The sequence below is a fragment of the Hyperoodon ampullatus genome (assembly GCF_949752795.1).
Source record: "Hyperoodon ampullatus genome assembly, chromosome: 13".
NCBI classification, from domain to species: Eukaryota; Metazoa; Chordata; class Mammalia; order Artiodactyla; family Ziphiidae; genus Hyperoodon; species Hyperoodon ampullatus.
The window spans coordinates 76,670,181-76,814,359 of record NC_136926.1 but is presented as its reverse complement, the minus strand read 5'-3'; the positions used below and the strand labels follow the sequence as shown (position 1 = coordinate 76,814,359).

General features: G+C 44.1%; 1 protein-coding gene across 3 annotated transcripts; it reads right to left on the bottom strand.

Annotated features, from left to right (window-relative positions):
• Nucleotides 1-78,005: 78,005 nt before the first annotated feature.
• Nucleotides 78,006-133,824, bottom strand: TNFRSF11A (TNF receptor superfamily member 11a; the record flags this gene model as incomplete). Of its 3 annotated transcripts, none has more annotated exons than XM_079718270.1 (10): nucleotides 78,006-78,346; nucleotides 91,336-92,095; nucleotides 94,405-94,457; nucleotides 97,563-97,676; nucleotides 99,364-99,455; nucleotides 100,603-100,696; nucleotides 103,537-103,680; nucleotides 107,691-107,816; nucleotides 109,305-109,386; nucleotides 133,750-133,824. In XM_079718270.1, 10 exons carry the CDS (start codon nucleotides 133,822-133,824, stop codon nucleotides 78,006-78,008), a joined length of 1,881 nt encoding a protein of 626 aa, XP_079574396.1. The 3 variants fall into 3 exon arrangements, with proteins under 3 accessions (XP_079574396.1, XP_079574397.1, XP_079574398.1); XM_079718271.1 differs by having other exon boundaries at nucleotides 91,336-92,092; XM_079718272.1 differs by having other exon boundaries at nucleotides 91,336-92,092; nucleotides 100,603-100,654.
• Between the last annotated feature and the right edge of the window lie 10,355 nt (nucleotides 133,825-144,179).

Here is a 144,179-nt window from a genome sequence, read left to right as displayed (position 1 = left end):
TATAATTATAATATATTAGATTTACAGGTAACATTAATATTTTTTGTTAATCACAGTTATTAGTACTATTTAATTAATTAAAATGCTTGAGAATAATTCTTCAACTCAACAATTCATTGAGTGTTTACTTGGTGTAGCAGCCTAGATGAGGACATTTGTTCGTTCATTGAACAAACATTGTCTGAGCACACACACGCCCTGGGCACGGGGGTGGGACAGGAACAGACCCTGCTTTCCCGAAGCTGCTGTAGGTAGCAGAGGTCACAAAATGTTTCCAGGGCTCCACCTGCCCTGGCTACTGCCTCTGTCCCTCGTCCCAGGGCGCTGACCTCACCACTTACTCAAGCCCACAAGTGCACCTCCCCCTTAGCCTCTCAGCTTAGCCAAGACATATAGGAGTTTTTCATATGAAATCTTACTTGGATGCTAAGGGAAATCCCCAAAGAACAAGAACAAAAGAAACAACCAAAGCAGAGAAAAAGACATGGATCGTTTATCTTGCGGGAACAAGAGTTCTTCATTTCAGTCTTACCAAGAGAATCTTTCCCCAAACCCCCGTTTTCCACACACCATCCCCAATACTTCTAGCAAACTGCTTCCTTGGCTGCCAGACTCTTAGAAGGCTCTCCAAGGGAGGGATAGGACGTTTTCTGGGACCCAACAGGCTGCTCTAGATAGGTTTCAGAACCTTCAAACTATCTCTAGGGGTCATTAACTTAGGAATAAACTCCCCTCCAAGCCCTAGGTTCACCCCTAACCTTTGCAGGGGTGCAGGGGAAAGGTACAAAGGGAGGCCCACATGCCATAGGTCTATAAATCCAGATATAAATCAAGCTAACAAACTGTTAAATGGTATTCATACGCTCCTTCCTTGACAAATATAACTTCGCAATGACTTGGCAAGCATGTTCCAATTTAGAATCCCCTGCCTCTGCCAGGGGCCTACCCTGTCACTCTTCTCGTCTTACCCCAGGAAGGACCTTTCATGTATGTGGGTGGACACTCCAGCCAACTTGTCCAAGCTCTGTATTAATTGCTTACAACTGCATTTGAATCTATGATTATCTCAATAAAACTTTTAATTAAAAGAAAGAGCGTGTGTGTGAGTATGTGTGTGTGTATGTTTGCAGCATGGCCCATATACTCAAACTAGATGTGGCCCCGCGCTGGGCTGTCTGCTCTCAAGAGCCCCCCTCTGGTCACTTTCAGCCTGGCCCCTCCTTAGAGGACAAGGAGCCCACAGGCTACAGGGTCTTGCTTTGGGCTGCCGGGTGCTTCCCCTTCCAAACCAAGGCCTTGGAATTCCCTGAGGAAATAGCCTCCAGCCCACTTCCGGGGCCTGCGTGGCCTTTCCCTTTTGCCGTCCTCCTGAGTGAATTGTCCTGCACTGCCGGTGTGTGTGCACTTCTAGGCCCAAGGGTAGCCTCAGGGGTGGCTGTTTGTGGAGCATATGAACAAAGCTTGATTTGGAAAATGAAGGCTTAGAATGTTAGTAACCACTCATGACCGTGACCAGTGAGGGGAAGGGGAGACAGGCACATGGTTTCTTTCCCTTTAAGATTGTGGAAGGGAAAGTGAGAAGACAAAGCCAGCCTTAACACACACTCTCTGACCTCTAGTGAGCGGGACATGATTCATAAAACACAGAGACAAAGATCAACCGTTCTGCTCCAATCAACCACCAACTATTGTGACATCCAGCAAAATGTCAGGCACCAAGGCAAAGAGTAAAATATTTAAACCTGAAATTGAACGAGGGATGCTTCATTATTTCAACCTTCAAATCACGAGCTGACTGTACTCCTCTGGAAAGAGGGCTGTTGATTTTGGCATCCAATGCCCGACAGTTCAAAGCACAGTAAACTTTTCTACGTCCCACTGGCCCCGCCAGGACATCTGACCAGGAGGCCCACAGTGGAGAGCTGTTTCTTATGTTAAATCCTGTCAGACACGAGGATTTCCTGGAACATACAACAACCCCATCCTCTGAGGAAAATACAAATCTGAGACCTGACTGTCATGGCCCAGAAGGAAATGGGACATAGGGGAGAGCTGATCTCGGAGTACAGTTTAGAAGTTTCTGGAGGTTTAATATTAGTAACGGAATCATCTGTCAATCACCAAGTGCCGAATGTTTTAGAGTTTGGAGCATTTCTTTTTCTATTCCAGACTAATTTATACTTCACAGCGGAGTTTTGGAATTACCATCTTAGGTATTTATACACTGCCTCATTCCCCTCCCAAAAGGATTCGAAACAGCTTATCTCCCTTTAAGGTTAATGTGTTTGCACCCTAGAACTCTACAAAATGCATTTGGTTTTATATTAGTCAGCCAGAAATTCTCTTGGGAAATTGCCTCAAGAGAAAATAAATAACGGCACGGGGAAAGGCAGAGTTAAAGCAGAGGACACTTGGGTATGAGTGTACTGGAAACATGTTTCTGCTGTGTCTGTTCTGGGGGAAAGGGCAGCACACTTCAAAAACTAATTTCTAGGGGATCGTTCTGGAGAACACAGCCTGACACACAGACAGTGCTCAATAAATATTTGTTGAATGGAGCACAGTCTCCCAATCAGCATGCTACAGCCTGTGGAAGGGATGGGGTGGCCGGTGCCCTCTGCCACAAATATTACGATTTCCTATGTGAGCCATGCTGGAAATCAATCACCTGGTCCAGCCCCGTCATACTCTCCTCGCTCTGATAGTACCATGCGCTCCTCCAGGGCATGGAAGAGAGCTCGTCTGTATTTATGTCTTAAGAACAAGGCATCATGCCTGGCAGATAGGTAGGTACTAAATAAACGTTGAGCAGAATTTGCAAGCATGCTTTTTATAATTTCCTCCAAGTCATCTATTAGAATGTTGAGCAGTAAAAGATCAAGAACAGAACTATTGATCCTCCAGGTGCCAGGCTGAGAATAATTTATTAATCCATACTGGAGGGAGGTGATGGCTAAAAAGGAGGAGACTTTGTTGGGACATGACGGTTTTGTTCAAACACTAGAACGGCTGTCCCAGGGGCAAGCTGGGCACAAATGAGTGAAAACTAGAAAAAAGGTAAAGTTCTCCCAAGAAGAGTATTCTCATAACTGCTGGAATTAGGGTAGATGCTCAGTTTTTCTGGGACAGAATTTGGTGATTTACATGAATAGCCTTAAATATGTACCAAACCTTTGATCCAGGCATTTCACTTCTAAATTTTGATCGCTGAAATTAAATCAACTTCACAAAGATATATGTACAAGGATGTTTAATGGTGTATTGGTTATAATGGTGAAACATTTAGAATAATGTAAACTTTCAACAGCAAGACCTTAAATAACTCATTGAATATAGTCAGTGAATGTAATATTACACAGCTATTAAAATGATGATGGAAAGGGAATTCCCTGGTGGTCCAGTGGTTAGGACTCGGCACTCTCAATGCAAGGGGCCTGGATCTGATCCCTGGTTGGGGGACTAAGATCCTGCAAGCCGTGTGGCGTGACCAAGAAAAAAAAATGGTGATAGAGAGTTATACTTATTTGAATGAAAATACATTTGTCCTATATGGTTAAGTAAAAAAAAAAAGTGAGATACAAATGATGCCATTTTGGTTTGATAGAAATATATATATATTTATATACATTTTACATATATAATATATATGTGGGAAAGAGAGAGTGAGAAAGAGAGAGAGAAATTCTTGAAGAATACATATCAAAACGCTTCTGGGGCTTCCCTGGTGGCGCAGTGGTTGCGAGTCCGCCTGCCGATGCAGGGGACGTGGGTTCGTGCCCCGGTCTGGGAGGATCCCACATGCCGTGGAGCGGCTGGGCCCGTGAGCCGTGGCCGCTGGGCCTGCGCGTCCGGAGCCTGTGCTCCGCAACGGGAGAGGCCACAGCAGTGAGAAGCCCGCGTACCGAAAAAAAAAAAAAAAAAAAAAAAAACGCTTCTGGTGATTATCTCTCTGGGTATCAGGAATACAACTAATTTAATATTTTCATTTTTATCTGTTGTTTCTAAACTTCTAACTACAGTTATGTAATACTGTAGTAATAATAATAATAATAAAAGTTAGGACTGATGAAAATGTGTCCCTGCTGTTCATTAAATTGGTGAGCTTTCTGCTATCCAAAGTGCCCAGCTAGGGGTGAAACGGTTACCTGGCTGGATGCTCTGAGAGGGAAGCTGGAACAGAAGAGGCTAAAACCACTTCTAGCTGTCTATACTCTGATCCCATGAAGGAAGATGGTGACATTGGAAAATGTGCATAAGTTCCTGGCACACTTTGTCAGGCAAATGGGGTTTTTCAGGACTAGTATTTTAAGGTTTTTTTGCAAGGCTGTTTTGTTTTTGATGATGAGAATGTCTTTTAAAATCAGAAGTTATATTCTTAGTATTTGCCTCTTTCTATGCCTTCTTCGTGAGCAACATGAGAATTGGAATCTTCTCACTTTGTTCCCTGCTTTGGCACATAATACTCTATACAGATACATGTGTCTGGACCTGGAAACAGAAATAATATTTGCCTCTCATCCCACAGGGCACACCGTAAGCTCCACGAGGCCAGGGATTTTGTTCGTTTTGTTTCAGAGCCCAGAAGGGTACCTGGCACACAGAAGGCACTCGGTAAATATCTTTCGAATGAGTCAGTGAACATTGGCAGAGTGAAATAGGCAACTTGGAAGAAGCTGGTCTGCAAATACATGCTTTTGCTGTATTCATTTTACTTAAGTTTAAAAACATGAGTTTATAAACAGAATTCCAAAAACTCATTTTTTAAATGTAATTAATTTTGAAAATTACTAACATTCTTTAAAAAGCAGGTATGATCATCATACAGCCATCTATTTAAAAATGAGAACTACAGGCTGTGTTCTAGATAACCACTGTTCAATAGAACTTGCTGTGACAAAAGAAATATTCTACATCTGCATTCTCCAGTACGGTAGCCACTAGCCATAGGAGGTCTTGAGCACTTGAAATGTGGCTGGTTGAGAATGAGGAGGTGAATTTTCATTTTATTTAAATCTAATTAATTTACTTTTAAATTTGAATAGCCACAGATGGTTGGTGGCTACGATATTGGGCAGTACAGTTCAAGACTGAACTTCTCATCCTAGTGTACGTGACGTGGTAAATACCACGTGTTTGCCAAGACACTGTGTATAAACATGATTGGGTCTTGTACTGAAAGAAGAGGATGGAAATAACCCCAGGAAACCAGTATGCATGACAGGAGAGTATTTTTCATAAATTTAAAAATTGTCTTTACCACACAGCCTTCCTAATCTCCAGTGGTCCTGCTACCCTCTGGACATGCCACAGATTTATTTGTATCCAAGATAAGGTTTATAAGAGTTACAAAATCCAAAGCAAAGATCTGTGCAGTGCACACTGTCAGCATTAGAATGAATGAAAAGTGAAATTTGTATGAAAAGTCTTATTTTTACTCTAGATTAGTTGATGATTCCACAATACTGCTTTGGTAATGTTAGTGATAAAGGTTTTTGTTTGTTTGCTTCCACGTTAAAATCCCCACATTACCTTCAAAGCAGATAACAGCATTGAGGAATTAAATGAATGTAGAACTCAGGCAACCAATCAGAAGAGCTCCCCCCCGCACTGCCTTCCTCAGAAACCTTCATAAAACGTTCATGCAAAGTGTTCTCCTTTAAATTAACTATTTATCTTAATTCTTCATCTCCTTGATGCATGACTGTCCTATGGCCTTTCTTAGTGAGTTAGATATTACTGTAGGTCAAAGAACAGAAAGCAATTTCAGAGAAAAGCAAAAATGGAGGAAGAACACAAAGTGAACATATTTTTGTGGAATTAAACTGAAAAAAATTGTTCTAACTTTATGATGAATTATAACCAGTGGTTAAATGAGTGCAATCACTTCATTATAACTAAGCTGCTATAACAAAAATACCATAGACTGGGTGGCTTATGAACAGCAGAAATTTATTTCTACAGTTCTAGAAGCTGGGAAGTCCAAGTTCAAGGCACTGTCAGACTCAGTGTTTGATGAGAGCCTCGTACACAGACTTTTTACCATGTCCTCAGGTGGCAGAAGGGGTGAGGGAACGCTCCGGGGTCTCTTTTATCAGAGCACTAATCCCATTCATGAGGACAGGATCACCTATCAAATCACCTCCCAAGGCCCCACCCCAATACCGTCACATTGGGGATTAGGCTCCAGTGTTTGAATTGTGGAGGTGGGGGAACACATGCACTTTGAATGGATATTCTCTCCATACCCTTGCATAATTTTATAACATCATGCATTGACTATTTGGAAAATATTGGCTCCCTGAGTTGTGGACTTCTTCCAAATGTTGACCCATTTCATTACACAATATCAAAAAACCACATTCATTATGATCCACACCAAACTCATCTGAAAAGTCTTTAAGTATTAGGATGCTGTCAAGCTTATGATGCCCGATACGAGATTTTTAAAAATCTAATTTTTGCTTAAAAGCTCAAAGAAACAAATATTATCGGTTGCTTTTCCTTGGTGTGACAAGCTCACTTGGTGCATTTTCAAGAAAATGCCCACCAAGCAGTTAAGTCTGAATAACCCTAGTTGCCAGCTGTTCTTTCAAGTAAAAAGGATATTCCATGAAGAAAGCAGTTGGTTCAGCTCTTAAATGGTGGTACAAGTGCTTTTTCTGGAGATAACCATGATGGTTGGATACAAGGCAGAATGCTCTATGCATACTTTCTATTTCATCTTCTGTGACTTTCAAAGTGGGCGCCTGTACCCTATAGATGCACAAGAAACCCTACTGGGGTACTGGAAGGAAATAACAGAACTTCTACTTATATATATTTTGAATCTCATCCTTTTGTCATTTCTATTTTTGTGTATGGTTTATAACATACATACCATACAGGAGCTTATGTTTATAATTCATTTATAAATAAATAAATGCACACTGGGGTGCAGGTTCAAATTTTTTTATTGGTGGAGCATGCAATCAAGAAAGTTTGGGGACACCATTATGAACAGCCAGGGTAAAAAAAACCTCATTGAAACAGGCTGGATGAAATCCTGTGGGTGTCACAACACAAGCAGCAGGTCACTTTGCCTTTCCTGGCCCGGAAGAGCGTGAAGTAGGTGGTGTAGTGTCAGGATGTTGCCCATCCGTCCTTAGGGCCTGTGCTGCCTTCGCTGTGGAGTGAGTGAGGGAAAGTCCCTCCTTGGGAGCTACCGTCAGGTCTCCTGGACTGTCTGTCGCATTGAAGGACTTCCTGGTGCTTCACTCGAAGGTCCACCTGAAGTCACTGCCCTCCACTGTAGCTTTCAGGGCTGTGCCTGCCCTGCTGTTTCCACTACTCGGGCCCTTGAACCTCCTGCCCTCCCCACCTTGCAACCCTACCCCACTGAGCCTGGCCCTGAAGCAGTGACATCTGGTTGCAGTCACAGAACAAAGGCTTCCCAAAGCCTGCGGGATCTTGTGGCTTCCGATCCCACAGGGCTTCGCCCGCTGCCACCGCCGGTACCCTTGGGGGCTCGTGGGGAGATTATGGAGTGCCCCAGGGCTGACCACACAGCTGAGCCCAGCCAGCTGTGCAGCCACTTGGCACGGGCAAAGCGTCTCGACCTTCTGCAGTCTCTAGCCAGCATCCCTAACCCCCTACTTATCCCCCCAAGTGTGGGCTGTTGGCCCCAATGGACAGACAGCTTGTTGTGTTCAGACTCACCCACTGCCTCTGACAACTGACTTTTAAAAATTACTGAAGCTTACTGACCCTTTCCCTGAGACTTGTCACCAGGTTGCCTTAAACACCAGTCAGTGCAAAGAATCCTTCTCAAGATGGACCCCCCTCAGGTACAGTGGGGCGACTAGAACTCTACATCTCACTCTGAGGGTGGATGATGTAGTTGGTCAAGGCCTTAAATGCTTTCCACAGAATTCTTTCTAGTATTCATTTCATTTAATTCCCTTTCCCTCACAATGAGCTGTTAAGGATTCCAGTTATGCAAGAATGTGATTACCTTTTCAAGATAAGAAGAGCTTTTCTGTTCTCTAATCTTCCTCAGGTAATATACTTCTGTATTTTCTTCCCTGGCTCCATCCCCAGGCCCAGACAAAGGCCTTACACATGTGTTTACATTTCGTTCTAAGACACTGGTTTTAGCCTCCCCATAGGTTTAGGGACCTGATAGGAAGGAACAGTGTATTGAGCAGCTTTCACTTGCTTTTCATCTTAGTTCTTAAAAATGCTTCACCTTGACAATGATGCAGTTAGTGAATTGTTTATATGGGAGTGTGTTCTGTTGTTCTCCTGAAAGACACATGACTGAAATCTCTCTAGCCTTCCAAGCTTTCTTTTTCTCTTTTCTCTTTATGGCTAGAGGGGAGGTTTCCCTCTCAGGCATTCTGACTTATTTTGTTGTGCCTTTCTCCTAACAGCCTGAAGCATGTTTATTGGAGGGTGTGGGACACAACTGCATATTCTGTCTCATATCTCAGCAACGCCCGCAAGACTTTTTACCCGCATTACCACTCATTCCAAATCTTTCTCTTTACCTGATTTCTAGATCCCAAATAAAAATCCAATGGATGCAATAAAAGGTTATATTTATCTGTGAGACCCACAAAAGGTAGAGTGTTATAATGAAAGGTGAAAAACATAAGCCTTGAAGACACAGAGATTTTAAAGGTATATGAAATAATAAAATAAAAATAAATTCACCAGCAAATACTAGAAACCTATACATGGTCGAAGGAAAAACAAGATTTTATAGCTTACGAATCATTCCCCCTCCACAATATTCAACTTTTTTCTCATGAGGCTCTTGTTTCACTGTGTTGTGAGTATTTATTTACATGGCTTGTTCTATATTCGATTTTGGTTACTCAGGAATAAAAACCAGATTTTGTTTATCTCCGTGTCTCCAGTACCCAGCACTGTGCTTAGAAAACAGTGGATGTTCAATCAACGTTTATTAATGGTAAGAAGAAAAGAAAGTGTTTCTGAGAGAAGAATGGAGAAAGCCTATTGAGAGAGAAAATCGGAGTCTAGCACATTAACTAAAAGAAACTCAATGACTTTCTGCACCACAGAAAAGGTTATTTTATGCAGCTACAATGCCATGTTTTCCCTCCAGCTTATTGGAAATGCACCAAGGATTACCGACCAAACTGAGAGGGGAGGGGTGACAGAGTGGGGAATGGGATCAGACCATTGCAGTCTGTGAATTTCAGCGTGGTGTTTTTCCCATCCACGATGTCTCGTAGGCTATAAGAATGAAAGCAAATTAAATTAATCGCCAAGTGTAAAATGCCTTTGAATTCACCAGGAATAATTTGGGGATATTTTGAAAAGTTAAGACGAGCAAAAGAATCAGCCCAAAATAGTAGGTAATTTAATGGTCTTTAATAGGAGCTGGAGGAAAGAGAGCTTTTACCATCATCACCATCATGATCACTGTCCTCAACACCATCATTAAACAAGCAGAAAACAATGCCAGTGTTAGTACACAGGCAAACATCCTCATTAGGAGATGCATTTCAGAGTTAGACGCCCTTTTCATCACTACATTCAAGAGGCAAATGAGGTAGAGAGGTAATGAGATGTAGCTTAGTGCTTGTTTTACACTGTGATTTTAGGAGAGTCATTACTGAGAACCTCCACTGATATAAGATTCCCCAAGGGGTTAGTAGGCTGTTAATATGGAAGGAGATGGAATTCAGGATTTTTATATCTTCTGAAACAGACGGTTATAATTTAAACTTCATGAAATACCGGAAAGAGGAAATGCAATCAAAACCCTTAAAGTCCTAGTTTCGTATTTTCCAGGCCAAAGCCTGCTGTATAGTTGTATAAATAGTTCTGAGACTCTCTTCTATTTTTCTTCCTTCCTGGAGAAAATCCACAATGTGTCTGCCTGGACACATCTAATGGTTAGGCAGATGGCATTCCAACATCCCTTTTCTAAAAGTTTGAGCTCTCGTCAGATACATTGGAATGATCTTGAGCTGGTGAAACAGAAGCAGCATTAAGTGTAGAAGCTTTGGAATGAAAGGAAGGGAAGAGCATGAGAGAATGCCTTGGGAGGGATATTTCCTTTAAAAGGCAGAAAGAACATTCGAGAGTGAGATGAGTAAAACCCCATACGTATTAAATCTGTCATGATCCTTATGACGCAGTGTTGCCCTGAGCCAGTCTCAACATTATCAACATATCTTAACAGCAGTGTAAATGCTATATTAGGGTTTATAAATATTTCACAATCAGGCTTGTTAACTGCATGACTTTCCTAACTGAAGTCAAACAGGTTTGAAAGCAAATTATAATGGTTTAAGCAAAGCTAATGAGCCTTCCCTTTAGGAACAGCCAGATGCTCTTCCAGGAGACCCCAAACCTCACTTCAGACTCATGATTTAAGGTGGGAAATTAACCCAGAGCTTTAGTATTTTTTTTTATATAAAGCATTTTATTTTATTTTTTTAATTTTATTTATTTATTTTTGGCTGTGATGGGTCTTCGTTTCTGTGCGAGGGCTTTCTCTAGTTGTGTTGAGCGGGGGCCACTCTTCATCGCAGTGCGCGGGCCTCTCACTTATCGTGGCCTCTCGTTGCGGAGCACAGGCTCCAGACGCGCAGGCTCAGTAGTTGTGGCTCACGGGCCTAGTTGCTCCGCGGCATGTGGGATCTTCCCAGACCAGGGTTCGAACCTGTGTCCCCTGCATTAGCAGGCAGATTCTCAACCACTGGGCCACCAGGGAAGCCCGAGCTTTAGTATTTTAATTTACGGCTCTACTGTCTGTTAAAACACATGCTTCTTATAACCACTTTTTATTCATATCCTCCCAGAGCCAGTACAACATAAGCTATAGACTGATCACTTAGAGGTTAGCGAATCACTCAGCACTTCAGGTTTGGTCCTGAGTATGTTTTTTAAGTGTATACTTCAATGATTTTAGTACATTCACAGATTTGTGCAACCAAACTCTTTTTTTATGGCTGAATAATATTCCATTGCGTGGCTATACCACATTTTGTTTATCCATTCACTCACTGGCAGACATTTGGGTGTTTCTGCCTATTGTAAATACTGCTGCTATGAACACTCATGTACAAATAGTTGTTTTCAGTTCTTTTGAGTATATACCTAAGAGTGGAATTGCTGGATCATATGGTAATTCTACATTTACATTTTAGAGGAACTGCCAAACTGTTTTTCACAGTGGCTGTACCATCTTACACTTCTACCAGCAATGTACAGGGGTCCCAATTTCTCCTTATCCTAACCAACACTTGTTATTTTCTGGTTCTGTTTTTGGTTTGCTTTATTTATAATGGCCATCCTAGTTTGGTATGAAGTGGTATCTCACTGTGGTTTTGATTTGCATTTCTATAATGACTAATGATGTTGAGCATATTTTAAGGTGCTTGTTGTCTATATATCTTCTTTGGAGACATGTCTATTCAAGTCTTTGGCCATTTTTAGATTTGGTTGTTTGTCTTTTAGTTGTTAGAGTTCTTTAAATATTCTATAGTTGTTAGAGTTCTTTAAATATTCTAAACACTTACGGAATACACTACAAATATTTTCTCCCATTAGCACAGATCACTATTATCTGGGCTGAAAAGGAGACACTGCTAAAGATCTTACAGACGTGAAAAAGATACTATAGGGACTTCCCTGGTGGTCCAGTGGCTAGGACTCTGCACTCCCAATGCAGGGGGCCCGGGTTCGGTCCCTGGTCGGGGAGCTGGATCCCGCATGTCGCAGCTGAAGGATCCTGCATGCTGCAGTGAGGATCCCGTGAGTCGCAACTGAGACCCAGCACAGCCAAATAAATAAATATTAAAAAAAAGAGATATTATAATTCTAAGATAATATGTGTGCACTAAAAGACATGTTCCAGAATGGTCATAGGAGCATTTTTCATAATGGCCATAAGTTGGAAACAATACCAAATATCCATCAACAGTAAGAGGGATAGTTATATACTCATGCAACAGAACATGGTGATGTCAATGACAATGAACTATTGCATCCAAAGTAACACTGACATATCTCACAAGCATAATACTGAGCCAAAGAAGCCAGATCCTAGAAAGTATTTATGGTACCATCTCAGTTAATCTACATGTAAATGTAATACAAGGTTCAAAAACAAACAGGCAAAACTATTCCATTATGTAGAAGCTAGGATAGTAACTATTTTTTGAGGTGTCATTACTGGGTGGAGGATAGGAAACGAACTGGGAGATTTGGGGATACTAAGAATGCCCTATTTCCTGTCCTGGGTAGCGGTTCCACTAATGTGTCTACTTTGTGAAAACTTGTCAAGTTGTGTATTTATGACCTGTTCACTTTTCCATATGTTATGCTACCATAAAAAAATATTCAAACAAACAAATCTCCACTTTAGCCCTCTGTACATGGGCTCCCGGGACCTGAGTTCTGGGCAGATTAGCTGTTACCTAACTTGAATCTCTCTTCATCTGTTTCCACTTTATTTTCCTTTTGCCCCGGGCAGCTGACAGACAGACAATCCAGCTCTCACTTCAGCATGTGTGGAAGCTTCTCGTTCCCAGTATGTCTCCGTCTCTTTCTGTCTCTTCAGAAACTCTCAATCTGCTTCTGTCTCCTCCTTTGCCCTCTCTCCTTCCTGCTCTTCTGCTCATGCCCGGCTCTCCCCTGCCTTTTCCTCTCCATCCTGCTCCCCTTTCTTTCTCTTCTTTCCCCATTTTTCTTCTCTTCTTCACTCTCTTCATAAATGACGTATGTGCAGGGCAGGGGAGGAAGTCTCCTGCTTTCACTGCAGAAAAGTTTACACTCTATACTCTTCTGTTTAAAAGCAGTTAAGTTGAGACTCCCCTGGTGGTGCAGTGGTTAAGAATCCGCCTGCCAATGCAGTGGGACAGGGGTTCAAGCCCTGGTCCGGGAAGATCCCACATGCCACGGAGCAACTAAGCCCGAGCGCCACAACTACTGAGCCTATGCTCTAGAGCCCATGAGCCACAATTATTGAGTCTGTGTGCCACAACTACCGAAGCCCGTGTGACTAGAGCCTGTGCTCCACAACAAGAGAAGCCACCGCAATGAGAAGCCCGTGCACCGCAATGAAGAGTAGCCCCTGCTCGCCGCAACTAGAAAAACCCACCAGCACCAACGAAGACCCAACGCAGCCAAAAATAAATAAATAAATAAATAAAATGTATTTTAAAAAAGCCAATTAAAAAAAAACAAAGCAGGTAAGTTGAAAGTACTCATTCCCTAAGAAGCACTCTGGCATTTAGGTTGTTCCATTTTAACTTTCCAAGTTGAATGCTGCTAAAATACAAATTGTAAGAAAATGCCCTGCATATGAACAATGACTGCCTCTGGGTGGCAAGATTATAGGTGTTTTTATTTTCCATATATATATTTCATATAAATATATTTCTGATTTTTAAAAATTTCTACATTCTTTATAAATATTTTCATTAAGATGTAACAAATTGCCATGTTTGTTATTAATTCTTTTAGGCTTTACATTTTTTTAATTTTGGAAATTAAATCTTTCAGAAAAAATAAAATTTTTAGCCAGTTCTAGTGTTCCTCTTTGGTGCTATGGAACATTCTAGACAGAGAAAACAGCTTGTACCAAATCATGAAGATGGGGAAATAGGAGATATGTACAGGGAAAAGCAAATGACTTTCTTTGAAGAAAAGCAAGACTAAGGAGGTGTGTCAGGTGACCTATGAGTCTGGACTTAATTTCACATCCATGGGGTGCTGGTGTCTTAGCAGCACCATGACAAGATGAGGATACTTAAAAGATTACTCTGCAGAGATGCATTGAAAGGACTGAAAGGGAGATTTCCTGGTGGTCTGGGGTGTGGGTACTGAGTTCAGGATCCACTGGAATAAGGCTGATCTCATGATTCTCCTGCTTAAAACTCTTTTGTGGCTTCCCACTGCCCACGGGATCAAGTCCAAATGCTTTAGGTGGTGTAAAAGCCCTGCACATTTTGCCTCCTACCTGCTCTCTCATTGGCTGTCCGGTATCTCTGCGCTCTGGCCATGCGAGCTGTCCCACATTTCCGCTTTCACATCTGCTGTTCCCCCTCCTCTCAGCACGTGGCCCAGGCCACCCCTGCTCATCATTCAGATCACAGCGTCATTGACCCTCCCACGGAAACTGTCTCTGAACCTCCGATGGGTTTAGGCCCTCCTGTTATACGCTCCCAGGGCACCCTACAGCTCTCCTGCGCGCACCTGTCATTATTCACATATTTGTAATGGTTTCCTGACGGCCTGTAACCCTAGGAGGGCAGGAACATGGGGGCTGGGGGGTGCTCCCCTAATGTGTTCTAGGCGCAAATGCATAGCCATAGGCTTTCAGTAAATGTTGACCAGTGAATGTGGAGAACAGTGATGAGAGTCTTCCGTTAGGATGATGGCAACGGAAATGTCAAGGGCAGAGGGGAAATACGAATGTATAAGTCCATGCTTGCCCCCCTCCAAACTGAACGCTCTAGAATAGGGGGTCGGCAAACTGTGGACGGGACCATTTCAGGGGTGCTGCCTGTTTCTGTAAACGCAGTTTTGTGGGAACAGAGCCACGCTCGTTCATTTAGGTGTTGTGTACATCTGCTCTCCCACTAACCAGACGTGGGTAGCTGCCTGTACAGCTTAAAATATTTATTATCTGGCCCTATGCCAAAAAAGCTTGCCAACCCCCGCTCTAGAAGAAAGGTTGCAACCAGGTTCACCATAATAATAACAGTGGTTATCTTTAAACCTGTGCCAGGATTACAGATGAGCTTTATATTCTTCTTAATTTTCTGTATTATTCATATTTTCTACAAAGAACATATATTATTTTTTATAATCGGTAAAACAATAAAAGTTATTAAAAACCAGATTGAGTACCCCACTAATTATGTTTAATTTTTTTTTTTTTTTTTTTTTTTCTTTTTTTCTTTTGCGGTATGCGGGCCTCTCACTGTTGTGGCCTCTCCCGCTGCGGAGCACAGGCTCCGGACGCGCAGGCCCAGCGGCCATGGCTCACGGGCCCAGCCGCTCCCTGGCATGTGGGATCTTCCCGGACCGGGGCACGAACCCGTGTCCCCTGCATCGGCAGGCAGACTCTCAACCACTGCGCCACCAGGGAAGCCCTATGTTTAATTTTTAATTCCTACATGTTTTATACCTCTTTCAGGGAAAAACTTTGTTAATCAGAGCAATTTTCCTTGCTGGCTTTGGAGAACATAGGAAGATAGCCCTAAGAGCTAGAGGAAATCTCTGTTACCCTCATTTCCTGCAGCAGTGGGACAATGTCTTTCTGCTATTTTGAGCCTAGCTTTTGATTCTGAGTTCAGAGAATCAAGCTGAACATTTCTGTGAAACTTGGATTCCAGTAAATGTATACCTGTCACATACTTTACGTGTCCATGGTCAGCATCTTGATGAGAACACTGGTTACTCTCTAGCAATATTCTGGTTGGAACTTATTTTGTATATTTTAGTAACAATTATTAAGTAAAACTGCAAAACACAGACACAACTCTTAAGAGTGATTGCAGATTTTTTTTAAAGTGTTAGCAAGTGCCTTTAATTAAAACAGAAAATGAATAACCCAGATCTTTAAACATCTGGTGAAGAAACAAGGTCCAATTTCCCATTTATATAGATACCACTCTCCTTCCTTTCCTTCCAAGAAGTCTCAAAATGATTGACGTAAGTGATTATTACGGAAATTTTCTGCTTATAATTTTCCATTAGATGTAAGCTCTATGAGAACAGGAACATTATTGTCTGTATTGTTCACAACTGTGTTCTGGTGTGTAGAACCATAAGAAGCACATAGAAAGTGCTCAATAATAAACATTTCTTGAAGAAATAACTATAAAAGAAGTAGATAAGAAAAAAATGGGTTCCCGAGGAAAGTGGTCTTTTGCAAAAGTTTTGTTAATGATAAGAATGATGCACCCACAACATTATAAAGCAACTATACTCCAATAAATAAAATAAAATAATCTCCAAAAAAAAAAAAAAGAATGACACGCACTTTAAAAACACTTAGAAAGAATCCGCCTGCCAATGCAGGGGACATGGGTTCCATCCCTGGTCCAGGAAGATCCCACATGCCGCGGAGCAACTAAGCCCGTGCGCCACAACTACTGAGCCTGTGCTCTAGAGCCCATGAGCCACAACTACTGAGCCCACATGCCACAACTACTGAAGCCCATGCACCTACCCCGTGCTCCACAAAAAGAGAAGCCACCGCAATGAGAAGCCCGCGCACCGCAATGAAGAGTAGTCCCTGTTCACCGCAACTAGAGAAAGCCCGCACACAGCAATGAAGACCCAACACAGCCAAAAATAAATAAAAAATAAACTAAATTTATAAAAAACAAACAAAAAAGACACTTAGAAAATGAAGAAAAGTAGAAAAAAGGACAAAAATCAACTCTGTTCTCTCAGGTTTAAAGCTATCATTATTTTGTTGCATTGCTTTTATTTCTTTTCCATATGTATAAATTTTAATGTAATGTTAACCATGTTTTTATGTATCTATATTTATATTGTCTTCCCTTTAAAATTAATCTTACACTATAAGAATTCTCCGCTTAATTTCAAGGTCTTTATAAACATTCATTTTAATGATTATACAGTAAATTGAGTGGAATTGCATCCTTTACTTAATAATTTCCAGTTTCTTTTATTTTGCAACTATAAACAATGATGCAATACCTTTGTACATTTAGCCATTTTTCATAGAAAGCACACGACAAGTGGTATATCAGCCCAGAGAGTCTTGGTTATGCTCAGTAACAAAAACCCCCCACATCTCTGTGCTTACAACAGCAGTGGTCTATTTCTTGCTCACGCTATATGTGCACTGCAAAAATCGGAAAAATTTTAAATTATAAAAATTCAGTTCCCTTCAATTCAATTCAACAAATATTTGCTGAGTGCCTGTTTGTATAAGGCCCACTGCTGGCTCTGAACATAGTTGAAAAGATTTTCTGATGAGTCACAGATAAATGAAAGCTGGGAACTCTATTTTCATAACATGCTGTACAACAGCAGAAAACAAAAATCAATGAAGGCAAAAGATCATTTTTCTAGTCTAGTCATTTGTATGCCATGTCTGTATTGTTTTAAATGAGAGTCTCTTTTTCTGTCTGCCTCCTAAAAACCCTCCTTTGTGTGTAAAGGTCAGCCTGGTATGTCCTTATGCCAGCAATATAGCTTGAGCAGACTCAACGCCAGCCACTAGGATCACCAGCCTTGGGTTTTGCAACACCCTCGTGCCCCCATGACCTCAAAACCTGTTGTGAAATTTTCCAAACAAAACACATTTTAATTTACCAAAAATAATAAAATAATATTTAAAAGACACTTTAGACCAATAATCCTAATTGTAGAAATTTTCCTAAGGAAATATTCCACCAAAGGAAAAAATGATACACATGTGAAGATCTTTATTGCAGATATTTATAACAGCAAATAATGATAGGTAAATTATGGCATATTTACTAGATTGAATATCATGAATCAGTAAACATTCATAAGCATGAAATTTATATAGATGCTTATGATTTAGGGTAAAAATGGGAAATTTGTGATTTATGCTTACAATTTAAGGTAAAAATGGGAGAAAGACAATAAAATTCCATCTATGTTGTGCAGTTATGTATAAAATAGGAATACATTAAAAAAAGACTAGTAGGAAATATGGCAAATGAAATGGTTGTTTGTTAGGTCATGGGAATTTTGTATTATTTTTAAAGATTTAATATTTCGGTTATGGTTATTTTTAATATTTGACACAATAAAGCATTTTTAACAAATACATAAAATCCATTCCTGGGAGGGACCCTGTATCAAATTAATGCTTTTAAAAACTGGAAATAAAGCCTTAGGGAGATAACTAATTTTGTGCTGTGATGTTGGTTTGCTAGCTCTTCTGGAAGCATCTTATCAATTCCTCCTTTTTCTGATATGTTCTTATTTTTCATTACTCAGGAATTGAATGATTTAGATAAAATTTTTTGGAAATAGGGCTGTTTGGAGACAGAACACCCCTTGAGAACTAATTTCTTACTATCACTTTCCAAAACTCAGGAAGTGAATAGAGTTGAATACTGAGGGATGCTTCTATATGAAATACGTGGACCTACGTAACATAAGACATTTTCCAGAACTGAGTATACCTATGTCTTTCCTTTTGCTTTGGACTGGACACACAGCAGACACCCAACAAATTGCTGACAGAATGCAAAGGAGAAGAAATTCTATCACGCACCCCAAACCTGAGGGAGGGAGGGAGGGAGGGAGGGACTGTGTCCTCCAGGGCAGCAGGCATTCCAAAGTGGGAGGCAGGAAGGCCGATGGGGAGGCGTAGGAGCCCCGTGGAGTGCACAGCTCATCACGCCATCTCCACAGAGATCTTTTGGAGAAACCAGTGAGCAAAAGCAGCCCCAGCGTTGATGGAGGTGACATGCAATGTTCTGGGGCCTGTCCACCCATTTTCACACCCCGTTGACAAAAGGTGGAAGAAGTTGGCCAATGAAAGTTAGCAAAGGGCAGCTGGATTCGTGTAACTCATGTCAGCCTATTAGATTCTTTATTGGAAGCTCTCCCAGGCCTGGACGCTGAACGGACAGACTCCTGGAACCACTATTTATCCTTGAATCAAAAACCCTTTGGAAACATTCTTGTGCTTTGCCATTTGAATCCATAATGCACCAACAAGGCTGGAGACGTTCGCTTTCAGTAGCTTTAACGACTCCCCTTGTTGTTGGTTGGTTAGTTTTGGGGGTTTTAGGTTTGCCTGGAGCAGATCCAATCTCCTCACTTGGTAAGCTGGCGACTTATCATAGCAGCAGGAGCCTTCCCATAATACCAGTGGCATCAGTCTCTGCAGACAGTGGCCGCTTTGCCACAGTGTCACCTTGGCTGTTCTCCTGAAGACAGTGTGGTGGCTCTTGACAGTGGCATCCATTGGGCTGCTTCTCTGTGCTGAGCGTGAGCGGTGCAAGGACCAGCATGGGTCTGTCGGGGACCAGGACAAGCCTCAAAGAGACAATTAGCGTATCCTCAGGGTAGTGATATTGGATATACTTGCACGGAGCGACCGTGGTGTGATTGTTCAGGCCGAGCTGCCTTGGGGAGGTGCTGGAGCAGGGGCCCGGCCGATCTGGATAGCCCAACTGGCTGACCTGGCCCTGTCTCCTATGCTTTTTGCCCTACTTTGTTGCAAATTTAGCTGAACTGTGTCTATCCCTTGGGTCACTGTGAAGTTCCAATTCCCTTTGCAAAATATTCTGAGGTCCTCATTAGAGTTGAGAAGAGTATTTGTTAACTATGGGTAATGAATTAGATGTGGGCCTCCTCTTCTGGGTAGCTAGCAGGTAATTTATTCTCTTTTCACACTGCAGTGAAGTCCCGAAATGCTGACAGCTGCAGAACGACCAACTCACCTGCATTCTGTTTTCAGTTTGTTTCTTAGGACCCTTGGTGAGGAAGCTTGAAAACGAAAAACAGACAAAAGAACCCCAAAACTTTGTTATGTAAATTATCTGATGTTTCCTTCGCTAAAGATTTAAAAGATGCAAAGATTTCAGAAAACTGTGGGAATGAGCCTTCCACTGCCAAGTTTCAGGAAGGAGAGAACACTCTTTCTGAGTGGTTTTCAATTGTCTGCTGTGATAAATGATTCATTTCCCCATTACATTACATTAAAGGGATTAAAAATGACACTACCCTCCTTTGCATCCAATTTTTATGAGTCACTTGTATGATGGTGTATCATGAGTAATAAAGATGGACCAGACAGTTAAATAAACTATGCCCCTGCAGAAGGCTGGATGTGTGGTGTAGAACTTGCAATATACTTTTACAATGAATCCAAGTTCACTTTCAAATAACACTATACCACTTCACAGGTATTACGAGTACCTTATAAGAACAAAATAATCCTAATTCTTTCCTCCTGTCCCTTGTATCATTGGTGTCATTCATTCCACTTATATATAAGTATATATGTATATAAATATATATATACACATGCACACAAGCATATATAATTGAATACATTGTTGCTATTATTTTTTTGAACAAAATGTTAACTGTTAGAGCAATTAAAAATAAGAATAAAAGTTTATGTTATCTTCACTTATTCTTCCTTCAATGTCGATGTTCTTCCTTTCTTTATGCAGATCCAAGTTTCTGACCTGGATTATTTTCCCTCTCTCTAAAGAACTTCTTTCAACATTTCTTGCACAGTAGGTTTACTAGGAACAAATTCTCAGTTTTTGTTTGTCTGAGAAGGGATTTGTTTCTCCTTCACTTTTTTAAAAAAAAATATTTATTTATTTTTGGCTGTGTTGGGTCTTTCTTGCTGTGCGCGGGCTTTCTCTAGTTGCAGTAAGCGGGGGCTACTCTTCATTGTGGTGCGCAGGCTTCTCACTGTGGTGGCTTCTCTTGTTGCGGAGCATGGGCTCTAGGTGCGCAGCCTTCAGTAGTTGTGGCACAAAGGCTCCGTAGTTGTGGCTCACAGGCTCTAGAATGTAGGCTCAGTAGTGGTGGCGCACAGGCTTAGTTGCTACACGGCATGTGGGACCTTCCCGGACCAGGGCTCGAACCCGTGTCCCCCGCATTGGCAGGCGGATTCTTAACCGCTGCACCACCAGGGAAGTCTGGGAATTTTTCCTTAATTTCTGACTTTCTGTAATTTGAAAATGATATGCCTAGATGTAGTTTGGGGGTGGCATTTTTCCTGCTTGGTTTTCTGAGCTTCTTAAATCTATGGTTTGGTGTCTGATATTAATTTGAGGAAACAATGTGAATATATTTGGTAAAGAAAGTCGTTGTTTCAAATATTTCTCCCCTACCTTTTTTCCTCCCCTTCTCATATTCTCATTATGCCATACCTTTTGTAGTTGTCCTACAGTCCTTGAATATTGTTTTTTTTTAAGTCTTTGTTCTTTTCAGTTTTAGAGGATTCTATTGACATATCCTCCAGCTCAGAGATTCTTTCCTCAGCCATTTCCAGTTTACTAATAAGATCACCAAAAGCATTCATTTCTGTTAGTGACTTTTTTTTTTTTTTTTTTTTTTTTTTGCGGTACGCGGGCCTCTCACTGTTGTGGCCTCTCCCGTTGCGGAGCACAGGCTCCGGACGCGCAGGCTCAGCGGCCACGGCTCACGGGCCCAGCCGCTCCGCCGCATGTGGGATCCTCCCAGACCGGGGCACAAACCTGTGTCCCCTGCATCGGCAGGCGGACTCTCAACCACTGCGCCACCAGGGAAGCCCTGTTAGTGATTTTTTAATCTCTAGCATTTCTTTTTGGTTCTTTCTTAGGATTTCCATCTCTCTGTGGACATTGCCCACCTGCTCTTATGTGCTGTCCACTTTATCCGCTAGAACCCTTAGCACGTTCATCATAGTTGTTTACAATTTCCAGTCTGATTATCCCAACATACCTATCATGTCTGGTTCTGATACTTGTTCTGTCTCTTCAAATTGTGTGGTTTTGGGGTTTTTTTTTTTGCCTTTTGGCATACCTTACAGTTTTTTCTTGATAGCCAGACGTGATATACTGGGTCAAAGGAATTGATGTAAACAGGCCTTTGTTTTTTTTGGGCCGCACCGCACAGCTTGTGGGATCTTAGTCCCCCAACCCGGGATGGAACCTGGGGCCCCAGCAGTGAGAGCGATGAGTCCTAACCACTGGACCGCCATGGAAGTCCCCGAACAGGCCTTTTGTAATGTGGTGGTGAGGTGCAGGGGGAGGGGAGGCTATGGTCAGTGGTCCTACAATTAGGTCTCCGTCTTCAGGGGCCTGTGCCTCTGGATTGTGAACTTCACAAGTGTCTCTCACTTTTTTTTCTCCCCCCTTAAGTGGGATAGGATGACTAGAGTGGCCTGGAGTTGGGTATTTCCCTTCCCCAGGTCAGTTGGTTAGGCTCTGGTTAACTAGTTTCCCCTGAAGGCAGAAGCTCTGTTACGAACAGAACGCTCTGGTGTATTTCGGAATGGTCCCTTTTTCCCTTCCCCCGGCTGGAAGCAGGAAGAAGCTGATTAAAGCTCCTGGAGGTAAAACTCACCGTATTTTGGGGACCCCCCCCAGCCGTCCCAACCATGAATGGATCTCTCTGGAGTTTATACTCTCAAAGTTGTCCACACTGAGCCTCCAGCATCTTGTCAAATACAGTTCAGGCTTCCCTACCAGGGCAAGGAAGGGACATTAAGGTCTCTGCTTACAGCCTGGAACAAGGAGACCCAGAAGAGAATTGTGGAAGAGCATTCTCTAACCCACCTCTTTTACCTGTTTCTCAATCCAATGTGCTTTTCTTTTAATAACTTTTCCCCTAATTTTTAAAGTAATACATAGGCATTGTATAAAACTTTGGCAAAACCATTACAGTATATTTTTAAATTTCTATGATCCCTTTCTTTACCCAGAGATCACTACTGCTAACAGTCCTATATATTTTATTGCTGATTTTCTCCTATGTTTCTGCGTAGACAGACAGATGGTAGATAAATGTATAGAATAGAGTTGATATTGTAGTTATAGTTTCATATCCTGCTTCTTCCAATTAAACTGTTGTTATATCTCCTCTGTCACTCTTAGGCATATCATGTTCAATGGCTGCTTAATTGTACGTTACTTGGATTTTCTATAATTTTATTAACTGGCCCTTGTTTGGGAACTTTAGGTTTGTTTTGTAATTTGGGGGCACAAATATTTGATAACATTTGACTGTTTCCTTTGGTTAGTGTTCTAAAAGTGGAATTGCTGGGTTAAAGGGCATGGGCATTTGAAAGGATTTGATAAACAGTAATTCACTTCCAGAGAGTTTGTACTTGTGTCCTTCCCACATCCTAGTGTTGTCTTACCCTTGTATTACAACTGCCCAACCTATGGATGGACTCTTCATGGAGAAAGAGGCCATTGTCCTGAAATGGATGGGCTATGGAACCTTCCCATCATTTCTGTTACAGGACAATGATGTCGATAAGCCCGCAATAGCAGCCTACCTCCTCTTTTATTCAAATGCTTTGTTTCTTCCACTGCTGCTGGAGAAGGCTAGTGAGCACAAGACCAAGAACTCAGAAAGAAGAAAACATTGCCAGAAATCAGTTACCTATTCTTTTTCCCCAAAACAAATCCAATCCGTAACAGGAAAGAGATGGAAAGGAGAAGATGAAATGAACCAAAGTGATTGTTAGCGGCTCACACTTCCTCTCCACAAATCATGTAATTTAAGCTGCAGGAGGCAGATTTCGTATCAATAGAATCATTAGTTCATGAAACAGGAAACAGGTTGATGTTGGTGGAAATGTTGGCCAAATTAATCCCGAGGCAACTTCTAGAAAAATCACTGTTTGCAAAACCCGTAGCTGCCCCTGAGTGACCTGAGAAGCCCTCTCTGGCTGACCCCTTCTTCCTAATCCCTTTGTTTCATTAAGTTTTTACTATGAAATATTGTAGATACGCGAAAAAGGTGAACCCACAACCCAGCTTGTTAAACATAAAAGCCTCTTGCTCATTACTATACCTCCTCTTTCCACCTTCACACCCTTGTACCCACAAATAACAATTATTCATAATTTAGTGTCCATTGTGCCCATGTATCTTATACTTTACTATACACGTTTGTATCCCTAAACAAAATGTAGCATTTCTTCCCTTTTTTTTTTTTTTTAACTTTTACAAGGATACTGAATGCTTCTTTCTGTAACTTGTTTTGTTCCACATACTGTCCGTGAAACGTATTCATGTTGAACACGTAGCTCAAGTTCATTGATTTTTGCTGCTGTTAATACTCCTTTGTATGTATATACCATTCATCCACTCTCTAAGGATGAATATTTAGGTGGTTTCTAGTTTATCATCATTAAAAACAACGATGCTACGTATCTTCTTGCGCAAGTTCCTTCGGGTTTCTATACAGCTGTGGTCAAAAGGTCTGCACAGCATTAACTTTTCTAATTACTGCCCATTTGCTGTTCAAGAGAGCTGTATCTTCTGTATCCTTGCCCCACGCCTCATCAGCTCAGTAGTACCAGACTTAGTTTTGTTAATCTGATGGGTTTTAAGATGCATGTCCCTAAATACTAATTTTACTATCTTTGCATGTGTTTATTGGCCATTGGTGCTGCTTCTATGAACCCCTTCCTGTTCGTATCATTTGCTCACTTTAATTTTTAGGTTGTTTGCCCCATTTTTGAATGGCCAAATCTGGACAGAACAAACATGGTCAACCCTGAAATGGAGGAAGAGAGGCACCATTGGGAAGACAGGCTGGTTTGTCTTGATGGTGGTAAGAGGCCATTCTTCAGCCCTCAGCAGATGGAACTACAGTACTACTCCACCCCTCCGGGAGGTGCGGAGCCCAGAAAAATCCCCCAAATCATTGTATTCCAGGAATGAGTCCATAGAACCAAGTCAGTCTAGCTCCCCCAATGACTCACTTCAGGGCTCTTTACTACAAACATCAGAAACCAGCTCTAGCTAATGTAATCCAAAATGGAATTTATTAAAAGGATGCCGACATCCTTCAGAAGGTTAGAGAACCAGGCTTGGACAACGGCTTCTGAAACAGGAAAGATGCCCCAAAACACTTCCCAGAACTGGCCTGGTAGAGGTACCACCCTCAACTCAGACACTGGATATACTGCATGGACTTTGGCGTTGGGGACCATACTGTGACTTAGACAAGAGTGGTTGCACTGTTGTAATGAGAACAAAAGGCTGGTTTAAGTGGGTTTAGCAGAAAATGGGAAGAAAGGAGGTGAAGGGGAAGCAGAGTAGTGAGACTGTGGCTGGAAGGGGACGTGGGGTCGGGAGGGCTTTTTAAAAGAGGAAATAGGACAGCACGTTGGTATGCTCGTGGGAAGGACCCAGTGCTCAAAAGAGAGCAGAAACTCATGGAAGCAAAGATTTGAGTAGATAGGAGAGGATGGGATACCTTGTATGGGGAGGAAGCACAGGTCATCGGAGTAATGGAAGGAAACTGAAGCAAGAGGGGACCAATGCAGGCAGCCTAACAGATTGGAGGAGGCGGACATAGAAGGAATCAGAAACGAACTTCTGTTTTCTAGGTGGAGCGGTAAGATCAATGGCCGGTAATTAAGAGAGGGAGCAGAATACTGAAGGCTTGGGAACAGGAGAGAAACAGGTAACGTTAATCAAATTTCAAAGGTTTTGGGGTTTTATTCCTGATTTTTTCATATTCTATGATAAAAATCACATGAAATAAATCCCTTACAATGGTTCACCAATGAATAAAAATTACATATCAGGTTTCATCTTTGGAATGAGCTGCCGGTCTACGAGAACAGTTTCTCTATCAAAGAACGTCATCAAGTTCTGGAGAACCTCTCACAAACCACAGTCTATTTACTTTTCTCCAGAAAGGACAATGATGGGATAGTTAACCTCTGGTTCTTCTAAGCTTAAAGTCCAAATTGTAATATTTATTCTGACTAATCTTGTGAGAACGAGGAGGGAATCTTTCAGAGCAAAGGGAAAACTGACCAATTACAATGCATCGAGACAAGTGCCGCACTGAAGAGAAAAAGAAGCCAGTTTTGCTCTTCTAGAACTGGAATGGCCTCCTCCTACTGGGAGAATCCGAACAATCTTCCATGGGTGTTAAACAGCACCGATGACTCTGTCGGCCACAGAGTCTGTGATGCTAGACACCACCGTGGGTGTTTCAAAACGAATGTTCTGAAACTTGTCGCCCACACTGGCCACCTCTCTGCACCCTCTGAATTTCAACACTGGGCTAGTGGAGCAATGTCAATATTCCCCTGGCAGAAACTCCTTCCCAGAGGCTAGAGGATGAAGCAGCTCTCCTCGTAGCAGCTTCCCTGCATTGTGATTTGATAGTGTGGGGCAGCCTTGCAAATTAATTTGATTTGAAAGTTTATTTTCAGCACAGAATTTTGCCAGGCCATGCATTCTCTCTACTGGCCCTTTCCCCAGTGTCATATCTCTGACGCTGCTTGCTGCGGGCACCAACCGGAGTATGGATTTGACCGTCAATGGTCTGTTCCGTTTCGTTTAAAATGATTATCGACCCTCCCCTGCCCCCAGCCTGGTTTCTTTCAGAGCTGATCTAATTTCTTGAGCGATCTGTGCCTGTAGACTCGTGTTAATTCGTTAATTGAGTTAGATTGCTGCCAGAACATCAGAGGACCTTCGCTTGGGTTTATCCTGTGTCTAACTGTGAAACGCTGACTGTAATGAAGCTGTACTGGCTGGGAAAAAATGAGGGCTGATGAATTAAAGCCAGAATGTGACATTGATGAGCCTCGATCGTTCCGGGCGGTGCGGGGGGAAGTGGGGGGAATGCACGTGGGTCTCAGAACTGCAGAGCTCACGGAGCGGGCCTGGGATCGGGGAGACTGGTGGCTTCTAAGCAGTGTCTCCTTCTGGAAGCTTTGACACTTTGACACAGAGCAGGTAACACTGGGCTGAGAGACGTGACTCAGCGCTCTAGCTCCACTCCTGGGAGACACTCTCCTTTCCCCAGGGCGGCAGTTTAAATGCTATTTTATTCTCCATGACTCAGCTGACACAACCTCTTTGGATAAGTTCCACTGTATGTTTTGTGGGCCAGAGCTCTTAATCTAAATGCAAAGGCCCTATCGGCCGAGCAGCTGGACGGAGCAGCTGCCACTTCCCAGGGAAGCCAGGAGATCCCCCTGGGCCAGGGGGTAGGGGTTTCCTGCGAGGATACCACGTGTGAAGTCCTCGGGGAGGCAAGGCATGCTGAGGATGTGAGTTACCACGGCAAAGCTCACCAAGGCTTCCCTGATTTGATATAAATAACTCTGCACTGGCAGCCAGTGGGAGGAGAGCCAAGTAGTAATGAATACTAGGACAAACAAACAGGCCTCCGGGATGCAGGCCCAGCCACTCCAAACCACGGCTGGCAGCAGGCTCGGAGGTGGCGGGTGAGATCGTACCAACCATATTGCATTAATCCTTGTCAGTGAAGGTAGGAAGCTCTTTAGAATAATTCAAGCTCAAACCATTAGGGAAGGCCGTGCCACATGGAACTAGAGCACCGACATACAGGAGCACAGCTCAAGTGTGCTGATTTGCCCGATTTGATGTTTAACGTTAGCCGACACACCAGGAGTTATAAATGGGACACTTCCTATTTCTGAAGCAGTGTGTTGAGAGGTAACGAAGAGGCGTGAGACAGTTTCAGCACCACCCCAACTAGAGCTTAGAATTCAATGGAAGTGCCTGGGAGAAGGACAAACGAGATGTAGTCTAGCAGTACTGTATCCTATCCAACACCTAACTCCTGTATACAACAGAGTTTTTATTGCATTGTGGGGCTCATGTTAAGGGGGGAAAAAAGTGAGACGAACCCAGAGTGGGAACACTGGGGAACAGGCCAATAAGGAAGGCAGAGTTGTCTTGAGCTCGGCCACCAGGGTTAGCCCTGTCATGATCAGGCTAAGCCAAGGCTGCAGTGAAAGGGGATGGGGGGAAGGGAAACGGAGATTTGAGTTCGTCTGGGATGCTTGAGTCCCCTCTGGATAAAAGCATCCCCATCTTAGGCCCTCGGGAGTCCCCCAGATTAAGATCAACCAATGAGCTCAGAATCAACCAACATGAAAAATACAGGCAAACAGGCCACCATGCGTGAGAATCAGCAGAAACTATGAACCACAGAATCAAACTCCCTTCCTTCAGGTTAATGAATTAATCAGATACAAAAATATAAAATAACGTTGTATCAATGTTTAAAGGTGGAACAAAGGAATCACAAAATAAGTAAGCAATAAGAGACTATAAAATGACCAGGAAGATTATGGGAAAAAAAGTAAATTTGAAAAATGAAAAAATATAAAAGTTAACAAAACACACCTCAGTTGAGTAGGTAAAAGAGAAAATTAGTATAGCTGAAGAGATTATTTTTATTTAATCCTTGAATATTTATTGAATCTTTACCGCAAGTCAATTACTGTTCTAGGCCAGGGGAGTATAGCAGTGAACAAAACAGACAAAAGTCCTCGCTCACACACAGGTTACAAAATAGATAACAAATAAAATACATAGCATAATAGTTTGAAAACCATAAATCAGGGGAAAAGGATAGAGAATGCCAGGTGTGAGTAGAGCTGTATTTTAAATAGGAAGGACAGAAAAGCCCCCGCCAAGAAATTGACATTTCTGTAAAGATTTGAAAGAGATGAAGGAACAGCCCATGAAAATACTGGGGGGGGTGGGTGGCGAGAAGCATTTCAGGTCAAAGGAACAGTGAGTATTGTGGCCCAGAGGTAGGGGTGGGGATGCACTGGATAAATCTGACCTCCTGGAAAAGAGGTCTGTATGGGTGGAAAGAAGGCGGGGGGTCCAAGAGGTAGTAGGGAGCAGGTCCTGGGGCCTTGCAGGATAGCAAGGGATGATGCCAGGTGGCAATCACACCTTAAATGCCCATATGCAGTCAGTGCTTATGAATTTAACTGTAAAATGCAGCTCGCAAGTGACCCTAAAGCTCCTTCCGTCCCAGCTTGCCTGGTATTCCTTCTCTTGTATCTGGAATCCTCTCCTTCCCATAGTCCTTCGTCTTTGATGTTTTCCCTGACCTTTTCTGTCTGATTTATTTGCACCCCCGTCCCTGTTTCTATCTCAGTCTGTACTTAAAGAACGGCCATTATATCATGTTTACTGTTTTCTGCCTTCAACCAGGAGCTCCTTAAGGATGAGGATGAGCCACGGCTGTCAAAGGCAATGCTCAGTATATTGAAATGGGCTCTACAAAATCCCAGATTATTGCAGGAAAGGGCTAAATGGTGACTGTTTGCAACAAGATTCTCTTACCAGATTTGGTTTGCCTCTAATTTAAGTGTACTGTTGAATGTGCAATCAAGATTTTAGTAATTATGTACAAATAGTTCTTGTTATAAATCAAAGTTGTTATTACTGCCTTAAGCTCTGGCTTTGGTAACAAGTCTTTTCTTGGAGACCGTGCTGTTCTCCTTGTGTCAGCTGCTTCACTCGACTCCCAGGACCATTCTCCTACAAAGCTGCACGTTGGGTGTAGCTGGTTATGCAGGGCAGATACTACTTTCCCAACACAGTCAGAGTAAATCTTAAGCAGCTCCCTCTCCAAGGAGAGAATCAGGCCTCTAGTCCTGAAGGCAGGATTCTAGCCAGAAGGCTGGGATGTTTTGTCCAGGCCACCATGACCTCCTGCACAAAGCTCTCCAAGGAATTATTGGGATCTAAGTTCATTCAACTTGAAGAAAGCTCTGGAACACAAGCTGCAGGGCAGAGCTGTGCCATCTTGATGTAAGAGGACCGGCGTTTTGTACCCCTGCCATTGTGCCCTGGCAGTTCATCAGGCTGCTGCTGGCAAGGGCAGCATGATTCTGGGAGTAGGGGGTAGCCTCTGAGGCAAGGCAGCTCCCGGGTGCCCTGAGCAGTTGGGGGACAGGTGTGCGGGCCAGGTAAAGAACACCTGGGTGGGCATCCACAGCCACGAATTCACACTTTCAGAAGATTCAAACTGGAACTAGATGGCTTCATCAACAAAGGTGAAGAAAGCACAAAAACCTATATATTTTTCCTTCTTTTCCCATGAGGAACTAAGCTTAGTAGCAAACCAAGAGGAAGGGGTTCTTTAAGGAATGTTGTCCTATGATGAGGTAATCCACCCGTAGCCCAAGATTTCCATGAAAGTTCTTCTCTGTCACCATCAAATGGCTCAGCTACTACTGGGCATATACCCTGAGAAAACCATAATTCAAAAAGAGTCATGTACCAAAATATTCATTGCAGCTCTATTTACAATAGCCAGGTCATGGAAACAACCTAAGTGTCCATCATCGGATGAATGGATAAAGAAGATGTGGCACATATATACAATGGAATATTACTCAGCCATAAAAAGAAATGAAATTGAGCTATTTGTAATGAGGTGGATAGACCTAGAGTCTGTTATACAGAGTGAAGTAAGTTAGAAAGAGAAAGACAAATACTGTATGCTAACACATATATATAGAATTTAAGAAAAAAAAATGTCATGAAGAACATAGGGGTAAGACAGGAATAAAGACACAGACCTACTAGAGAATGGACTTGAGGATATGGGGAGGGGGAAGGGTAAGCTGTGACAAAGCGAGAGAGTGGCATGGACATATATACACTACCAAACGTAAAATAGATAGCTAGTGGGAAGCAGCCACATAGCACAGGGAGATCAGCTCGGTGCTTTGTGACCGCCTGGGGGGGTGGGATAGGGAGGGTGGGAGGGAGGGAGATGCAAGAAGGTAGAGATATGGGAACATATGTATATGTATAACTGATTTACTTTGTTATAAAGCAGAAACTAACACACCATTGTAAAGCAATTATACTCCAATAAAGATGTAAATAAAATAAAATAAAATAAAAATAAACTTGTCTAAAGCATGACAACATATACTTTTCCATCTTCACCAAGGGACCCCGTCTCTGCATTCTCCAGCATCTCTCTGCCAGAGTCTCCACAGCCCCCCACTGGGCTAGGACGGACAGGTCTCTACTATTTTTAGCCCCAAGTCCCCATTATCACCCCCATTTCCAGCCGTGGCAATTTAAATTCCCTAAACCTGTACCAGCTGGGCAAGAAGACCCAGATGTGGTCATGACCAAGAGCAACTCCAGAGCAGGAAACCTTACATCGGAGGCCAGCGCCCCCAGAGGATGATCCATTCCTTCATTTTTTAATCAGAGAGAGCTGTGGTCTAAACCAACAGCTGAATCGACATCAATCACACACACAGGCTTTGATTTGACTTATAATCAAAAGGGAAAAATACTGCTCACCTCTCCACTTTCTCTTGACATTGCATCTGCTATTATTGTCCACAAAGCCTTCGTTTCCAGCCCAGCAGAGACATTATAAAAGGGCTTCTAACTACTCTTTAAAAAACAAACCAGTGTGTCTGAAGCTCTATTGTCTGCCTCCCTTCTTATTCCAGGCATATTCATGTACCTCCCTGGTTCCTTGTGAGCTGGACCCAAGGAAACCCCACTGGGTTTGCATCTCTTCTACAAAACACACCCAGTTCTCACCTAGGTCACATTGAGAAACCTGTATGTTCCCCTCCATTGGCCTTTGGTTCAAAATAAATTTTAAAACCCCAAACAAAAATTCTAAGAGATGAAAACAAAAACCTACTGTATCAAAAGAACTAGTCATTTACCCACTGGAGGTATGAATAGCTCATGCCTTGCTCTGCATCAAGGCGCTGAATAGAAAAACGCATACGTTAAATATATATTTAAGCCTTACCTCAGACAGATGACTAATGGGTGTTACGCTGTGTTGTGTTTTTTTTTTTTTGTTCAACCCACAGAGATAATTATTTACTCAATAAAGTTTAAACAGTTATCATAGCATAATTGGAAGCCGAGGGTAGCATTTTTCTCTTCCCTCCCCTTCCCAGCTGCAGTTGACAGAATCATGCCATAGACAACATGATTATTAGTTTGCTTCTCTAGCTTTGTGACAGTTTATGAAGAGGAAATCCACAGGCCTCATCTTCTTTCACAACCCTCCTGAAGCTGTCCTTGCAAATTCTTTCCTGACCTGAACTGTCACCCCTTATTTCGAACTGATTTGTTTTCTCCACTCCTCAGGAAGGTGGCTGTTCAAGCTTACTATTTAGGAAGCGGCGACCAGCCAGCTATACAGTTCTCTCCTTTCTCATTTATGAGCTTTCCAGGGCTAGGAAGGTTTTGAACCATCCAAGAGAACCACTGGGCCTCTATCCAGTGGTCTAAGGGTAACATGGATGCTTAAAGGGTTTCAAGATCAGGAAATATTAGGAATAGCTGGCACCTGGGGACTCACAGGACAGCTTGCCCATCCAGCAGGTGAGCTAACCAGAGCCCAAGGGAGGGATGTTTCCGCAGCTGACAGCTAGTTAGTAGTTAATAGCTAGTTAGTAGAAGAGCCGGGTCAAGATCCAGACTAGGTCATGGTCACTCCCCCATGGGGCTCCTGTCCCCTACCCCGCCCCCCCATACGATGGCAGTTTCCTGGGCAGCTCCGGGAGTCTCTCTTGACGTTTTGGGAGGTACCATCCTTCTGGAGTGACTGAATTTCCACACTGCATCCTGGGCAATATGAAACCCAGGGTGGGGCAAATTAACCTCTATTTGGAATGTAACCAATAAATCACTCCAGTTCATCAAAATATGGTTCAGAAATCATGAAAAGAAAGGACTTCCCTGGTGGCACATTGGTTAAGAATCCACCTGCCAATGCAGGGGACACAGGTTCGAGCCCTGGTCCAGGAAGATCCCACATGCCGCAGAGCAATTAAGCCCGTGCACCACAACTACTGAGCCTGCGCCCTAGAGCCTGTGAGCCACAACTACTGAGCCCACGTTCCACAACTACTGAGCCCACGTTCCACAACTACTGAAGCCCGCATGCCTAGAGCCTGTGCTCTGCAACAGGGGGAAGCCACTGCAATGAGAAGCCCGCGCACCGCAACGCAACAAAGGGTAGCCCCCGCTCGCCTCAACTAGAGAAAGCCCGCATGCAGCAATGAAGACCTAACGCAGCCAAAATTAAATTAATTAATAAATTAATTTAAAAAAAAAGAAATCGGGCTTCCCTGGTGGCGCAGTGGTTGAGAGTCCGCCTGCCGATGCAGGGGACACAGGTTCATGCCCCGGTCCGGGAAGATCCCACATGCCGCGGAGCGGCTGGGCCCGTGAGCCATGGCCGCTGAGCCTGCGCGTCTGGAGCCTGTGCTCCGCAACGGGAGAGGCCACAGCGGTGAGAGGCCCACGTACCGCAAAAAAAAAAAAAAAAAAAAAAAAAGAAATCATGAAAATAAAGCATATGTTTGGTGCATATCTTGAGAATACACAATGGCCCTTCCTGAACCCACTTTAGCAGGTGGCAATAATTCAGCCATTATCTGTGCTTTCCTATAGCGCTTCTGTTAGTGGGATGGGCAGTGGATCCTACTAGAAAGGAGGTGCAAGCAGCCCCAAGATTTCAATCTGTCTTCCGTTTGGCATGATATCACCCGCTGCCTTTCTTGGAAAGGCCGGAGGGCTCGCTGCCTTCTCTTCCCACTCAGTCGGGCCTTCCTCTACCTGCATATCACGGCTACAGAGCTCGAATGGCTGCCATGCCAGCCTGCAGGAAGTCCTCAGCTCACCAGTGCCTCTGAGTCCTCCTTAGAGAGGCACTAGGAGCAAATAGGCAGATGAACAGATACAGGTGGGCTTTGTTCCAAGGAAGAAGGTGGATGAAAATGCAGCAACCCAAGGACACAGAGACTCTGCTGGCAGATGTCCTGTCCTCCTTTTCATGTGCTTCTGTTGATTCCTCCATTCCTGATGTCTTCAGACACCAGCCCCTGCTGGCTGGGAGCACAGGACACCAGGTGACTGTCCTGTCTAGAACCTACCAGCGCTCTGAAAATGGCCTCTCTCCCATCCACCAGAGGGGAATAAACAGTGTCATGGAGATGTAAATCATCATCCATGGGGACACTGCTTTATTGGAAAAGGTATTTTTCTTTTCCAAAGGGGATGAAAGAGTATTGGCCAACTGGTTATTTGAGTTTATGGAAACATACAGCATAAGTCGCTAATGTTTTCTGATTATTTTCGGTGATAATTATAAATTAAGGAAAAGGCAAGACGCTTGAGGATTTTTCTCCCTAAAGACAAAATATCGGTTGCACCCAGGAGCTCTCAAAAAATAGTAAGAAATGTTACCTTGAAAAATATATCAAACAAGAGAAAGAAAAGTACCTTTGTGTTGCCTTCTGAGCTATTAATTGTTAAAGCAGTTTTCTCGGACAAAATGCTCTGATTAACTGTATCCTCACAACCTACGACCATACACGTGAAATAGAGCACCTGGTGATTACGCCTGTTAAAGATCTGTCTAGGCAAGGTATAAGAAATTAAGCCCCACTTCCCCACGGCCCTTCTCACTGCAACCATTGCTTAGAAAAAGGATCCTATGTTTTTACGTTTCTATGACCCTATTTCCAGCACCCAGTAGCCCACGGTTGCCCCCATCTTTCTCAAGTCATTGGCCAAGCTCCTAAAGCTGCTGTGGGCCTTCAGCTTACATCCAGCCTCCCTGATGCTCTAGAGCAGGCCGCTTAGGGGACGGGCTAGAGCTCTGGAAGGCTACAGCTCTGGAAGGCTACAGCAAAACGGCTAGGTGCTGGCACCCACAGCTGCTTTGTGAGCAGAACTGTGCCCCAGTCTGTAATCTCAGGATATTTATACCTACTGTCTTGGTTTGGATTTCCTCTTTCCCAAGAGCAGAGCCCGAGTAAAGAATTGGGAGCAGATAGAGCATTTGGAAAACGTAATCACTTCCTAAGGCTGCTGAAACAAATTAGTACAAACTGGGTGGCTTAAAATAACACAAATGTATTTTCTCACAGTTTTAGAGGCCAGAAGTCCAAACTCAAGATGTTTGCAGGGCCACGCTCCCTCTGAAGGTTCTAGGGGAAAATACTTCCTCGCCTCTTCCAGGCTCCCGGCAGCTGCTCACAAACCTTGGCATTCCCTGGCTTGTAAGCGCATCACGTGGCCTTGTGCTGCGTGTTCCTCTTATAAGGACACACTCGTGGGATTTAGGGCCCACCGGAACCCAATCACCTCCATCCTTACCTTAATTACATTCTGAGGTTCTGGGGGAATGTGAAATTTCAACCCAGCACAGGGCTCAAGGATCCTTAACTCTGGAATTACCTAATGTTGACAGTGAGACTAAGCTGAAAGGGTAGGGAGAGAGGATGTCGTGGAAGGGGATACGTAGCTGGTACCTCCCTCACCGCTTACTCCTATGGCTGAAATTTTCCCATGAACAATTTCTAAGCAACCTGACTCAGTCTTCAAGATGCAGTCCTCTGAGAAATGGCAAATACCTCTGAGAAATAACTTCTCGAGCTACTATTCTCAAAGGGGTGGGGCAATTAGAATCATGTGACAGGGAGTCTTATCTGGCCAGGGGCCTGGGGTGGGAGGAAGGAGTACTTTGCAAATAAATCATTTCCACAGTGAAATGCTGGCACTCCTGCAAATGTTTTCTACATCTCAGGTGTGTAACTTCTGTTTCAAACCATGATTAGGCACTTCCTTGCAATCCACTGACTCCAGCGCTTGTCTGGGGCCTGGGAGGAGGTGTGAGTGGGAAAAGAGAAGGTAAGGTAGACCAGGGAGTAGCCGCCTGAAAGGGCCAACCATCCACACTTCACTCATTTCATATTTCCTAGAATAATAAACCTAAAATTTGTAGCAGGGATGGCAAATCCAGTTGAAATCTGGTGAGAAAATGTGTGACTGAGCAGAGTGCTGTGTTCGGAAAGATTCTGAGGCTGCATCTGTGTGCTAAGTGGGAAGAGAGTCACGATAAAGTCACCATCTGCCACAAACATCCCCAGGGACTCTCGGGGCACGTGCCGCAAATCTGTCATCCCTGGTGTATAGCTTTGTTTGGACCATTTCCTAAATATGTTGTTGCCATACATAGGTAACAGATTTTTATGTCCTGATATAAAAACACAAAGTCATAGAAACAAGTTATTTCTATGCTATCACTACTTCTTATTTCTAAAGACATCTTGATACTCAATGTACAAGTTGACTTTTTTTTTTTTTTTTTTTTTTTGTGGTACACGGGCCTCTCACTGCTGTGGCCTCTCCCGTTGCGGAGCACAGGCTCCAGACGCACAGGCTCAGCGGCCATGGCTCACGGGCCTAGCTGCTCCGTGGCATGTGGGATCTTCCCGGACAGGGGCACGAACCTGCGCCCCCTGCATCAGCAAGCGGACTCTCAACCACTGCGCCACCAGGGAAGCCCACAAGTTGACTTTTGAATCGTAAATTCTTAGAGGCAAGGCACTGTGTCTGTTTATACTCTCCAGCTGAGTGCATGCTAGGTATCACGTGTGACCAGGATTACTGGGCTTAGGCCAGGCCTGAGCTAAGCTCCTTGAAGTGGGGGGTGGATGAGTGAATAAGAAATTGGGGTGGGAGTGTTTTAGTCTCAGTTCTGTCCCTAAGGGCAGCTGCATGCACCCCCATGGGTAATTTCAACCCTTGGCATCTCAGTTTCCCCATCTCTAAAATGCGAATAAACACCTATCTTCTGACAAGGGTTGGTGTGAGGCATATATGGAGCAGTCGTGTAGCCTAGGAACAGAGCGGGAGATATCTTTTAAAAATCATTCCTGCACAACCTGAGGGCAGTGCCGTGAGAAATAAGAACGTTTGCATGAGGAGGGCACTGCCCAGGAAATCCGGCTCTGATTGTTAAAGGGAGACATCTGGAAGTCTCCAGGGCCCAACCGTTCTGAGGATGCCAAACAAGGAAACGCGATAATCTGAAAAGTCAGCAGTGCCCCCGGGACGGGGAACACTCCGAGAGCGACGGTGCCGGGAGCTGACCTTTCCCCACGTGGGCACCGTCTGCAGGCACCCTGGACAGGCGGCCAAGGTCATCTGACCTCACGGCCAGCTCCAGGGGACACTATCAGGGGCTTTAGAAATTACTCAGTTAAACGTCTGCATGTGAGGAAGCAGTAGAAGAAGTCGTTTTTGCCAGGTTCCCAAGTGAGTGGCTAAAAGGGGACAAGAACCTTACTTTCCAGATGCCAGGAAAAAAGAGAACGTCCAGGGAGCTGGAGGGGAAGCCCGTCTTCCCTGTGGAGAGCTGGCTTTGGGAGATGAGCCTTGAGACGAGAGGGATGCCAGCTGGACTTTGATATCCGTGGGTTCCTTCCCAGGGAAAGGGTGGTAGCTTGAGCAGGAAAAAATCCACGTGTGAGGGCTTCCCTGGTGGCGCAGTGGTTGAGAGTCCGCCTGCCGATGCAGGGGACACGAGTTTGCGCCCCCGTCCGGGAGGATCCCACATGCCGCAGAGCGGCTGGGCCCGTGAGCCATGGCCGCTGAGCCTGCACGTCCGGAGCCTGTGCTCCACGACGGGAGAGGCCACAACAGTGAGAGGCCCGCGTAACGCAAAAAAAAAAAAAATCCACGTGTGGGATTGTTTAAATCTGTTGAATCCTGTGCAATGAAACTAGCTTGACGGTAATGGGGTCGTGGGAGCAGAAGGGGTTGGTCCTGAGATCCAAACCCCAGGGGTGAGACCACTGAATTTTCTGGTGAAAGGTTGTGAGTTAAAGACAGGCAAGTGGGAACAGCCTGCCTGGTGCAGGGGGAAGGGGAGGGAGCACTGTCTGTAGAACAGGGGTTCCCAACCCCCAGGCCGTGGACCTGTATCAGCCCTCGGCCCGTTAGGAGCCGGCGGCGCAGCAGGAGGCGAGGGTGGTTGAGCGAGCAGAGCTTCATCTGCTGTTCCCCGTCGCTCCCCGTCGCTCCCCATCGCTCCCCATCCTCCCATTCCGCCTGAACCATCCCCCAGCCCACGTGGAAAAACTGTCTTCCATGAAACCGGTCTCTTGTGCCAAAAAGGTTGGGGACCCCTGCTGTAGAGAATTTTAAAACGCTAGTAAAACCATCTAAAAGTTGGTCTGCCTTTCATTACCACCATGCTCTGGCAATTCTAAATGTTAATGATACAAGATTCTTCCCCAAATCATCTTTTGTTGGTCTATGTTCTAAACAACTGTGGTTACTGTAGAGTTCAATATTATATACTTAAGCCTCAATTAGCACATTCGTGCTGTTTATCTTTTAATAAATAGTCCACGTGGAAGTTAATTTGGCTGTCACCTGGAGAGGACTCAGCTACATGCGTTTGTTCCCAAACAGGGCATGAGATGTTAACAGTGGGGGTGATGGTAGACAGAGGTGCGAACTTGAGTGGCTTTATTTCTGCTGTTCTATGTAAGCATACAAAAATATTTGCAAACTGTCAGAATCCACCTTGAACAAGGTACACAGTGCTTCAAAATTGTTCCTGGAACATCAGTGCAAAGAAACTGGAAAGAGGCTGCTACTTCTGCCAAAAAAAGAAAAAAAAAGCTGAGGAAATGGACAGTTATATAGAAAACTATATATGTAGTTTATATAGAAAAGAAAATCAAATTCAAAGAAAATCATATTCAAAGAAGAAATGTTAGGAGAAATGACTGAAGATGTCAATCTTACATTTGCCAGATGAAAGGGCAGCATGTGAAGCCTGAGTCACTGTGGCCAGAAACTGGACAAGTACTTGGTGGTTCAAATAAGTCCAGTTTGCCGTCATTCCAACACTTTCACTGATTTTTGCAGAAGAGAAACTTGAGAACCAAACACAACAGAAATTTGTGATGTTTCCTGGTGATGGGTTTTAGTGAAAAACTTTCAACTGCAGAGACCTTTGAAAGCTGCTAGAATCGATCCTGAAGAAGGAGGTTGTATTGTCAATTCTGGAATTTGCTGTGACATGAGATTGAGCTGGGTCTTTGTCAAAATTATCTTTATGCTTCAGACTTTCCCCAACTACTTATATGTCCCTTGTTACAGGTGAGAGAAAACTTCAGGAATTAAAATGAGTGAAAAATATTCCTCAATCAACTATGAACTAGATTGACAAGTCTGGCTATGTTGCGTACTGAATGTGAATATTCACGATTAATTTTGATGAAATCATTGACAAATCTGCGGAAGTCTCAAAAACAAAAACTGTAATGTTCTGTTTGTTACCAGCATGGAGGCAAAGGGTTTTCACCTTTTCTTTGAAAAAAACAAGGGATTTCCCTGGTGGTCCAGTGGTTGAGACTTCGCCTTCCAATGCAGGGTGTGCAGGTCGGGGAGCTAGATCCCACATGCCTTGTGGCCAAAAAACCAAAACATAAAACAGAAGCAATGTTGTATAAATTCAATAAAGACTTAAAAAAATGGTGCCCATCAAAAAGAAAAAAAATCTTCAAAAAAATCTTAAAAAAAAAAAGAATAAAGTAGTTGGCATTTTTTTAAAAAAAGAGACTAATTTAAAAGTATTTACTTTTTCCTTTTTGGGGTAATGTACTATTTATTTACTTACTTATTCATTTATTTATTTAACTACCATGATTATTTGTGAAGTTTAACAAAAGAAAAATATCATTGCCTGCATTTCTTTCTCTGCTGTTATAGATACTTTAATTTCATGATTATTACTAAAACTTTGTTGTATGGTAGGGGAGTTGTTAAAAAGAATCCACTCCAGGTGTGAAATACATGAGGTCCACCACTGGCACAAGCATAACATTCTAGGAGTTTCTGCCCATTAAATGTGACATTCACTCGGATCAAGAGAATAATAATAATATATAATTTTGTAATAACAACAGCACCAACACTGATATTTACATTTCTATGGTTACCCTTTATCACACGGCAGATATTTGCCATCTGCTTCTCTTCTGGGCTGCCTAAAGGGAAAGTCTGCTGAAGCCTGTTGGATGCAGGTACCTTGATTCAGGGGGAAATGTCAGCTTCCACTCTGAGGTTCTCTTATTTCAAACCAAGACCAGCCCAAGGTAGGACTGTGAAATCTGGGTGGTTTATCTCTGGCCCTGCAGCCTGCCTTTTGTTCTCTTCTGTCTCAGGAATTTAATTCCTCTGCCTCACATGCTTTCTTCACCTGCCTTCTCAAATCCTCACCTACTGAAGGCCGTGTGATGGATACAGTGGAGAAAGCGAGGGTCTTAAGGAATAAAATAGACCTAGTTTGTTGTTTTTTTTAAGTTTTTATTGCAGTATTGTTGATTTACAATGTTGTATTAGTTTCAGGGGTACAGCAAAGTGAATCAGTTATACATATACGTATATCCACTCTTTTATAGATTCTTTTCCCATATAGGCCGTTACAGAGTATTGAGTAGAGTTCCCTGTGCTATACAGTAGGTTCTTATTAGTTTTCTATTTTATATCTAGTAGTGTGTAGACCTAGTTTTTGATATTTTCATAAACAAATCAATGTAAGGACTGAATGTAACTTAATAAAGTTAATTTGTTTATTTTTAAAATTTATTTTATTATTTTTTTTGCGGTACGTGGGCCTCTCACTGTTGCGGCCTCTCCCGTTGCGGAGCACAGGCTCCGGACGCGCAGGCTCAGCGGCCATGGCTCACGGGCCCAGCTGCTCCGCGGCATATGGGATTTTCCCAGACGAGGGCACGAACCCGTGTCCCCTGTATCGGCAGGCGGACTCTCAACCACTGCGCCACCAGGGAAGCCCCAATTTGTTTATTTTTAAAGTTAATTTATTTTTTATTTAAAAAAAAAAAGAGCTAGTTTTGATATCCTGGCCGTCTCTTACTGGCTGTATGACCTTGGACAATTCATTCTCTGAGCCACGATTTTTTTAATCTGTACAATAGAGATAAGAGCAGATTATGAAAATTAAATGAGTAAACATATGTAGAGGACTTAGCATAGTGTCTGCCCCTGTAGGCACCAAAGCTATGGACTCCAGGAAGGGATGTTCTAGTGACAGAATTTGAGGCATCAGACAACATGGAGTTGGGAGGAATTTTAGGGGCAACCAGTAGTTTCTTTTGAGAGACCTGCTCTGCACTGTCTTAGAGAATTTAACAGTTGGAATACGGCTTTGGCCCTCTCACTAGGGACCACCTGAAGCTCTAACTGAAAGGCTGAGATGGGTTAGTAATCCCTGCTACGGAAAAGGAAGCAGACAATGCGGGCACGTGGAGCTCCATACTTGCCTTTCCTGTCCTTGCTTCTCCGCTGTCAAAGCCAAGCATGTGTCCTTCATCCTAAGGCAACCCTTTCCTGACGGGCTCAACATGGCAGTGGAATACAATCTGGAGATTTAAGCAAGCACAAATATACATCTGGCTTGTTTGAATTCAGGTGGTGTTTTCCTTGAGCCGGTCTCGTCATTGCAGAGGCGGGGCCAGGACAAATCTTAAAGAGCCACTTGGCAACTCTAACGATTGGCAAAGAGGAAAGACATGGGTAAACAGTGTTTTTAAAATACGTTAAATGCCAAGCATCTGTGTTTCATTTCTAATGTTTATTTATGGATATTTGCTGCTATTTTTCAGGAATTGTAGTAGCAATTATCCAACTATTCCAAACCTCCACCTGTTACTGGGGGAGGGCTTCTGAAATACATTCACGCTTCCAACAGCCTACGTAGAGTGAGGGCAGACGTGTCCTTCGGGGGTGATTTCAGGGACACCAGAAGGTCCCTGTCTTCCAAAACACTCCTACCACCTTCTTGGTGGTGAATAAATGAGGAAAACCTCATCTAGTGAAGAGCAGTGTACAAATGTCTGTTGACATAAGGTTCCTGATAATCAATTTTTTCCTGAGACCAAGTTTTAATAGAGGAGAAAAGGGAGGGGGATGGGGGCCTGCAATTTCAATGAGAGAGTAAGGAAAAGGATACATAAAAAGAAATTGAAGGTGCTCAGTATCAGATTTGTCTATTTCACCATGTCCCTGGGATGGTGCAGACTGAGCCCTTGCCATGAGCCTCCAGTGCTCAGATTATTCTGAGGAAGTCAGCACACCTGCTTTGTCTTTTGGACTCTGTCCCCAGAGCCATTCTGCTGGCAAACTGGAAGGCAACGGGGAGCCCCCTGCGTCCCTCTCCACTGTTCATAAACCAACAACCAACATCGAAGCTGGTGAAGGTGGGGATGACGGGATTTGCTCTAGTTGTAAGTAGGGCAAAACTCTGTACCAGAGTATTGGCAGCTTTGCTTTGGTGATTGGTGTGTACTGATTATGTCAACCTCTTGTGTTTATAAAGCCTCCAAACTTCTCAGAAGAGCAGCAGGGAAAGAAGGAGCGAGTTATTTCTTGAGGACCTGCTAGGGAGTTTCATGTTTTACTTCCTGGCCTCATCACAGCACCACAAGAAAAGAACTATTTTTGGCAGCTCACAGCCTCGGAAATAGGGGATCGGGAGGATGTCAGGAAGCTGGTGTCCGCCAGAACCTCTGTCGCTTAGGAAACGCAAACTCTTCTATAGTCGATACAAGGGGAAGCCTCTTTCAAGGTACACGGTGGTGGCAGCCAGAGAACTCTTCTCAGATTTTTTTGCTTTGTTTTGTTTTGTTAAACTTTTTAGTCCTTTTTATTTTTAGCCTGACCCCACATCTGACTTCCATGTTTAAATACTTCGGATGCAAGAACTTGGCTCAGATCCCACCGGAAATGCACTTAATCCTGTCACATGAAAACATCCCAGCTTTCTCAGTTGGTCCGTCTCTGAACGATCCAGAGGGTGCTAATGGGCACAGAGGGTTCTCGCCGGCTCGCCAGCACCGGGGGGGCATCCACCCATGAGATGCTGACATTAGCCTTCTCTGCCCACCCAACCACTTCCACGCCGGGCACCAGGCTAAGCCGGACGGAGAATCACCTCCTATGTTAGCCCCGCAGCCCCATTCACTTGTTTCCACCTGCCCTTATGCTTTGGTTGTGTGTTGATCCGGAGCCCTTCAAGGGACGGACGTAGAAGGAACTTGATCACAGAGGAGGCTATCAATGAGGGAAGCAGTCAGAGGTTCTGTCTAATCTGAAGGTTAAGGGTAAGTAACGTCGTCTTCTACATCTGTCAGAGCAATTTAGGACTGCCTTCTGGACGTCCTCGTGCATCCCGGGGTTGCTTCCATTACCTGCCGACGCCGAGAGGGAAGCGCCAGGATCCAGGGCCCAACCTTCAATGGAGCGCCACCTAGTGGAATTGCTTTCAAATACCAGCAGTATGCTGCCAAGGGAGTCCCTTTTGTGTAAGGGGCTTGGCGTTTGCTTCTTATTTCAGGCGCTGTGTCAGCAGGATGATTGGGCACTTCCTAAATCCAAATAAGCCGAGTTAACGTATTATGGATTTAAACAAGTTGGACGTTTATTGAGAGAGGCTCTTCACAGCCTAGTAGCTTGAGTTCCATTTACCCTTGACTAGGGGTGCAGAGTGGGCCTGTTTACACTGGGATGGAGTCCCAGGCAGCTGGGAAAGTAGCAGGGAAGGGGAGGAGAGAACAAGGCAATGTCCTGGAAGTTTTCGTAAAAGATCAGGCAGGCATGGGCAGATTAAGTGAGCGTTATCCTCATGAAAACAGAAGCAGACAGGTGACCCGGCATCCCAGGCTTCAGAAGCTGGCTCTCAGCCATCAAGAGAGGAAAATCCCTGTCTCTTCCCCACCCAGGCGGGCTGGCGTTGTTCAAAGATCCTAAACGTTTAGATTCTTTGCACATCACCTGTTGCTTAATGCGGTCTGAACACAAATGATTTCAATCCTCTCATCTCTCTTGTTTAGCGGCAGCTCACTATACTTTTATAAGGTTAGAATTTCAGGGGAGGGGCTTCCCTAGTGGCGCAGTGGTTAAGAATCCGCCTGCCGATGCAGGGGACACGGTTCGATCCCTGGTCCGGGAAGGTCCCACATGCCGCGGAGCAACTAGGCCCGGGTGCCACAACTACTGAGCCTGTGCTCTAGAGCCCGCGAGCCACAACTACTGAGCCCGCGTGCCACATCTACTGAAGCCCTCTCACCTAGAGCCTGTGCTCCGCAACAAGAGAAGCCACTGCAATGAGAAGCCCATGCACTGCAACGGAGAGTAGCCCCCGCTCGCCGCAACTAGAGAAAGCCCTCGCGCAGCAACGAAAACCCAACGCAGCCATAAATTAATTAATAATTAATTTAAAAAAAAAGAATTTCAAGGGATTAAAAACTGTTCAGATAAACACCCACCACCCAGTTACTCTGGAACTTCTCTCTGCTAGAAGTAGTGTATTCATTTCCTAGGGCTGTCTTAATAAAGTACCATGAACTGGTTGAAACAACAGAAATGTATTCTCTCCCAATTCTGGAGGCTCCAAGTCCAAGATCAAGGTGTCAGCAGGGCCGTGCTCTCTGAAGGTGCTAGGGGAGGATACTTGCCTTCTTCCCAGCTTCTGGTGTTGCTGACCATCCCTGCCGTTCCTTAGCTTGTAGACACATCACTCCAGTCTCTCCCTCAGCATCACACGGTGCTCGCGCTGTGTCCTCACGTCGTCTTCCCTCTGTGCGCGCTGGTGTCTTCACGTGGCATTCTGCTCTGTGTGGTCTCTTCTGCTCTTCTAATAAGGACACTAGTCCTATTGGATTTGGGGCTCACCCTCCTCCAGTGTGACCTCATCTTAACTCACTCGATTACATCTGATTACATCTGCAAAATCCTATTTCCAGATAAGGTTACATTCACAGGCACGGGGGTTAGGACTTCAACATATCTTTTTGGGGGTACATTTAACCCACAAGAAATAGGAAGGGACAATGGCAGGCAGAAAACCACAAGACCAACGCCAGTTACAAGGGTGAGGGAGAGGTGATGGACACAGGGACACCTCGGTGCTGCTGGTGGTTCTTTTCCTGAATTCCCACATTCTCATCCATCCAGATCTCTGTAATATGAGGCTATGTTTGCAACACCAGATAAGACCATGATATGCACTATTATTTCGACAGGATTAGAAATATATATTTTTTAAAATTTTTTAATTTTTTTGGCCGTGCTGTGTGGCATGCGGGATCTTAGTTCCCTGACCAGGGATCAAACCTGTGCTCCCTGCGGTGGAAGCAGAGTCTTAACCATTGGACGGCCAGGGAAGTCCCGAAATATATTTTAAAGACATGCTGTTTCCTTAGAAAGGAAATAAGGGTCCACTATTTATTGGGAACACCCTTCCAGTTTATATCTGTCACTAACTTACTACCCTTTATTTTTAGTGGGTGTAAAGAAAATAAATATGACCCATTTAACACCATCCGTGCATTTCCATTGAAATGGAGAGTCAATGTGAAATATGTAGAAACTTTCCTCTCGGTCTTTTTATCTAGGATTCCTTCTTATTTAATACATTATCTATTTGACAGGTAATTCAATAGATCCTACTGCACGAAAGCATATAGCACTCATTACTTATATTTTTTACAGTCCATATTGCCTTGTTACTGATAACACATGCATGTATGCAACACTTAAGTGTTAGGGAAATACTTTATCTCTCCTTTCAAACAGACATAATAATGATACCTGTCACTGACTGACTGTCTTCTATGCTCCAGACGCTGTGCTGATTGGTTTATATGCATTATTTTGTTTAATTCTTAAACTAATCATGCTGTCAGTGTTGTCATTCCCATTTTACAGATGAAGAAGCTGAGACTTGAGTAACTAAGATCTTGCCCCAAATCACATAGCTCTTTAGTGGTGAAGCTGGAATTTAAATTCAAATTTATGATTCCAAAGCTCATACTGGACTACCTTTATATTTTTCACAGTAATCCTGGTGGATTTTCCTTGACTAATCTAGTTTTTTTTTTTTCCTCTCCCCAGCATTTGACTCACAAGAAAAGCAGCCCCAGTTTAGGTGCATACACTGACACCTAATGGTCTAAACCCATCTCAACATTCCCACATTTTACTTTTGACCGCTAGGTGGAGATATGCCTATTTTCTCTCCTCCGAAAGATCTTGAACTCTTTACCCAATCCCTTAGTGAACACATCTCCCCACTTTGGTGCTAGAAATCCAAATGGCTACAGAACCAGAACCAAACTACTAATGAGTCAAAACACACAAAACTGGGCCTATGGAGTACCTTGTTCACCACAGTGTTTCTCTAAGCTTTATTAAAAGTGAAAATAAAATTCCACAGTGATGCCACGTGGAATTGACATCAGCAATCCACTTATGTACAATAGACACTATAAGCTTGGAAACTACGTGAAAGTGTTTTTGATCCATAAAGAGCTACATCAATGTAAAAATTGTAATAATAAAAATTATATATCTAATGAAGCTGAAGATGTGATGGGCAACTTTAAATAGCCTTGGTAGCTTTTTATAAAATTACATCTAATCTTTATGGACCTGGAGTAGACGGTAGATGGAGTGTAGTCTCTCTTTGGGTGTGTGATTGACCTCACAGGACAATGTGCCAGGCACTGGGCAAGGTATAGTGTATACACTGATGACCAAATGACATAACCCCATGGCCTGTGCCATGGTAGGTGCAACACAGACAGATGAAACCTGCCCTCGGTGTTGTGTGTGTGTGTGTGTGTGTGTGTGTGTGTGTGTATGAGCGTATATACGTGTGTATGAGTGTGTATATGTGTGTATGTATATGTATGTGTGTGCACGTGTGTACAGAGTTGAACCTCATTATTCGTGGATTCTGTACAGTCATCCCTCAGTATCTGCTAAGGGATTGGTTACAGGACCCCGTGGATTTGCCAAAATGTATGGATGTTCAAGTCCTTTATATGAAATGGCATAGTACAGTTTGCCCTCCTTATCCGCACAGGTTCTGCCTCTATGGATTCAACCCACTGCAGATCAGAATCAGACGATACGAAGGACTGACTGTATTTGCAAACTGGCACACTCACTAAAATTTATTTGTAAACCCCAAATCAATACTTGCGGTTATTTGCCCAGATGTGCAGAGTGGTCAAAAAATTGCATCATTTGATGTGACACCTTCCCAGCTGAGGGGAAACAAGACAATGGCTCTGCCTTCTTGTTTCCGCTCTCACACGGTAAACAAGTGTCCTTTTCACCATCTATTTAGTGTCACATGTTTTACACCTTTGTGCTTTTTGTGGATTTCACGGTTTAAAATGGCCCCCAGTGTAGTGCTGGAGTGCGCTGTTGCGTGTTCCTCAGTGCAAGAAGGCAGTGATGTGCCTTAAGGAGAAAATACGTGTGCTGGGTAAGCTCCCTTCAGGCACGAGTTACAGCGCTGCTGTTGTGAGTTCAATGTAATTAATTAACAACATATATTAAGTAAGGGATCTTCAAACAGAAACACACATAAAGCAATGTATTGACCCACTGATGAAAGAAAATGTTGTGGCCAAAGGCGTGAAGGAAACTCAGCCTGTATTTTCCCTAGGACCAATGGTTCAGGGTTCACCAGTTCACACCATGGTGACTTTAGAGACCCAAACTACTGTGAATAAGAAGAATTGTATATATCCATCATACACACACATATAGTTCTATGGAGTATTCACAGAATTCCACATGATGAGGGGTGGCGTCTACAGAAATCAGCATGGCTGCTCAGCCAGCCCTCAGACGGGAGGGGAACATATTGATTAAGGTAATTAAACTAGATGAAGAAAAAAGTTATTAGATTTGGAGAGGCCTTCTGATTTGTAAACCAAATAGCCTAATATCTGTATCTGTCATTTAAGGCAGAAAGGTATAAATAAGAAGAAGGACTCACGGGGGTCCCTACGAATGAACACAGGGATAGAGGGGCTGGGGAGAGCTGACTTGCTGATCCCATGAAGGAACTAAGAAAGAGGGGATCCAGATTTAATCTCATCACAAGAGGTTCCCAGGATGACTATTTTAGATGTTAAAGCTTTCTTATAATTTTTCTGTTATTTTTAATCCCCTCCTCTGACTGTTTTCCTGCCCTTACGGGCACTAAATTGCCTTGGATGGCTTCAAAAATATTCTCTAAGCCTATTTAGAGTTAGAGGGGAGCAAGAAAGATGTACAGCTGGGCTCCTTCTTGCAGTGCCCAAGTGGGAGAAGGAAGCCTGGGGAAAAGCGGCTGGGGGCAGCTAAGAAGGAGAGCAGCCCTAGGACCCACTGAAAAAAGAAACCAGGGGGCATCCCCACCACAGAAATTATTCTAAGACAGCGCCCACAGGCAAACAGTCCTCGGGTGACTTCCCTCTGGCCAGCCACCCAAGAGGAGCCTGGACCTTTAAGAACCAAGTCGGATCTGATCTCCCTGTGCTGTGCGGCTGCTTCCCACTAGCTATCTACCTTACGTTTGGTAGTGTATATATGTCATGCCTCTCTCTCGCTTCTGTGACTGTCTGGAGGGGTGGGAGGGAGGGAGATGCAAGAGGGAAGGGACATGGGAACAGATGTATATGTATAACTGATTCACTTTGTTATTGAGCAGAAACTAACACACCATTGTGAAGCAATTATACTCCAATAAAGTTGTAAAATAAATAAATAAGTAAATTAATTTTTTTAAAAAAAGAACAAAGTCAGGAAGTTCTAAATACTCCAGCGATCAGGGCTGGTGAAAAATACTGTGGCCAATCCCGAGGGCTTTGTTCATCAATCAGAGTCAAGGAACGAGGAAGACGGCTCCCCCGCTTGAGGGACAGTGTAAATACCTGCTGGAGGAATACAGAACTACTCAGAACTTCATACCTGCCGCAGGAATACAGAACTACTCAGAACTTCATACCTGCCGGAGGAATACAGAACTACTCAGAACTTCAACTCAGCTATTCAATAGCGCTTTTGTTTCTGTATCATGGAAAATGATCTTTCTACTGGGAAGTGCAAAATAAAAATAAGCTTCGAGATGTGAAGCCCAGAGAGGGAGGGGCCCTCCAGCTTTAACATCTTGAGTTCATGAGACAGGCCACCAAGCTCAGATGAAGCACGTTCGAGGCGGGGCTGGGAGTGAGTGCAGGGTGGTGTCTGAAGGACCAGATGGATGAGAGAGAAAAGACAGATCCCAATGACAAGTACGATGTCATCATTTAAGAAAAAGGGGAAAGGTGGAATCTGGGAAGGATGGACAAGGAAGTGCTCATTCCAGGCTAAAGATTAGATTCTATCATTAAGTGGTCAGTTTTCAGCTCTAGGCATGGCCAAACTAACCACAGTTTCCCATTTCATAGGATTACTAGTAGATTAGCAAATCAGGGCAGTCACAGAGCTCAGGTATGTGGATTTTGGCAAAGGTTCTCATGGTACTGTGTAAACAAGATGGAGAACTGTGAACTGTATAATATCACATCACAACCATGGGCTGGATGATCACCTGACCCAGGGCATAAGGCTTCTGACAGCAAAGGTCCCTCCCGATTCCAGAACACAGGAAAATCAATGGGATGCCAGTTTTGAGCACAGAGTTGAGAACTTACTCTACATTTCTACTACTGCGCTTGATACTGGGAATATGAAGATGCACTCCTTCCCTAAGTGAGCTTGTTTCTCAAAAGGTTAAACCCAGTAATTTCACTAAGTGTCCAGTCAGAAACTTGCACATGAACATTCTTAACAACTTTATATGTAGCCAAAACGTGGAAACAACCTAAATGTTCATCAGCTGATAAGTGAATAAACAAAATGTGGTATAGCCACATTTAAGATTTGCACATTTCATTGTATACAAATGTTACCTCAATAAAAGAACAGTAAACAACTACAAAAAATGTGGCATACGGGCTTCCCTGGTGGCGCAGTGGTTGAGAGTCCGCCTGCCGATGCAGGGACACGGGTTTGTGCCCCGGTCCGGGAAGATCCCACATGCCGTGGACCGGCTGGGCTCGTGAGCCACGGCCGCTGAGCCTGCGCGTCCGGAGCCTATGCTCCGCAACGGGAGAGGCCACAACAGTGAGAGGCCCGTGTCCCGCAAAAAAAAGAAAAAAAAAAGTGGCATATCCATCAATGGAATATTATTTGCTCCCCAAAAAAGAATGAAGTACTGATACATACTACAACACTGATGAACCTTGAAAATATGCTACGTGAAAGAAGACAGTCACAAAAGATTACATATTGTGTGACTTCATTTTCATTTCCTTGTCTGAAATATCCATAAAAGGCAAATCTGTAGAGACAGAAAATTAGTGGTTGCCTAGGGCTGGGGAGTGGTTTGGAGGAAAATGAGGAGTTTCTCCTCATTTTGTGATGATGAAAACGTTCTAAAATCAATGTGGTGATGATTGCACAACTCTGTGAGTGTGCAGAAACACACAAAACACCTGAACTGTACACTTCAAATGGGTGCATTATATGGTATGTGAATTTTAACTCAATAAAGCTGTGTCTAAGAAAGAGTAAACTCTATTAGCAGAAATATATGTAAACAATTACCATACATTCTGAACGGTTCCATGTCAGAGGTTCTTCTAACTTATGTGTTTACCTGTCAGTCTGTCAGACCACATGGTAAATTCCTCTAGGGAAGGAACCAGGCATTAGTCATCTTGTGCCCAGCTTCTAGCACAGTTCTACGGCATAGAAGATCATCACTAAATGTTGAATGCTCAGTAAATTGGTAGCATGCAACTTGGCAACTTGGTAAAATTAAGTGCAAGAGAAACAAATCCTCAGTGAGTGCTTTGTTGTAAACATGTGATACTGACCCTTTCTGTAAAGTCAGTCCCCCACTTAAAAGATCCACGGTATAGCACTGAGTGCCAAATTGATCAAAAATAAACAAAAAGAAAGGGAAAGGCAAATCTATATTTTTGCAAGCATTTATACAGTATTGAAATCCAAACAGGTAATATATATAATATGCTCTGAACATTCCTTCTGGGGTTCTTTTGCATACACAGGATGAGATGGAGCTTTTAAGAGTAAGAATTTCATAAAGTTTTGACTGAAAGCACCATGTTGTTTACCTGGTTAATCCTTCAGTATCAACCATTGTTTTCTTTATTGTGCCAAGAACTTCTAACTCCAGAGCAGGTTCAATCTTCTCAAAAAGTGCCCATGGATTATTTGATGGGTATAAATGCCTCCAAAGATATCCAATGGCACATGTTGCTCAAAAGAGCCCTTTGAGGCTTTTTATTCCGTGAATTTTGGCCATTCCTTTTGTATAAACTCCCCATGGCTGAGCTACTCTGAATGAGAGCTTGGCAATTCAAGCCCAGCTATAGGAAAAACTTCTTTATTCAATACCATATAATGTAGCCAAATTTTTCTACTTTGACAACCTCAAAGGTGTTACTGTCCAAAAGGAGTCCTGCTTCTTTGGAATTAAATTCTTAGTATACAGATCATAGAAAAAGAAATAAAAACTCAGCTTCACTGATAGACTATTTTGCCACTCCCTTTGGCAAAAATCCAAAAGGGGAGAACATACTCATTGCTGGTGGAAATGCTAAGGGATGCAGTTCCTATATATGAGAATTTGGCAGTAGCTGGCAAAACCACATGCATTTACCTTTTGACTTAGCAATCCTACTTGTAGGAATCTATTCCAAAGATCTGCTCTCAAAAATAAGAAATGCATATGCACAAGACTTTTCACTATAACACGATTTGTAAAAGCAAAAGACTGGAAATAGCCCAAATGTCCATCAATAGAGAAACACTTGAGTAAACTAAAGCACAACACATATTAGAATATTGTGTAGCTATAAAAGAATGAAGCAGTTCTCTATGTACTGAAAAGGACTGGGAGTTATTTTTAGGTGCAGCTGAGGTGCAGAAAATGTATGTAATAGGTTACATTTTCTCTAAGAGGCAAAAGAATGAAAAAATATACATTCATATATATTCAGATACATGTTTTCTTATATAAAAAAATTGAAGGCAAATCAAAACCCCCAAAATATATTATTATAGAGAAAGGGAAGCAAGAGAGGGAACAGGAATGATAACAAAACTTTTCTAAAGATACCTTGTTTTATGGTTATGACCTTTAACTGCGTATATATTTAAAAGCAATTTAAAAGCAAAATTAGGGGCTTCCCTGGTGGCGCAGTGGTTGAGAGTCCGCCTGCCGATGCAGGGGACGTGGGTTCGTGCCCCGGTCCGGGAAGATCTCACATGCCGCGGAGCGGCTGGGCCTGTGAGCCATGGCTGCTGAGCCTGCGCATCCGGAGCCTGTGCTCCGCAACGGGAGAGGCCACAACAGTGAGAGGCCCACGTACCGCAAAAAAAAAAAATAAATAAATAAAATAAAAAAAAAATAAAAGCAAAATTAAATCAAAATGGGGAAAAAGCTTAAAAAACTCAAAAGCAAAGGGAAACAACTGAACCTAACTGTACATTGACCTGATAATTTAATCACATGGAAAGTCATTATTGCAAATGACTTTAAAACACTAATTATTATATTATGATATATATATACACACATATGTATACATATATATACACATACATATATATGATCTCTTAAATATCAACAAACAAAAGCCAGAAAAAAAAACCCGCAAAGAAATTTTATTTTCAGTAACCATATTGTTGGTAATGATGTGGTATTGTTATTTTGAACTAATATTTTGAACATATTTGTAGGATAAAACAAATAAGGAATTATGTTAATGGTATTAGGAAGCAAGATTTTCAGTATAAGAGAAAAGAGTGTGAAAAATCAAAGCAAAAATTCTGTAATCCTAATTCTGAATGGCAAATATCAGTATGAACTCAGAATGTACAGTATCCTTTTAAAAATTGTTTCCTAGGGGCTCCCCTGGTGGCGCAGTGGTTAAGAATCCGCCTGCCAATGCAGGGGACATGGGTTCAAGCCCTGATCCGGAAGATCCCACATATCACAGAACAACTAAGCCAATGCGTCACAACTACTGAGCCTGTGTTCTGGAGCCCGCGAACCACAACTGCTGAAGCCCGCGTGCCACAACTACTGAAGCCCACGCGCCCTAGAGCCCATGCTCCACAACAAGAGAAGCCACCACAATGAGAAGCCTGCGCACCGCAACAAATAGTAGCTCCCACTCGACGCAACTAAAGAAAGCCCGCATGCAGCAACAAAGACCTAATGCAGCCAAAAATAAATTTAAAAAAAAGTTTCCTAGATATTCCATTAAAAAGGTCTAAAAACAATGACCAACCCAGTAACTATGAGTATTCCTAGTGCTAAATGTGGGTCTCTAAATACTATTTCCCAATAAAAAGAAGCAAGTTCCTTGGGGAATGGTGGATTCCAGTTCAGAGTCAGGGGATGCATAAGCCAAGCTGGAATATCTTCTTATACAAGAAATCAAGAAAGCTATCAAAGACTACTGAGTTTTGCCTGAGGGACACAGAAACTAGTTTGAAGTGGTTCCCACTGGCCAAAGATAGGAAAACTTGAGCATCAAAAAGAATAATAACTAATAAAATGAAACACATACATTATGTTAAAATCCATGACTTCATAAAAAGCTTCTATTGGTGGCTTTAGAAGATTGCTAAGGCACCACTCATTATTCTGAAAACTGGTAAATAAGGGGAAAGAATCAAGTGTGTATCTTATATTTTCTGTATAAGTGATACCTTAAGGTAACCAAATATTTGCTAAGGGCAAGTTACTCTTTATAGAAGAATTATAGCCAATATTTCAAAATTTTTATAAAGGTATTTTGTATCTTTACAAAAAATACAGAGAACAGAGAAACATGTTAAATGACACTGAGGATATAGTCAGAAAAATTCAGAATATAGGAGAATCTATAGGACAAGTGACGCAGTGTATTTAAATAAATAGATGGCAAGATGGTGTTCCCTCTTTTTTTTTTGAGAGGGAAGAGGAAGAGAGAGACTAAAACCTCCATAAAAGACATACTAACCCAATGCAATGAATGAGTCTTGTTTGGGTCTTGGATTGTACAAACTGTTAAAAGCTCATAAGAGAATTGGAGCCATTTGATGATATTAAGGAATTATTATTTTTATATGGGATAATATTATGGTATGTTTAAAACAGTCTTATCTTGGACTTCCCTGGTGGTACAGTGGTTAGGAATCCGCCTGCCAATGCAGGGGACACGGGTTCGAGCCTTGGTCCGGGAAGATCCCACATGCCATGGAGGAACTAAGCCCGTGCGCCACAACTACTGAAGCCCGCGTGCCTAGAGCCCATGCTCCCCAACAAGAGAAGCCATCGCCATGAGAAGCATGCACATCGCAATGAAGAGGAGCCCCCACTCGCCACAACTAGAGAAAGCCTGCGTGCAGCAACGAAGACCCAATGCAGCCAAAAATAAATAAATTAATTTAAAAAAAATAGTCTTATCCTTAGCGATGCAAACTGGTGTATTTTTCAGATGAAATATCTGTCTGGAATTTTCTTTAAAATAATGCATTGAAGATGGGGGAAAGTGGGTTGAAGTGTAAAAGAAACAAGATTGGCCAAATGTTGTTGGTTATTGAACTTGTTTGATAGCTACTTAGACCTTCATTATATTATTCTTACTCCTTTTCTATGTTTGAAGAGTTCCTGAATAAATTCATACTTGTCACGAACACTAGCTTTCCTCTTTCATGATTCCCAGTAATTTTCCAAGTGTTGGTTACAGAGCCGTCTGGCCCAAAAGATGGGGCCAGACATTTCTGTCCTTTTCCATCTGTGTCCCTTCATAGGGGGCCTTCCTCACTGGGCTCCTGAGAGGGTCCCTGCTCTCTCTGCTCCCTTTTCTCCTTCCTTTGCCTCCCCTTCCCCAGAATCCTGGCATCATCCCAGCAGCACCCCACAGGGTCATGGGGGCCATTCATCCTGCTCTGTCCAGGAAGGCAGAGCTCCATCCCACCCTGCTGCCCTGCTTAGCATAAGTCCTAAGACTTTCTGGGTTTCTCAGAGCAAGACGTGAACAAGACAAACCCTTCTTGCTAAGATTGACCACTAAATATATATTATCATATTTAACATGTCTGCCTAGCTTGGCTGTCTTTCCAAAACCTTCTCCTCACTAGGACAGGAACAGAAGGAAGGCAGGCTGTAGGGGGAGAGAAAATACCATTCTCCCACAAACAGATAATCAATTGAATATATAAATAATTTAATGAAGGCATGAATAAACGATTGATCCAATGTCTTTAACCTCCTACTATCTCATATCTCATAAAAGATTGGAAACTTTGGCCCAAAGAATTTGCCTTTACTACAGCAGTCAACCAGCACCCATGTCTGCCTGCTTCTCTCTGTCCAGTATGTACTACGTTTTTGCCTTAACTTTGGCTTCTCAATATACTGAATACACTGAAAGATGAGTCTGACTACTAGAGCAGTCTGTCTTCCTGTTTGGAACCCTGGAAAATATGAAATTCCAAAAGTGTCAAGTTGGAAGGTTATTTTGTAATTGATGTTCCAGCCATCTCACTATATTTTCTCAACTGTAATTGTCAAGGGCTCCACATTGCTTCTGCCAAAATCTTTTTATTACCACACCAGCCATATTTCTGAATTTCAATTTAAATTCATACAGTATGCTAGCACCTTCCTGCATAAGATGACGGCTAGTAACTATTAGCCCAGGTAGCACGTGCTGTAATGTCAAACCCCTGCCAGGAGTATTCTCCTATAATCTTTCAGGGAAATTCTAGGTGTCTGAGCATAACTTTTAAAGAGTTACCTCTTCAGGAAAAAGACTCTCAGAAATATCCTTAATGGGGATCCTCGGGGAAGTGCCTGGGCAGTAATGATGCCACTATTTGACTATCAAAAATACATTTCAAGGAGGATTTAATTGAATAGTTAAAAGTAGTGTTTTAGGAGAACAGGTTTTGCCCCCCTGAAAATCACTTGGAGAAGGCAATTTCTATAGTCTGAGATGCTCTGATAGGAGTCCTCCAGCATAGGTAGAAAAGGGAAAAAATTCATCACTGTGATCCCCCTCTTCTAGGACTATGGACTTTTCACTCTAGACTGAAATCTTCAATGGGCATGGCTTCATTAACTACCAATTTATTTGAATATCCAGCTATGAAGACATTGACATCAGTTATGTTGGCTGTAGCGATTACGGTGTGTCTAGTCAACACTGGCATATTATGACTACTTGTAACGCTTGCTGTCACAACTCCTTTATCATAAATGATACCCTCATTAATAACCAAACTCATATCCATGTCTGCCTAACGGCCAGCAGAAGTCACCAGTACCCACACCTCGAAGCTAATGCATCTCTCTAATGGCTCTCTTCAGTTTTTGCACATTTTTCTCCAAATTTTGACAATTTTTCATTCATCACTGTGACTGAGAAAGGAAATATTATGCATAAAATACAAAATCGGCAAAAATGTCAGAAAAGCCAGCACTTAAGAAATGAAGCATGATGGTCTACGTTGTGATGACAAATGTTAACACAGGCTCACACACTTCTGACAAGAGCAGATTCAGAGATGGTTTGTATGACATCAACAGGATTTCATCTCTAAAGGATCAAGAAGGAGGTCAGATCAGCTAGGGGACCTGTGGAAAATCAGAAATACTATCAAAGACGGAGGTACAAGCATCTAGATCACAGCTGTCCTGCAGAACTTTGAGATGATGGAAATGTTCCAAACCTGTGCTGTCGAATATGGTAGCCACCAGCCACATATGGTTGTTGAGCACTTGAAATGTGGCTAGTGCCACCGAGCAAGTGAATTTTAAATTTGATTTAATTTTAAATCATTTAGATGTAAATGGCCACAGCCCAGATTTAGATTATTAAGTCCTCATCAGGGAAAGGTGTGCACATTTGGTCTGAGAGAATGAGGGTCACACAACACCTTCTGGAAACCTAACCATTTATATATGATTAAAGCAGGCATGATGTAGCCTAATTTGCGTATATGCCGGAAACTATCTTACCTGCGCTGGGTGCACCTGATCCATCTCAGAGTTATACAGGCTACAGTACACAGTGCACTCAGCATCCTCAGATTCAGGCTAGCACAGCCTGGTCCAGGGATGTTTCTGAACTCAGTGCTGAGGACTGGAACAAGGGTCAGCTCCAGACATCTCTAAGGAGTCGCCCTGGGGAGTAAAAGGGCTTATCCCACCCACTGGCTATGGGAGCCAGAAATGGACACCCATGGAGGAGCTTCCGGGTTGGAATTAGAATGTGGACATCTTAGGAGACCAGTACTCAGCTGACCAAGGGGCTGAGGGGGCTGAGGAAGTGAGGAACCACCGGTGTGACCCCTGAGAGAGGGGTTAGATTTTCCAAGCCCGAGCGGGGTGCACTTCTCCCACCCCTTTCCTATACAGCACCCAGTGGGATATTCCAATGGGATAACCAGAAGGCCAGTCCCTAAACCATGAGACTAAAAGACCTCTGTGTGCAAGCTCCGCTCAGGAAGAACGCGGCAGCCCACGTTTGAGGACCAGGGAAGCGGGGACAGTAAGCCTGTGAGGACCCAGAGCGCCATCAAGGATGGACTAAAAACCAGAGGCCTTTCCCCACATTTTCTGGACAGACTCACAGTCCCCCAGGTGGGCAGAGAGGCACCCCATAACCTGGCTGGTAGTGAATTTCTCACTACCCTTGTCAAGTGGAGGCTCAGGGTCACGTTTAATTTGATTTAGAAAAAAAATGTAGTAATAGGACATGTTTTGCTCCTGAATATGGAACCAATTCACACCTGCTTGGAGATGGGGCGTGGTTGCTTCTAAAGCAAACGTCCTGACGCGTCAGCTTTCCTACGTTATGATTACCTGCTCTTAGAGGCCTGCATCTTACAAAATGAATTTTCTTATCTCCAAGGCTTGAGGTCCTTTTCTTTTCTAGTTTACAGGGGAAAAAATCCAAAACGCAACACACAGAGACATGCCCTGTGGTTTGGCCACTTTCATCTCAGTACCAAGTGGGCCAGACCAGAGCTCCCAGGCTCCTGTAATAAGAACGCCCTGTCGCTCCCCCAGTTTAACTGCCCTCCTGAGAAAGAGGGACATGGTGTGCCTCCAGGTTCAGGTTCAGGCCTAACCAGTCTTGGACTCCACAGACTGCCGCCACCCAGCGACTGAGGGACGAGAGCTGCAAATACAGCAGCAGAAGGAGCAAAGTCTCACCACCCCGCCGGGAATTGTTTAGCTGAGAGGACAGTGGATGCAAATCAAACAGGGACCTGGACCGGCTCACTTATAAGCGAGAATGCAAATTTTGTTATTTAAGACCTGAGGTGACTGTAGCGGCCTCTCCATTAGAAGGGCGGTAGCATCATTCATTTCCGTGGGAAAATAAATTCCCTCCTGCTCAGTCCACGTAGAGGGATGGGCAGTGGAGGCAGACAGCCAGGGAGGCTGAAGCGCCTCAGCCTCACCTGTTGGTTGTCACCCGGAGAGGATGGCCTCGCGCTTCGAGGGGCACACGGGTACCTTGGGCTGTGCCGAGGCAGGCCAGGGGCTGAGGAGGGGACTACACTGCTGTCAGAAACAACAGAACTGAAACGGAGGCTAGGGGCGAAGCAAGTCCAGAACTGGAAAAGCACAGCCTTGGGAAAGACTTGGCTGGGGTGGGAGTGGCCACGGACACGACAAGAAAGATAACAGAGGCTGCAGAGAAGTCCGCCCCGCGAGAAATCCCCAGCATTGGAGGCCCGGAAAACATTCCTTTACGTTATTTGTACTTCTGCAGGTGCTGATGATATTGAATATTTATTAGGCACATAGGCTGTGCCTGGCATCCTATGTGGTTTACCTCATTTATTTCTCACAAGAGCCAGTATGAAGTGGGTTCTGTTAATATGCTTGTTTTGGGGGTGACAGTGCAAGTGCAAAAGGGTTAAGTGACTTGCTCAGGATCACAAAGCCTTTAGGTGATGGTGCCAGGACCCCAAGTCTAAGCCCAGGGCCCCGTCCACCCTCCTGCCCACCCAACGACACGTCAGCAGGTCCGTTGTGCCCGTGCGTGCCACACGCACACATGCGCCTTTGGGGAGAGGGCTGGGCTCTTGCCTGGGGCGGTGCAGCAGCGAGATGAGAAGAGCTCTGGCAGGCGGCCAGATTAGCATGAACCAGCCTGGACGCAGAGGGCCAGGAGACCTCTTGAGATCGGGGATTCACAGAAATGCTGGGAAATGTCCACGGGACACAGCTTGGAGCTTGGGCTCCACGTATTTCCCTGAGGGACTTCTAGATTCTGTGTTTTGGTCAACTAGATAAAATAAAGTTATCAGAATATTTTTCAGCTCTTACCAGATGTTTCAAAAGATTTATAAGTGGCATCATATTGCATTTTTGTGTCTTGCTTTTTTTCAACGTTTTTCTGCAGTTCATCCATATTATTATTATTTTTTAAAAGTTTCTTTGGTGAATAGTTGATTTACAATGTTGTGTTAGTTTCAGGGGTACAGCAAAGTGAATCAGTTATACATATATGTACATCCACTCTTTTAGATTCTTTTCCTATATAGGCCACTATAGAATACTGAGTCGAGTTCCCTGTACTATACAGTAGGTCCCTATTATCTATTTTTTATATAGTACATCCATATAATTGTATGAATCGTATATATATATATATATATATATATATATATATTTTTTTTTTTTTTTTGCGATACACGGGCCTCTCACTGCTGTGGCCTCTCCTGTTCCGGAGCACAGGCTCCGGACGCGCAGGCTCAGCGGCCATGGCGCACGGGCCCAGCCGCTCCGCAGCATGTGGGATCCTCCTGGACCGGGGCACAAACCCGTGTCCCCTGCATCGGCAGGCAGACTCTCAACCACTGCGCCACCAGGGAAGCCCCAGAATAAAATTTGTTTATAAATTAAAGCAAGCAAATCATCATCTTGTCAGATATTCTCCAAAATCTAATGTTGAATAATTGGATGGTACGTAATAATTCCTTAAAGAAAGCTTGCATGGGGCCATTCCCATGGAGGCAGACAGGAGCCAAACTGCAGAGGACCAGTTGTTCTAGGAGAACACCATCGAGGTCTTATATTATTGTAGGAATTTTTTTTTTTAATTCTGAAAAATTTCCAGGCCCTAAAATGTTTTTTTTTCTAGAGATCCTTGTGTTCAATTTTAGGAGCCAATAAAAACTGCCTTTTTAGGGGACTGTTGGCTTTCTGAACAGCTAATTACAGGCAGAATGACCTTCCATCTGAGTGAAAACAGAGATTAACTTCTCAACTCCCTTAAGGGGAATCAACCCTACCATCTACTTACTTGGTTTCCAAATTATATGCATCTACCCTCATGCAGCAATACAGGAGACAAGCACTCTAGATTCTCACCAATAGGTTCAATTTAAACTAGCATTCACTCAGCTCATATCACTGGATTGGTAATGTGATAAACAGAGCTGATTGTCTATATAGCTTGTACATTCCATTTATTCCTTTAAGTATTCTGAGTTTTATCCTTTGATCAGATTAGAACACCAGAAGCCTCGATATTTATTAGAAGTATATTAGATTAACCCATCAGAAGATTATCTTTAATTGCCTTAGCTTTTATCTGATTTTATCTGATGTTGCTATAGGAAATGGTCATATGAAATTTGCTTCTGCAGTTGCTATAAAATGTTCCTCACTACACCACCTATATAAAGCCAACTGGAAAGTCTGTTTCAGAAATTGGGGCCAAGAAAATTTTCCCAGAACACCACAGAACGGAAGGGATTTCTTTCAGTAATGAAAATCACCAAATTTAAGCATTTCCCTTATTTTCTCAAGCTATTGGGAAGCTGAGAAATGGATCCATAGCCCAGCAACTCTGTTCACCAGAATAGTTGGTATGCTTACATCCTCTTTATTCCTTAATCTGTATTTTCTATTCCATTACATTTTGTGTACGTCTGTTACTGTCTCTTTGAATCTGTTTTTCACTTAGTTGATCCTCTTCAAAAGTTTAGTAGATTATATCCTGAAGAGGTACACACTTCCTGGGGCGATCAGGGTCAGGATCTTTTTCTTCTGGCAGGATCACCAGGAATGGTTTCATGAAGACATAGCATTTGAACCAAGTCTTTGAGCACAGGTAGGGTTGACAAACATTGGGAAGAATGTTACTGGCAGAAGACGGTATGAATAAAAGAGTGATGGAACGAATGCATAGGCCATTTTGGGGGGATAATAGGATTCGTTTGGGCCAAGGCATGAGGTGTAAGAAGAGACGAAGGGAAGCCAAGCTGGAGAGACGGGGAGGCTCAGGTCAGAAGGAAGCCTCATGCCAGGCTGATGAATTCAGCACTAGAGCACAAGAGAAGGATTTTTTTTTTCCAGAATAGGGAAAATGACTGTATATTTTTAGGTGGAGGAGAGAAACTATCAAGACATAGAGTTTAAAGACAAAGATCAAATAGTACGACTGCTATAGCAAGGTCCAAAGTGATGTAGCAGGAAATGCAATTTAAAGCACTAACCAAGGGCTTAACCTTGGAAAGACCAAGGAAGAAGAGAAAGGCGTCAAGCACACAGTCACAGAGGCCAGGCTCTCCCCCAACTCTGCTGCTGTGTATGCTTAAATCATGCTTTCTTTAGAGGTACCTTCGTAAACATTAATCAAGCAATATCACACACTTAAGAATAGCACTAAAATGGATTCCTGCCCAAGAGTTGATGAGGAGAGGGTTTTTGTTTTAACAAAAGACTTCTAGCTGATAACTTTAGAGGGGATAATAGAATTTAATAATTGCCATTTTGCCACTTTGAAATAATAGAACTAAGCAGCACTCACTGGTGGATGCTGCAACCATCAGGTGAGCCTTTGAGGGCAGGAGGAGATGACACTTCTAGGAAAGAACGTCGTAAAGATAAAGGCTTTCTAAAAAACAAAACCACTAATTCAAAAAGATACATGCACCCCAATGTTCATAGCAGCATTATTTACAACTGCCAAGACATGGAAGCAACTTAAGTGTCCATGGACAGATGTATGGATAAAGAAGATGTGGCACATATATATATATATATATATATATATATATATATATATATATATATACACAATGGAATACTACTCAGCCATAAAAAAGAATGAAATTTTGCCACTTGCAGCAACATGGATGGACTTGGAGGGCATTATGCTAAGTGAAGTGAGTCAGAGAAAGACAAATACTGTATGACATCACTTATACATGGAATCTAAAAAATACAACAAATATAACAAAAAAGCAGACTCACAGATATAGAGAACAAACTAGTGGTTACCAGTGGGAAGAGGAAAGGGGGAAGAGGCAATACATGGGTGGGGAAGTAAGAGGTACAAACTATTAGGTATAAAATAAGCTACAAGGATATATTATACAACACGAGGAATATAGCCAATATTTTATAATAACTATAAATGGAGCATAACCTTTAAGAATTGTGAGTCACTATATTGTACACCTGTAACTTATATGATATTGTACGTCAACTATACTTCAATAAAAAAATAGTAAATACAAAAGAAAAAAATGACCACAGACTACTTAGAGTTGCCTTATACAGATTCCTCTTTCTCTGAGGTATTTACTTCCTTTAGAATATTTGTTGCTGACTAGAATGAAAAGACAATAAAACATTCCCATTAAAAAAAAATAAGAGTCTTTCTAATGGAGTGATCATCAGACCAGCTGAATCTGCTGTTCCATCTAGAACACAGGCATCAGAAGAACGTGAGACTGTCAGACACAACATATCTCATGACAAGATGCAGTAAGTAGGACATGCCACCACCCAGGAACTGCCTAAAATAATTAAACCTGAATCTAATCGTGACGCTAGCTGTAAATATTATTTTACAGGAGAAACAGTAGGAGGAACTAGTTAAATGACAGCCCGAGGAAGGAATCAGATAAGCCCAGGATGTACAACATTCTACAGGCTAAACGACTCATTTCCAAACAAATCAATGGCATTATTTTTTTTAAAAAGCCTATAATAGGATAAATAGAATAAAAAGGACTTGAGACATAATAATCAAATGCTATATATATGGAAAGAGCTGGTGGCTTCTGGTCAACGACCTCCTCTGAGCTTATTAGACCAGCTCAGGAGTTCCATGTCCTGCTAGAACTCCAGGGGTGGTGGGCCTGGCCACCCAGACTGGGGGCAGGGGGCCACTGCAGGCCTGGGAGCTGGTACCAGGAAAGGCTCAGTCACACCACTGGCTCCTGAGTTCGCTGGTGAAGGACCCTGGCTGTTCCTCCACCTCACAGACCCAGTGCTCGGTCCCCCGTGCACCCCGAATCCTCAGCGCTCGGCACTCGGGGCCTCTCCACTCTTCTTGTGCTTTCGGCCACCCTGCTGTGGGATCTTAGCTCCCCCACCAGGCATCGAAGGAAAGCGTGGAGTCTTAACCACTGGACTGCCAGGAAATTCCCTCTCTCTGCTCTTTTGAAACCACTGATTATGTCACACTCTGAATAATTAGTAAAATTAGTTTGCAGTAATTATATCATGTCTCTTCTCATCTCCTTTAACATGGTATAAACATTTATGCAAATTGAGAATACCTTTAATAATCAAATATTTATGTAACATCTGCTATGAAAACAAAATCAACTGAATTAAGAATTTCCAAGGTAAACTATTTTAAATCCTGAGACTTCCAGAACTCTGAGGCCCCTTCTGGGAAGTGATTTATTTGGGAGGCGACGAGGGGGCAGGGAGGAAGAGGGCTGTCCACGGCTAATGACAAACCTTTGGAGTAGAGGTGAATTCCCATTTGCATGGGTTACAAATCAAGGATAAGTTGAGATCAGGACAGAACCACCCAGGGGTTAATTGTGTAGAGGGATGTGTTTAGTCCTGGGTGGGCTTCTACATTCTTTGGAGCAATGCAGTCCACAGTGGTAAGACAGGAGGCAGGACCCTCCCACTCCTCCAATAAGGTCACATTTAGAGGTGCCAGGTGTTAGGACTTCAACATGTTTGGGGGGAACCCAATTCAGCTTACAACACCCCCATGGGCCTCCTATATGGGAAAAGCCTTTCTTCCATAGTTACTGAGGACAGGGATCCCTGAGTGAGAGACTTGGGGCCCCATCTAAGACTGGATCCTGAAGTCCTTGATATCCTGGGGGGAAAAGTGACCCCCAAATTCCAAAGCTTCAGTGGTTCTCCATTGTGCTGACTTCCTGCTAGAGGCTAGAAGTCATCTTTGGAGGCAGATGATTCTTTAGCTTTGGGAAAAATACACTGATTGTGGAAAGTAGGGCAAATATCCTGTTCTGAAATAGGGTAGCTCAAGATAAAAGGACCTCTAGGTAATATAAAAATCTGTCCTCACTAATCTGCAGATTGTTTCTGGGGGAAGCAGTTGAGCCTGGATTCTGGGTAGGGCCAAGATGGTTTCAAGCGCATTCCTTTGCCTGGGGTGGAGGTGGGAGAAGTGGAAGGGGTGGGTAGGCCATGCAAAATGGAGCCAGGCTGAAGGCTAAGGAGGATGTCACCTTGAAGAGGCAGTAGTGTGTGTGCCAGAGCCAGCTGTGTGGACTTGCAGTAGATGATTGTAAGCTTCTCAGGAATTTTGCAAGCTAATTGATAAACATGACTTTCATTAAAAATTAAATTATGTAAATGTATAACTAAATAAATTATATTAAAAACAAAGTTAATAAATACTCAAGCTCATCACTTCATAATTATTTTACTACTTTTTCTATTATCTATATTCTCGAAGTCTAATGTGTCAGTTGGTGGAAATAATGTATCAGGTTATATAGGGTGTGCTACCATACATCTCTTCCCAACTTCCATCCAATGACATCACAGTTGGCAGCTTGAAACTGGCCATGGTGGGATGTACACCATGGGAAGTGCAAAGATGAGAAATCAGCCCCCTCCATCCAGTTGTTAAATATCTACCAGCGCTCCACTGGTGGGGAGCACCGTGCAGGCGATTGAACTACCGGCTCTGGGAGTTGTTTGGTTTCCAAGGCTGACTGTCTTTTCTGTGCTGGAAAAGGGGAATAAAGGAGCAGGCTAGTGTCTACACACAGGACAAATCAATATGGCAGAGCCCAGCTGCCTGAGCAAGCAGGTGACAAGGTGGAAAGAGGTGACATGGAGGTGGAGACAGCCCAGCCCAGAGAGCCGACACCTCTAAGGATTTATAGACTGTGTAAGCTCGGTGTTAGCAACTGAGTACTGGTGGCTCAACTCCATGCTGAGACCCCCAAAATAAAAAGGTATATGTACACATATTCCTTGCAGATTCTCAGAAACACTCTCAGAGGGGAACCTGAGGAAGGACTGGGTTTCCAGTCATCCCACAGGCAGGGGCTCCAACTGTTGTCTTCGGAGAGACTGAGAAGCTCTCAGCTTCAGCAAGTTAACAGCAGTCTTTCCTATAGGATTTCTTGGGACCTTCAATGATCTAATGTGCCCCAGGACTCCCCCAGGGGGTCCCGTAGGCGGCATTTCCCAAAGTTATTTTTCCACAAAATCGCTCATGGGCTAGGACTCCACAAAAACAAACTTTGGAAAGCTCTAAACTAGGCACGTGGGGATCATGGAAATCCAGCCCGGCGTTTTCCAGCCCGATCATAGTTCTGTGATCCTTAAAGAGGTAAACGTTTGTTATTTTCACACATGTGATGGAGCTCTCCTTTACAGTCCAGCCTTCTCACTCCACCACCCAAAAGACACAACGGGAAAAAACGTGTTTGCAGTGAAGAGTGACCTGCAGACTACTGGCATCTCCATTATGGCCCGAAAGCATCAGTGAGGGCCAGGGTAGCTCTATTTAGCAAATAGAAATGGAGGATGCCTAGTTACATTTGCATTTCGGATAAATACGGAATAATTTTTAGAATCTTCATGCTTCATGCAATATTTGGGACGTCCAAATACTGAAAATGTATTTGTTGTTTATCTGAAAAGTTAACTGGGCATCCTGCGTATTCCTGGGACACCAAGTGAAGGCAGGTTTTTGAAGGGATGCTGTCCGGTCTTCGAGGAGGCAGTTGTGGGGTGGCGGGAAATGAACAAGTTCTAGAGTCGGATTTGGTGGGACTGAGTTTTGTCACTTAATTAGCAACATGAGCAAGTTAACTAACCTCGCCGAGACTCAATTTCTCCAGCTATATGTAGTTATGGGAGATTACACTTCCCTCATGAGTGGTTGATAGAATTAACATTGAAAATTCATGAAACAGACTCTAGCACAAATTAGCACACAGTAGTTGCTGAATCAACGTTAGTTCCAACCTCTCCTCGCATCTCCCTCTCTTATTTGGGATCCATCACTGAGGAAACAATTTTGCTGGAATTCTGAGGGATACGGTGAGCGCTCTAGCCACTTGTGAAACTTCCATCTTCTCCCTTTCAGCTTCTGTGGGGCTTCAGTAGTTCAGAGGCAGAACCTGACTGACAATTCGCAGGTCAGCCCTTCAGGCCTGAAGATAACGGGCCCATCTGGAGGCCCTTCTAGCGAGACTAAACCAGGAGCCCCTTGCCTACCTAGTAATTCAAACACTCGACAATTCTACCAGTGACAATTAGTTAAAATCATCACAGAAGCCTCCATGTTTTATTTGTAAAGTGCTGATTTTACAAATAATGTTCGCTTGGCTTGTGAATTGCTGCCAAGGGGGAAGGGAGAGTCCTGCCCAGATGGCTCTCCACGTGCTGCCCTGTCACCCTGTGGCCGACACAACGTCACATTCCTCTCAATTTCCCTGGGTAACCAAGAACTGCCCAATCCATGCTCCAAAGATGGTGACTACTTCAAGCTGTGAGTCTGTGTCTTAGTATTGGTTTACATAATTACTTTGATTACAAAGTGTTGATTCTCTAAGTATGTTCCCTTTGCACTAATGCTGATTATTTAAAATTTGTAGCATGCCTGGATTGACTAGGAAAAGATCAGTTGGGCAATGAGGGGAATTAGAGGCAAATTGGGGACAACTCAGGATGTATCCTAAATTGGTTGTGCAGAATTCTGGAAGCAGACAATCCACATGTATCATATAGACAGCTAGCTTAAAAAAAAAAAGCCATTTCCTACAAGAGACATGAGAACAGTCCCAGGTTACCATTGCTCTTATTATGGTTTCAGTTTTCCCCAGAGCACAGGAATCTTCACATGCTTCTCAAAACAGCATTAAGGAAGTTGAAAGCTTCCTTTTAATGAAAGTATAACCTCATTTGAATGTTTAAAAATACCCCTTGGACACAGGATCAATTGCTAGACTACTGACTGCATGGCTATCAGGGATGTTGGTTGTAAGCTTTAATTACATCATAAGAGGGAAAAAGCCATAATTTAAGAGTGCACTGACCCAGAATAATGTACCTCATTATTAACTTCTTCAGATAGATCTAAAGTCCTCAGAAGCCTTGCTTTTAGGAAACAAAACAATACAAAGTCCGCTCATCATTAGTAAATATTTGAAACTGTGTTTAGAGCCAGGTTGTGGACAATACCAAGTGCTGGCGAGGAGGGAGGGTGGGTAATTGACCCTCATACATTGCCATATTGCAAACACACTCTTACCAGAGAGTCCAACAATCCCACTCCTAGGTATTTACTCAAGAGAAATGAAAACTATATCCACACAAAATCCTGGATGTGAAGATTTAGAGCAGCTTTATTCACAATTACCCCAAACTGAAAATAACCCAAATGTCACTCAACTGGTGAATGGATAAACAAACTATATCCAGGCAAAAGACTACTACTCAGCAATAAAAAGGAACAAACTACGGATACATGCAAAAACGAACACTGTGCTAAGTGAAAGAGGCCAGACTCAAATAGCTGCACACTGTACGGTTCCATCCATGGTGGAAAAGGCAAAGCTCTAGGGACACAGAACGGATCTGCAGGTGGCAGGGGCTGGTGGGAGGTGGGCAGTTTTCTACAAAGGAGCAAGGGGGGGCTTTTGCAAAGATGGAAATGCTGTCTTGATTATGGTGGTGGTTACATGACGACATGCATTTGTTAGAATTCACAGAACTGCAGTCCTAGAAAAGGTGAATTTTACTGCAGGTACTAAATTATACTGACTCAATAAAACTGATTTAAAAACCAGGCATTTTGTGACTTCCTAAGTATCATGCTGATGTTGAATAAGCTTTCATTAACACTCTTGATGCAAACAAGTGTGGGGAAGGTGTGCAGGTCCCTTGTTCTTCAAATAACTAGCCCAGATGTTCCGCTATAGCTGCTTTGCTCCGTCCGAGCAGGAGACAGATGCACAGGTTGACAGGGCCCTGACTGACTGAAGTGCCCTTGGAGAACAGAGGCCACCATCCGCCCCTCCTGGAAGATGTCCTCCATCCCGTGGACATCTGCTCACCATCCACACCATCCATGGATGCTAAGGTATGAAGTGTCAGATAACTGCTGAGTTTGTATTTGCTTGACTTTAAAGATCTCTCAACCATGCCATGGAGGCTGTTTCATTATTTATCATAAATGCTGTAATGAATATACAGTCATTGACACAGATGTATAGGGCCCTGCAGTGTTCACCCAGAGGATACAATGGCAGACAAGTGCCCATGAGCTGCCGTCAGTGGGGCTGCTCATCTTTCTGACGTTGCATGTGAGTCTACACTTGCTCTAGGTGCACAAAAAGGAAAACCAACATCACCTTATTCACAGAAAGGAATCCCTTTGGGGACATAGGGCCAACAGACTGTATGCCTAGGATATAAAGTGTCTAATGCAAAGTTTTAGGGCTCACTAATGAATTTGGGAAACTAAGTCTGATTATAATAAGAGGGTTTGGGGTTTTAAAAAAATATTCACATCACTGATATATTCCACCCACATCAGTTCTACTCTAGTGTACATAACTTTGCTATAGCCAAAAACAGAACACTTTAGAGGAAGCAAAACAGAGTGGATATAAACATGACCACAATCCACAAAGTCATTATAAAAGTGGGCAGGAACGCAAACCTTGGGGCTTCGATGCAAAACCCACACACCAGTTTTGTGAGCTTGTGGAAGTTCATTAATTTCACTGACCCTATTCTCTCTACTGTAAAGATAACAATAGTCACTTTGGATTTGCTGTGATGATTAAATGGGATTATATATATATATAATATATAATTATATATATATATAATCATATCATATATATATATGATATGATTATATATATATATGTATGTATGTATATAACTTTGCAGGTGGCTTCAACAAATGGTAGTTATTTGCCCAGATGTTACCTATAACGTGATCCACGTGAGGTGAGGCTCTCTCTTTACCTTGAGTCAAACCCACATTCTTGTCTTCCTGTACGAGGACTGTCAGTGATCACTGCTGTTGCTCTCCCCCGGAGGCTGCCACAAGTGGGTTTATTTACAGCAGGAATTGAAGGTCAAGAGCAGAGTCCGCTGTCAGTGTGAGAGGCCGGGGCTTAGTGACAAATGACAGCTCAGCATTGGTCAAGGATTCTGCTCAGAGCTTAGGGCCCCTGGCTCTGCTGTCACACTGCGCCTCAGTCCTGACATGTGAACTCTCGTGGCGCCTAAGGTTTGTTTCTTTTATCACTGGGAATTATTTTTTCCCCAGATTTATTGACTGACATATAACATTGCGTTAAGTTTAACATATACAACGTGATGATTTGATACACATGTATATTGTGAAATGATTACCACAGTAAACTTAGTTAACACCTCCATCACCTCACATAATTTTCTGTGATGAGAACATTTAAGATCTACTCTCCCAGCAACTTTCAAGTATTTAATACAGTATTGCTAACTAGAGTCACCATGCTGCACATTAGATCTCCAGAAGTTATTCCTCTTATAACTGGGATTTTGTAACTTTGACCAGCATCTCCCCATTTCCCCACCTCCAGCCCCCTGGCAACTACTCTGGTCTCTGTGAGTTTGGCTTTTTTAGATTCCACATGCAAGTGACATCACACAGTATTTGTCTTTCTCTGTCTGACTTATTTCACTTAGCATACTGCCCTCGAGGTCCATCCATGTTGTTGCAAATGGCAGAATTACCTTCTTCTTTTATGGCTGAGTAATATATTGTCAGGAATGACTGCTCTATCCTTACTTTACCTTCAGAAGCATAGCCAGCTCTGGCTTAATAAAAATGCTTATTTTAAAAAGGAAGGCACACAAAGAACTCTTTTCTAAATAGTCCCACTTTCCCACCAACGTCTTCAGAGCAGAACCTTAAATTGTGTCTTCCAACTAGAAAGATGTATCTTTTCTTGAGTCATTATTGATAGAACAGAAACTGGAAGAGAATGAAAGTCTTGTAATGATCTTGTCCTCGCTGTGTTTGCTCATGTTATCAGACCTCAGCAGTCAGGGCTACACATGGCTCAGGGGTCCAGCATCCTCCATCTTCCTCTGGACACACTTCTTCCCACAGGCCTGACTGTCCCATAAAACAAGTGCCCTCCTTGGCCACTGATTGGACTGATCCATGTGATCTATGAATGGTGTTCTGGTTGGAAAGTTGTGTTGAGATACCTAGAGTGTTATCTCATGGAATTTGGAACTGTCTTATGTATAAACTGGGTGTAGTTTATATCTATAAGGTTTATCTATACACATATACACATACACACAAATACATCTGGCCAGTGGGTAGTGGACACTGGAAATGAAAGGATTTGGGTGCTGAAGATTTGGGAAGAGAGCAGCTATTACCTGCACCACGCATAGCAAAGCTACAAGGGAGACAGAGAGAAACTGAGTCTGAGGGGGAACGTGAGGGGGCAAGAACAGAGGGGCTGCCTCTGGAGCTGCCTCCTTCCTGCCCTTCCAACATCTAAGGTTCGTCTTTGAAATCCCTCCCTGAACTGACCTGATTTCACCACAGTGGGTTCCTTTGTGCAAGCTTGACTTTGAGGCAGTCAGAAATAGTTGTTGGTTTCACCTACCATTGAGCAGGCTTTAAGGGTTTAAACAACCATTTAAAACACAATGCTGAGCTTCCCTGGTGGCGCAGCGGTTAAGAATCCGCCTGCCAATACAGGGGACACGGGTTCGAGCCCTGGTCCGGGAAGATCCCACATGCCGCGGAGCAACTAAACCCATGCACCACAACTACCGAGCCTGCGCTCTAGAGCCCGTGAGCCACCACTACTGAGCCCACGTGCCACAACTACTGAAGCCCTTGCACCTAGAGCCCGTGCTCCGCAACAAGAGAAGCCACCGTAATGAGAAGCCTGTGCACCACAACGAAGATTAGCCCCCGCGCGCCCCAACTGGAGAAAGCCCGCACGCAGCAACGAAGACCCAACACAGCCAAAAATAAACTAATTAATTAAAAATAATAATAGAACACAATGCTATGGATCCATACATGCAGCCAGAGGTTGAAATGGTGAGATTCGAGTCCAAACCCCACCTTTGTGCCTGAGGGGTCCTTTCCTAAGGAAGGTGGGATCTGGACTTTGGCTTGACATGAAAGCAATATGCTCACTGGTGCAAGAGGAATAAACAGGGTAATTTCCAAGAAAAAGTCACATTCTTAGAGAGTGATGGGTAGAAGGTTTAGCTTCAGCAAGAAGACCTCAGCACAGCGCCCTCTGCAGCCCGAGGTCGCGGGGTGGAGGAGGGAAATGGAGGACCTGGCAGAGGGGACCAGAGCAGGGACTGGACACAGGACATGAGGAATCTGGGCAGGGGAGGCTCTGAGGGCCCAGGAGGCAGGGAGGAACAGAAGAGGCGTTGAGGGAACAATAAGGAATGTGGGAGCCACATGGAAGGATGGAAAAGGGGAAGCAGACCAAGTGCCTGGGGAAAGAGTCAGAGAGTCAGAGAATGGCTTGAGCAACAGGAAAAGAGGGAGAAAGCGACACAGAATTAGGGGACAGAGAGGCGGTCAGGGAAGTTGGAAAGGAAGAGTGCAGGAGGATGGGGGGGGAAAGACACGCAGAGAGACAAGACTCCCTGGTTCTGACACATTCTCATCAGTGACCCCTGCTCCATGGCATGGCCTCTCCCCATCTAGATTGTCCTTGTTTTCTGATTGGTTAGAAAAAGAGCTACTAATACGATCCCAGTCTATCTCAGAGGGAAGAAGTCAGGACCAGGGGAACACACATCCTATCCCTTCACACATGCTATTTTCTCTGACTGCACCATCCTGCAGCGTGTGCACTGGGAGACAAGTGCAGCTGGAATGGAGGAGGGTGGTGTGGGATGAACCTGCAGGGCTGGGGGCCGTGGAGTCCATGTAAAAGGTTTTGATCTCTTTGGGGTAGTTGTGGTCAAATTCATAAAGTCCTGATTCCTCTTTTCCATTACCTGTCCATCTCTGGCATGCCTGCTTCACCAGCTACAAGTATAAACACAGCTGCACCTCTTTTCTTTTTCCTATTAATTGCTGGAGCCCCCATATGTCAAACAGATCACATGTAAAGCCTCTCCCTCCAGGCATCCAAGAACCCCAAGGTCTTACTTGGTCCAAGGGGGAACTGGTCTCCTTCCAAATACCCCAGAGAAGATGAGAAAAGCTAGTGAGCTCAGTTGTGGTCTGTCACGGCCTCTGGTCACTGTCGAGCACTGTCCCACACATATAGATACTTGTGTGCTGTTGAGGGGAGGAGAGCCTCCAGGGATAATGTTGGACTTACCTCACTCATGCTCAGCCACTGTCCCCAGAGCTGAGTGGGACGTGGCTGGGCCTGCAAGAGTGTCCACCTGTCAGCCCCAACTGTTCAGCACCAGCCCAGTGCTCCTCAGAACCCTTGGTGTCCTTTCTCCCAGGGGACCCCCCATGGATGCTCCTAACCCTTCACAAAGCTCCTGAGTGTGGAACGTCTCCATGCAGCCCGGCCTTACTGCCTTCCCCTCCACTAGTTCTGCAGACCAAGGGCAACTGTGGAGCATTTTTGTCAGGGCACAACGGATCCCATGACACTCCAGCCGACAGATACCAACTGGCCTTAACTTCATAAGACCAAACAACCTTTCCCATGATAACAAAGTCTATCCCATGGCTACCAGCTCCCTCTATTTCCAGAATAGGTGACGGTGGCATTTGGAGTTTGTTTTCATGGTTTCCCTCTCCCAGCACCTCATTATTATAAGATGATTATTAATATATAAAATAATGAAATCAGAAAATATCAATAGAAAAACATTCCACGTTTCCAACCAAATAGAGACATTTATACCAGCATGTAAAACACAAAACTCACAGTTTCCATGGGTGAATGCGCTCCCTAGAAGCGTGACTGATGCATTCCATAAAGCCTTATAGGACAGAGCTGGCCACAGAGCAAGCGACGGCTCTGGGCCCTGACACTGCGAGTCCCACTGTGAAGAGAGGTTTTATTGTAGAAACATTTACTCTGAAAAAATGTTACTGCTATACATATCCTGAACCTTAATTTTTTAATAAAATGAAAAATTGTGACATCTTCACTTTTTTACTAATGGTATTAAGTATACTTTCAGAATGCTCTAAAAGCTTTAAATGTGTATTTTTCCATGGTTTCTTTGTCATTGAAATAAAAGGCCCTAAAAACCTATATATTCTCATATCCAGAATATATAAAGAACTTTCAAAACACAGTAAGAAAATAACCAAACCAATTAAAAAATAGGCAAAAGATTCAAACACACACTTCACCAAATAAGAGATAAAGATGGCCAAATAAACATATGAAAAGATGCTCAGTCATGGGCTGAAAATGTAAATTAAATTAAAGTCACAATGACATCTATTAGAATGGCTAAAATTAAAATAAACCAACAACTGATGCTACCGAGTGCTGGTGAGGATATGGAGCAACTGGAACTCTCCTTCATTGCTGATGAAATGAAGGGAATGTAAAATGGTACAGCCACTTTGGAAAATAATTTCACAGTTTCTTATAGAGTTAAATATATATTTACCATATGATCCCACAATTCTACACCTGGGTATTTACCCAAGAGAAATGAAAACACATGTCCACACAAATTATTATAGCAGCTTTATTTGTAATTGCCCCAAGCCGGAAAGAATCCAAGTGTGGGTGAAGAAGCGGTGGTACATCCATACAACAGAATACTACTCAGCAATAAAAATGAACTAACTGCTGATGTACCCAATAACTTGGATGGATCTCAAGGGTATTATGCTATAATATTTAAAGAGTCTAAATTATAAATATAGCTATTTCTATACAAAAAGGTTTTTAGAGAAATTTTCACTATAAACAGTAATATCAAGCCATAATGTAGGCTGAAAGGGTTAAGGAATTCTTTTAAATTAAATAAAGTTATGAAGGAAGGAATAACCCATTTCATTATATTAATTCAGCTCCATAGCAGGAGCTGCCATGGGAGCATTGGTCCAGGGTTTCCAGAATCTGTGGCTGCCCTGCACTTCTGAGCTTGGCTTCAGTGATACCACCTTACATGCTTGTGCTCACTGCTGACCCCACCCCTGCCCAACTTCAGGTACCCACCTATTCTTTTTTTAAATAAATTTATTTATTTATTTATTTATGGCTGCATTGGGTCTTTGTTGCTGCACGTGGGCTTTGTCTAGTTGTGGTGAGTGGGGGTACTCTTCGTTGTGGGGCTTCTCACTGCAGTGGCTTCTCTTGTTGCGGAGCACGGGCTCTAGGTGCACGGGCTTCAGTAGTTGTGGCACGCGGGCTCAGTAGTTTTGGCACGCGGGCTCAGTAGTTGTGGCTCGCGAGCTGTAGAGCGCAGCCTCCGTAGTTGTGGCGCAGGGGCTTAGTTGCACCGTGGCATGTGGGATCTTCCCAGACCAGGGCTCAGACCTGTGTCCCCTGCACTGGCAGGCAGATTCTTAACCACTGTGCTAGGAGGCAAGTCCTACCCACCTATTTTTGGAAAGGTTTTAGTAGTTGCAAAGTAGTCTGTTCACCAGCATAGCCCTGGGGAGTCAGGAATTCCACAGATAACCCCTCCTTGTGCCCTGGAGCACAGCAATGTCCACAGTCTTCCCCAGAAATCTAGGACGTCCCAGACTCCCTGGGACTCTGCAGCTATCTTCATTTCCTTTCTCAGGGATGCTCGGGGCCCAAGCATCAAAAGTGCATTAAATAACAATGATGACTCACCAACCGAATGTTTAGGCCTTTGAATGATTTATCCTTTCTCACAAAAGGAGGTTATGCAACTCACGCCCAGAGCACCCCAGAGCTCCCCAAAGCAGATGGCCAAGGAGAGTCATGTGCCATCAGAGACTGTCAAAGAGCAAACATTTCAAAATGATGCCTCTTCCACCAAAGACAGTACTTCTGCTCAAGCTCACCCTTTTTCCCAGTACCCAACCATAAAGAGTTTGTTTGTTGAATCAGCCTAAAGGGTGAACACGACATCGTTTATCTGTTTATGTAGCAGGTTCTTCTACCCAAAGGATCTCACCAGTTTTCTTGACTTTACAAATCGTCACTTTTCCATGATCTGTGCCAATGGAATGCAGTAGTACCATAGACCCAGTTCCCTCATCATGGATATTTGGCTTTGGAAGGAATCTCAATACTCATTTGTAGGAACTGACTGTACTCTGCATCGAAGGAATCTGGTCACCAGAGAAGGAAGCACTTATTGGGGGCCGGGAAACGTTCCTCTCCTGCTCCCAGCTGCACTCTCCCCAGCACCATTTGATTAAGAACAATGTTCCTGTGGTGGAGATGGTAAAAGGGCTCCATTCTCCCCTCCTTGTATCTACCACTCTCTCAGTGTCACCCTGCAACTCTGTGTCCTCACCCCTTCAATCTGGCTACCCTGTGTCTTACTTTGGCCAACAGAATGTGGCAGAAATGACAGCACACCAGTTCAAGCCTAGGTCTCAAAAAGCCTGATATGGTTTTGTTTGCTCTCAGAACCCAGGCACCACCATGAGAAGAAGGCCAGGGCAGCCTGCTGGGAGGATGAGGGACCGCGTGGACAGGGTTCAGTCCAGCCAGCCTTCCCCCAGCCAGTCAGCCTGCAGACTGCACACAGGTCAGCAAGCCCAGCTGGGCTCCTCCAGGCCTAATGAGCCAACCAAGCTGAGCCAACCCACAGGGCTGGGAGCTAAATCAATGGTGGTTGTTTTAAACCACTAAGTTTTGGGGTAGCTTGTTACACAGCAAGAGCCCTCTTTTCCTTTGCCATAGGAAGGTTCCAATACCTCACATTCAAACTACTCTTTGTGCTTGCAGGTAGAGAGAAGAAATTAATTCTTCCTACTTCTGATAGCTGAATTAGGTGTGGGTAGAAGACACTAGACTCCATTTCCATTTCAACTCTTTCACTGCCTAACCAACCTACATTTTAAAGAATTGTACTTATGAGATCAATGGTAGATATATTATTAAAACAAGGCACTTTCTGTCCCAACTCTTGTTGAGGTTTCCACCAATGACACCACATAACCAACATTTGATACCACAGTACATCATAGAGATCAGAAAGAAGTCAGATCGTTATTTCACAAAAAGCTTTGTTTAAACAAGCCATTAAAAAAGTTTTTTATCATCAAATATAAGTTTAATAATCTCTTTATCACATTCCCCAGTTTTTCATTATTGTCATTTCATTGTTTACATTTGTCATATACATCTGTATAATACACAGACACAGACCTATATTTGCTATATACCGCCTATCATTTAATTGTCTTTGGATCAATATAGAATTAATAGGGATCAGCATGGGAAAGAACACTACCTTTTCTGAAAGTAGATTCTTATGTATTTATTTAGCACCTTTTATTTAAGGAGCTCAAGATACTTTAACATTCACTGTAGCATCCTTATGTTATCTCTAGTTTGGGAAAATGTCAAAAATTAGTGCCTTTTTATAGAAAAAAAAAAAAGGAAAGTATCAGTGAGATGATGACAGTCACAGTAGAAACTTGGATCTTTAGCTCAGCCTTCTCCTTTGTGAACTATACTTTGTTTAATATGTCAAAAGGTTTAATGGCTTCATCCATTTTTATAACATCTCTCTTTGGATGGATGTGAGCTAAAAGGGCAGCACAGACAGTAAATTCCCACCAACGGATCATCCTGGCAACACAGTTATTTCCTGCAGTTTTTCATGTCCGCTAAGAAGCCCCATAAATTATAGAACCACCTCTGCTTCTCCATTAGAAGTCATAATTGATGGGTACTATTCTAGCATTTCCAAGAGACCTGCAACCAACAGGGAGAAACCAGTGATCAACAATTATTCCCTTCAGCTGGGCATTTGTGGCCATTAACGTCTGGACAGTGACTACTATCAGCACTCTTAAAACCAACCAGATCTGCAAAATTAATTTTAATGTGCTTAGATATTTTAACTTTAGTATTTGAGGAGAACAAATGCTCACTGGCCACAACAGATGAAACATTCTAGGTAATTCCTTTCACTCTGACTCACATTGTATGTTTCCTCACAGGAGCACTGATGCTAAGATAAAAGCAACTCTATGATAAGTTTTCTTAAGTTCACAATATAAGGATCTGGTTTTTAATGTAAACAAACGCATGGAAAATAATAAGAATGTTTTCCACTTCTACAAGGCTAAATTACAGATACACGATTTTTTAGGAAGAAAATGGTGCCTACTGCCTAAACACATTTATGCTATTCTTGTTTAGAAGGAAAACAAATGCACAACTTTATTCTTCCTTTCTTGAACTTTCCTGGCACCTTCCTTTCACCGTGTGTGCAGGCCATCCCATGTCCTACTCATTTTCCACATCTTTTCCAGGGACACATCAAGAATAAGAATGCCAAGTGCAGCAACTTGGATTTTTGAGATTTAGTTTCCCAAGTACCTGACTGCCTCTGCTGGGAAGGGTACTACATTCACCCGGGGGGAATGAACCATTTTGAGATGGAGTAAAGCAGGCAGACACGAATTGCAACTTAGTGCTGCCTAGAAATTGACACAAACTTAAAAAACATTCCGGGTGAAAATGGGGTTTCCCCTTTTCCTTCCTTTAGAAAACTGAGAACTCAGAAAAGTTGTCGAAAGCTAAAAGTCCCTCCTCTTGTTCTCTGAGCTTCCCCCCAGGCTTCACATTTCTAGCCTTCTTCCAAAAGTGCTTAGTAGACTCCTCACCTCTCCCCGCCCCCGCCATCACCAAAACACAGGCATCTACTTGTGAGAAGGGACCAAAAGAAAACATATAAAGAAGACCATCACCCTTAGGAGACTTTTCAAGAAAATCGTTAAATAGTAACAAGAAAAAAGGGCGGACAGTATCAAGAGAAACGTTATGAGAGACAGTGACATACAAATATCAAACATGGAGGACGGGGTGGGGGAAGGGATACAGACCCAAATAGAACAGGACAGCCATAAAAACAGATGTCATAAAGAGACAAACTACTGAAGAACTAATAATGGGAAGTGGAAGTGGAAGAAGAAACTATAGAAGGAGGTAAAAAGTGGAGTAACAGAAGAGAGCAACGTGTACCTGTGCAATTAGTAGACACGTGACTGTGGATGGAAGTGAGTAGTAATAACAAATGTCCTTTTGTTTGCTTGTTTGTTTTTAAAGTCCCTGACTCTATTTAGAACAAGATGGATGAAGAACGTCCGGTCATTTGACGCAGGCGTACCGAACGGATGGGCTCAAAGGCACACCTCGGGGGCTACGACCCCGCCCCATCCCAGGCCCCGCCCTCAGCCCCGCCCAGGCGCGGGTGCGCGGCGTCGTCATCAGCTGGGGACGCGGCTGCCGACGTGCGCGGCGCGGAGGGCGGGCTGGAAGGCCCGCAGCTCCGCGCCCGCCCGGTTGCAACCGCAGCGGGTTCTCGGCTGCTCAGCGCCGCGTCTCGGGCGCGCCGGCTTCGGCCTCCCCCTGCTCCTGCACCGGCCGCGAGGCCTTGTCGGGCCCGGGGGCGCCTCGCTCCTGCAGCCCCGGGCCCACCTCGAGGCCGGCGCACGTGTCCGGGAAGCGCGGCCCGAGGCCGGCGAACGAGTCGCAGCACTGCGGGCTCTCCTCCTGCACCGGGCGGCCCACCGGCTCCCCCGCGCCGCCGCCCGGCCCCGCCGGACCCTCCTGCGAGTTCTGACTGACGTAGACCACGATGATGTCACCCTTGAAATTCATCACCTGCCCGCTGGAAATAAACGTGGAGTTACTGTTTCCAGTCACATTTCCTACAAGGGGAGAGGAAGAGAGAACACGCAGAGGGTGAGTCATCAGTTCTGGGCGAGAACTTGGTCTTGTGAGAGGAAAGTTTCCCAATGAATGGAGGGGCGCTGGCGCCCCGGCCCTCTCACGGGTGGCCCTTCCTCACCCACCCGTCCCCTAAAATGTATGGGGCACTCCCCGTGGTTCCTTCCTTTGCCATCTCACCGGGCCTGACTGAGGTGGAGGAAGAAAAAAGGGAGGGAGAGAGAAAGAAGACGAGGGAAGAGAAGCAAGACAGTGGGCCATCCTCAGGTTTTGTCGTTGGCCACATTGACCTCGGGGGACACTGGCAGGAGAGCCCGCCCGCATCGCAGAATCACAGACGGGATTCAGATGTTGCAGAAGGGTGTGCGCACGTGATGGATACGCAGCAAACACAGCCAATGGTTCAGCAATGGTCAAATGCATCAGGAAGGGAAGCAAAGGCTGGAGCGAAGGTTGCTGCCTGTTAGGACCCTGGAGCCCACCGCAGCCCGGCCTCGTCTCTGACCAGACTCTTTCACATCTTTTCACCCTCCCTGGAGAGGTCCCTAAGCTCAGCCCTGGAGGGCCATGGGGCCACCCGGGCTCAGTATTTAGCAGAAATTAATTTCCTTAACATTTTTTCAAACTCCTAGAAAAAAAAGAGATTCACAAGACTAAAATGGAGAAAAGCCAACCAACCAAACAAAAACAATCTTACAAATCACTCTTTCCTTCTGATCCCTGGGAGGTGTTTTGTCCTCAGGGGGTACTGTCATCACTTTTTGTGGGTGACTGGATTTAGCCAGTCTTTAATTAGTGGGCCTTTTGAAAAACAAATAGAAAGTTCAACAAATGTTAGGAAACCTGCTACCTCTTATTCTCCTATGTCAAAAACTGATGCTCTACAAATGACCCAGGTGAAAATAAATGCCACAAACCAAGCAGATGCAGAAATGCCCCAACATTCAGCATCACAAGCAGAATCTTTCAGTCTGACCAGGGAAGGTGAACATAAAAACAGTGCCTATTAACCTCATCTTTCTTTTTTTTCTTCTCTGTTGTGACAAAGCTTAATAATAACTACACAAATAAAATCGTTTCTGTCATTACTCTCCATGAAGAGATTTCTCCCAAATGTGGAAGGCATATTTTGGATGGTCTGACTGAAATAACAGCATACAGGAAATACCAGGAGCCTTCCCTCCACCCACAGGGTACCTTCAGAGATACTGAGACAGGCACAGTGGCCCATTACAGGGATTTCAGTGAAAATAGAGATTTCAAATATGAGCAACAAATTGAAAGTCACAAGGGAGGATTTGTGACTCACGCTCTTTCTCCCGTTGGCAATTGTATCAGGGATGTTCCTAGATGGGTGGTGGCAGGGATTTATTTGCCTGTTAATTCCCCCAAGCGGCTTGGGCAAGTACAGCTAGTATTCCATTCCCTAACTAGTCAGATTGACCCATGTTCTCCATTCCCTCTAAAATACACAGACATGATCCAGCAATCCCACTCCTGGGCATATATCCAGAGAAAACTATGGTTGGAAAGGATACATGCACCCCAGTGTTCATTGCAGTGCTGTTTACAAGAGCCAAGACATGGAAACAACCTGAATGTCCATCAACAGATGAATGGATAAAGAAAATCCGTTGTGGTACATACATACAATGAAATATTACTCAGCCATTAAAAAGAATGAAATAATGCCATTTGCAGCAACATGGATGGACCTAGAGATTATCATACTAAGTGAAGTGAAGTCAGAAAGACAAATATCATATGATATCACTTAAATGTGGAATCTAAAAAAAATACAAATGAACTTGTTCACAAAATAGAAACAGACTCACAGACTTAGAAAACAAACTTATGGTTACCAAAGGGGAAAGTGGAGGGGGGATGAATTGGGGGTTTGGGATTGACATATACACACGACTATATTTAAAATAGAGAACCAGCAGAGACCTACTGTATAGCATACATAACTCTACTCAATGTTCGCAATAACCTAAATTGGGAGAGAATTTGAAAAAGAATAGATACATGTATAACTGAATCACTTTGCTGTACACCTGAAACTAACACAACATTGTGAATCAACTATCCTCCAATATAAAATAAAAATTAAAAAAAAACATAGGTGTTCATAACATCGAGCGTACTCTATGCTACAGGTCTACTCTCTATTATGTCTATGTCTTTCTGCTCTCACCAGTTACCAAGTTAGTTCTTAAGTCTGTTTTTAACTAGTTGAACCTATTAGGAAATCTAATGAAATACAAACGTACCTCGTCTTCTTGCTCTTGGGTTTATTGTGCTTTGAAAATACTGCGTTTTTTTACAAGTTGAAGGTCTGTGGCAACCCTGCATTGTCAGATGATGGTTAGCATTTTTGGCAATAAAGTTTTTTTGTTTGTTTGTCTTTTTTTTTGTGGTACGCGGGCCTCTGACTGTTGTGGCCTCTCCTGTTGAGGAGCACGGGCTCCGGACGTGCAGGCTCAGCGGCCATGGCTTACGGGCCCAGCCGCTCCGTGGCATGTGGGATCCTCCCGGACCGGGGCACGAACCCGTGTCCCCTGCATCGGCAGGCGGACTCTCAACCACTGCGCCACCAGGGAAGCCCGGCAATAAAGTATTTTTAAACTGAGTATGTACATTATTTTTTTAGACATGCCATTGCACACTTAATAGACTACAGTATAGTGTAAACAATTTTATATGCACTGGGAAACCAAAAAAATTCGTGTGACTCACTTTATTGTGGTGTTTGCTTTATTGCGGTGGTCTGGAACTGAACCTGCAGTATCTCCAAGGTCTGTCTTTATGTAAAGTTGTGAAATGTAAGTAAGTGTGAAAAAAAGGCAAATGTTTCTAAGAAAACTAAAGTGAATGCTTTGCAAGGACCCAAATAAATGTGAGCCACTAAACGCAAAACAAAAGACATCAGCAAGCTGCTGAACTGGTGTGTGGTGGCATGGACAAGGCAGCTGTTAAAAGAAAAAATGAAAAAGAGTCTTTAAAAATGCAGAAGGAGTTTGCATTCAGACTTGTTATGCCTGGAAATTAAGATGGTGTGGTTAACGTGAAAAAGGCTCAGGAGACTATATTCAGCCAACACATATGTCCCTATACTAAAAAATCAATGTGTGAATGCAAGTTATATGTTTTAAGTTTAAAAATATGTTGAAGAGGTGAACTTGTAAATGACTTTTTCAAGTAACTCAACAACTGCTAAATGAGAGCTGAAATAAGGTCTCTACTGTAGCAGCAGCAGCAGCATGAATGAGCATAATAACTAACACAGGAGAAGTCTTCCTAGTTGAGGGATCACTAGTTAACAGAAAAAGTCCAAGTGAGAAATCAAAAATAATATGTGTATACCATAAACCATATTCAATTTAAAATGCACTGTTAAAAAATAAAAAATTTAAAAATAAAATACCATGATTATTTCGTAAGAGCAGCAAATTTAAGTTGATTTAAAGTATGATTTTTTTCTTGGTACAATTCCTTTAGCTTTTTATGATTACAACATTGAAGAACAGCATGGTTCTGTTGTTCTTCAGTATCTTGTAAACCTACACACAGGGCAGTGCTAGCCACTGCGTGATTGATTTATGGTCCTGAATTTAATATCTTTATTGTCCTCTGCATATGGATTTATCTGTTTATGTCATGGTATATATAATTTCTCCACCATTTAAAATTTTATTTTCCAACAAATCATCATCATAACTCCATTGTTGTTTACCTTCCTCGTCAGAATCTTCAGTTTGTCTAAACTCAGATAAAACCCCCCTTTTTTTTAAACCATTATCTTACACATCAAGATTTTGTGTTAAACTTTTCTTCTTAAGAATTTCATTCCAGGGGACTTACCTGGCGGTCCAGTGGTTAAGACTCCATGCTTCCAACATAAGGGGCATGGGTTTGATCACTGGTCAGGGAACTAAGATCCCACATGCCGTGCAGCCAAAACCCCCCCCCCCCAAAAAAAATTTTCATTCCATGCCTTTGCCTCATGGTCAACAATATATTTTTGATATACTCTATAGGATCAATATCCTTATTTTCTATTTTTTTTCCAAAATGGAACTCAAACCCTTTTTCCTAAGAAATATATTTAAACATTTCATAATTCTTCGATCCACAGACTGGATCAAGAATATTATTCCTGGGCTTCCCTGGTGGCGCAGTGGTTGAGAGTCCGCCTGCCGATGCAGGGGACACAGGTTCGTGCCCCGATCCTGGAAGATCCCACATGCCGCGGAGCGGCTGGGCCCGCGAGCCATGGCCGCGGAGCCTGTGCGTCCGGAGCCTGTGCTCTGCAACGGGAGAGGCCACAGCAGTGAGAGGCCCGTGTACAGCAAAAAATTAAAAAAAATAAAAATAAAAATAAAATAAAATAAAGAATATTATTCTTGCGGAGGGCACAGTAGGGAGGGGAGGACCAAAAAAAGGCCTTTAAATTCCTGACGATTAGGATGTAAAGAAAAGCTACCTAGAAAGAGGATGAGATTCTCAATTTTATTCTTCATGTGTTTCTTCATCAAAAGTACAATTAATGACAAAAACTACCTTCGATCAAGTCCAAGTCTGTTCCATTCACACTGACTTTTATGAGAGTAGTAAACTGGTACAGACTGAACTTTAAAAAGCTCTACTTATTTGCCAGTAACAGTAAGTGACAGCAGAGCCATCTTCAGGGGCACGTGACTTGTGCAGTCGCACAGGGCCCTGTGCTCAGAAGGGCCCCGTGCTTGTTTAATGTTCTGTTGTCATCATCTTGAAATCCTTACTAATTTTTGCACAGGGGGCTTCATATATTCACTTTTCACTGGGCTCTGGAAACTTTGTAGCAGATGGCAGACAGCTACAAGGAGTGCTGCTCTGTTTCCCCCTCCCCCCTCACTGATGCTCTAATGCTACTCTTTTTGGAGGTAACATCTTATAAGTTGGACAAGTTTCAATATTGCAGACACATTTGCCGATCTAATTTTCTCTATTGATAAAGAACTCAGGGCTTCCCTGGTGGCGCAGTGGTTGAGAGTCCGCCTGCCGATGCAGGGGACGCGGGTTCGTGCCCCGGTCCGGGAGGATCCCACGTGCCGCGGAGCGGCTGGGCCCGTGAGCCATGGCCGCTGAGCCTGAGTGTCCGGAGCCTGTGCTCCGCAACGGGAGAGGCCACAACGGTGAGAGGCCCGAGTACGAAAAAAAAAAAAGAACTCAACGTTCGGTAAAACTCTGAGTTGCAGAGGCGACCCACCGGTGCTCCTAAAATGTGGACTCTATGGTATGTTTCCCTGGTGTTCAAGCCACTTGCCACCTGCTATAAAACTTTCAACACCCACTTTCTGATAGAGAACTGAGGCTTGTCCCTTTGAGAAAAGGTCTGCTGACTGTATCAATTCTACCTGTCAGGCTTTGCCTCCGATCTCGTTTTGGTTTCTTTAAAGTGAAATGAGAACCAAGCCAGCTGCCAAGCAGTCTAAGTGCAGAATCCGTCTAGAGTTTTATTGCCTCAGGCTTTCATCACCTCACACTCTCAACTTCAACAGCAGAAAGATTTTAGCAGCTCATTCTCTGAATCTTCCTGAAGCACTTAATAGTTTCATAGAAATAATTCTCATGCTTATCAACTTCATTTTTTTCTTTTTTATCCAGTTAATGCAACAGTTAAAGTTTTAAATTACAACAGGATCAGCTCACACTCATAAGACTGGGCAGACCTGTGGATTTTAGGAAGCGCGGCCATTCTCTGGGCGGGCGCAGAAGGTCCGGGGTGTCCTAGAGTGACCCATTAGCTGTGAGTAATCAGTGTGCTGTTGGCTTCCGTCAGGTCACTCTACAGAGGTTAGGAGGATGTGGGCTAATCTATGGTTAAGTGAAGCTAGATTAAGATTAAGCTAGATCACTATTATAATACTCATAGTGATGGAACACCTCAAATCCAGAATGTACTGCATGCTCCCTCTGTGCCAGGCTGGCTGCATTATAAACACCAGCTCGCGGTTCCTCCGCATGGGAGCATTCCAGGCTTGCTTCTTTTTCCCCCTCGACTGACTGACATGGCTTCAGGGATGAAAACAGTCTAAGAGCCTTCTTTCTCCAGCCTCATCACAATACAGACTCACCTGCAAGTAATCTACTAACATCCATGGCATCCTAGTCTCACCTGTCTCAACTTCAATAGCAAAGAGGTTTTAGCAGCTTAGAGTGGGGTTTCACTCTCTGAAGAGCATGACAGGTGACTAAAAGGGTGGTGGTTTCAGTGGCTGCCCGAGTACAGGAGGGACAGAAAGGGGGTTGGGACAGAGGAGAGCGCAGGACCCTGAAAGCTCTGGTCCTGCCCTGGCTCGGCCTCCACCAGCTGTGGAATTGGGACAAACTACCTAACAACTCGGTCTGCTCTTTACGAAATGAGCATCAATTTTCAAGCCCAGCTAGCCTGGCAGTGTGCAGCCGCCCAGAGCAGGCATATGATAAATGAATGAATAAATGAATGTGTGAATAGCCAGCAGGATGGCATAGGGTCAAACGAGACAGTGGATTTGAAAATGCTTGGGAAATAGCACAGAGTTTCTCACAGGTGCAATGCTGGCATTATTACTCCCACAATGTAATGTTTGTGCTCATGGAACTCCCCAGGAAACGAGATTCAGGAAATGTACTGAGTGGTCATGTTACCTTTCCATCCCTGTCTTGTTGAAGGACTTCAAAATACCCTGAAGACTGAAAGGGCACTTACCTCTAGCAATCTAACCAACTTTTATTTTCTTTGCTGAAATAATCCATCATTCTGTCTCTGGTTTGAACACTCATCTATGTAATTCTACACAAATCCCCAACCATCTCATTTCTCATCATGCAAGTCAGCAGCTAGTTGAATGTAGCACTAGAGTAGGTCAAGGTTTTGAATGAGTTGGTGATATCCTTACCCTGTATTACGCCTCGGTCCTGAACTGTCCTTGTTTACAAACAATCGTTCCTTGAAATCAGCTTTCTGCCTCTCAGAGGGTTTTACATGGTTGTGTGAACGGACCTGAGAGGGCAAGGCCCTGGGATGGCGAGTCAAAAGGACCCCATGTCAGCAAGGTGGGTGCTGCGGGCCCCCTCATCAGCATGGTTGCCGGGGTTTCCACAGTTGGTACATGCCCGGAAGGGGTAGCCCTCTCCACTGAGAACCAAGGAAACCCCAGGACGTTCTGATGTCAGGGGAGACCTTCTCCCTTGCTGGTGGCTGGTTAAGGGGGGAATGTGGAAAGGGAGGGATGAGGTGCATGAGGCTTGTCCAAGATGCCTTAAGAAGGCTTAAGGCTTTCATAGGTCCCATTAGTCCACAGACCTCTGGGAATACGAGCAAAGCCAGGCCCGTCACTTCCCTCTTCCCTACTCTCCGAAGCTGTCTTTCCGCCAGCTTTCCCCAGCAAGCTGCCTCTGGCATTTATTTTAATTTTATTTTACTTTCAAAAAAAGATGGGGTTGGAGGCACATGGAAGAAAGAGCTTTCCTTCCAAAAGAACCGTTGACAGTGAAAACAGTAACTTCCTGAGACAACTGGCAGAAGAAATGGGACTCAGAGGTCAAAGTAGCCATCACCTCCTGCACAGACACTAGCGCCCCTTCCCATGGAACCTTCTGGGCCTGGCCTGGCCACTGCCCTGCGCTCAGCCTGAGTAGCCAATGATCCCAGCCCGAGTTTGCCCTTATTCTACAGCACACTGAGGATTCTCCAGCGCACGGTAAACAAATGAAATCAGTAACATTGGCACTGATTTATAGGGAGACAGTGCCATGGTTGAAGGCATAGACTTCAGAATCAGATAGTTGAGTCATGGTTTCATCCCTGACTCGCTGTGTGGTCCTGGGCAAGGAACTTGCCCATAGGATTCCTGTGAGGAAGTGGGAAGGTAATACCTACACGAATCACTTAGCCAGCACCTGGTAACTAATACCTATAATGTCATTGATCAAAATGCAACCTTCGGGATGTTAGAACAGGCTTAATGTGTCTCTGAACACAAGGGGATTGATAGACTTCTATGTGAAGGCTACCCAAAAGGATGATTTGAGAATTAGCATGACATGAGGGTTTTTATTAAATTAGAAAATCTGAAGAGTTTCTAACATTTAAAATGGGTTGGTTGGCTTAACATTAATATTTAATGTGACTTAGCTAGAAGAATTTTCAGGTCACTTGAGAGAGTTAAAAATAGCATTTTAAGTCAACAGAAACAATGAATAAATGAAGTGTCTCATCATGACCGGAAAGATGTTTATAGTTTGCTAAGTCCCTGCTTTGCATAGCAGGCCCCGTGGAATCCCTATTTCTCCGGCAGAGAGAACAAAATTCCTTTCAAGAACTCAATCCTTGGGCTTCCCTGGTGGCGCAGTGGTTGCGAGTCCGCCTGCCGATGCAGGGGACGCGGGTTCGTGCCCCGGTCTGGGAAGATCCCACATGCTGCGGAGCGGCTGGGCCCGTGAGCCATGGCCGCTGAGCCTGCGCGTCCGGAGCCTGTGCTCCGCAACGGGAGAGGCCACAGCAGTGAGAAGCCCGCGTACCGCAAAAAAAAAAACAAACAAAAAAAGAACTCAATCCTTGACACAATTTACATTTTTTAAGCAAGGTAATGCATACTTGTCTTCTCAAAGGCTTATTATGTTGTTTAAAATGCATAACGTATGAATATTAAATCACAAGAACTATAGCAAATAATATCACCCAATTGTCATGTAGATTTTCTTCCAAGGAAAAGAACTAAAAATATACACAAATCCACTCAAATTACCCAGGCTATATTGGGTTCTTTTGGAATTTTTAAAAAACTTATTTTATATTTAACCCATATGCTTCTCATGTGATTTTCCTTTTTATGGAAATGCAAGATCTGTTTCAGGCATTTGGAAGAAACTGGGTCTATGATGATATGGGAAGGGAAACAGTATTTAATAGTTCCATTCTGAATCATGCTTGAAAATTACTTAGAATGGCTGACAAATGAAACCCTTCCAAAATTAGAAGAGAAGGAAGGGAAGTAGGGCTAAACTAAAAGATACAGTGAACGAATTGTTCTTATATTTTGAAATAATGCATTGACCTTTAGCATCAATGAATGCTGAACTTTATGACCAAATAACTGAATTAAAAAATATTTTTAATTGGTAGAATCAGCTAGCTAATACCTGCCCTTACGATACTTAGCTAAAAGTCAAACACAAGTTAGTGGATGGCATTGCAACAGGAGAGAGAAGAAAGTTAGAAACAGAGGACTGTCCTTTGCTCAGGGGGAGGGGAGGAAGGGGAAGAAAACTGGGGTAAGAGAACGTTTATCTGTCTTTCAGGATGGAAGTGGATGGTCAAGAATAGTCATTTCAGGACGGGGTGGGGCCCAGGGATGGGAGACCAAGGGTGGGGGACGTGGGAGTCAGGCGTGAACCCTCATCCTCCAGTGCCCTTGGCTCCCAGGCATTAGCCTAGGTATGTCTATGCCACTTGGATGGACCAGCGCATCCTTTTTTCTGCCATCTCTGCCTCCTCTGCCCAGGACACCCAAGTCTGCCCAGGACAGCTAGCGGCCATCCTTCCATCCCCTGCCTGGCCCCGTGCTCCCCTGAACAGACCGAAGAGTGAGTTAGGGAACAAACAGGAAGCTATGGGCTCTTATTCCTTTAGTTATTCATGACTGGATGGATGGAGGAATGAATGAATGAATGAATGAGCTTATGAACATTTATTCATTTATACTGTGAGCAAGCTGCCATGGGAGAGACTAGAAAGATCGGGAGTGGTGAAGGTCACGGCAATCCCTACCAACTAACTGTTCATGGCTGCCTAGAGATGGCTGTTGATAAAGGTATGAGTGTGCTGGGCTCAGTGAGAAAGATGCCAAGACGAATTACGAGGGGCTGCCGAGGGCACGGAAGGGGAGAGTGGCCACCCAGGCAGCCAACGTGCATCCCTGGTTTAGGAAGCAGCATTTGAGCTGGGACTTGAAGGTCAGGAGGAGCTGGGTGCTCTGGAAAAGGGGACCGTGCAGGGACAGGGTGGCCACACTAGGGGAGGCCTGTTACAGTGCAGAAGCAGGAAAGTGAGAGATTCCCACTAAAAATGGCTGAGGCTGGCATTGGCCAAACTCAGGTGGGTGAGCAGGTGAAGAGGACCAACAGGCTGCAGGTTAGGGGGGCTGTCCATGGAGGGCCTTGCTTTCTCAAATTATTGATTCTTTTTGTGTTGTCCATTCCCTAGCACCAATCCCTACTTGTTTTCCAAGCTTTTCCAAGTCTCCGTGTCTCGGTGGACCCTCAATAAAGATTTGATAGAGAATCATGTAACTGGTGCTTGATAAGAATCGTTGTGGGCCCTGGGAACAAACACCTCTCTCCAGTTCAGAAGTGTCTGAACCAATTAAGTGATCTCAGGAGCCAGAAGCAAGTCACAGGCCAACTAGTGACACATTAATCACAAGTGGTTCTTTCACATGACATCATTTTCTAGACACAGAATTCTCCAAACTCCAGGTGAAAGGGCTTATACCAAGGTAACCACCGTCATGTCACCAGGAAAATTTAAGACGTAAATCAAGACATGGTTACGCGAAACAAAACCACAAGTATGTTTTCCCCTTTCATTGGTTTTTGCTGATAACCCTCCTTGTGCTTTAAGAGCTGTGACACTGCTAACACAGACTTACCGACGGGTATCATTTTTGAAAGATAGGCTTGTGAGCTGTTTGAAGAACAATCATCCTCTTCAAAAGGAAGCTGGGTGCAAAGGAGATACTTTTCCCTACTTAGGTGGCACCCAACCCTGTCATTTCTGCAGAAACCACTTGATTTGGTTGTAAGTTTTTTTCTTCTTAAATACTCACATATAAAAATCCAAAAGCCAATAAAAAGGTCACCTCCCTCAAGTCCTGAGAGCACAGTGGCTTTCAGGAGATCATGTAGGATTAACTCCACCCAAGCTCCATCCTCTTTCACACATTTTATAGAAGATAAACTATGACAATTAAAAAAAAAGCAATAATGAGAAAGTGCTATTTTGAGCAGGAATCAGAAGGCCTGTTTATGTAGAAGTAATTATGGAGAGACCTGCACAGCCTCAAAAATCAGTCTGGCTGCTACTTCTCCTTAGGCGAACATGAATTTGGCCCACTTGCTGGCAACTCTCTACAGATGTTTTACATGGCTGAGCACCAGATTAAGACAGAAAAAGCAGTGTAAGCTTTTTGCAAATTAATACCACTTAGTTGATGACACACTTTTTTTTTTTTTTCTTCTTTCCGTTCCTAGATGTTTAGTGCTGGAGAAAAAAAAGATTAAAAAAAGCAGAGATGGGCACTGCTTTAACTCCTTATAGGAGAGCTCGGATCCACCTTTTTGGTCTCATGACACTACGAAAAAATTGATCTCTTTCACTTTGGCCAGTGCTGTTCTTCCAAGAACTGCTGCTGCTTTTTACACAGCAGCAAACATCACCTTCCTGATGTTAGCAACTGAAAAACAGGTCTGTCCCCTGGCAGTGTCACAAGACGTGGCAGCTGCCAAATTGAGGTTCCGCCTCCCTCCTCCCCACACCCCCAAATACTCGTGTTCTCTCTGTGTGTGCAACCAGTGGGAAGAAAATTAACCTGTAGAAAAGAAAGAGAACAATACAAACGAACCATAGAGCCAAACTTTTAGACACGGAAATCACTTAAGATCTTTGAAAAAAAAAGTTGAGGTCTTCTGGAGGAAAAACACATCAGTTCTTTGGAAAATATCCCCAAGCCCACCTCCTCCTTTCAGTTCGACTGAGAACTGATAAAGAATTTACACATCAGTGAATCTGTGTAGTTGCAGCAAAACCACAAACCTTGGAGAACAGATTCAAATTCATTGTTCTACCCAATAAGCCAGGAGCCATCATCAGCATGGGGCAAAAGAGTCTCCATTTAGGGCCTGATTGAGCTACCTCATGGTTATAAAATAATTCAAAGACCAGCTGCTAGACCCGGTGGCAGTCTAAATAAAGAGGCAGGAAGGAAAAAAAAAAAGCATCCCAGGATAAAGGTGGTCCATGAACGGGCTTTGTGGTTTTGGAGTTTGGGAGGATTCTGTGAAGCCCCTTAAAAAGTACATATGCATATATTCCTTCTTCTGGAGAGAGGGTCTATAGCTTTCAGAAAATTCTCAGAGATCCCTGACCACCCCCTTCCCATAATACAGCAAATAATCCCCGGAACCAGAGGAAGCCCTCACCATCAGCAGAAAAGTTCCCTGTAACTACATAATAAAACAGAGGATGTTTTACCTTCGCAGAAAAAAGTTATAATATTACAACTGGTGGGCTATTCACACTCAAGCAGTGGTGCAGCAATAAATCTCTATAATGATTTTAAACTGTAAAACCACCCTCCTGGTTCCATAGATATATCCTATGCAGTGTTTATAAAAGGTGCTTCTCATAAAAAGCAACAAAGGACAGCCACTGCCTCATTAATTTGGCCCAGAATCAACAAGCTACACTCCATAAATATTAATTAATCAACAATTAACTAAACAATTTTGTTTGTCGTCCTGAAATTTATAAGAGCTTTTTTAGGGGGAAATTTGAGGCCTAAGTCGCTTCAAAGAAAAAACCCAAACCCAGAAATCTGAGGGAATGCCTTGACTTCAGCCAGTCTTGTGGTCAATGTTGGCATTGTCTTCAGGGGTCAATGCTGGGATTTGAGGTCTAATCCCATTGTGAGGAGCCTGAATGCAAAAGGGCATGGGGCACGTATAAACCAAGAGAGAGAGCCCCAGGGGTACAATCCACAAAGCCAACATGTGGACTGACTCAAAACCCAGCCTGTAAAGAGGCTTATCAGGAGAAAATGCTCGAGCTGAACTTTTCCCATGTTAGCGTCCCTCTTTCCAGAACGGCATGTGACACTTGTCCCCAGATACTGCACAGAGACCAGGCCTTTTTGCTCAGAAGGGAGAAACCAGCAGAGTCACTTACCTGACGCAGGTGGCTGGTCACTGGAAGGGCCTCCAGAGCCAGGACCTCCCCTCGTGGAGCTGGGAAGCCGTGCGTCAGCCCCATCCATGGGCTGGCCTCCCGCCTCTGCCCCATGAGCTGCTTCGGGAGGAAGGCCCATGCCATAGGCGCTCTGGGGCAAGGGTCCACTTTGGGGGCAACCCAGCAGGGGTTCCCGGTCCTCCCCAGCAGGGTTCCTGCAGCCTGCACAGCCATCTGCAGAGCTGGAGCTGGCTGCCCAGTGGGGGCAACTGCCACCTTCCACTTCTCTTTGCAAGTACTTTTCGGAGGACATGGGAATCCAGTCAGTCCTGCACAGAGGCTCAGCGAAGTGGCAGCTTTCGGAATCCACCAAGCTGTCTGTCCCAGTGAAGCACTGGCTTAGACTGTCATTCTCTCCCACCTCCAGGGGTTCAGGGAAAGGCGGTGTGGATGTGCTTCCAGGCTGAGTGAGGAACAATATAGAGTCTGGGGTCCGGGGGGGCCTGTCCACGTATTCGTCTTCCGTGGGAATCTGCCTAAAGGGGTCCCCCTCAATCTCGCTGACCAGGGTGAGCATCCCGGCATCTTCTCCCGGCACACAGGGACTGCCACCTGCACACGCACCTCCACTGTCAGGACAGCACATATCTTCAGAAAACATCTTCTGTTCCAGAGTCAGCAGTAAGACACCCTCACAGATTTCACGCTGACTAGGGGCTTCCACACGAGTGCAGCTAAGATTGCTGCCTGAGGACTCCTGCTGATTTAAATTCAGAAGGCAGAGCATTAATCCAGCGATGTTAGAACATGGGTCTGCTAAACGCGGCTGAAAATGGTGTTTATAGTAATTATTTCCACCATAACAAGTACAAATGGAATACTCACTACGTCGCTTTATTTGGGTTATTTAAGATTAGGGGGTGGGGAGAACCCTCAGATAGAGTACAACCAGAATCAGATGAATCTAACTGCATTTCCAATGGGATAGCATGTTTACACTGAAGCAAGGGGGAGAGCTGGCCCAAATAACTTTAGAACACAGGATTTTGTCTATACCCTCAATCTAAATTTTTTAAAAACCCTGTAAACAAATATTGAACTCTGGTTAGTAGCTTTGCTTTTTGCTGTGGTATGGCTTAGTGATTCTGAAACTACTTTCTGTGTATTCTGGAATTGAGTAAATATACTGAGAATAATAGGAGCTGGGTTTCTTACTGTTGGAAAAGGGAAGATTCAAATACAGCTAAAGAAAGACTACAATAAATCCTGTAGTGTTGGGACCAGAATTGGAGAAATCAGTATGAGCTCAAGGTTTAAAATGTATATGTCTTTAGGGACTTCCCTGGTGGCACAGTGGTTAAGAATCCGCCTGCCAATGCAGTGGACACAGGTTTGAGCCCTGGTCCAGGAAGATCCCACACATCACGGAGCAACTAAGCCCATGCGCCACAACTACTGAGGTCGCAAACCACAACTACTGAAGCCCGCGTGCCTAGAGCCCGTGCTCCGCAACAAGAGAAGCCACCGCAATGAGAAGCCCGAGCACCGCAACGAAGAGTAGCCCCCACTCGCCGCAACTAGAGAAAGCCGCACGCAGCAACAAAGACCCAACGCAGCCAAAAATAAATAAATAAATTTTTTAAAAGTATATATCTTTATACCTAAGAACCTAGACCTAAAGGATATAATGGGATAATTAATGAAATTTTAAGATCAAATGTAAATTATTGATATATAATAGTATTGTACCACTACTAAATTTTTTGATTTTGATAAAGGTACTATGGTTATATAAGAGAATGTCCTTGTTCTTAAGAAATTCACATGAGTATTTAAAGGTAGAGGAACATGATGTCTGCCACACACTCTAAAATGGTTCAAGAGGGCTTCCCTGGTAGCACATTGGTTAAGAATCCACCTGCCAATGCAGGGGACACAGGTTCGAGCCCTGGTCCGGGAAGATCCCACATGCTGGGGAGCAAGTAAGTCCATGCGCCACAGCTACTGAGACTGTGCTCTAGAGCCCGTGAGCCACAGCTACTGAAGCCCGCACACCTAGAGCCCGTGCTCCACAACAAGAGAATCCACCGCAATGAGAAGGCCGCGCACCTCAACGAAGAGTAGCCCCCACTAGCCACAACTAGAGAAAGCCGCACGCAGCAACAAAGACCCAACGCAGCCAAAAAATAAATAAATTAAATAAATTATAAAAAAAATGGTTCAAGAGAAAAAATATACATATGCATATACAAACGTACAGATAGCAAATAATAAAGCAATGTGAAAATATAAACAATCGGTGGATCTGAGTATAGGGCAGGTGGAAGTTTTTTGTACTATCTCACTGCTTTCCTACAATTTTGAAGTTGTACCAAAATTAAAAGCCACCAAAACAACTACAGAGACCAGGAATGTGACTGCTCTTCCCTCCTAGGAGTCTGTCCTGGGCAATAGAGATCGGCACTAAAATAATAATATAAATAATACATGGGCAGAGAGATGACAGAAATGGAATGAAATACAAAGAAAACAGCATTTAGGATGAGCACTGACTTGGGCTTTGGGTTACTCTGTGGGGATCAATCCTGGGATTTGAGGTTCCATCTCTCTCAAGGAAGTACCCATTCACAATTTGACTCAATATTTGACTAATAATAGTTATATCAGCCAATTTTTTTTTTTTTTTGGCCTCGTGCACTCGGCTTTGTGGGCTCTTAGTTCCCTGACCAGGGATGGAACCCAGGCCCTGACAGTGAAAGCGCCGAGTCCTAACCACTGGACCATCAGGGAATTCCCCCAAACTGTTAACAGTACTTAAAGGAGGCACTTAAGGGCTTCCCTGGTGGCTCAGTGGTTGAGAGTCTGCCTGCCGATGCAGGGGACACGGGTTCGTGCCCCGGTCTGGGAAGATCCCCCATGCCGCGGAGCGGCTGGGCCCGTGAGTCACGGCCACTGAGCCTGTGTGTCCGGAGCCTGTGCTCCGCAACGGGAGAAGCCACAACAGTGAAAGGTCCGCGTACCGCAAAAAAAAAAAAAAAAAAAGGAGGCACTTAAGACTTTTAAATTTACCTTATTTCCACTTAGGCGGCCGCAAGCTTCATTGACCCAGTGCCACAAATTAGCTAGGAAAACAAAGTAAGGATAAGCGCTTCATATTATTATTTCCTATTTCTAATTCAGTATTATTGACCACTATGTCAGATCAATATTGTCTTTAAACAAAATCGTCTGCAAATCTGAGAGTGAAACATTTAAAAGAAAATCAACCAATTTAAAGACTATGAAGGCATCTTCCTCCTCCTATCAAAAACAGAACTTTTTGATCTATGTAAAGCCAAATATGATGCCCTAATGTTCCACTGAATATCTTCAGGCACATTTGAGGGCTGTCAGAGCTGCTGTTTTGACTATAGACATTCTCATGCTCTTAGCAATTTTTCTTTGACTATTAGGGACCCTGTTAGGTATTGTAGGGGAACAAAGGTGACGTGGGTCTAGGGGACTTCGCATAAATATATGTATGATAAAAGTAAAGTGCATGCCAGAAGGCTGTGTCAGGCCCCACTGAATTCCAGCGGGCCCCAAATCCGTTTCCTCTACACCCTGCTGCTTCTCAGAAGAAAGAAGAATGTGTTCTGTGGCATGTACAAAGTATATCTTCCTTAACTTTTAAAAATAGAACTGATGAAACTTAAAAGGTCAAATCTATGAATTAAAAAAAATCTATGAATGTATGTAATACAAATATAAAATTTTATCCCACCTCCACTGAATATTTGATGTTGAATTCACTATAAAGACTAAAGCTAAGAGGTTGTCCATTTTCCACTGGAAGATAATGACGTCATCATAATAGGTAATGATACCTCTTACATGACCTTGCCTGGTCTATTTAACCTCTCTGAGCCTCAGTTTCCACATCATAAAACGGGGGAAATAATAATGCCTCCCTCTCAGTGCCGTCGTGGAGACTTAGGACACGTAAAATATGTAGAGCAGTGTTGGCACATGATAAATATTTAATATGTCAGTTACGACTATCCTCATCATTATTATTTGTGCTTATTTTCTATCACTTTAAAATTATATAAAAATAAAGATACTCCAAATAAAAGGTAAGTTGCAGCCCTTTCCTTTTAGGGATCAGGAATAGACAATTACAGATGATACTGAAAATAACATTTGTACACAGAGGTGGTAATTACTCAAAACTACTATGACAATCTCTCTCCTGGTTGATTGCGAAAGCCCTCCTTACTGGTGGGTCTGCATCCACGCTTTCTGCACCCCCAAATTTGTTTTTATTACTGAAATAGCCAAAAACTACAGGGTTGTTCTGCCTCGCTCTGCTCAGGATGGGAGCACATTTCTTAGCAGTTTCATGTCACACTGGTTCTGACTTTCTGCTCCAGCTGCGCTAACCTTCCAATCCCCCCAACTTGCTCCGCTCCCCCCAGTCATGCAATTCTCTTTGCATGGAATGCTTTTGATCCTCCTTAGCTCCCCTTGGGCTAGTTCATTCCAACTTGTCTTTCAGATCTCAGGTCCCCTGCCTCCACCCTGGGAGGCCCTGGCCGACCCTGAGGCTGGACAGACAACTCTGTCACCCCTGGAGCTCTTGCACCTCCCTTTCCACACTCAGCCTCATTCTATGGGCCAGTCACTGCCTTGCTCACAGAGAAGCTTCTTCCATGAGGGCACTGGCTCTGTGTGTGTTGCTCAGTATTGAGACCCCAGTGTCTGTCCAGTCCCTGGTGGCCAAAAAACATGTGTTGAATGAAGGGATGAAGAGAAAGCTGACAGTCACACATCCCGACTCAGTGATGGGCAGGCCCATTGCCTTTGGCATTGGTAAGATATGGCCAAAAGAGATTATCACAGAGACAAAAACTAAAGAATAAAACACTGGGAGTCTGTTTATCTCATGCAAACATGGCTATATGAGTGAGCAATCCATCAGCATCTCTGAGCATGCATTATTCAAATCCCCAGTTCCCATGCTGGGGAGGTGAAGTTGCATTAAATAACAATACTCAATAATGATAGACTTTTTAAACAGTTAATTCCAACTTTTCCTCTTCAAATACTCTCTGCTTAACACTGGCATCGTCAGTCACCATCTTCCCTCTTTAAGCTTTTGATTGCCCAGTGTTACATTAGGCGATGGAATGTTAATGGAAATAGTAAGATATGCAGGATTTCATCTATGGGTGTGACTGTGAGAGAACTGATGGAATCACAGCAAAGCAAAGGTGGACAAAACAAGTGAGCAACTGAAAATGCGAAAGGATGGTGAGACCACAGGTGCTTCAAAAGACAACGATGTGGGGCTTCCCTGGTGGCGCAGTGGTTGAGAGTCCGCCTGCCGACGCAGGGGACACGGGTGCGTGCCCCGGTCCGGGAAGATCCCACATGCCGCGGAGCGGCTGGGCCCATGAGCCAGGGCCGCTGAGCCTGCACGTCCGGAGCCTGTGCTCCACAACGGGAGAGGCCACAACAGTGAGAGGCCCGCGTACCGCAAAAAATAATAATAAAATAAAAAATAATAATAATAAATAAATAAAAGACGATGATGTGCGCTAAGCTTAGGAAATGTAGTGAAGCCTTGAACAGTTTCTTAAAAATTATACTTTGTAGCTTTGTAGTATAAAAGTCAAACAGGATGTGATGTTAAAAGACACTATCAAACAATTTTTTTGTGTGGAAAAACTATTCCCAATAAACAAGACGACACTTGATTATTCATTCTAAGAATGAGCACCTGCATTTTACTGAATATAAGACGACTTATTTTCAGAATTTTAAATGCACCTATCAGGGGAACACCCCAGTCAAAACTTTCCATCTGTCATATACCTGAACATTTTGTCTCTGTTTTAATTAAGTAATTAATTAAATTTAAGTAATTAAAAATGTTTGTATTCTAGGATAAATGCAACCTCTGTATATCTGACACTATATAATCTATACAACAGTCATTGGTTTCCTGCACCTAGAATATTTTTGTTTGCATATACATAAACAGGCACAATGGATTTTCGATCGTTTGTTTGTTTGTGTTTGTTTTGCCAGAGAACAATGAATTAGGTATAAAGCGTGTGTCACCTTAGTTTAAACAGATCACCAGAGGCAGTCAGAGGGCAATATACGCCTCTTCAAAGCATACACCTAGAAATGTATCTACTGGCTTTAAGATTCATTTTCAAAACCCACCATAGACACAATACCTGTTAGTGCTTTCCCTTTTTTCCTATAGTAAACACCAAAGATGACAGCAGCAACTAATGCCACAGATATGAAGAGAAGCAGAATAATTAAACTGGGCAAGTATATCTGGGGTTCTGTGTTGGAAGAAAATGAGAAAAATGGCATTAAAGATTGTTTATTTTTACTTTCTCCATTTAAAAACATAACCCTTTCAATCAAATCCCAGAATCAAGGGTGTTGGTGTGGAATAAAAGCAATAGGAAGGTCCCCGGCCCTGACCGTAGGTTTGTCAGGGAGACCTCCCATTCAAAAGGGTGAAATCGACAATGCAGCCCCATCCTGCCAGCTGCCATAGCTCTGAGGGGCCAGCCCAGGACCATATTTCAATGCTTCTACTTTAGAACAACTCTAATAGGGATGCCCACACCATCCATCATCTTTGTTTACCTACAGAACACTTCATTCTCTCTAGGTGGATGGGCTCTGGAGGCAAAAGGAAGCCCCTTATCAAATCTCTTTCCAAATAACAACATGGCACCAGGGCTTTGCTGGTCATGAGAACGGAACCACAGCCATCCTGCGAAGTGTTTCAGGTACTTCATCAAAACACAATGAGGACTCAACCATTTTTTTAATCCCCCCTTGATCACTTAAATGCTAGTACCTTTATATTATAAGCTCTTGGTTTACATGACCTGGTTTCCAGACTCTTGCTTTTCCTCTCCTTCTGTCTTTTTTTTTTTTTGGCTGCATTGCTGCTGTACGCTGGCTTTCTCTAGTTGCGGCGAGCGGGGGCTACTCTTCGTGGCGGTGTGTGGGTTTCTCATTGCCGTGGCTTCTCTTGTTGCAGAGCTTGGGCTCTAGGTGCACAGGCTTCAGTAGTTGTGGCACATGGGCTCAGTAGCTGTGGCTCACAGGCTCTAGAGTGCAGGCTCAGTAGTTGTGGTACATGGGCTTAGCTGCTCCGTGGCATGTGGGATCTTCCCGGACCAGGGCTTGAACCCGTGTCCCCTGCACTGGCAGGATTCTCAACCACTGCGCCACCAGGGAAGCCCTCTCCTTCTGTCTTTTTTAAGACAATGTTTTATTCCCTCAGTTATTTTGAATGTTCTCTTAATGGTCTTTTTAAAATGCTGCTCTGACTGTGCAATTCCTTATCCAGAATGCTTTGGTGTTCTCCTGTTTGCCAAAATGTCAAAGCTAAGGCCTTGATTTTCTTAGTCCACGTTCATCAACCCCATCGCTCTGTGGCCTAGGTTCTCTTGCCTCATTAGAAAGGTTTTCTTGCCACTTATGCCTCCTCCTGTGCTGTGATACCTGGACCCACCTTCACAGCATCTCGCTCACCTGGGTAAGCAGCTTCCGCCATTAACTGTCAACTTTCTGTCAAGCATTGAAACTGTACTTGAGATTGATTTGATCTACAGGATGTTCCAGAAATAATAACTATCTTCTAACAAGTTGCTAACTCTGGCTGGTGACCAAAATCTCCCATAGGTACCCTACTGTGACCACTGTGACCACCACCATCCTATCACATTTGGGCATTTTAATTTATGTTTGCACCTCAGTTTTCTTTCTTTTTTTGGCACATATGAATAAATTACTAGTTATCCATTCCACAGTAGAAAATTATCAAATAAACAACATATCTGGAATTAAAATACTAATAAAAATGAAATACTGAGTTGACCATGGATAGGACGAGATGAAAAGGGAGAAATGGACGCCTCTGGATATAGCATGTAATTCGGGAGAAATCTAGAAGAGCTGACTAGACTGGGGCACATCTACCCAACCAACCTGCTCTATTCAACATACCATTTGGTGGTTTTGTAGGTGGAAGAGAACTACAAACCACATCTGACTTATCGGTCCCGTGAAGTGCTTCTGTCTCTCCAAGAATGGTACAGCTGTGAGGGGAAAGATAGGTAAGTGCTTTGGTTTTATATTCTTATTAAAAAAAAAAAAGCTACAAAAGGTTCTATCCCTTTAGATTGCAAGCTCATTCAGGAGAGGAACCAGGTCTTTGTGGATGTTTGAATCGCCTGTGTCTATCCACACATCATTAACGTGGACAAAGGCAATAGTAACTACTGCCAGTGTTCTCTAAGAACTACTCTGAGAGCTGGTCCAAAAGAGGAAAGATTGGTGTCTTCAGTAAAGAAGATTCCAAATTCAATTACCATGGCTAAGTGATCAACTTTGGATGAATACCCTTTCGAAGTTGAAAAGACAGAAAATCTTTTCAAAATAAAGCTTGGATAAGTGGATCAGAAAATAAATATTTTACGAGAATTAATTTATTGGGAAGTAAAAGAATTATGACATTGATTATGAGTATTCAACAACAAGCATGCCATGAAAGGACTCAGGAATTTCACTCTGGATATACTCACATAAGTGTGAGATAGTATATAGAAAAGATGATTCATTGCAAACTTATTAACTACTCCAAAAGCCTGCAAACCACTTAAATGACTATCAATAGAGAGCTTATTAAATAAATTATGGTACATCTCTATGATGACATACTATGTAGCTATAAAAAGCCACAAAGATCTAAGTGAACTAATATGGAATGAGCTTCCTTCAGGATATATTATGCGGAAAAAAAAACCCCAAGTGTGTAAACATTTATTTAAACAGGAGGCTTCTATTTGCACATACACCACACACAAACACATCTTTGCACAAGTAAACCAGTGATGCTGGGAAGCTGGGAAAAGTGGGACTGGTGAGTGACAATAAGCATCTTAAGTAATTTGCAACTAAATAAGGTTAGAAAAAAGGGAAAAAGCAGCTGCAACTATAAGTCAAAGCTTCAGTCAAACTGAATCTAACAAGCAATACACAACTCCTGTCACACATCAGGGTGAAGACCGGCTGCACTGGTTTATGTCCCTCACGCCCAATTGACAGACTTTTTCTGCTGTGAACCTGGCTTCCAGAGGAAGCCTCATCAAACGGAATCAGTCTGTTTTCAAAACAGACAAGACAGCAGAGGCTGAGTTGGGTTTCAAATCAACAAACCCTCTGGGTTCCTTCGTTGTCACTTACTTGGTCCAGGGTTTGCATTTTTCTGTGGAGGAAGAGGCGTCGGAGAAGTAGCCTGCGAGGCAGGGCTCGCACACCGTGTCCTTGTTGAGCTGCACTGTCAAAAAGACCAACGGACAGAAGAACACAAGACAAACGAGGACACTTAGAGATCGGCCAGGAGGATGGTCCAGAGGGACCAGAGATCAGAAGCGCCCCGCCTGCCTCTTGCCTCCCCATTCCTGCCCTCACCACCTGCGGCCGGTGGCTGAAGTCCTCACAGACTTCAGCGGGCCCGAGACCCCACAGCAGGTGACAGCACTGTGTCCAGAGGGGAACTGGCTCACTGTCAGGGCGCCAACGCCAGATCTGAATTAGATCCAGCTCTCTGGTCCGGACCCTCTGCTGGTCAGAGCCACCGTCCTGGTCACCGATCCTTTGTTTCCTGGCCAGGGAGCCTGCTATCTGTTTTGTTTTAATCAAGCACCTGTCTGTTCTCCCCTGTCTCCCCTTTGGGGCTTACACCAGGCTTTGGGTACAGAGAATGGCAGCCCATTTACTGCTTTTAAAGGAAACTTCTTGTCTTGACCCTTTCTGATCAATACTCTCACCAGTCTAAGTATCGGAGTGTTGACAAAGTTTTCAAAACAAAGAGAAAAGAAGAAAAAGAACCGACCTACACTATAGGTCTCCTTCCCTTAAACCAAGGGTTGGTAGTAACAGTTTTCTACAAAGAGCCATACAATAAATATCTTAGGCTTTGCAGGCCTTCTGGTCTCTTCAAATTACTTGTAGTGTGAAAGAAGTCACAGATAATGTGTTTAAAAAAAATGGATGGGGCTGTGTTCCAATAACATCCTATTTACACAGACACAAGTGGTGGAATGGATTGAAAGCAGGAATTGATCCTGGTTAGTGAGCTGTCTTCACCTCTCTCATATTCCACATGAACTACATTATCAAAATAGGAAATGTCTCAGATTTCCTATGTCTATTACCTTTACTGCAATTGACACATGATGACCCTTTGGTAATTCCAGTAAAGAAGGACATTGGCTACCATGTGATACCATAATAAGCAACTGGCTTGTGCCAAAACCACAAATTACTCTTGAAATTAGTAGCACTTCTGTGGTTTATTTTCATGAATAAAACCCTAAAATAAGGAATTACATTTTCTTTGTCCAAAGTCAAGTGGGAAGTACATTCTTGATGTCTGCAATTGCCTCAGTAAGTAGGGTACCCACCCCTTACTCTAGCAATTTGATTTGCCTTGAAATGATATCAACAAAGGTGCATTTAACAGCTAGTCACTCGTATTAATTCAAACAGCTTTTAAAAAGATAAACACTCTCTGGAAGAGTAACCCTTAAAAACAAAGCGACTTCCTCAAGGGGCTGCAAGGCACGAAGAGCTCGAAGGGACACGACTTTCACGTCTGCTCTTTGTAACACTGACCTGCTGGGGGCATCCTGCACATTCTCCTTTCTCTTTTTTCCTTTCACAATCACACTCCCACTTTATAAAAGAAGGCACACTTCATACCTTCTCCAAATCCTACCACAGTGCCAAGCTTCTGAGATGCCAAACAAAGCAACAAGTCAAAATAGTGGTGATGGAAAAAAGCTCCTGCATTCAGAGCACCTCATTACAGCTTCTGTCTTTCCCTATCTATTAAGGGCAAGGGTGTGACAACAGATATGGGGTACTTGGGATCAGGTTCAGTTGTTCTGAGTTCAAATATACTGCAAGGCAGGGGTAAAATTTTCAGTCATCCACGTCACGCCCTCTACCCTCCACCTCTTGCTGAAGAATGCACCATTTCCAAAGGAGCAATGCAGAGAGGACACTGACCAGGAAAAAAAAAAAAAGCAGAAAGGGACCAGCACCTTTTTTCATGCAGCTAACAAACTTTTGCAAAGGCTCTGGGTCTTGCCTATATCTCAGAACCAGAATTCAGAAGGGAGCAGGCTGTCATAGGGAGATTTATTTTAGTAATTAAAAAATCGTCAGACTTCTTCCCACGAGAAAGCCTGTCTGGTTTAATTGAAGGACTGACTGTGTCAGACTCTGTGATGGAAATTTTCCTCCATACGAAATGAAATGAATAATATTTTTAATTCTCCCAACCCTGTGTTTTACTTTGATAATTATAATATAGCAAAATATAATATATTCATCTTTTGGACCAACTGTGTATAATAATAACCGTAGTAGCAACTCAGTCCAGAAGAAATGTTTTTATGCTTAGAACCCGGAGTCACAAGAAATTTTAAAAAATTAAAATTTCAAATAGGTGCATTTTTTTTCATGTGAAAGAGTATGAAAAGGTGATTAGCATAACTCCCCCGAGCCTAAAAATACATTAGGATAAAACTCTGTGGGGAAGGTGAAATGGATACAAATCAAAGGAGAGAAAAGAACTATATAAAATTTCCAACAGTTAAAGACGATCAGTGCATTTTTAAATGGATGATGATGGCTATTCAGTTGCTATCCCATGTTTTCATTCCGCTGAATACTTTAGAAAGTGTAACTTACTGCTGTTCCAATTCCCTGGAAACTAAGTCCTTAAGCGACTCTTTCAATTTGTAATAAAAATGTTTAGCTGTCTATTTAAAATTTTGGCAGGAGGTGCACGATTTTCAAAATTCTCCTAAGAGGGTGGACATGTTTTTAAAAGAAGTTTGGGGACCCCTGCATGATCCGGTTCCCCCCTTAGTGGGCATGGGAAGGTTCGAAAGGAGGAGCCTTGAGAAGAGCGCGTGGGCCGAGCTCTCACATTCCCCCGGAGGCGCACAACCTGGGGTCCGTTCCCAGGGAACCCTCAGCCTCCTCCAGCGCCCCCTGGTCCCGCAGAGTGGATTGACTCAGGGAAGCCGTCTGAGAGGCCGCTTTGGCCTGGGGGTACTTGCACGGCTTTGGGAGCGCTGCCAGACGCGGGACCCCGGCTCGTACCCGGGAGCCGGGCGCCGAAGCCGGGCGCGCACTCGGCGTTGCGGCGGCAGCAGCGGCAGTCCTCGCTCCAGTGGTACCCGGCGGTGCAGGCGCAGCGCCGCGGAGCCGTCCGGTTGCCGGGCTCCACGGCCACCAGGGCCTTGCCTGCGGGAGAGAAAGACAGGGCGGCGAGGCAGCGGGAGCAAGGGCGGATACACACCTTCCACCTCGTGCCACTCGCTCTCCAGCACCACCAGCCCCAAACCACCCAGACCCCCCGGACGCAGCGCACGGATGAATCACTCAGGACGCCGGGATTCAGGAACTCCCAAGTTCCCCCTCACACTTCCTGTGCTGGCACTAAAACATCCCAGAAGGTTTAGTTGTTTGTTTTGTTTTTTCTCTCTCTCTCAATAATTAAGAGTCTTGTGGTTTTTGAAAAGTCAGTTTTCATGTTGGTAGGAAGATTACGGCCTGGGGAGTTTCTGATCATTGACTATTTTGACGAATGCAAAATAGTCGACTTCACAGCTTCTTGAGTTTTAGTAAATTCAAATGTGATAAACATTCTTAACACCAATGCTAGATCAGACCTAAGAGAATTGGGTTTCTGGAGACTGGGGATTCATCTTGGGATCCTGCAGGGCTGCAGGATTATTCAGAGTCCTGAAAACAGGCGTCACTGTGGGATTCGATACGAGCAAAGTAAGGAGGTTGGGCCTGGCGACATACTTGGAAATTAATCTCTCCCCCAAAACTTAGGATAACACGTTCGTTGTCTCTTTTCTCACAACACATAGCAAAGCGCTGTCTCCTTATCTCAAACCTCCTGGCCCTTTCCAGTTTTTGTGGAATAGAGGTAAATGTGAACACAGTCGACCCTCATTATTCACTGGTTCATACTGGCAATTTCGCCTACTGGTTAAAATTTAATCGTAACCCCCAAATCAATAACTCCTGGCGCTTTTGCAGTTATTCTCCAACACATGCAGAACAGCGAAAATTCTGAGTCACTGGCTGGACATGGATGTCCCCAGCCAAGGGCAAATGGGGTGACACTGCCTTCTAGTTTTAGCTCTTACACTGGAAATCAGAGTCCTTTTTGTGGTCTATCTAGTGTCCTATTTTTGGCATTTTTGTGTTTTTTATTGGTGAGTTCACTGTTTAAAATGGCCCCCAAGCATAGGGCTGAAGTGCTGTCGAGTGTTTCTAAGTCTAAGAAGGCCATGATGTGTCTTCTGGAGAAAGTCCATGCATTAGATAAACTTTGCTCAAGGCTGTGTATTGTGAGTTCATTGTTAATGAATCAAAATATTTCTTAAATAAGGTGTCTTTAAACAGAAACACATACAAAATGAGGTTATGTTCACCCACCCAGGAGTGGTGGTTCAGTATTTGCTAGCTCAGTGTTTGTGGTGACTTTATAGAACATAACTACCGTGAATAACAAGAATTACCTGCACGCACACATGCATACATGCAACAACACAATAACATTTATTTAAAACAGATTTCCTACTCCTCCTATACATCCCCATCTCACCTGGATTGTCCAAACGGCCCTTGTACTTTATATTTCTGAATACTTATCAGAGTTTGTTATGCACTGATGTTTGTGTCCTCTCAAAATTCATATGTTGAAATCCTACACTCCCACCCCCGCAGTGTGATGATATTAGGAGGTGGGGCTTTGGGAGGTGATTAGGTCGTGAGGGTGGAGCCCCCATGAATGGGATTAGCGTCCTTATGATAAGAGACGGCACAAAGCTTGCTTCCACTCTCGCTCTCTGTTCGCCACCATGTGAGGACACAAGAAAGTGGCTGTCTTGAAACAAGGAATAGGGAATACACCAAGAGCCCTGCCATGCTGGCACCCTTATCCCAGACTTCCAGCCTACAGAACTGTTCTGTATATATATTTGTTGTTTAAGCCACTGAGTCTGTGGTATTCTGTTATAGCAGTCTGAACTGCCTAGGACAGAGTTCCAAGACAAAACAAAGAAACTAGAAACCTGTTCCCTCCTTCACTGTCTCAAGTTATAACCAGCAGGGAGGGAATGCTTCCTGTTCCCATTCTTTTCAGACCAGAGCTGGGTGAACCTGAGAAGTCTCCACTCTCTCTGTGTTCACTCTCCGAGGCCCAGGTCAGCTCTGAAGCACCAAGACCAATTTGCATAACATGGACATACTGTCTGGAACATACAGACAGGTGTCATTTTCCTTGGAAAATTCGAATTCCAGTATCCCACTCAAAAGTAAGTGCATGTGGACTTCCCTGGTGGCACAGTGGTTAAGAATCCGCCTGCCAATGCAGGGGACATGGGTTCGAGCCCTGGTCCAGGAAGATCCCACGTGCTGGGGAACAACTAAGTCCGTGCACCACAACTACTGAACCTGTCCTCTAGAGCCCACGAGCCACAATTACTGAAGCCCGTGTGCCTAGAGCCCATGCTCCGCAACAAGAGAAGCCACCACAGTGAGAAGCCCGCGAACCCCAACGAAGAGTAGCCCCCGCTCGCCGCAACTAGAGAAAGCCCGCGTGCAGCAACAAAGACCCAACACAGCCATACGTAAATAAATAAATAAATAAATAAATTATATATATATATATATATATATATATATGTAAGTGCATTAAGCCTGTGTGGTTATGAACAATTTTGACATATTTTTTTTTTTTTGCGTTATGTGGGCCTCTCACTGTTGTGGCCTCTCCCGTTGCGGAGCACAGGCTCCGGACGCACAGGCCCAGCGGCCATGGCTCACGGGCCCAGCCGCTCCGCAGCATGTAGGATCTTCCCAGACCGGGGCACGAACCCGTGTCCCCTGCATCGGCAGGCGGACTCTCAACCACTGCGCCACCAGGGAAGCCCGACATATTTTTAAATATCTTAATGCACTAGGTTTGGGGCTTTAATCAATTTTGGCAGTAGACAGAGTGAATCTTTCTTTCCAAGAGACAGCAATGAGTCAAGCTCATTACTAAGCAGTGGAAAAGAAAAAAGACTTGATCAGATGCTTCTGCTCAATGGAGTTTCCATGTTACCTTCTCTGGACAAAGTCTGACAGCTATCTCTAACACTTTAGAAAAATTACAATGTTTAGAAAAATGCTTATTTCCTAGTTCTGTCTACTGAAAAAAAAAAAAAAAAAAAAAAAAAACCTATATACAAGGATCAATCCAGTAGCAATGAGCCTTCCCAGCACCCAGACTGAAGTTGCTAAATAAGATGTTCTGCTGAAAGCAGTGAGAAATCCTTGGAGAAATGGCTGATTCCAGTTTTAGGGCAGGAAACGTCCAAGATGAGGCTGGGAGCAAGAGAGCTCAGAAGGACACCGGGGGCCACATCGAAAGACTTGGGGGCCACCTGGGAGAGGTGAGATAATCCAAGCACCAGTAAAACTAGTAACCGCAATAGATTAAAACACCTCAAATACGTAAATGCATGAGTTCATAATATTCATACAAATCCTTTGGAGACAACTTGGTGATCAAGTCATTATCTTGAAAAATGGTAAATAAAGTTACAAGCATTCATTCTGCCTTTCCTGTGTATACTGTACTTCAGGGTAACAACCAGTTGATGAGGGAAGTTTCTCTTTAGAAAGCATTCCAGCCAATAAAGGAAGATGGGGTGATGGAATTAGAACATCACCTTTCTGCAGCCCCTAATGAAAGTGGATCTAGGCCATGATCATCAACAGCTGCTAATATCACCCAAAAGAGAGAGAGGCAGCTACTCTGAGTACTGACATCACCACATTATGCTCACCTTTGAAGGAGTTTTGTCAAAAACAAAGAAGAAAAACCCAGATTCTGATCAGGCTTCTAGATCTAATAACCCCTTTACAGGAAATATCGGAGATATAAATATTCAGATATATATATATATATATATATATATATATATCTGAATCACTTTGCTGTATAGCTGTATAGCTGAAACTAACACAATAATGTAAATCAGCTATACTTCAATAAAAACAAAACAAAACAAAACTATTCCAGAACAAAAGTTCTACATGAAGAATTTTAACACAATCCTTCTGGGATGCGAAGCACATCTTTCTGGGGGTCTGTGGTCAAAACTTCTTCCCATGGCCCCTAAAAGAGACAGTATTGCTGTATCTAAAAATATCATTTATCCACACAGCCCCCGACATGACTGACTCACCTGTATCACAAACTTTATGCAGCAAGCATTTATCTTCTTCATTCCAGGTGTCCAGGTATTCATCCGGGCCACAGGGCAGACAGATGCTTTCAGAGGTAGCAGTGCATTTGGAAGACAAGTACTTTCCTTAAATTAGAAGGAGAAACATGCACCAATCAAAAATACTTCCTCCCACAAAAGCCAACAAATCAACAAAAATGCACCAATCTGGGAATTCCCTGGTGGTCCAGTGGTAAGGACTCCGTGCTTTCACTGCTGTGGGCCCAGGCTCAATCCCTGGTCAGGGAACTAAGATCCTGCAAGCCATGGGGTGTGGCAAAAAAAACCAAACAAACAAAAACCAAGCACCAATCTACTGGACCCCTTACATGACTATTATCCCAGGACATCCCCCAAAGGTAGACTGATACATGAGATAAGACCACATCTCACAGCGACCGCTCCTCAGGCCTCCCGGCTGGCTCAGATAACCTCTCCTGGGTTTGCTGTGCCTGTGTTCACGGCAGTCTTTTAGATCTTCTAAGTAAAAGATCACCCCTTCCACCCCAAACCTCTGCTGACTAAGGAAAAGAACTATGGTTTTCAAGCTGGTGGCTGCAGGACTTGAGGGGTTCCCTGGGGGCTAAGCAAGAGGAACTTCCTCTCCCTTCTCCCCTCCCATCTTCAAAACCCCTCTACTGTCAACCTGGATAGTTAACTTCTTTTGTCCCAAGTACACTGTGGGCTCACCGTTAACTTATTTTGATCAGAGAGTAATACACACACACACGCATGCATGAAAATCACTGGATCTTCATTCTACGAACCCCCAAAATATCTGTAGCTGAAATATCTAAAGGATCTTGTTATAAGGTGAGCATCTTTTCCTCAAAGCTCTCCTCCTCTCCCCAGAAGAGTGAGTGAGTGAGGACCCTCTGGACTTGGGGCTTCACTGAGGCCGTAGAAACACCTGGTCACCTTCTGGCAGAACAACTTTGGGGAAGTGGTGACCAGTCCACCTTCTACCCTTCAGCAGGTATTGTGAGGAGGAGTTATAACAGGGTTTTGGCAATTTTTAGCAGTGATTCTAGGCTAGATTACCACCCCCATCCTCCGCTAATTTCTGTGAAAATAATACTTTTTTTTTTTTTTGGCCACACCGCATGGCTTGCAGGATCTTAGTTCTCCCACCGGGAATCAAACCTGGGCCCTTGGCAGTGAAAGTGCCGAGTCCTAACCACTGGACCGCCAGGGAATTTCGCAAAATAATACTTTTAAATAAGAGCTGTATCTCATATTTTGAGAGTTTGAATCACAAACTTCTAAAACAGAGTTTCAGAAACCATCTTGCCTTCTCAAGAAACAGCGTTTGGGAAAGCTGGTACTTAATTCATGTTCCAGCACATACTTAATTCAAGAACCAGTTTCTGAAATTGCTCTTGATTTTTAAGTGATTTCATCTACTGAGAGAAAAGTGTTTGTCTTCAGAGTAACAAACACCACTACCTGCCACTGCCTTAAAAAGCCTACCCAATTTCTTTTTTTTGTCTGGCAGGATAGAAATGGTTCCTTAGATTAAAAAAAGAACCCCACCCACTTTTGGAGGACAATGACAGGAGGTTTAGAAGTACAAACCTGGTTCACATTTGTTACAGCATCTTCCAAGATGCTCGTAATGCCTCTCGCTAGTACACGGAGAGGTGATCTGCAAAGTCACCTAAAGAGAAAATGCACATCAGGTAGAGATTAGGCACAAGTTCTTTCTAGAGAAAACAGAAAGTGAATTACTGACTCACATTTCTGAAAAGTATAAGAGATCACCAGAAACAGTCCTGAAACTGCTCTGCATAATACCACCCCCCTCCCAAAGATGTCGCTTTCCTATTCTAGCCCATTTCTCCCTAACAACGTACAAAACCAATGATTCTGGCACCCAAATCCATTTAAGCATTTAAAACAATTTCGGTCATGCTCATGGTAATAGGCCGGCTGAAAGGGAAATTTACAAATGGTACACAGAAGGTTGAAAACCGCTTTACACAACCCACGTACGAAACTGGTCCCACTTCTGTGTCATCACATGGTGGACAGTTTGCTCAGTCCACTTTGGTCATAAAGCTGTAGAAGGAGAGAATGGGGCCCCTTAACCTGTGTCTTATACCAGGGGAGGCCAACTGTGGTCTTACAAAATAGCTCTGATCTTAAAAAGATGCTTAATACCGCTTACCTTCTAAAATTTTAAACATGCAGAGAATCTGAAAAAGTAGGACAGCAACGGGTAACAGGGAGCCTTCTGGCTTACAGCCAGGAGCCCTGACCGCCCGCCCGCCCGCTGGCTGAGGGATCCCCGACACGCTGCTTCAGCTCTTTGAACCTTGTCTCCTTTCTGTATGATTCTAATACCAATATTAATTTCCAAGTCTGCTCATCTAAGCAGATCAAAACAAAAAGCCAAGGCCCCTACAATCACTCAGATTCTTATCAGTTTGCCACAGAAAAGCTCTTTTCTTTATCAGCTTTCTCCGTGTCAGAAAAACCCCACACACTCCTGTTGACAGGCAGGCGGTGGAGTTACAGACTGAACGATGAAGTGGAAGCGTTGGGCTCAGCTGCACAGACTTCACACTGTGCATACCAAGGGTCCGGCTCCTGCTGGGTCCCAGGGATCCAAAGTTACAACCTTGCCCTCAAGGGACTTCCGCACACCAGGGTGTGTGCTATGATGGAGCCAGGTGGGTCCCTCCCTCAGCTGAAGGCCAGGGGAGGTGTCCCAAGGAGTGTGACAAGTGAGCACAGGCTTGCAGGATAAAAAAGAACTCAGCCAGATGAGAAAAAAGGAACTGGTCCGTGGAAGTAGAGGGCAGGGCAAGGAAGCCGTCTTTGGCAGAGCATGAGATGTTCAAACAGGGATACTGAGGCCTGAAGTGGCATGTCGGGTGGGGCTGGCAGTGGAGACCATCAGCAGAGTCCCGGGAGACGAGACCAAGGACAGTCAGAGCAATCAGAGGGCTTCACCTGCCTATTAAAGAGCTTGGATGGGAGGTGTAGAAATAGTGTAGCTTGGAAGAAGCCGTGCATCCTCACAATACCTCAGTTATGAAGGAAGTTTTCTAGAGAGAGCACCACACCCAGAAAAACCCAGGCTAGCTGAGTAGGGTGTGCAGGATGCCCCCAGTATGGACCTCTCTGACCTCCCCCAGGCCAGGTAAAGGGCTTCCAGGAGGGTTGGGGCCAGGGACAGTTACCCTGAGGCTGATGAGAATGTCAAATGTGCTTCTGGAGCCAGGTATGCCAGGAAGGTTGTATTCAGACTTGCTTCCGAGACCTGTCGAACACTCTCTGTGGACCCCTGATAACATGGATTGATGTTCCCCGAGCATTCACCACATGACAGGGTCTGGTGGACAGTGCACTGAACATTAGGAAGAATGGTGTAACAGAAATCACCCCACCTCTCCTTTTGGGTCTCTTTTTCTCTTTGTTTTTATAGGAATCTGTTTCTCTGCGCCTGGTACAGTAACGTGTGCACACAAAAGAAAGATGCAGAGGCAAAACGGTGAAGCTGAATTCGGTCAATGCAACTTTTTTTTTGCGGTACGCGGGCCTCTCACTGCTGTGGCCTCTCCCGTTGCGGAGCACAGGCTCCGGACGCGCAGGCTCAGCAGCCATGGCTCACGGGCCCAGCCGCTCCGCGGCATGTGGGATCTTCCCGGACCGCGGCACGAACCCGCGTCCCCTGCATCGGCAGGCGGACTCTCAACCACTGCACCACCAGGGAAGCCCCTCAATGCAACTTTTGTCTCACAAACAGGATTCGTCTGAGCCTGATGATATGTGAGCGCTCCTGCGATGCTGATGACAAAGGCAAACGAGAGAAATGTGTGGTTGGAGATAAAGGTCGATTGCTTCTGACCCATAGGAAAGCTGCAAGAGTCTCTGTAAGATAAGCACAGACTTTGTCTGTATCACACACACAGCTTCTTTTTAGGGGAAATTGGTAAAAGGACTCCCCCCAAGCAGCAGCTTAGAAGCTCTGTCAGGTGCTACAGCTGTGCCCTGGGCTCCAAATCCTGGTACCTGGTGATCATCATTGACCTGAATATGTGGACAATTTGTTTACACGTTTAGGAGAGTGGCAGTGATTCATTCAACCCATCCACCATCTAACCCAGGAGCGTAATACCTCCTAGCAAAAATGGGGAAGCTACTGATTCCAGAGGTAACCAGATGTCTTAGCTCTTAAACCGATTTTCACAGATTATTCCTTAGAATCCATATCTGTCTCCTAAGCTTACTGTGACTTTACACCTGGACATGTCTTCTTTTTTAAAAATGGAGATATAATTCACATACCATGAAACTCACCCTTTCAAAGGGTGCGATTCAGTGTTGGTTTTTTTTTTTTTTTTTTTGGTATATTCACAAAGTTGTGCAACCACCGCTGCTGTCTAACTCCAGAACACCTTCATCACTCCAAAACTGATATGTCTGCTTGACACAGCTCTAGGATTACAGATCTTTTAAGCTGCATAAGCAATTCTGCTACTGGGAGAATTGGCTATGGTGAGGCAGAAAATTATGGAATTAATCTAAGTTAAGGTATAGCTTAAACGGAACCCTACTTTATTCTTGAGTTACATCAGATACTTTGCAGTACACCTTCAAACCTTCAAAATGGCAATAAATATACAACTCAAAAGGCAACGTACATACATAGATATGGTTAAGGAAATGTGGTTTGCGGGTAAATAAAAAGAATCTGGAAAACTCTATAGGAGGCCTACACCTTCAGAAGGCAAGATATGCCTTTGTTGCTTTTTCCCTTCTCTTGTCCTGCCTCTCTGCTTCTAACAAGCTCTCTGCTTCTTTTCCCCCACTGGCAGAGCTTCAGCTCCAGGATGACCCTCTTATTAGAGGATCTGCAGCTCCCCGGACCTCACACAGCATGTAAAGCTTGCCCCGTGCTGGTCTCCCTCTGATCCCGAGCTCCACGTCCGGGAACCCTGTGGTTTGCTCTTTGCACTGCAGTCCCCGCAGTTGTAACTATTAGGAAATCCAGATCTTGGACACCCTGGCCTGTCACCTTTTGCTGATCCCCTGCGGACTTGTCCCTCCAAGCTACAGGCCAGACGGGCTCTGCCTGCCTGCCTCCTGGATCCCAAGTCCCCGCGTCCAACCTTCTTGGGCTCGGTTTCCGGTTAGCCTGAGCTGGATCTCCTTGACACCAGCCTCCCTCTGTCTGGAGAGCCTGCCAAATACATCCCCAGGCTGGCGTTTTTCTGATGTGAATGAACGGATGCCCTTCAGCCCCTTCCAGTCTGACCCCTTCTTTGTCTTTTTTAACATGTTTATTGGAGTATAATTGCTTTACAATGGTGTGTTAGTTTCTGCTTTATAAGGACTTCCCTGGTGGTGCAGTGGTTGGGAATCTGCCTGCCAATGCAGGGGACACGAGTTCGAGCCCTGGTCCGGGAAGATCCCACATGCCGTGGAGCAACTAAGCCCATGTGCCACAACTACTGAGCCTGAGCTCCAGAGCCTGAGAGCCACAACTACTGAGCCCACGTGCCACAACTACTGAAGCCTGTGTGCCTAGAGCCTGTGCTCTGCAACAAGAGAAGTCACCGCAATCAGAAGCCCTCACATCACAATGAAGAGTAGCCCCCGCTCTCCACAACTAGAGAAAGCCCGCACACAGCAATGAAGACCCAATGCAGCCAAAAATAAATAAATAAATTAATAAAAAAAAAGAAAAAAAAAAACCAAAACAAAGTGAATCAGCTATACATATACACATATCTCCATCTCCCCTCCCTCTTGCTCCTCCCTCCCTCCCACCCTCCCTATCCCACCCCTCTAGGTGGTCACAAAGCACCTAGCTGATCTCCCTGTGCTATGCGGCTGCTTCCCACTAGCTATCTGTTTTACATTTGGTAGTGTATATATGTCCATGCCACTCTCTCACTTTGTCCCAGCTTACCCTTCCCCTACCCGTGTCCTCAAGTCCATTCTCTACGTCTGCGTCTTTATTCCTGTCCTGCCCCTAGGTTCTTCAGAACCATTTTTTTTTTTAGATTCAATATATATGTGTTAGCATACGGTGTGACCCCTTCTTTTTCCTACAGATTCTAGCTCTGACATCTCCCATCTCAACAGCAGCTGGAAGAGCCTCCAGGCTGCTCAAGCCCCTCCTGGTCCTCTGGCCTTTCCCTCCCAACAGCTCAGAATCTGGGCCTGACTCTATAGCCCCCAAGACCAAGCTCCAAAAGGTTATGAGGTGGTAGCTCTTATTATTGGTAGCAATCCTAGTAAGGCAGTTATTTGATAAAAACATGTTCCTGCTTCAGTGTTTTGGAAGCAACCTCCCAGGGAATGGGGGGATTCAGCAGAAGGCTGCAGATTTTCAGTTCATCGGGTGGTTTTGTCAACTACCTCCAGTCTCCTCTCTTTGCCCAAGATGTAGCAACAGAAGGCCTTTGGTAACCGAGTTGAAACGTACAAACTTTGAGTTACCTACGTTTTTGCTTAGTTTGCCTTCAGGATTGACTTGTTTCCCTCTAAAACAATAGAGCTTCTGAACCATCGTTGTTTTCATTAAGCAAATAAAGCAGAACCACTTCTAAAATGTCTATTTATTGAATAAAGAATACAGTCACATACATTCAAATTCAGGTCTGTTGCAGCGCTTGTGTTTTGGGGAATACGATTTGATTCATGCATGGTACTTAGAAGTCTCGTAAAAAACCAGCCACATCCTACCACAGTTCTTAATCAATAAACTACAAAAGTAATGTTTGGCCCACAGAGTTTACATCGACTAACTTCTGCTTTCTAACAGACTTCCCCTGAATGTATAAGAAACACTAGAGTCTGTTTATAGCAAATATCCTTTACATCCCCTGCCTTTCCTTTCCCCCCATATAAATTCCTTGGAAAGTCTAAATAAAGGAGTTAAAATGGCAAGACAATACATCTGATTTATTGGCCATCTGTTGCCTCACTTTCTTGTGTGTTTTGTGTCATGTGTATATTTGTTTCAGGGCATACGGGCTGGTATTTAATTTTAACGGCTAACAAAGTCTTCTGGAATAAGCATGTCTGTGCAAGGCTTTGGGAGGCCGGAGGGAGATAATAAATTGTACATCAAAATTGTCTTTATAAAGCTCCGTGGATTTATTTCCCAATGCAATGCCATGTTGGGTCTAATCCTGAGAAACCCCAAGCTGAAGAAACAAAACATTTCTGAGCTGCAGAGACCGAAGGATCTGTATTCAGAATCCTGCAGGGAAGGTTGACTTAAATATTTATTTTTCGTGCTGTTAATCAACCCAATTGTAGTGAAAGCCATTATGAATACTAAAATTACTTTTCTGCTCTACTAAAAATTCATGCTGACATATAACAAAAGAGAAAGAAGCTTGGCTCCTTCTGTCAAGCCAAGGGGAAAAGAACCCAACCCAGAAGAACAAATGAGGGATTTTCCATAGATTTCATTTTATAAAATATCATCCATGACTATACTTGAGAATTTGGCTGTAAATTAAGTAAAGATGGTATCAAATTTCTGAATGTTACAGTTAACGAAAGATGTGGTTTTTCTTGAGAGAAACTACTGAATGTGAAAATAACACCTAATAGTTCTGCTTCCCTTGAAAAAAATATCCTTAAAGAAAGTCACGAGTGAAAAGTGCTCTAATCCAGAATAGAATAGACAACAAACAAACAAAAGGTCTCAGTCAGGCCAGAGGAACCCACAAACAAATGCTGTTCCTTCTTGTCCATTTCTTTGAATGTCTGTTTTTTTAGCTGGCTGAGCAGTCAGGCCAGAGACGAGGTCTAAGTTTCTCCCCTCAAAACATTTCAGTTAGTGAATCCAAACACAGACCCTTTCAACCGAGATGTTCTAGGGGACCTGCTCAGTTTGGTCCCTTTCTTAGCTCCTTTACTCTAGAAGCTCCCAGTGGCCCTGCTCTAGTTTATCCGGCTTTCTACTCTTGAACATGGCACAGTTATATGTCTGTTACTGCAAAGAAAGCATCCACTGTCATGCCTCTCAGTTAAAAGTTCAGAATTAGAAGTGGATATCAGAGAGGAATCATTTTGAGCTTGCACATCAGATAAGGCAGATTTCCAGAGAAAACAGAAAAATGAAACACTAACTGAAGTAAAGTCTGACATGCCAGAATGTAGGGATTTAGCAGAGCAGAGGCCAGGGGCAGAAAGACACAGGGAGAAGGGAGCGTGGTACCAGTGCGCTGGTGAAGACGGAAGAAGCTGCCCGGCCAGGTAGCTCCCCTGGTCGTTTAGCACAGGGCAGACTTCAGGACAGGATTCTTCCACCCAGGGCAGCTCTTAGAGTTGAACTTCCAGATTGGCCTGGATAGAAGAATGCCTGACATTTCTTTAATAAAACTGTCTACATTTCTACAATTTGAGGACAAGGGGGAAAAAAGTCAGTTCTAAGCCTCGGTCTCTTCACCTGTAAAATGGGGCTAATAATTGCACCCATCCCACCTCAGTGGGGATGAGATGGTATAATTCATGGAAAATGATGTATCAATGGCAAGTGGCAATACTCAGGAAAAATGAAGGCTCTGCTTTTTCACTTTGAAGCGAAGGACTTTTCTAGCAGGTAGCTGGGGGAATGAGGCGGGACGGGAATTGCGTCACTTACTCAGCACAGGGGCGCACACCTGGCTGGTGGGGATGCTACTGTACGTACCTGGGCAGAATCGGTGAACACCAATTACTTTTACCAGATCGTTCCCTGGTCATGGGCTGGAGGGAAAGGAGTGTGACAGAAAACGGAAAGAGGGTGGAAAAGAGACCAGGGACTCGTAGAAAACTTCTGAAGGCCTGGCAAGTTTCCTGAGCGTACCATCCCTGTTTAGTTTTAACATGGCTCTGATGACAAAAGCTGGCGGCAGAGTGTTTCAGCTGGGCAATTGGAAAAACATGATTTTGGGGGTTTTTTTTTTTTGGCTGCACCTCAAGGCTTGCGGGATCTTAATTCCCTGACTGGGAATAGAACTCGTGCCCCCTGCAGTGGAAGCGTGGAGTCCTAACCACTGCACCGCCAGAGAATTCCCAGAGAAACATGTTTTTAATCCAAAAGGTTTATTTTTTTTAAAGCATGTTTGACTTCACATAAAGAAGTGCTTTCTCATGAGACTGAAATGGTGGCAGGTGGCCTGAGTCATGATAATGGCTTTCTGTCTGAAGCTTCAGTCGGTGATGGGGACGGAAGTCGGGCTGGGGAGGGAGCGAGCTTACTCAAAGCTTCTGCTGATAACGTGTTTGCTAGATTCTGTCAGTGATTTCTGTCAACTGGGATAGAATCGAGCTATGACCAAAGGCCCTTCTAGACATTTTCATTTTAGAAAAACTCAGAATTTCAAGCAGAAAGAATTTCAAGCTTACAGGTTTACAGAGAAAACATCAGGCTTGTTTTTCTTTTGCACAAACCAAAGCTTCACATTTCATACTTCAGAACATTACACAGGCACCTATGAAGATAGTATGTTATCAATTAAAGAGACAAAATAAAGGAGCAACTTTTGGGGATCTCCTGTGCACCCCAGCAAATCATCCTGTGCACTCCCTGGAAAACACTGAACTGTGGAACATGTTAAGAGTGTGAAGACCCCACGTTATGGAAGCCAGGTATGTGGTCTAAGTCATGATGGAAGTGGATACAGAGAATCAGAGGGTTTAAATAGAAAACTCCCTGAGTGTCCAAAATACTACAATTCACTTTACAGAAATATATTTTACACACAGCTCTTGAAAAAAAAATTCTGCTGCTAAAAGTGAGGCTCGGGACTTCCCTCGTGGTGCAGTGCTTAAGAATCCGCCTGCCAATGCAGGAGACATGGGTATGAGCCCTGGTCCGCGAAGATCCCACAGGCCGTGGAGCAACTAAGCCCGTGCATCACAACTACTGAGACTGTGCTCTAGATCCCAAGAGCCACAACTACAGAGCCCTCGTGCCACAACTACTGAAGCCCGCGCACCTAGAGCCTGTGCTCCGCAACAAGAGAAGCCACCGCAAGGAGAAGCCCACGCACCGCAACGAAGAGTAGCCCCTGCTCACCACAACTAGAGAAAGCCCGCGCGCAGCAACGAAGACCCAACGCAGCCAAAAATAAATAACTTACATATAAAAAAAAGTGAGGCTCAACTGTTCTCTGATTAGTACAATATGAAAAGATGTGTCTGTTTGAGAAGAATGTGAAGAAAATGATGACCATCACGAATACTATTATAATAATTGACCTGCTACTAAGGGATTTGGGGCATTCTAAAATGCATTTTACGAATGTGTTTCCAGTGATAAAGAGTATTCAGAACTCCAACTCGAAGGCATTCATCACAGCTGGTCAACTCCTGCTGGTCTCGTTGAAAACCCACTAATATGAATCAAACTCCTCCCCACGTACAGACCACTCCCCATGAAGGGGTTGTGACTTGATTTCCTCACTGTGCAGACACTAGAGGAAGGCCAGTCATTCCTTTGCCTGAGTCATTTGCCTTATCTTGTAAGACGACTTTTCATGATTATGACCAGAAGACAAATTTCGGCCTGGTCTAGGGTTTAATGATACAAAGTACCAGTCTCTTAAAAAGCTCTGCTATCATCACACCTTCAAAGCTGTCTTTCCTGAGCTCTCATATATCAATACTTGTGCAAGGTATTGGCTTCTGTAGGACAAGGGGATGAGTCCACCCCTACCCTCTCAAAGTGTGTCGCAGCAGAGGACACAGGCAGCTAGAGAGGAGAGAAAACTAACAGATAGAGACCCACAGGACAACACAAGACCTGGTGCACTGCAGATCAAGTTCCACCAAGTCCCTGGAGGCAACCCTCACTGGTCACGGACTGGGAAGGGGAGGGAGCCCTGCCTGGGATACACGGGAAGGAATCACAGAGGGAGATGCACAAAGCCCAGAGGGCAGGGGCTAAGGGCAGGAGTGAAGAATGGGGCCTGGGCAGGTGGAGGGGGAGAGGAGGGGCACTGGGCGACCTGGGGCAGAGGCGGAGGCAGGGGAGTGGGGTCCTGGGAAGAGGCAGCTATAGAAGAAAGGGGGGTCATTTTTAGCAGCGCCATGGAGTGTACTGCAAACAGTGGTGGAATGAGAAGGGCCAATGAGAAGGTGTGAACTCCTTTTGGCAATGAACAGTGTCTGATGGAGGCAATGACGGGTGTCTTATGGAAGGAATAGCCATGTAAAGAGCTGGCATGAACAAACAAGGTAGGGAGTCTGGATCTTGCAGGAGGAGCAAAGAAAGTGGCTTATCTCAGGGAGATGAGAAAGGGCTGTCTCCATCGTGAAACACTGAATTTAGGTCTTTTTATGCCAGTCCTTCGAAAACCCATTTTTTGAAAAACTATAGGGGCACTTTAATTAAAACTGTTTTTATTGGGGTAAAAATTATCTATCTATATAACTAAATTTGTCATTTAAACCATTTTTTTAGTGTACAGTTCGGTGGCATTAATTACATTCATGATGTTGTATAACCGTCACCATGGTCTCTTTCCAGAACATTTTCATCACCCCAAACTCTTTTAACCATTACACAGTAACTCCCCATTTTCCCCTCCACCTGGGAACCCTGGAGTTAAACAATAATGCCCCATTTTCTCCAGCCCCTGGTAACCTCTATTCTGCTTTCTGTCTCTGTGAATCTGACTATTCTAGGTACCCCATATAAGCGGAATCATCCAGTATTTGTCTCTTTGTGTCTGGCTTATTTCACTTAGCATGGTCTTTAAGGTTCATCCATATTGTAGCATATATCAGAACTTCCTTCCTTTTTATGGCAGAATGATATTCCATTGTATGAATACATCACAGTTGGTTTATCCATTCATCTGTTGATGGACACGTGGATTGTTTCCACCTTTTCCCTGTTGTGAGTAGGGCTGCAGTGAACACTGGCACACAAATATGGTCATTCTATGTTCAGCTTTTTGAGGAACTACCAAACTTTTTTCCATAGTTGCTGCACTATTTTAATACATTCCCACCAGAAATGCGGGAGGGTTCCAATTTCTCCATATCCTTACCAACACTTATTATTTTCCTTTTTTTTTGCTAATAGCGATCCTAATGGGTGTGAAGTGGTCTCTCAGTGTGGGTTTTTTTTTTTTTTTTTTTTTTTTTTGCGGTACGCGGGCCTCTCACCGTTGTGGCCTCTCCCGTTGCGGAGCACAGGCTCCGGACGCGCAGGCTCAGCGGCCATGGCTCACGGGCCCAGCCGCTCCGCGGCATGTGGGATCTTCCCGGACCGGGGCACGAACCCGCGTCCCTTGCATCGGCAGGCAGACTCTCAACCACTGCGCCACCAGGGAAGCCCCTCTCAGTGTGGTTTTGATTTGCATTTCCCTAGTGACTAACGATGCTGAGCATCTTTTTTATGTGCCTGTTGGCCAGTTTTGGAGAAATGTCCACTCAAGTCCTTTGCCCGTTTTTATGGGGGTAATTTCATTTTGCATGGACCTGTTCACAGGACTCAATTTAGCTGTCAACAGCATTGACTTATTATATAGGACTGGAATGGTTATTAGAGGGCTGTAGGACCCTTGGGTTCATTTTTACCAACTTGAAAGAAATCTTTGATTTTCCTGTTTCAGAAAAACTTTCCCAGTCTAAACGGCATCACTGCATAGCTCTCTAGAAAACAAACAAGGAGGTCTAGCGTTTAAGTAAGATGTGCTCCGTGAGTTTACAACCTAAAAGTGGAACAAATTAAATATACATTCACTTACTCCTCAAAGGTTAACTGAACACATCCTATGTGCCAGAGACAATTTTAAGTTTTTTGGATACAGTAGATACTAGACAGAGAGAGTCCTTGCTTACATCGTACTTCTTGGGAGAAGAGTGACAGTAAACAAACACGTAACGGAATCGGGTTGGAATGACTGCGATGACAAAAATAAAACAGGATAAGTAAGGTGATGGGATTATGAGGGGGAGCCTCATCAGATGAGATGAGCTTTTGAGTGGAGACCTGCCATGAAGTGAGGGAACAAGCCAAATAAATAGCAAGTGTCAGGTAGAGGAGTGGTTCAGGTGGACAAAAAAGCATTTGCAAATGCCCCGGGAGGGTGTGTGCCTGGCTTGACCAGGAACAGCAGGAAGGCCTGTGTGACTAGCGCAGCGAGGAGAGGGTGGAGTATAAACTCACACAACTGATGACATAATTTACCCAGATCGTGAGTTAATATGCACCTGCAGCTCCGGGACTGTGTGATACTGACCTTAGGTTAGTAGTGGACATAATGTTTTAAATAATAAGCACTTCATACTATTTTTATCACCAGGCAGGAAATACAATATTTGCCATGAGTTTTTAATTTTTCTGTTTAATTGTTATAAAATACTCATAACATAAAATTTACTGTCTTCACCGTTTTGCCACCAGATTTTTAAAAAATAGATATTATACAGAGAAAAAAAAATCTGACTCAGGTCAGGTTTGATTAAAAAAAAGAAAAAAAAAACCCTTAAAAATGCAGAGTAATTGTGGCCTATTAGAAATCTTGGTATATTCACCATTTCGATTTAGCAAACGTTACAGTTGACTTCATGAGCTGTCTTGAAAGTTGCTTTTTATGGCCCCATCAGTATTTTTTTTCTCTGACCACCTTGATTCCAGATAAGCTCCTTTAAGGAAAAAAGTGCTGCACTTATTTAGACAGGAGCATATCAAAGGTCTACTGATTTTTGCTCAGCTCTCCTTCTTACTTTCCTCCCAATGTATTTATTATCTCTGCTCCTAGACAAGAAAACATAGGGCCTAAGGGAAAATGAAGAAATAACTTTGCATGTCAAAACTTTAATTGCAAGTTTCTTTGTCTTCTGGGGAGATAAAGGGTGAGAAAAGTCTGCAGCCTGAGCTACCTGAAATGAAGGTACAAGGAAGGTTAGTTTCCCAAACACAGTAATTAGGATGGGTTTGCCTTGTCCTCACACTCTCACCCCACAGGCTCCAGTGAATGCCCCTTTATTCTCCCAGTGCGAAAGGATTTTTTTTTTTTTTTTTTTTACCATTCTTGAAATTTTTTTTTTTTTTTTTTTTTTTTTGCGGTACGCGGGCCTCTCACTGTTGTGGCCTCTCCCGTTGCGGAGCACAGGCTCCGGACGCGCAGGCTCAGCGGCCATGGCTCACGGGCCCAGCCGCTCCGCGGCATGTGGGATCTTCCCAGACCGGGGCACAAACCCGTGTCCCCTGCATCGGCAGGCTGACTCTCAACCACTGCGCCACCAGGGAAGCCTGAAATTTTTTTTTTTAACTTTTATTCATTTAAGATGAGAACTGCTTTCTCTTCTCTCCTGTAGTAAGCGCTAATGGCCCCTGTGCTTCCAAGCGTGTGCTGGCCTGCTGGACGCCAAGGACCCTCCCAGGCACTGCCTCCATACTGGGGGTGGACCAAGCTAATAAGGTGGTTAGCCCCCAAAGTGGCCGGGGCAGGTACTAGACTTCCCCCCAACCCGCCTCTTAAAAGCGCACAGAATCACCTGGAAATCTCATTAAAAGGTGATTCTCATTGGGTAGGTGTGGGGTGGGGCCTCACCCTGCACTTCTAAAAAGCTCTCAGGTGATGCTCATACTGCTGGTTGTTGAGTGGCAAGGTCAGAGATCGTTCAAGACCAAGATGAAGTCCAGCGCCTCAGCAAGGCTCCCCGGGCCCGCACGTGTGCTCAGTCTCACCCCAAGCCCTCCTCCTCCTGTCTCCTCGGCAGCCCTGCCCTGGATCCTAGGCCTAAACCACACCGCGGCCCCCGGCCTCCACCGGCTCCATTTCGTCCAGCCAACCCGTGTCATCCTGCTCAACCCCGGAGCCTGAGTCAACCAGTCTGACACATGACCTCACCCACACTGGCCACTTCGGCTTAACCTCAGACCTGGACTGGTTAGCCCCGTGCGCTAGACGGTCTCACATCCACCAGGACTGTCTCCTGTCCCAATCCCTTCGATGCTCTACGGTTGTTCTGGTTGTTTTTCGTGTGCCTGCTCCTCCTGGTAGACTGAAAGCTCGCACCTAGGCCCTCAGCACACCGCCCCCTCCCCTGCAGTCGCCTGTCCCCAGCATTTTTCAACAGACGGCCCTACACCACTTTCAGGGTCACCCCACCCCCCGCTCAGGATCCTCGGTTAACTCGCCAGCATCCCAAGCCCCCTAACCTGGTTTGGCGTCCCCCGTGCCTGCCGACCACCCACACGCCACTCTACTAACCGCGCCTGCTCCTGTGCCAACCCGGTCCCCATGCTTTGCTCGGCTCTCCCCGCCTCTATCACCAATCCAAACGCCAGCCCCCCCTCCTGGCTCGGCGCGTCCCACCTCTCCTGGGGAGCCCTGCCCGGGGACTCTGACCCACGAGACCCTGCACCCTTCCTGTATCCCACCGTGTATCTCATGTATCCCACATCTCACACGCTCCGATGTCCTCACAGGGCCACATGCAAGGACTTCAACTAGATTCGAAGTTCGCGGAAGGACTAAGCCGGTACTGGCGACTGAGCAGGTGCCCACAGGATGCTGGACCTGGGGGGAGAGGCCGCAGGGGGACTCTCCCCGTCGAGGTGGCTGGGGCACCAGACACCACTGCCCTGGCCTCCAGAATAATCACTGCCATGCTCGGCACCCTTCATCTATCTTGCTTTTCAAGGCTTTACACCCCACACCTAGTGCTATCCCTGGGCTTGTTTGAACTCGTCCCTCTTCTTCCTTTTTTTTTTTTTTTGTAACACAGTTAAGCTTCATCTTCTCTGGTCTCAGCCACAACTGACCTACATATTTTTTAAAAACAAACCATAATTCAAAAAGGGTCATGTACCACAATGTTCACTGCAGCTCTATTTACAATAGCCAGGACGTGGAAGCCACCTAAGTGTCCATGGACAGATGAATGGATAAAGAAGATGTGGCACATATATACAATGGAATATTACTCAGCCATAAAAAGAAACGAAATTGAGTTATCTGTAGTGAGGTGGATGGACCTAGAGTCTGTCATACAGAGTGAAGTAAGTCAGAAAGAGAAAAAACAAATACCGTATGCTAACACATATGTATGGAATCTAAAAAAAAAATGGTTCTGAAGAACCTAGGGGCAGGACAGGAATAAAGACGCAGACATACAGAATGAACTTGAGGACATGGGGAGGGGGAAGGGTAAGCTGGGATGAAGTGAGAGAGTGGCATGGACATATATACACTATCAAATGTAAAATAGCTAGCTAGTGGGAAGCAGCCACATAGCACAGGGAGATCAGCTCGGTGCTTTGTGACCACCTAGAGGGGTGGGATAGGGAGGGTGGGAGGGAGACGCAAGAGGGAGGGGATATGGGGATATATGTACACATATAGCTGATGCACTTTGTTATAAAGCAGAAACTAACACAACATTGTAAAGCAATTATACTCCAATAAAGAATAGAAAACGAACTCAACCGCTCAAAATTATTCGGTACCTTTAAGCGCTGCACTGTGCCAGGTACGGGAATCTGACTCTCCTCCACTGCGTGTTCACAGAGCAGTGCCTCTCAATCCTTACCGTGAAAAAGAATCAACGGGAAACCTTTTTAAAATGCAGATTTTCTAACAAGCTCCCAGGTGATGCTGACACTGCTGGTCTTTGAGTAGCAAGGTCAGAGGTTACACTAAAGACCCAGGGCCAGAACTTTCTCAGATTCCCAAACGCTGTACAGTTGTCTCCATTTACATAATGAACATTGAGAACAACCTCGCCCACCACTGGAGACAGACACCATTTATCTCGAGGAGGCCTCATGCAACACCTACTGCGTGCCAGGCACCATGCTTGAGGCTTTCCCTTCCTCATATTTCTGCTTCCTCACAAAGAGACAAGGCAGCCCATTCAGACAGTTAGTGATAAGCCGACTGGCACAGTGCCAGACACAGAGCAAATGCTCGAATTCTAGGTAAATTAATGAATAATTCTTCCTGAAGGACTGTTGTGATCTTATAACTTCCCTTTACAGAAAACTATGAGGGTTTCCTACTAGCTCTGAATCAAATTCACACTCCCAAGCGTGGACCTGGAAAGGTTGCACCAACTGGGGACAAAATTAGAGACACCCTGGGGGAAAGAGGTTGCAAAATCAAGATCAGGAATCTCTTCCTGGGCTCAAATTGTCTTTTCTAATAGGGATAGAACACAGGTCCGCCTAATCAACACACAACACAGCTGCTCCAGCCTCTTATGCTGTCCCTCGTGCTGGGAACAGAATGCCTCTCACACTGGATGAAGCCCCTTTCACCAGGCCACCTGCCGGTCACACCTGCATTCCCTTGCCCGTGAGGACTACTCCATGCAGTTAAGATGACTGGTTGTGGGCTTCCCTGGTGGCGCGGAGGTTAAGAATCCGCCTGCCAATGCAGGGGACACAGGTTCGAGCCCTGGTCCGGGAAAATCCCACATGCCGCGGAGCAACTAAGCCCGCACGCCACAACTACTGAGACTGCGCTCTAGAGCCTGTGAGCCACAACTACTGAAGCCTGTGCGCCTAGAGCCCATGCTCTGCAACAAGAGAAGCCACCGCAATGAGAAGACCATGAACCACAACGAAGAGTAGCCCCCGCTCGCCGCAACTAAAGAAAGCCCACGTGGCAACGGAGATCCAATGCAGCGCCCCCCCAAAATGCCCTCCTTCTAGAACTTGCAATCTCTTTAAAAAAAAAAAAAAAGACTGGTTGTGCATTCTAGTGCTTTGGTTATTTGTAATTTTACACCTAAGTAGGACCTCAACGGCCTGGTCACAGGGATCCCAACTGGGACACAGAAAACCTAAGCCCATCAGAAGGGGCACTTTCCCCCCACCCCACCCTGTCCAGGACAGAGCCTGGCAGGTGGCAGAAGTGCGATAAACATGGCCCATGAACTGTCTTGACAAACGCAGGAGCGGGGCTATAGCCAGTGGTACAGCACAGTTTATTTCTGGTGGGCGTGTGTGTGGCATAGAGGAGTCAGAGATGCCTTTGCTTCAGGAAGTGGCAGAGATGATTCAAAATGTCACATGTCTTTTCCTCCTGAGTCAGGGACCAACTGGTACATGGACCCTATGCTGAGAATGCTCAGGGTGCCTGTTTAAACTCAGCCTTAAAGTCATAGTGTTCTTCCTTCTGCTCAATGACAGTTAACAACAGAAAGGCCTCAATGAATGTACCTCCTTGAGCCGAGCCCCACGAATGCCAACTGGTTATGCTGTTTCCCAAAACGCTAAAAGAGCTTGCTCCTGCCCAACCCCCCCACCATGTCCTGGATGTTTCTTTCTCTGCTGCTTACCTGTTGTATAGGCGACTGCATAAGCAGTTTCCCTGAGGGGTTAATGCCATGCCACTGGGGCGGACACCTGGGAGGGGCTCCAGCTCCGCCACTTATGAGCTGTGCAAACTGGACCTCTCTGTGCCTCACTTTTCTCACCTTCCTGCCAAAGTGGAGGGAGGATTAGAGAAAATCTATGTAAAGCACCTAGCACATGCCTGGCACACAGGACGGATTCAGCAAGAGGCAGGTGCTTTTAGTACATTAACCATATATATTAACTTACAGCTGAGCTCAAAATCTTTTTATGCAATCCCACGCCTACAGCAACGGTTCTCAAACTCGAGTGTGCGTCGGAATCCCCTGCAGAGGTGGTTAAACGGTGTCTGATATAGTGGGCCTGGGGTGGGGCCCGAGAACATGCATTTCTAACAAGTTCCCAACTGCGGATGCTGGGTCCATGGCCCCCCCTCCACAGGGCAGAGTCCCAGCACCCTCTTGAGGTTTGTTCGTGACTAACCAGCACCCCTCCCGTCCCCAGCTGGCCTTGGCCTTTCCTGGGCTCTGGCCAGCTCTGGGCCCCGGACAACCGGACAGGACTTGAGTTTCTCCCGTTCGGCGCTGCTGGTCCCACCCCTGCCCCTTCCCCGGCTCACTCCACCCTCAGACTCATGTCTGTCCCTCCAGGCCCAGACAAGCGCCACCTGCCCAGCTCTCCACGGCAACCCTGTGCGCTCTGCGGTCCTGCGGCGTCTTGCTCTTGGCAGCTTTAGACCTACTTCACTGCAAGGACTGAAGACGGGGCTGTCTTATTTTCCCTACTAGGTGGGGAACTCGCCAGGGCACAGGCTGGGGGGTAAGTCTGACGTTTTCCAGAGTGTCTTATGGAAGTGCAAAACCAGGGTCCAGAGAATTGAAAGGAAAAAAGGCTGACAGAGAGGTTGAAGGAAGTAGCATGAATAACCCGAGCAAGGGGAAGTCGTGGGCTGACAATCTTCAACGAGAGAAACACAAAAATAAAGAAGACGTTGGCCAACTGATCTTTACCCCCATGAAAGAACAAATTTGAGGAAACGGAGTCAAATTGTGACACAGTATTAGATTCTGCTATAGGGAAGTTCCTGCCCCTGGGAATTGTTAAATAATGCACTGGAATAGCAAGGGTGGGTGTGAATAATCTCTACTAGGCTTGAAAAATGGAACAGATTCTCAATTACCATGAACGTTTCAGACATGGTCCTGTTTTTCTACCTTGGGTACAAAATTGAGAACCCTCGACAGATTTTTTTTTCAACTGGATATGAATTTGGCGGCTCTTTGTGCTACTTAAGGATACACTTCTAAGTTAGTTGCTACGTATGTTCCAAGAAGGAACAAATATTTTTTAAAACTCAGAACCTTAGAAAAGTGGCTCATTTCCCATTCTGGGGGTGGGTAAGGAGAACCCAGGATTTGTGCGATAGCACACATCCACTCTCCCTGCTTGCCAGGTTTAACCATCACATTCACAAAAAGTTAAGAGTTTTTCTTCCTCATTTTTAATGGAAAGTCTTCAAATTTCTGGTAGCTGGAGGAAGTGGCTCTTGTACTCTCAACACTGCACAGGAAATGTAATGAGTTATTATTACTCCGATGAACTGAAAGGGTCGTTTTTGCAGTCGGTTCTTCCTACCACTTGGAAACCTGGCAGCTCTCCGACTTTGCTTGTGCCAGACGGGCCTCTGTGTCACCTGCTGGCCTAGGACTTTTTGCAGTGGGGAGCAGAAGCGGGGGTGGGCAGAGAGGAAGGGAAACACTCAGCTGAGGCACTAATAGCCACCAGGAAAAGGTGTCTCATGCAAGCAAAAAGTTTTTGCTGAGCTGTGGGTCCAAGGTAAACACTGCTTCTGCTGGGGGTTAGGTGACCTATCTGAGGCCAGCGTGGGAAGACCACGGCGCAGGCCACACCAGCTCTGATGCTGGACTCTTTGGGGGTCACTGAGTGCTTATCTCTTTAGTCCTGAGTTTTAAAACTCTGCCTACATCCTGAACCTCTGATTCAAAGACACCTTTAGGTCAGGAAATGGCTCTGAATTCCAGAGCACACAGATTTCCTGCAGAGCCAATGCCTTGGGGCTCTTAGCTTGTTTTTTTTACCCCAGTGGGGTCTAAGGACCTTTGCCTCCCAGTAAGATAATCCAAAGAAGATGCGATTCCATATCCTAAACTGCCACCTTCTTTATTGTTTGGGGAAAAAACAATCCTTCTTTACTTGAACCTGAACCTGCTTTGATTCTGATTTGGACTAAGAAGTTTCCTTAATAAACTGTGAAAAAATACAATCAAACGGTCAGCTGTTCTGACATCTACCACATTGTTTTTTTTTTTCAAATAATAGGTCCAACCACATCCTTTGCCCCGTATCTTCGGCGCCCAGCACAGCCTGCTGGCTCTGAAATCGCTCCTTTCTCTTGCCACCCTCCTGACCCGATTCAAGCCTCTACCAGCTCTTCCCCAAAGCAGGGGCTGTGGCCTCCTCCCCGCAGCGCCAGGGCACCCTTCCCCATGACCTCCGCATCTGATCACGTCCCTCCCCAGCTCACAATACACGGAGATAACATCTAAACTGTTTTCCTTGCACATAAGGCCCTTGAGTGCTGGCTCCGCCTCCGCTCCCCGCCTGCCCTTGGAGCCCAGGAACACGGTCCTCCTCAGAGTCGCCTGCAAACGCTGCACTCGGTCTGGCCTCCCCACCGTTCCCACCACCAGGCAGAGCACAAACCATTCTTGATCCCCTAGACCACATGCTGCCCCCTTTGCCCCTCTTTCTGTGCTTTGGACACACACAACCGCACGGTAAGGAAAAGCGGGTATTTTCCGCCGACACTTCCAGGCCGGTTAAAGCGCTCTTGTCCTGGGCGCCCACCACACTCTGAAAGCACTCTTGATGGCACAAGTGTCCCACTGCATTCTGTCTGCACGCATCTAGGCCGGGGCTTCCCGGAGACGAGGGCTATGCCCCTGCTCTCCGTCTCCCTAGCCTGCTGCAGGGCGGCCCACCTGGAGGAGGCGCTCGCTTCGTTGAGCTAAACGAGCACATCTAACACAAACGCAATCCTCTTTCTCACTGTTGAGCGCCGTGCCCTGGACGTGGCAGCCCAAAGAAATCCCAGGCTGGAGGGCGCCGGTGGCGCACAGGACAAAGACAGAGAGCAGGTTAGCGCACGTGCACGCAGACGCGCTGAGACTGCTGCCGGGGCTGCCGGGCGATGAGCGGGGCCAGCAGCCGCTGCCCACGGGAGGGAGGGCAGGGCGCCGGGGAGCCCGGCGAGAGGGAGGGCAGGGCGCCGGGGAGCGCGCCCGCCGGGCTCGCGGGCAGGACGCAGCCTGACGGCGCCTCTCGGAACCAGGGCAGAGGAACCCGCTGGGCTCCGCGTGACCACGCCCGCCGCCCACTCAGTGTTAAACCTCAAAAGCGCACTGAGAACTTCAGACCCACCCGCTCTTCTGTTGTGCTGAAGTCCACTGTCTCACTCGTGGTTTCTTCAGGCTCGGGGCTTGGGTTTGGGGGATAGAAAGGAGGAGTTGAGCTTAATCTGTGTTCCTAGCAGTGGGTCCTACAGGAAGCGCCCACGTGGCAGCCAGAGGGAAACACGAAGATTAGGTGCCCAACTTCCTACAAACCAGGTGGAGAATTTACAGGCACTTGCAGGGAGAATCACCTGGCGCGCGAATCCCACCCACGCCGGCTCTGGGGGCCGGGAGGTGGGGTCAGGTATGCTTCCCTTGGGGGCTGGGGGGCGGCCGCTGCAGGCAGACAGCTGCCAGGCCACAGCTGTCCTGGCGGCCACCTGGCCCGAGGGTAGATGCCCTGGGGCATCACTTGTAGAGAGGGCAGCTGTCAGGGCGGGATGCAGATCCACGTCCACAACGAGTCCCGCCCAGACAGCATCCTCTGGACACACCATGTGGAAAAAAAACACCACTGTCTTTTTCCATGCGCTTCAAAGATAGGAAAATAGCATGGGGGGAATTTTAATACTGATCTGGCAGAGAAAGTTCACGTGGCACCTTCTTCAAACAACACTCTGCAAAGGAGGCCCTGGTTTGGAACTCCCCTTTTCATGGCCTCATAAAACACTGATTTATTGACCTTCAAAGACATACCTTTATTGTTTCAGTTTTCCTGGCATATGAATTTCTGGTAGATAACCGAAAAAGCAAGCTCATATTTCCTTATCAACACGGAGAATATGTTCATAATACAGATGTGCCATTTTGGGGGGAAGTGGTGGGAAGGAAATAACAGGGAAGGCATTTGAAATATTTATCAACAACGTGAACGAAAAGGACACTGATCCCCAAGTCTGTGATTCTCCAAACAAAGTAGTGACTTATGGCCAAGTCTTCCCACTAGGATGGGCTGGCAGGGCAGGAAGACAGCCGGGGCCGGGGCGGGCACCTACCTACCCTACAGTCCCAGTCCCACCCAGGGGATTTCCTCTGCAGGGTCTCCCCACAGGCCTTCCAGGGCTCTGCTGGCTTATCTGTTTCTGATTAGTCTACATTACCACCTCAACAAGGGCCATACAAGTGTTATCTCAAAAACTATAAATGTTTAATGTCCTGTCTGTCGTGGGGTTTCTTGAATTAAGCTAGCTTTACAGATAGCTTTGTGCTATCTATAAAGTCATAAAAATATGTGGGTTTTCTCTTTTTGGCAAGATTCCTTTAGGCCTAAACCACTGACGCCACCCTCTCAGATAGAAAGCTTTCTTCCCCACAACAGCCTCTTGGGATCATTCCCTCTCTGACCCATCCTCCGAAGACCGCTTCAGAAGCCCCTCCTCCAAAAGTCCTCCCTGATCCCTCCAACTATACTCCCTCCTTCCCTCCACCACCCTCTGCGCTTCTCGTATCATAGGCTGCGTTATTATTATCACAGCTTCACCTGTCTCGTCCTCTCGACTGGACTGTGGCCTGTGAAGACCCAGCTATGTCTTCGCCTTGTTTCTCACCAGCACAAGGTTTTACATCCCAAATATGTTTGCTGGCCTGGGTACGAGTGAATCTGCCCTTAGGTCTTGGATAACTAGGGATAAACATGGCTGTGTGATCAATTACCTCAATGAAAACAGCCTGCTCCTAGAGTTTCTTGGAATAAACAGCAGAACTATCAACATAAAAATTTTAAATGTTTTTTTCTGTAGGCAAATACTCTTACGTCTGAAGTCAGATTCCCTCACACAGGCGCAGAGAGATATAAGCACAGAGATGTTTTAAAAGGCAAAACTTACAGCCCCCCAGGTAAGTTTAAATCGATTTAATATAATGTAAATGAAACTAAATACAATACTTGCAGATAAAGCACTTTCCAGAAGCTGTTTTTGCAAAAACCAATACCTCCTCCATCCTCCACACTCAGCAGTTCTTTAAGCCTTGCCCTTCGTGTGATAACTAATCGCCAGTGCAATTCCTTTCTTTGAACTAATAGATCAGGTTGGCCAAAGAAGCAGTAATTGAACAGAGTGCTTGTAACCACAGTATCTTTGGAGGATAATACTACAACATTACATCTAGCTCCACCTTTCAGAATTAATGGATTTCCACTGGGGAGACTGGGCACAAACTTATATCATTTGATTAGAGCCATCGCAATATCATTTGATTGTTTCCTGTTTAGGTATGATTTAAAAATGCACATAATATAAGTAGCCAAAAGGGAAGGGGTGGGGGAAGATAGCCCTTGCTGAAAGATAGCTCTGAGAAATAAATGTTTTGATAGCAAATGAGTTCATGTTAGAACGTACTGCATTTTACACATATATGTACATACGTAGTTTTTGCAATAACACTGTGAGATGCTTTTTTTTTTTTTTTTTTTGCGGTACGCGGGCCTCTCACTGTTGTGGCCTCTCCCGTTGCGGAGCACAGGCTCCGGACGCGCAGGCTCAGCGGCCATGGCTCACGGGCCCAGCCGCTCCGTGGCATGTGGGATCTTCCCGGACCGGGGCACGAACCCGTGTCCCCTGCATCGGCAGGCGGACTCTCAACCACTGCGCCACCAGGGAAGCCCCGAGATGCTTTTTTTTAAAACTGTGTAGTGAGCAGGTTTTTCTCAGGTGGCTAGCTGTTCACTGGAGCCCTAGTCCTGTGGTTCAAATAAGGCAGCACCCTGTCCAACCTGTTGAACACTTAATTATGCAACACCTGAAGTGTTTAAAATGAAAAATTCCAGCAGGCTTTTCCGCCTTCTTTGCCCTCAACCATTCCTAGAGACTCATACAAGTAGAAACGAAATAGACTGAATCTTCCTGGGAACTGTCTGCTCCAGCCTTATAGCACGTTCCTGTTATTTCTGTCAAGGCTCTAATCACAGGCTGGCTTCCCCCTCTCCCCTCACTCCAAACACAGTTCTCCAAGTGCCGTTCCCCTTGTCTTCTTGGGGTTTCGAGCTGTTCCCCCGAAAGCTGTTAACAAGAGCCTAAACCAATCTTTACAGAGAAGGGAAATCTGAAACTGCTGAAACCCAGAAAACCACCACCATTTACCCTTTCCTCTGAGGGACTTCCAAGTATACAAGGCTTTCATAGTATTTGTGGTGCCGGGCTTCCTACACTACAGCTCTCCTCCGGGGAGGGCAGAAAACCAGTAACTGGTTTTATTTATTTGGCAACTGTACCGAGTGATCTTGTAAAGAAATCTCTTCTGAGAGGACTTGGGGTGCGGAGGACAACACGACGTAGGAAGATGCTCTTGTTCTGGCACCCCCAGACCTCTTCACGCCTTTTATCAGCCCCGTGGGCCGCCAGGGGAGCCCCGGGTGCCTCCTGGGTTGGGAGCCCCAGCAGGGCCTGGCCCCAGTGAGAGTAACCACTGCCCGCTGTGCCCGCCGGCCCGTCCCAGTCCCATCCCGGCTGAGCGCATGGAGGACAGGGCTGTTTCTGGCTCCTCTACTGGCTTGAAGCACCCCAGGTACCTTGGTTTCTCCGACTGTGAACACTATTTTGTCCTAACATCATCAGAGGGGTTCTGAGAACAAGTGACTCTATGTCATTCTGGGCCAGAACCTGAGCCGGTGGACCTTAAACTGTAGGGAGGAGTCGGAGGGGAGAAGGGAGACATAAAAAAGAGGGGAGCATAAGAAAGAAATCTGATGTCAGCCTTTCTGAAGAAACTACCAAATCCTGTTTCACCACACGCCCGGGAGGCGAGCATCGCTCTAGTCTTCAGACTACCAGCGAAGCTGAGGTGGGGAGAGCGTGTGAAGCCCAGTTAGAGGGAAGGACCGAGGGCTCCGGCGGGTTCAAAATGGCCCGAAAGGAGAAATCGTATGTGGGATGGTTACTTAACGTGGGCACTGTCCGCGGCTCCGAATTTTTCCCTCGCTGCTTCTTCTGCTCGCGGGGGAAGGGTCTGTGTCCACGCCGCTGCCTCCGCAGCGGCTACACTGCAGGGGCACCTCGCAGACGCTCCAGAAATGTTTAGAGAATAAACGGCACCACCAAAGCCTGCCACTAAATGGGACTTTTGGAAGCGCCCGTGTCCGGGTGCTGGGGTCCCGCAACTCCCCGTTCTGCACCCCAGTTCCCCTCCACTCGCCCATTCCCTCCTTCCACCGTCCAACCCGCAGCCCCCCAGCTCTCCGCCCTCTCCGCCCCCAAATCCTCAGCTCCTGCGGCTCCGTCCAGGCCTCGGGACGTCTGGTAGCCGCCGCGCCGCGTCCTTCCCCAGCTCCCGCGAAGGCGTCGGGCGCGGGACCCGGCGCGCGGGGAGCGGGAGCCGGGGCAGCCCCCCTTACCTGCAGCCGGCCGAGCAGCGCGCAGAGCGCAAGCAGCGCGGGCAGCGGGCGGCGCCGCCGGGCGCGAGGGGCCATGGCGCGGAGGGGCGGGCTGGGCGGCCCGTTCTGCGGCCTCTGCTGCCCAGGCGGCGCGGCAACCCAGGGCCTCGGGTTCGGTCCTCTCCGCCGTCTCCGGGCCCCGCCCCGCCCCGCCGCCCCGCCGCCCCGCCCCACCCCGCCGCCCCGCCCCACCCTGCCGCCGCCCGGCCCAGCCCCGCGCCGGGCACCTGTTCCCGCCCGCCCGCCCGCCCGCCAGGTGGTGCCTGAACGAGGCGGGCGGTGTCCGCTTCCCGCGCCTTGGTGGCGGGGCGGGGGGGGGACGAGAGGGGGGACGGGGAGGGTGCCTGGAGGTGGGGGTCGCGGGGGCGACCTGGGGTGCTCTCCGCGCCCGCCGCCCGCGTCCTCTGCCGCACTGTGCGCCCCTGTACGCAGGTTTGCCTGCGACCTGCCTTCGGGTGTCTTTCACGGTCACAGACGCGGCCGGCCTGCATCCCAGGACTGTCGGAGCCGAACTCCCGGGAAAGGAAGACAGCCCGACGGCCTGGCCCCCGCCTCGCGCGCGCGCTCAGGCTTCCCCACGGGGCCTCCCAAAGCAGGTGCACCTCGACCAAGAGTTAACGAGGAGAGGGTCTCCATCGGCGATTCCATAGAGCTCAGTGAAAGGATCAACCCAATATAGCGTCGAGCACGCTTCATCATATCCCTCGTTCAGTCTTCCGGCCAGAAGCCACTTCCTCTTGCCTCCTCCAAGCTGTCAGCCGCCACGCTGTCTCCGCACCCCCGCCTCCTGTGCTTAGGAATACGTCTGCTCTCACCTGCCCTGTGGATGCTGGATGCACACGTACACCCAAGCCTTTGCACAGATAACTTTTTTGAGTGAAAACACTGGTCCTCAGGTCAATAGAATGTATTGTTTTGAGTTCCAGAACCATCAACTTATCTTAACTTTTAGCCCAGCAAGTGGTGTGAATATTCCATGTGCACTTGGAAAAACTGTATTTCACTGTGGCTGGTGAAATGTTTTATAAATGTCAATTAGGTTAAATTGGTTGAAATACCCGTATTGGTTTTCTGTCTACGTGTGAGAAAACTGGAACAGTTTTTTTCCAACAAAAACTGTGGATTTGTCTATTTTTCTTGATCTGTCAGTTTTCTTATTTCATGTTTTTGAAGCTCTGATTAGAGGCATAAACATTTGGGATTACTATGTCTTTTTGATGAATTGATCCTCTTATCATTATTACATGTCCTCCTTGATTGGTGGTTAAATTTTGGCTTCTGAAACCTTTGATACTGTATAGCCCTTCACCTTTCTTATGAATAGCATTTACATGGTATATTTAATTCTGTCATTTTACTTATCTATGTCTATTTAAAGTGACAGCATGTAATTGGGTCTTGCTTTTTCAATTTATCCAGTTTGACAATCTCTGTGTCTTGATTGGAGTGTTTAGGCCATTCACATTTAATGTGATTATAGATATGGTGAAGTTTAAGTCTTCCTATTTGTTTTCTGTTTGTTCCATCTTTGCTCCTTTTTTTCCTCTTTTCTTACCTTCTATTGGATGATTTGAGTATTTTTAGGATTCTGTTTTTTCTCCATTGTTAGCTTATTTTATATACCTCTTGTTTTGTTCTTTTTAGTTCTGGGTTTACAATATGTATCTATGACATCACAGTCTACCTTCAGATAAAATTCTGCCACTTCAGGTATATTGTAAGAACCTTGGAATGACATACTTCCATTTCCCCCTCCCACCTTTGTGCTATTGTAATCGTGCTAGTTGCTTTACTTTGTAACTCCCTACTGTGCAGCTTGATTGGTACACTGCCCAGTTACTTTTGTGCTTTTTGGAAACCAGTCTGGTAGTGTTGATTTAAAAAAAAATAAAAGTGCAAATATCCTTTGACAAAGCAATTCCATATCGTAGTAAAGGAAACAAGTTACAGAGTAATACCATCCCATGTTGTAAACAATAATCAGAAACATGATTTATTTACCTAAGCAGAGGAAGTTTCTGGAGAGACAATAATAGTAGCAAACACTAACAGCATCCTTACACTTACAAATTCATTGAATCCTCACAACAGCTTTGTAAGAAGTACTGTCATTTGTCCCATTCTACAGATGAGGAAACTGAGGCATAGAGGTTAATAACTTGCCCTAGGGTCACTTGCTGAAAAGTGAGAGAGCTGGGATTCAAGCCCTGGCTATCTGGCTCTGGAGTGTGAGTTCTGCCTTACTAAGCACCAATTTATTTTTCAGGTTTTTAAAAATTGAACTGTAGTTGATTTACAATGTTTTGTTAGTTTCGGGTGTACAAGAAAGTGATTCAGTTATATATATATATTCTTTTTCAGATTCTTTTCCATTATAGGTTATTATAAGATGTTGAATATAGTTCCCTGTGCTATACAGTAAGTCCTTGTGGTTTATTTTATATACAGTCGTGTGTATCTGTCAATCTCATCCTCAAAATTTATCCCTCCTCCCCCTTCCCCTTTGGTAACCATAAGTTTGTTTTCTATGTCTGTGAGTCTGTTTCTGTTTTGTAAATAAGTTCATTTGTATCATTTTTTTAGATTCCACATATAAGCAATATCATATTTGTCTTTGTCTGATTAACTTCACTTAGTATGATAATCTCTAGTTCCATCCATGTTGCTGCAAATGGCATTATTTAATTCTTTTTTATGGCTGGGTACTATTCCATTGTGTGTGTGTGTATATGTATCTGTATACATACAATATATATATCACATCTTCTTTATCCATTCATCTGTTGATGGACACTTAGGTTAAAGCACCTAATTTTTAACATTAGGTGAGTTCCAAAAGGAAAAGGAGAGACTGCTAATTTTAACTTTTGATGTTCCTGAGCTATTTACACTGAGGAAAAAGTACTTTTACATTTTAACTGACAGGTCTGTAAATTTGGTAAACAGATGTTAAAACTCCAGATGAAGTAAGTACAGGAATGGTAAAAAATACAGATTAAAAAATATTTATCTGACCTACTGCCGTCTTGAATGTGGAGACAGGCTTTCTGGAAATGGTAGTGTGTGAGATTATGATTTTGATAAAAGGAACTGACTTGTGGGACAGGGTACTTTCACTGTGGCACTTTATGAGAAATACCAAGGGTTACTCCTGGCACATTTCCAACATCAACGCCTTCTTTTTTCAAAAAAGTTTAGGGGACTTAAAACTTCTGCTTGGAAAGCCCCAGAGGTGAGTGTGCTGGTTTTGGAAGCACTCTGAACAACAGAATGCCCATGTTAACATATTAAATCTACTCAAACAAGTTTAATTGGAAAAAAATGAAAGTACTTTTAGAGACTCTCTTTCTATATTTACAGAGCTATCACTCAAATAATTCAAATATTTTATAAAGATTAACGTAGAATACATTTGTCATCAACAAGATCCATTAAAATGATCTTGAGGACATTATCTTTCCTATATGAATAGCATTATTATGAGAAATATGGAAGTAAGTTAAATCAAATACTATCTTCCTCTATTAAGTGAAGGATGCATACACTATAGCTAAAGAGATTGCTCATCATTTACAGAAACTAAGTGTTATTTATGATTTTTATAAGCCCCACATTTATAGGTACATGTACAATTAAATTTTGGTTATATGTAATAAATGTAAAATTCATTTAAAATAATAGATGTTTTAACATTTATTAAAGGTAAACATTTCCAATTTTTAAAAAGTAATCAGGTGACAGTGAATTGTTTTATTTGTACTGGGGAAAAATAAAACACATTATACAAATACAGGCATCGTAGGTTTATTTGAAAATTATTTTACATGGATAATGCACACCTCACCCTGGAAATCCCCACTACTCCCCACTTCTGCAGGAACTGTTTAGTTTTCAGAATCAAAAAGGTAAAATAAAAATGTGGCTATCATTTTTGTTTCTAGTGGATGGTTTGTAAGTATTATAGCATTACATTTTAATGGTCTTTAGGCATCTGAAAATAGACACTATCTTGTTAATGAAATGCTTATGAATGTCCGCAAGAATAAGAATTAATCAGCTTATGTAATTTTTTTCACGTGGTGATACAAAATAGTTACTGGGCAGAGCTAAAGCAAACACTTAAAAAGCAAAGTTATTGTAAACATCAGACTTCACAAATCTTTCAGTAAAAGCTTACTAGTAAATACAAATGTTTTTATTACCTACCCTGTTATGGTTTGCTCCTCCACTCATCTTGCCTATAAAACACTTTTTAAACAAAAGTAAACCATTGATAAATCAGTGTTCACTCACAGATCAATCAAGGTACAATACTATCCCATAATGACACCCAAATATAATAGGAAATTTCATACCTATGTTCGTGAGAGAGATTGGCCTGTCATTCCCTTTCTGAATTGGGTCTTGTCAAGTTTTGGTGTCAGGGTTTTGCTGGATAAGATTGAGGTATGTGGAAGAACTTTGAAAGGGTGTATAAATGGTGTTATTTTTTTCCTTAAATATTTGGTAGAATTCACCGATGAAGCCATTTGGGCATTGGGGTTTCTTTGTGGCATGGTTTTAAATTACAAGTTCACTGTATTTAATAGATATAGAACACAGAGATTTTCTATTTCTTTTCGTGTTGGTTTTGGTAAGTAGTTCATGTGTGTGTTTGTTTCTAAATAGGAATATGTTCATTCCATCTAATCTTTTAACTTTGCTGGTATACAGTCATTCATAAAATCTCATATTTTTAATGTAGTGTTTGTAGGGGTTTCTTCTTTTTAGTTTCTAATACTGATAATTTATGCCTTCTCTTTTTCTTGGTTAGTCTTGCTGGGGTTTAATCAGAGTTCAATTAATTAGAATCAAATTTTTAGCTTTGTTCATCTTCCGTATTGTATTTTGAGTTTTCTATTTCATTAATTTCTGATCTTTATTGATTCTTCCACTTTGCAGTTCTTTTCAAACTTCTTGAAATTGAGATAATTGACCTTAAGCCTTTCTTCTTTTCTAATCTATGTATCTAAAGCTTATGTACAGCTCCCTCTAAGCATGGCTTTAGTTTTGTCTCACAAGCTTGATATTTTTGAATTTTCATCATTTAATAAAAATGTTTTCTGGGCTTCCCTGGTGGCGCAGTGGTTGAGAGTCCGCCTGCCGATGCAGGGGACATGGGTTCGTGCCCCGTTCTGGGAAGATCCCACATGCCGCGGAGCGGCTGGGCCCGTGAGCCATGGCCGCTGAGCCTGTGCGTCCAGAGCCTGTGCTCCGCAGCGGGAGAGGCCACAACAGTGAGAGGCCCGTGTACCGCAAAAAAAAATAAAAAATAAATTAAAAAAAAAAAAGTTTTCTAACTTTCATTACCCTTTCTTCCTTAACCTATGGTTTCTTTTGAAAGCACATTGCTTACATTTTCAACATTTGGCATTTTCTAGTTACCCTTTTGTTATTAATTTATAACTTAATTCCGCTGTGGTCAGAGAAGATATTCTGTAGGATTTCAGTCCTTTGAAACTTGTTGAGAAGATTTGCTCTGTGACACAGCGTATCGTCATTTGTTAAATGTACACTTGAAAATAAATGGGTATTTTGCAACTACAAGTCTTTTGCAACAGACTTCTTCATAAGATGATCAGGTCAAATTTATAATTGTGTTGTTCAAATCTTTCATGTCCTTCCTGATTTTTAAACTGCTTGTTCTCTGTCAGTTTCTGAGAGGAGTGGGTTAAGAACATACAAAACTTCCACTATGATTATATGATGATTTTTCCTTTAGTTCTGTAATTGTTTACTTAATATATTTTGAAACCATTACATGCAAAAAAAAAGATTAAAAAAATCATTCTATTCTTCCTGTCTACAAGCTTGACATTTTTTTAATGGTTACTTAAACTAGAGATTATAACATGCCTCCTTAACTTGTTAAAGTCTAATGCAAAATAGCAGTTTTATTATTTCCTGGGCAATGCAGGAAACTTAGACTGCTTTAACATCAATCACATCCCACCCCCACCTTGTGCTCTTTTTGTTGGGTATGTATATTTTAAATCCTATAGACATTTAAAAATTTGCCCACATATTTATCTTTTTTATTGCTCCATATTCCTTTTTGCATCTCTAAGATGCCACCTAGGACCACTTTCCTTTGGCCTGAATAACTTTTTCTGGTTTTTCTTTGGTGTGAGTCTGCTGGTAACAAATTCTGTTTTGGGGCGTTTTTCTAGGGGGACAGTGTCTAAAAATATCTTAATTTGCCTTCATTTGAAGTTCTAGGGTGGCAGTTATTTTCTTTCAGCATTTAAAAAATATAATGGCTTTGTTTTCTGTCGATAAGCCAACTATCAGTCTTACAGTTGCTGCTTTTAAGATTTTCTCTTTGTATTTGCTTTCCAGCAGGTTTACTATAACATATGTCGGCTTAGTTTTCTTGGAATCTATCCTGTTTGTAGTTCCTTGTCCTTCTTGATGTTTTTTGTTAGTTTGAGAAAACTTTTGGCCATTCTCTCTTCAAATAACATTTCTGCCCAATCTCTCTCATCTCCCCTTCTGCCCCATACGACTTTTACCCTCTTTTCTGTGTTTTGCATTAAAAAAAAAAAAAATCTGGGCTGCTTCCTGTTTCCGGTTCCACATGTAGGGAGCTTGGAAGTTGCCACTCTGTTCCAATGAGTAAAAAGCTGAACAAACTGAAAAATCGATGAATCTTCCTAAATCCATTTAAGAGAAGGGAGGTCACAGGGCACACCACTGCCCCCCACACTGGAGAGACTGACAGGCAAATACAGAGAATCACAAGCTACCAGAGGAGAAGCTCACAAGCTGTAACCTCTGTGGGAACCAGGGGAGGAGTAGAAAAACCACAACGGTAATTGATCAATTGCTGGAGGCCCGGAGTGGACAAGTCTGAGAGTTAAAAACTCCAGGGGGACCCAGTCATAGAGGGGTTCCTACTCCTTTGTGAGTTTTACCTCCAGGAGCTTGACCAGGTTCTCACAGCAGATGTCAGAGAAAAATCTCCTGTGCTTCTGGCAGGGGGAGGAGAGAAGAAACAATTTTGAAATACACCAGACTGCTCTGTTCTTCCTAACAAGGCCTGCCCTTAGGAAAACTAGTGAACCTCAGAGCCTAAGCTGCTGGGTATTATCAGAGCCTAACCCGGGGAAGGGAAATACCCAACTCCAGCCCACCATTGCCATTCTGTCACACCTAAGAGGGGAGGACAAAGCTGAGAAACACATGCGAAGTTCGAAGTCCAGAAGCACAGGCTCACTAAAGACCAAGACCTAATCACAGGACTCATTAGAATGTTTCTCTTCCCCTGTCACCTACCACTCCATTACTAAAGGCCTATTTACAACAGTTGCTCTTACCTAGTACATCACGTCTGGTTATCAGGAAAAAACCACAAGGCATACTAAAGACAAAAAACACAGTTTGAAGAGTCAGAGCAAGCATCAGAACCAGACATGGCAGGTATGCTGCGATAATCAGACTAGAAATTTAAAAACAACTATGATAAATATGCTAAGGGCTCTAATGGATAAAGTAGACAGCATGCAAGAACAGATGGTCAATGTAAGCAGAGAGACAGAAATCCCAGGAAAGAATGAAAAAGAAATGCTACAGGTAAAACCACTGTACAGAAATGAAGAATGCCTTTGATGAGCTTATTAATAGGCTGAACATGGCTGAGGAAAGAATCTCTGAACTTGAGGATATATCAGTAGAAACCTCAAAATTGAAGAGCAAACAGAAAAAAGACTGAAAAAAAAAACCCAACTACAAAAGTTATAACATATGTATAATGGAAATACCAGGAGAGAAGAAAGAGGAAAGAAACTGAAGAAAAAATTGAACCACTAATGATGGAGGATTTTACCAAATTAATGTCAGATGCCCAACCACAGATCCAAGAAGCTCAGAGAACACCCATCAGGATAAATGCCAGAAAAACTACATACAGGCTTATCATTTTCAAACTATAGAAAATCAAAGATAAAGAAAAATATCCTGAAAGAAGCCAGAGGAAAAAAAAATCTTTGCTCTTTAGAGAAGCGGAGATAAGAATTATATCTGACTTCTCCTAAGAAATCATGCAAGCAAGAAGAGAGTGGAGAGACATTTTTAAAATGTTGAGAAATAACTCACTAACCTAGGATTGTGTGACCAGTGAAATTACCCTTCAAAAGTGAAGGAGAATTAAAGACTTTCTCAAGCAAACAAAAAGTGATGGTATTGTTGCCCATAGGCCTGCCTTGCAAGAAGTGTTAAAAGAAGTTATTTAGAGAGAAGAAAGGTAACATAGGTCAGAAACTCAGATTTATATAAAGGAAGGCATTGAAGAAATAATAAGTGAAGGTAAAATAAAAACTTTTTTCTTATACTTAATCTAACAGATAAAGATTTTTCAAAATAATATCGACGATGTTTGCTTATGTATACATCATATACATATGTATGCTTATGTATATATTATATATATTGCTTATGTATGCTTATATATAAGTGAAATGAATGACAGCAATGATACAAGGGATGGGAGCAATTAGGATTATTTTGTTAATATAAGGGACCCACACTACCTGTGAAGCATTCTAGTGTTATGTGAAAGTGGACTTGGATTAGCTGTAAACATATACTGGAAACTCTCGGAAAACCACTAAAATAAGTTTAAAAAAAAAGAGGTAAAATTGATATGCTAAGAAAGGGAAGAAAATGAAATCATACAAAATGTTTAATCAAAACCACAAAAAGAAGAAAAAGAGTGGAAGACAAAAATACGAACAAAGCACAAGGACAACAAATAGAAAACAGTAATAAGTATGGTAGATATTAATCCAATTATAGCAATAATCATTTTGTTTTTTAAAACATTTATTTATTTAGGCTGCACCGGGTCTTAGTTGCAGCGTGCAGGATCTTTGTTGTGGCATGCAGGATCTTTAGTAGCAGCATGTGCAATCTTTTAGTTGCAGCCCGCAGACTCTTAGTTGCGGCACGCGAACTCTTAGTTGTGGCATGCATACTCTTAGTTGCGGCATATGAACTCTTACTTGCAGCATGCATGAGGGATCTAGTTCCCCGACCAGGGATCAAACCCAGGCCCCCTGCATTGGGAGCACGGAATCTTACTCACTGGACCACCAGGGAAGTCCCTCAATAATCACTTTAAACATCAATGGTTTAAAGGTACCAATCAAAAGAGATTGTTGGAGTGGATCAAAAAACGAGACCTAACTATATGTTGTCTGCAAGAAATCCATTTTAAATATAAAGACACATATGATTAAAAGTAAATGGATAGAGAAAGATATGCCATGTTAACACTAATAAAAAGAAAGTGAGAGTAGCTATATTAATTTCAGGCAGAGCAGATTTCAGACTAAGGAAACTTTGTCTGGGATAAAGAGGGGCATTACATAATGATAAAGAGTCAATTCCCCAAGAAGATATAACAGTCCTTAAAGTGTATGTGCCTAATAACAGAGCATCAAAATACATGAGGCAAAAACTGATAGAACTGCTAGGAGAAATAGATTAATCCACTATTATAGTTGGAGACTTCAACACACCTCCCTCAAAATGGACAGATTTAGGAGGCATAAAAATCAATAAGAGCATGGTTGAACTCAACAACACCATCAATTAACTGGGTATAATTGACATCTGTAGGCTACTTCATTCAACAACAGCAGAAAACACATTTTTCTCAAGCTCACATGGAACATTCACCAAGATAAACCATATTCTAGGACATAAAACATATCTTAACAAATTTTAAAGAAGTTAGATGTATCTGTTCTCAGATCACAATAGAATTAAACTAGAAATCAGTAAAAGAAAGATAACTGGAAAATCCCAAAATACGTGGAGATTAAACAACTTCTAAATAACATATGGGCCAAAGAAGAAACCTCAAGAGAAATTTTAAAATATTTTGAACTAAATGAAAATGAAAATAAAATTTATCAAAATTTGTGGGATGCAGCATTAAGCAGTGCTAAGTGGGAAACTTACAACCTTGAATCCATATATTAGAAAAGAAGATAAAAAATCAGTCATCTAAGCTTCCACCTTAGGAAACTAGAAAAAGAACTTCAAATTCAATCCAAAAAGTAGAAAAAAAGAAATTATAAGAGTTAGAGCTGAAATCATTGAAATTGAAAATAGGAAATCAATAGAGAAAAATCAACAAAACCAAAAGCTGATTCTTTGAAAAGATCAATGAAACCAATAATCCTCAAGCCAGGAAAGAGAGAAAGAGAGAAAGAAAGAGAGAAGACACAAATTACTATTATCAGAAATGAAAGAGGGGACATCACAACAGATCCCATGGACATTAAAAGGATAATAAAGGAATACTGTGAACAACTCTATGCCCACAAATTTGATAACCTAGATGAAAT